General features: G+C 51.3%; 1 protein-coding gene across 1 annotated transcript; it reads left to right on the forward strand.

Annotated features, from left to right (window-relative positions):
• Nucleotides 1-3896: 3896 nt before the first annotated feature.
• On the forward strand, nucleotides 3897-6368 carry LOC138819837 (mucin-22-like). Its single transcript, XM_070011403.1, has one exon. It carries the CDS (start codon nucleotides 3897-3899, stop codon nucleotides 6366-6368), a length of 2472 nt encoding a protein of 823 aa, XP_069867504.1.
• The last annotated feature ends 136788 nt before the right edge of the window (nucleotides 6369-143156 follow it).

Consider the following 143156-nt stretch of genomic DNA (forward strand, 5'->3'; position numbering starts at 1 on the left):
CCCTGTGCCTCTCCGTGCACCGTGGCCTACCTCCACTCATCCCATGTCCTATCACATTGACCTGGACCTCCTCAGGGCTGGGCAGAGAGTGAGCGCGGTGCCCACCGGGGCTGGTTTTATGAGAGAGCTAGAGATCATGACCCCGGGCCCATGCCGCCTCTGCCTGTGTGGAATGGGGATCCAGGCAGCACAGGCGATTTCTCCAAGGTGCCCGGCCCTCAGGCCTGGGTCTGAAGGTCGTCTAACTTCCTGTCCAGCCATTCCTGCCGGGACCCCTGCGGGGCTTTGTATCCAGCAGTGCTTCTTCACTGTCTTCCTAGAGAATGCAGAGCTACCCATCTTTGCGGCTCTGGTCCTCCAAAGTCCTTGACTCCAGCGCAGAGGACTGGCCGACTTTGGCCCACTGTGATGACATCATTCACTGGAGTGCTTAGCAGGATTAGGAATTTGTCTTTTAGAAATAGCGTCTGAGTGGAAGAAGAGAAATGTTTTAGGGAGGAGAGGACTAGGTTCTGAGTCCCATGTGACAGGCAACACGCTGCTAACCCCAAGCCTGGGGGAGGGGGTGACAGTGACACACTGTCCTCTCAGGGCCCTGGGACGGATCAATACCATCAGCCACCATCGGCCGGTGGCGCCACGTGGGCAGCCAGGGCCTCTCCCTCACATCTTCTTGGAGAATTGTCTCTCCTGGCCTTCGCAGGCCTGACAGATGTTTCTGCCACCCGGCTCTGTCTGCTTTCCCCCTTAAGGATTTGCTGGAGGTCACGCGACTCTCAGAAGCTCTGCCCTAGCTCGCTGGGCCCCACGGCTCTGCGGCTGCTGAGTCGGCAGAGCAGGCCCGCCCCCGGGGCCACAGCTGGCACCGCTGAGCTCAGAGAACGCAGCCAACTGGCACAGGGAGAGTGCTTCGGAGAGACGCGTGGTGTCTCAGAGAAAATGAACGCTGCTTTCTGCCCGCTGTGAGGCACGGGGCCGGGTGTCCACAGGGCCTTCGTGTGGTCTGCCCAGGCCCACGGTTCCTGGGCATCATCTGCATCTGTGTAGGAGCCATCGGTGTTGACCGGAAGCGGCCGTGCTGAGAACTGTGAACCTGGGGCCGGAGTCTGAGTGGAGGCTGAGCCCAGGTGAGGCTGTGGGCTCTGGGCCTGGCTGACCGGGCAGGCACGGCTCGGGGTCAGCCAGCCTCCGCAGGGGTCAGCGCTCATTTTCTCCTGCTAGACTTTATGCCTGGACATCTCATTCCTTCTGACTCAGTGACTGACCTGTCATGGCAAGAGAGCATGGCTGGTGTGGGCTGGGATACCACCTCCACATTCATGACAGAGTTGGAAAGTTTAGCTGTAGTGGGGGACTTCACAGAGCTGGGTGCCAGGAGACACAGCCGTGGTGAGGGCTGAAGGGAGGTCTGGCAGTTATTTGTTGCCAAGGACAGAATCTGCTCCAGGCAGCGCATGAAAGAGGCTGCATCCCAAGGACACGGAGACTCCCAGAACCTGAGGATCAGCTAAGCTCAGAGAATAATGTGTAGTCTCCTGGCACTCCCCGACTCCCTGTCCATACACCAGGCCACGGCTGGCCTGTCTCCCATCTCCACCCTCCCCATCCACACACCGGGCCACAGCTGGCCACGGCTGGCCACGGCTGGCCACGGCTGGCCCGTCTCCCATCTCCACCCTCCCCATCCACACACCAGGCCACGGCTGGCCACGGCTGGCCCGTCTCCCATCTCCACCCTCCCCATCCACACACCGGGCCACGGCTGGCCACGGCTGGCCCGTCTCCCATCTCCACCCTCCCCATCCACACACCGGGCCACAGCTGGCCACGGCTGGCCACGGCTGGCCCGTCTCCCATCTCCACCCTCCCCATCCACACACCGGGCCACGGCTGGCCACGGCTGGCCCGTCTCCCATCTCCACCCTCCCCATCCACAGAGCTCACAGGCTCTTCTTGCGTCCCAAACCCATATTCAGATTATAGGGGGAGTCTGTCTGGTTGAGTTTGAGTCAGAAATCCCGGAGAACAGAGCGTGGCATCTGACACCAGTGTGGGCAGGGGTCACACTGAGTGGACATTTACTAACTGTCATGGGCTGATAAAGTGTGAAAAGGAATGAATTTTCATGTGCTTGTCGCTTCTCGTTTACCTCAAAGACTGTGGACTCTAGCGTATGAGTATTTGCTTCTGAGCTTCAGGAGGTGGAGACCACACAGTTCAGCATGCAGCCAAGAAGATAGAGTGAAATAGGAGATGCATGGCGGGCACAGGCTTTGGGTCTGCTGTCACTTTGAGAAGTCCTCGGATGCTGGGGAGGGAAGGAAAAAGTCTGGGCAAATACCAGAGAGGTACTTCTTCTGAGGTGTGATGTAGAAGACATAACTTGAGCTCTTCTGGGCTCTCATTTACCCATTTTTGCAATGAGTAGGCCATTATTTTATCATTAGTCGGTAACCATAGGTAATGAACTTTGTCAATTGACCCATTTTGCTCATAATGGACCACATCCAGTTATTCCCGTATAACCTGAGCCCTGCTGGCTACAGTTCTGGGTTCTGGCGTGGCCACTTCCCCGGTGGCCTCATTGCTTCTAAACTCAGGCCACGACGTACGTGCCACTGCTGGTATACATCCGATACCTGCAGGAATAACATTCATTTTCCTGTGAACACCTGGCTAGCGTGTTTTCACTGGAGTTGGCAACTCTGTGTAGAAAGTGTGCTAACACAATTTCCACCTGTTCTACCTCTTTGCTATGAAGTGGGAATCCCTTATTCATAGGGCTGTCAGGTGGCATGTGACACACTGAAGAAGAGAGACAGTAATGCTGCGTTTCCCCTTCTTGTGTTGAGTGGACGGCATTTGTCCATCTGGCACTGCCCTGACCTTGAAGAGCAGCCACGATGTACTGCCCGGCAGTGCCCTGACCTTCTAGAGAGGCCAGATGTACTGTCTGGATTGCAGCTGTTGGGATACAGTTGACCTGTATCCATGTATGGGGATGGGCTTGGATAAAGACCTGGGCTTACTGTCTTGGTAGGTGCCAGGCTGAGGGGCAGAGCTGAGAGCCCTAATGGATTATCTTGGTTTCTAGCTCCAGCCTCGCGGGGCAAGGTGGCTGTCTGTGCCTGTTACCTTCCCCCCATGGGGGCCCAGGCCACACCTCCGTCCCTCTCTCCCCTTCCTCCCACATCTGCACGGAGACTGTGGCTGCTTCTCCTGCAGAGCCAGCTTGCAGTGGTGCAGAGTCCAGTTGGCTACAGCTGTGGTGATGCCGCAGCTTTAGAACCAACAGCAGGGACTCCGCCGAGGAGAGTTGCCAGCGTGGCACCCTTTGCCTAATAACTTCCGAGGTTGCATTGCTAGAGCTTAGCAGCCCAGTGAACTGAGCCTTAATGATGGGCTTCTGATGGCGGCGTAATGGGCTGGAAAGACGGGGCCATTTGGACAGATGCTGTAGGCCCTTGAAGGGAAAGCCACAGTCTTTGCACATATTTGATTTTCCTTGGCCTTGCTTCACATCTCCTACGAGGTTCTTTTCACTCGACTATATTTTAACCTACTTAGCCATGTTAAAGAAATGTTGCACAACAGGTTAGACATTGGGAGCTTGATGTGGAAGTAGTGTGTGTGTGGGTGTGGGGGTGTCACCTTCACTATGAGGGGCCTGGCCAGGGCACCTTCTGTGGCAGGCACTGTCCTTCATACTCTTTGGTCCTTAACCTGGACAAGCTGAGTACATAGTAAGCCAGGTGCTTACGGGAATCTAGGAGAACCTAGAATCTTCATCTCTGAGCAAGGAGCAGACTGAGGAGTTTGGGTGTAGACAGCTCAGACATTGTGAGTGCTGGTGTAGATCAGAAACCTTGAGTGCTGGTGTAGACATCTCAGATACCATGAGTCCTGGTGTAGACAGCTCAGACACCGTGAGTGCTGGTATAGACATCTCAGATACCATGAGTCCTGGTGTAGACAGCTCAGACACCGTGAGTGCTGGTGTAGACAGCGCAGACACTGTGAGTGCTGGTGTAGACAGCTCAGACACTGTGAGTGCTGGTGTAGACAGCTCAGACACTGTGAGTCCTGGTGTAGACAGCTCAGACACTGTGAGTGCTGGTGTAGACAGCGCAGACACTGTGAGTGCTGGTATAGACAGCTCAGACACTGTGGGTCCTGGTGTAGACAGCTCAGACACTGTGAGTGCTGGTGTAGACAGCTCAGACACTGTGAGTGCTGGTGTAGACAGCTCAGACACTGTGAGTCCTGGTGTAGACAGCTCAGACACCGTGAGTGCTGGTGTAGACAGCTCAGACACTGTGAGTCCTGGTGTAGACAGCGCAGACACTGTGAGTGCTGGTGTAGACAGCTCAGACACTGTGAGTGCTGGTGTAGACAGCTCAGACACTGTGAGTGCTGGTGTAGACAGCTCAGACACCGTGAGTGCTGGTGTAGACAGCGCAGACACCGTGAGTGCTGGTGTAGACAGCGCAGACACCGTGAGTGCTGGTGTAGACAGTGCAGACACCGTGAGTGCTGGTGTAGACAGCGCAGACAGTGTGAGTGCTGGTGTAGACAGTGCAGACACCGTGAGTCCTGGTGTAGACAGCGCAGACACCGTGAGTGCTGGTGTAGGCAGCTCAGACACTGTGAGTGCTGGTGTAGACAGCGCCGACACTGTGGGTGCTGGTGTAGACAGCGCAGACACCGTGAGTGCTGGTGTAGACAGCGCAGACACTGTGAGTGCTGGTATAGACATCTCAGATACCATGAGTCCTGGTGTAGACAGCTCAGACACTGTGAGTGCTGGTGTAGACAGCTCAGACACCGTGAGTGCTGGTGTAGACAGCTCAGACACTGTGAGTGCTGGTGTAGACAGCGCAGACACTGTGAGTGCTGGTGTAGACAGCGCAGACACCGTGAGTGCTGGTGTAGACAGCTCAGACACCGTGAGTCCTGGTGTAGACAGCGCAGACACTGTGGGTGCTGGTGTAGACAGCTCAGACACTGTGAGTGCTGGTGTAGACAGCGCAGACACCGTGAGTGCTGGTGTAGACAGCCCAGACACTGTGAGTGCTGGTGTAGACAGCGCAGACACTGTGAGTGCTGGTGTAGACAGCGCAGACACTGTGAGTGCTGGTGTAGACAGCTCAGACACTGTGAGTGCTGGTGTAGACAGCTCAGACACTGTGAGTGCTGGTGTAGACAGCGCAGACACTGTGGGTGCTGGTGTAGACAGCTCAGACACTGTGGGTCCTGGTGTAGACAGCGCAGACACCGTGAGTGCTGGTGTAGACAGCTCAGACACTGTGAGTGCTGGTGTAGACAGCGCAGACACCGTGAGTGCTGGTGTAGACAGCGCAGACACCGTGAGTGCTGGTGTAGACAGCTCAGACACTGTGAGTGCTGGTGTAGACAGCGCAGACACTGTGAGTGCTGGTGTAGACAGCTCAGACACTGTGAGTGCTGGTGTAGACAGCTCAGACACTGTGAGTGCTGGTGTAGACAGCTCAGACACCGTGAGTCCTGGTGTAGACAGCGCAGACACCGTGAGTCCTGGTGTAGACAGCTCAGACACTGTGAGTGCTGGTGTAGACAGCTCAGACACTGTGAGTGCTGGTGTAGACAGCGCAGACACTGTGAGTGCTGGTGTAGACAGCTCAGACACTGTGAGTGCTGGTGTAGACAGCTCAGACACCGTGAGTCCTGGTGTAGACAGCTCAGACACCGTGAGTGCTGGTGTAGACAGCTCAGACACCGTGAGTGCTGGTGTAGACAGCTCAGACACTGTGAGTGCTGGTGTAGACAGCTCAGACACCGTGAGTGCTGGTGTAGACAGCTCAGACACTGTGAGTGCTGGTGTAGACAGCGCAGACACTGTGAGTGCTGGTGTAGACAGCTCAGACACTGTGAGTGCTGGTGTAGACAGCGCAGACACCGTGAGTGCTGGTGTAGACAGTGCAGACACCGTGAGTCCTGGTGTAGACAGCTCAGACACCGTGAGTGCTGGTGTAGACAGCGCAGACACTGTGGGTGCTGGTGTAGACAGCTCAGACACTGTGGGTCCTGGTGTAGACAGCGCAGACACTGTGAGTGCTGGTGTAGACAGCGCAGACACTGTGAGTGCTGGTGTAGACAGCTCAGACACTGTGGGTCCTGGTGTAGACAGCTCAGACACTGTGAGTGCTGGTGTAGACAGCTCAGACACTGTGAGTGCTGGTGTAGACAGCTCAGACACTGTGAGTGCTGGTGTAGACAGCTCAGACACTGTGAGTCCTGGTGTAGACAGCGCAGACACTGTGTTACACTGGGCAAGTCTGTATTCCCTCCAGGCCTGCGATCTGTGGCCAGCTGTGAGGCTGAGGCTCTGATGCTGAAGCAGTCATGGGATTTAATGAGGGAGGGAGGTGGGGTGTCTGGGGGAGGATGGAGCTGGGGTCTCTGACGCCCCTCAGGTGTGTGTTGCCGCCCTGCTGCGTGTGGCGGGTAGTTCAGTGCGCCTGTCCCTCGTGGGGGGCAGAGCTGCTCCCGTGGCTAGGAGGCCCCAGCAGAGGCGGAGGGAGTCACCCCTGCATGCTGCGTGGGCCAGGAGCGGACATGGGGCTGCTGGAGCTCGGGTTGGAAGGAGAGGAGGCGGCTGGAGGGCCTGCGAGGAGGGCCTGGCGTGGACGTGGGGGCGACGGGCTCACGTGAGCCAGGCCTCTCAGAAACACAGCTGAGGTGGTGGCCTCTGCTGGCGCCGCGGACAGAGCCCCTGTGAGCCACCGTCCTGGGCGCTCCGATTCCAGTCAGCATGGTGGCCCCGACGGTTGGCTCCTTCTAGGCTGGTGCTCCGGTCCAGACCAATGAGAGCTCCCAGGACGCTGTCACACCTGCATGATCAGAGTGCATTCTGGGAGGGTGGACTGCCAGCATGTCTCGCTGGACGGGGCGGCAGAGTCTGGCCTGTGTCCCCTGGCTGCTGGTTTGCAGCGGGCTCTGCTCGGTTCGCTGTGGGCTGTCTCGAGTGTGTTAGGCCAGGGCTCTAGCCGGGTGTGGACCTCAAGGCCTCAACTCGTACTTCTAAAACGCACGTTCACGGTAGTGCTTTCGGCAATGCCAGGACCCACGTCGGGTGGCATGTCCACTCCTCAAAGGCACACACGCGAGCGGAGGTGGCGTGGCGTGTGTCACCGGCCAGCCTTTGCTCGGTGTGTGTGGGCACTGCGGGGTTGTGTAGTCCCCTGAGACTCACTGCCAGAGGGCAGAGGCAGGACGGACAGACTGATGGGGGAGGTGGGACTTGAGGGGGCTCAGGAAGAGGCGTAAAAAAGACTCAGCGTGGAGATGAGGGGCCCCCGGGCCATTTGGGCATCTGGGATTTGAACGGTTTCATCTGCTGGGAAAGTGTTGTCTTTGTAACTGGGCTTCTGCTTCTGGCATGAGACAGGTGCTTCTAAAACATTAAGCATTAAAGACAGCTAGCCTTAAGAAGGCTAAAGGAGGTTCCCGATGGCCTCTCCTCCCTCCCTCCCTCTGCGTTCTGCACACGGAAGGAAGGCTGCGGATGGTGTGTCCTTCAAGTGACTGGACCAGGATGCGGTGAGGCTCTCCAGTACATGCTGGATGCGGTGAGGCTCTCCAGTACATGCTGTCTTTTTAGTATATGCCATCATTGGGAAAGGGGAAAGAAGTCATGGAGGATGACGGAGGAACTGGGTTGATTAGAGCACAGTGTGAACATGTGTTGGCAATATAACCAGGAAATCCTGTGTAATGAATTGCTAGCTATTAAAAAGGTGTACGCAGTTTAACTTTGCATGAGGACAACATACACTGCAGCTGCCACTGGGGACAGCTGAGCTAACGTTACATTAGGGCCTCCAATGAAAAGAGAGATGGGGAGCAGCATCATGGCTCCGAGATGCAGGGCTTGGGGTCAGGCTGCTGGCAAGGTGCTTTCATTTCCCGCTGATGGATGGATTCGCCGACAAGGGGGGTGAAGACACACGCAGCCTCACAGAGCCGCGCTGTCTTCACGTTCCTTAGCTACTCTTTGAACATCATCAAAGGCCGCTGGAGCGCATCCACTCTGTGGCATGGATTCTCGCGTTCTGTTTCATCCCTGTGTTGCCTGGGCTCTGGCGTCCCACCAGACCTTCCACGAGCCATTCCCAGATGACCTCAACTGTCCCTTATGTGTGTCTTGGTGGCTGGGTGTGTGGCTAATTGTTTCTTTCCCAGTGGTTCTCAGGTGATTCTGGTGATCAGGAGCCTGAGTGTGGCCCCTTAGAACGGGCGGCACGGAGCTGTGTGTCCCCCGCTGCTGCCCTCCACTGTGCCCCCCCCCCCGCTGTTAGCTGTGCCCAGCAGCACCATGTTGGCAGCCTTCACCGTGATCACTCTTCCTACCACCAGCTCAGCCTGCTCGACTGGAGACAGAGCTCCTGACTAGGGAAAGGAAGCCACCAGAAGGACGACGCTTCATGGGACCGACCTCGCGGGGCAGGGCAGAGAGGGCTGCTTAGTGGCAGGGCAGGCTGCCACTTCCTCTGGATCTGCTGCAGGGCTGAGTCTTCCGGCACAGTCCAAGGCATCCGGGGCGCCCTCTTTGCTGCTCCGTGGGGTGTCCTTCAGCAAGAGGCGGGCTCTCTGCCTCTGCTCCAACCAGGTTCCCAGGGCTTTGATGTGAATCCTGGCTCCTTCTCCCCGTGTCCAGTCTCTGGAGTGGCTTCCTTCTTCCCTGCACCTGGTGGCTTTCCCCCCAGCCGCTCCCTGTGGCAACCCCTCCATCACTCGCCCTCCCGAGTGGACTCCGTGGCCCAGCCCTGTTCGGGGTGGGGGGAGGGGAAGGTTGCTGTTCCTTCCAGAGCTCGGACACGTTTGAAGAGTCTGCTGCAGTGTTCCCCGGGAAGCGTGGCTGGGGAGGGGGGTGAGCCTCTGCTCTGCACGGCCTTGTGCTGTTGCCCTGGCCTGCCACACCCGTGTCCCGGCTGAGGAGCCCTCTGACCCGTGTGACGGTTCCCGGTCTTCTGGGTGAATTCTTTATTTGCCAAGTGGCCCAAGAATCATTTCTCTAAAGTACTGAGAAACAGTACCCTCACCAGAACCGGACTCTGAGCTTGCTTGTGTAAGTTTGTCTCCTGGAGCTGCTGAGACTTGACACAGTCTACCCATGACTCTTCTCTCTGTTCCCCGCTGTGTCCCCCTGCCCAGGAAACCCGGGTCCTCGTGGCAGGCTGCTGGGTCGTCCTGTAACCACCTCTCTCCATTACCCCCGCTCCGCCTCCCACAGCCTCTTCTCTGTCACTAATTCAGTGTTAGTTTTGTGTAGCCTTGTTCTCCATGTTTCCCCTCACACCAAGTGCCTGTAATGATGGTGTTTGGGTCAGTTGTTTTCTGGAGTCTGCAATTTCCATTTTCATCTTATTTTCTTGTTTTATAATCTTGCCTTTGAATGACTGTTTTTATTGGATTTCTGTTTCTATTACATTCCTTCAAAGATTGAAGCACACAAGGACAATTTCTTCTGTTTTTGAGGGGAAGTGTTCCCGGTCCAGACCATTTATCTCTAGCTTCCTGTCTCTGTCCTTTTCCCTCCTGCCTCCCCGCCACCCCCCTTGCCTTTCTTCCCATTCACTGCATGGTGAGCTGCACTGGTGTCCCGTGGATTTCTCTAACTAGGTCTCCCGTCCTTGACTGCACATTTCACAGCAATACCAAAGCTGGGTAGCCCCAAGGTAGCTACAGGGAAGGACTGGGGTGAGCCCAGGCACCTGGATTCTCAGATTGCTCCAGACTTCCCAATCTGCAGCTGGCACCAAGAGCCGCTGCTGTAATGGAATTATCTAGAAGGGTGAGAAGGTAGTCAATGTCTGCCATAGCAAAGGAGCCACCATGTGGGGTGGCATTGTCCTAAAGGGGCAGAGCCCGGCGGAGGCGCTGCAGGCCTGGCCCTGCCCGCTGTGCTGTGCGAGCGCGGCTTTCTCCACCCTGGCTCTCCGGGGGCCTCCCAGGTGCCCGGTGCTGCCCTGAGCCAGGAGGTCCTGGCCACCATGTTAGGCCCTTAAATGCAATTCTAATTCAAGTCCGGAAAGCCACGTTCCTCAACGCTGACCACGTGGCATTTTTACTTCCTTCCGCCAAAGCCAGAGTCGGAACTGTGACTCTGAAAACCAAGCAGCGAATTGTTCATTTCTCACTAATTCCCCAATGGGAATGGTGATTTTTTCTTGTTTACTTTCTTTAAAAATTCACATTTAGCCTGAGGCAGAGCAGCAGGAATTTTAAACATTCTTTAAAAGCTATACAGAAGAGCTGGGGATGAAATGCCCGCTCAACTCTAACTAGAGCCGCCTTTTTTTTGTTGTTGTTTTTAAAGCTTGTCATGTGGTGGCGGGAAGCGATGGAGACTGAGCTGTGATCTCCAGCCGCCGGCGGGACGCAGTTTCATGGAACATGTTTCTGGAAGTGAAGTGTGGAGGAAGACCGTGCAGAGCGGTGGAAGTCCACGAGGACAGCCAGCGTGAAGGCCAGGGCCTGCGGGGTTTGCGCAGCATCAGTCTGGTCAGGAACTACACTCGCTCGCTCAGAGTTCAGTGCTGTTCCCACAGTGAGCTGCCACGGTGGGTGGTAACAATGGGGTGGGGCCATTTCTGACACCAAGCAGTATCCTAAAGAGACCCAGAACGGTAGAGCTGCTGGGCTGCCTAGGAAACGACCCTCCCCACGGGAGGGGAAGATGATGGCTGATCTGTTTGTCCTGGAGCTGGAGCTGGAGCTGGAGCCTCTCATCATCCTCGAGCCCACATCCTTCCCCTTGGATGGTTATTCACAAGCTGCTCACAGAACTGAACCCCGTGGAGGGTGGAGCCGGAGGCGTAGGCTGGATGTGAACACACCTGGAGAAGTGTGCTATTGGCCTGGCCTTTGCTTCCCAGGCTGATCAAAGGGGCAGGGGACTGTGCATGGCAGGGTGTGGGCGTGCTGGGGGTATGCTCTGGGTATGAGACCTTTGATATAGCTCCCTGGATGCTGGGCCCAGGCCATGAGGTCCAGGAGCAGAGGCTGCTGGACTCTAACTCCTTGCCCTTGGTGATGGCCGAGCGTCTCCTAGCTTAGATTCTGGTCAGATTCCTTCTAGGATCTGAGGCCGGGGCTTTGGTCAGTCTTCCTGCAGGTCTCAGAGGGCAGCTCCCTGTGAGGAGCCGGTGCTATGTCTGGCCTGGCCTGCTGGAGAGGAGTGGGGGGGGGGAGGTAGCCAGGCCCCTGTGCGTGGAGCTTGGCAGCCCCCTGCTCAGCTCAGTGGAAGAACGCAGAACGAAGCGGGATAAGGCCCAGAGCTGGGACGTCAGACTGGGAAGGGGCTTTTTAGACACCTGCCAGCTGAACTGAAATGCTGGAAACCCTCTCTTCCCGGTGTAAGGCTTTGCCATTCAAATGCAAATGGCTCTGTGCTTAGGCCTCTGCTGGAGTGTAAGGACTCAGAGGGGCCCAGGGAGTCAAGAGCACAACACAGCCCTTCCCAGTGCCCCTCCCTGGCTCAGTGCCAACTCCTGCTGTCTTGGGTTCAAGTGGGTTCAAGTGCTAGAGCATTCTGCTAATGATCCAATCACTGCCAGTGACTTGCTTATGAAGTACCAACAGTGCCTTAGGCAGTGTCTTTGAAAGGCGGGTGATGTGTAGTAGAGCAGGGATCAGATGGAGACTGGCCGATACAGGGCCGGCCATGCTAGTGGACGTGGTCTCCTCGGTCTTCACTGCTAATGAGAAGGAAATGGGTGGGACCCGAGCACGAGGGACGTAGGCATGTGGCCGGCAGATGGCTTCCTCACTTTCATGCATGTTTGAACATTTCTATAAGAAGCAAAGCTGGGAAATATTACCATATAGATGGAGAAATAAGAGCCGTGGCCCATGGAAAATAAACAAGAAGCATTTCCTGGTTTGGATCAGATCCCTGGCAGCTTCCCTGCTCTGGGGGAGCAGGAGTAGGGTCTGACTTCAGGGCTCGGATGGAAGACAGAGGAACAGTATTTTTCTGCAGCCCCATGTCTGGCTGTGAGCACCTTCCCTCCCTGTCACGGACTAAGAATACTGAACACTACTGCCACTGTCTGTATGTCTGCACACCCACGCGGATTCACGTGAACGCCACAGTCTGTGTGTCTGCACACCCATGCGTATGCCACAGCCCAAGTGCCTGCACATCCACGTGTATACACGTGAACACCACAGTCTGTGTGCCTGCACACCCATGTGTATACACGTGAACACCACAGTCTGTGTGTCTGCACACCCACGTGTATACACGTGAACACCACAGTCTGTGTGTCTGCACACCCACGTGTATACATGTGAACACCACAGTCTGTGTGTCTGCACACCCACGTGTACACACGTGAACACCACAGTCTGTGTGTCTGCACACCCTCGTGTATACACGTGAACACCACAGTCTATATGTCTGTACACCCACGTGTATACACGTGAGCACCACAGTCTGTGTGTCTGCACACCCACGTGTATACATGTGCGCACCACAGTCTGTGTCTGCACACCCATGTGTATACATGTGAACACCACAGTCTGTGTGTCTGCACATCCACGTGTATACATGTGAACATCATAGTCTGTGTGTCTGCACACCCTCGTGTATACATGTGAACACCACAGTCTGTGTGTCTGCACACTCATGTGTATTCATGTGAACACCACAGTCTGTGTGTCTACACACCCTCGTGTATACACGTGAACACCACAGTCTATATGTCTGTACACCCACGTGTATACACGTGAACACCACAGTCTGTGTGTCTGCACACCCATGTGTATACGCGTGAACACCGCAGTCTGTGTGCCTGCACACACAGGTGTATACATGTGAACACCGCAGTCTGTGTGTCTGCACACCCACGTGTACACACGTGAACATCGCAGTCGGTGAGTCTGCACACCCACGTGTACACACGTGAACATCGCAGTCGGTGAGTCTGCACACCCATGTGCATGCGTGTGAAGCAAGTCCTCTGGGGTTGGCAGCAGTCCACTAGACACTGAGCTCCATGTGCTGTTTGGAGTCACCTTGCTTCTGTGCACGTTCTGGAGACGTCTGGGGAGACCTGTGGCTGAGCCATGGGGACAAGTGAGAAGGGACGGCAGGTGGCCCAGGAGACAGCCATCAGCGGTGCCCAGGGCTGGCTGGGGGCCCGGGCCAGCTGGGCCTGTGTTCAAATGCAGCGCCCAGTGTCGTGCGCACACCTCATTGCTCCGAAGAGAGCCCTGGCTGGTCTGCAGCTGTCCCCAGAGACGTGGAGCCGAGTGCAGATGCTTCCTTTCCCCTCAGAGTGCAGAGTGCCAGTGGACAATGTCCCAGAGGCACAGGCGGAAGGCTGCGTGCCCGGGCCATGGAGGAAGACGGCTCGGAGACGAGGCTGAGCAGGGGTGAGGTGTGACCCATTCCCCATCACAGGCCACACGCGGAGCTCTGTGGCTTCTGTTCCCAGCGCACATTAATGTCTGAATGCAAGTGTTGCACGGTGCCGTGTGTCCTTACCACTGCCCCGTGCCTGGCTGTGGGCCAAGGTGAGGGATGGACACAGAGCTCCCAGTTGGGCTGGCTGGCTGGTCACGACTTGTAGATTCCTGGGCCTGGGCCCCATCTCTAGTGGTCAGTTGTGTTCAGTCAAGCCTGTGGATAGTATTGGCTCTCTCCCTCTACACAATCTGTGTGTGGGCAAAGGAGGGTAAAGGTGGGGGAAGGCCCCTTAATCAGTTCTGTTTCACAACAGCCTTCCAAGCTACAGCTTCGTGGCCGCTTGGGATGGAGGTTTATTTTTTACTTTTTAAAAGACATGTGCAGTGTTTCCTCCCTGTTGCTGACTGCTCCGATAAGCCTGCATGTCTGCGGAGCGACATCGCGTAGATTTCACCGTGTGCCGCACCGAGGCTCACGCCTCTGGACGGAGCGCAGAGACTGTCTTCTCTTCCCAGGTCAGCAGGACGGAGTGGAACCCTGGGTACAGCCCTGCACCCCCAAGGCTACCTCTACCTCCCTGGAAGCTCCCAGAGGTCCAGAGGCCCCAAAGCAGGTACTGGGGAGCAGGTGGTTTGTGGCCATTGAAGGCAGAGCGTGAGCCAGGCTGGGCTTCTCTGGCTGGGCTGGGTGGGGGGCTTTCCCAGGATGGGGGATGGTATATGCGTAGGGTAGGGACAGATGCTGGGCTGCTTTCCCAAGCAGGAGGATGCAGCATGTACCCAGCATTGCTGGATTTTCAGGGTGAAGTCCTCGCCTTTGGGGATTCCAAAGACCAGATTAATCCACCATCCTCAAGAGCCAGTGCAGAGATGAGCAGCGAAGGCGGTAGGTGAGCTGTGGGCAGAGTGGCCACACAGAGCAGAATAGACAATCTGTTGACTTGAGCTGTCTTCAGGCTCTAAGCACCGTTCTCGGGTTTTCTAGAAGGAGCCATAGAGGCAAGGGTTGGGGATTTGCATCGCTGGGGGTTTGCTTAGTAGCAGTCTTGGTCAGGCCTGGTCTGTGTGGGGATTGTCAGTGACTTCAGCCGGGGTCACCTGCGGTTTGTCCATCTGATCTGTCGGTCCTGAGATCCCGCGAGGCGGCAGGAGAAAGGACAGCAAGACAGGCAAATGCCATTAGTTCAGGTTCAGAGTAGGATGGCGCCTGGGGCTGGGTGCTGGCAGGCTGGGCCAGGGCCTCGTACACGCTGGCAGGTGACAGCTGGTGGTGGCACTGTCCCCACACACTCCGCTCCTCTGGTGTGAGGGTCTCTGCTACCAGTGCTTACAGTGAAGATTGCGTTTAGTGCAGAGCTGAGCGGACCCCTGGCCCACAGCTTAAGACAGCAAAGGAGACAGATGCAACATGGAGCAGCACTGCCGTGCGTTGATCTGCTTTGGTCGTCATCGGCGTCTGTGGCCCAAGTGCACGTCAGCTGCCTCTGACGCTCCTTGAGGAGAGCGGGTGGCGGAGGGCGTCGGTGGCCTTCGCTCCCGTCGAGGCCCGGTGGGGCCTGTGGCCTGCCTGTCTTTGGGACTCCCATCATCCCGGTGGGAAGGGAGGGCGCTGCGAGGCTGGGGACCCGTCTCGGTCCAGAGCAGACGGGATGTGTCCCATGGTGAACCCCGTTTTCTCCATCAACCTCAGTCACATGCCCACAGCAGGGTTCCGAGCACCTCCAGTGGGAAGCGCTCCGTGTCTGCCCTCTGCCGGGACGTGTCGAGGCTGCTGGGCCCAGGCTCCGGAGAGGTCGGGATGGAGAGCTGCGGCCCTGCCCTCTGGAGATTCCCTGCTGCAAGGCTGGAGGGATGTGGGCGAGAGGGGCCCCTGAGATGCCCCTGGCCACCTGCGGCTCCTGTCTGAGCCGAATCCGATGGGTGTCATGTGTGGCGCATGAGCATTGCTTATCCTGAGCAGGAGTTGTACACACACCACCATCTGGGCCTGGAGCCACGGAATGTTTTCATTTCAGTCTCTAGAAATTCCATTTTTAATCTTGTGTGTTCTCTGTTTAAGTCTTCTCTGGTTTTTGTATTTTCTTTCTTTCGTTTTCTTTTTTTCTATGCTGGTACTGGGGCCTGAACTCGGCCTCATGCTCTTACTTGTCTTTTTCCCTCAGGGTTAGTATTTCACTATTTGAGCCACACCTCCGGTCCCCCATTTTGCTGCTTGATAGGAGATGGAGTCTCAAGGACTTCTCTGCCCCTAGGCTGGCTTTGAACTGTGATCCTCAGATCTCAGCCTCCCGAGGAGCTAGGATGACAAGCCTGATCCATGGGTACCCAGCCACTATTGTCTCTTCAGCGTATCACCGGCAGGTAGCTTTTGCTGCTGCAAGTTCTGCCCTTTGTTTTCTTACTCTCGCTGTCTTCGCAGGGGTACGGGCTTGGTCTGAGTCCATGCAGAGAGGCTGGCCACTTATCTGCTGCTGCTGCTGGGTACGTGGCAAGGCAAGTTCCTGCTGGAAGCTGTCTGGGCCCATGGCCGATTGAATTCAGGAGAAGACCTGCAAGGGGCCTGGCGGTGAGTTCTAGGGGGGCCTTTTTCCCTCCAGGTATGCTAGGGATAAAATAAATACACCTGTCTGCAGTTCCCTGCACGTGCCGTTTACTTCAGGTGAATACCTGAAGGCAGAATGGCCAGTGAAGGCATTACAGGCTGCTGCAGCCCTGCCTCAGCGTGGAACCCCCTCTTAGACCCCGATCTTTCGTGGCCCTTGGGTCTTGTCTTCGCCTCCCGCGTCATCTGCCCATGAAGCCAGGAAGGTGGAAGCTGCAGGCTTGGAGGCTCTGCAGAGGGCGCAGGCCGCGGCAGTTGGCTTTCCTTCCCCTCCCGGGATTCCTCTTTACATTCTGCTTCTGTCTTTACAGAACAGTTGTGTTGAGCCAGCATGTTAAGTACAGAGCATTTGCACAGGCTTAATTGTTTCTACTGACAAAGCCATTTAAGCTATGTTCACCATACTCCTGGAAATGGGAGGCAGGGTGCGATTTAAACGCTGGGGTTGCCAACAGCAATCTTTGCAGGCAGAGCCAAGGCCAGGAGGTGGACCGTGGGACATGTCAGGTGCACCTGGTATCCTAGGAAGTGTGTTGTACTGAGATGAGAGCCGGGGACTCGCAAATACACTGGGCAGTGGGAAGCTTTCTGTGGGAAAGGAGCACTGACTGGAATGATACTGATAACGACTCGGAAGCTCTGGCAGGCGTGGGATTGGGAGGTAGCAGTGAGGAGTATATCCTGGTGGGAACAGATGGACTGATAGAATCAGCCAGCAAGGGAAGGGCCGGGAGGGAGTGTTTGGCAAACAGCGGATGGACAGCCCTTAGAAAGCAGTTATACGGGCAGGGAAGGGAAAGGCTGAGCTGGGGACAACTCCAAGAGAGACAGTAACCAGGGAAGGGCAGCGGGTTGAGAGGCAGAATGAACAGGTGGAAGGTGCTGGATTGTGTGCAGGACTGCGGGAGGGGCCTGGGGGGAGGGGGAGGGGGTGCTGCACAGAGCCCAAGGACGCTGTCCCTGTGGAGAACTGCGGTTGGACACGGTGCCACCAGCGTGGGTCACACCCTGATGCAGTGTCCCGGGGCGGCGGGGGGGGGGGGGCGGTGACGGGCGGCTGGGGTCTGGGGCTGGACGGTGAGTGACACCCGTGTCCACGCTTGCTCTCGGGGGAGGGGCCTGGAGCAGGTGTTTGGTTAGTCCCTCATCTCGTTTTTGGGCTCTCCCGGGTGTGTCAGTGGGTGCTTGTGTGGGTTTGTCTGTCCGCTTAGAGGTGAGGATCTTCGTTTTTGCTGGCCTTCCCGTCTTCTCATGGGAATGCAGGTCTACTTGCAAACCCAGGCCCGTCTTCTCTTCCCCGGTCGAGATCTTAGGCACCCGAAGCCGAGGAAGGTGGGAATGGGGCCAAGCCTTCATGGCAGGTTGGAGGAGCCCTGGTCTTGGTGGGGGGGGGGTGATACAGCCCTTCCCTGTAGTCCTGGACTGGGGTGAACATGTGCAAGCAGCGAGGGCTCTTCCCTCCGGAGCTGCCAGGTGGCCTGTCTGGGGTCAGGTCCTTGCCCAGCTTCCTGGAGGAGAGGTGGGGCATCTTTCTTCCTGCCTGACGCCCCCATGTGGAGGTGTCAGGAGGGCTGCCAGGCGGATGCCCAGCGTCCAGGGCTGTGAGGCACACACGTACAGACTGTTGGTCAAAGCATTTCAGTTCCTGAATCTGGCCCTCTTCCTGTGAGCCCAATGAACCAAAGTCCAGCAACTGGGGCTGAGTGGGCCTCTGCCCCTGCCCACCTGGTCTCTGCCCCTGTCCACCGGCCGCTGCCATCTATTAGGTGAGCGGCTGTCTGTAACCACAGCAGCTGCCCATGTTGTGGTGGTGGCCAGCTGCAGTGGCCCCATCAATGGGCCATGGACTTGTGAGTAGTTTGCACATAGGCTGAGTGCTGGGGACATTTCCCCCTCAAGACCATGCGTAATACCTCCCAGCAACTGACCATTTTTTAAATCCTTGGTCAAACGAGCCCCCGGGGTCTCTGTAAAATGGAGGTCATGTTCTGCCTGGAAGATGGGACCTCCTTGCCTTCTCCCGGCGGCCTCCGACGGGATCCTCTTCCTGTTGTAGAATCTTGCCTTTGCAGGAGAGAGAAGGAGCAAGATGAACTCCGGACTCTCCGAACACGTTGCTATCTGGCTCTCAGAAATGTGTGGAGAGCTGTGTTCGGTGGTAGAGCGTTTATCCTAGCTACTTGAGAGGCAGACATCAGAGGATCATGATTTGAGACCATCTCAGCGTAAAAATGGTTTGAGACTCCATTTCTAGCAGTGGGTCTCACGGTGGTGAGTGCCCGCTGTCCCAGCACAGGAAAGGCCCAGTGGCTGCGCGCAGGGTGTGTACCCGTTACCCCAGCGACGCAGGAAGCACAGCAGGAGGATTCCTGCCCAGGCTGCCCAGGAATAAGAAACGACAGGGAAATAATGCCTAAAGGTACGGGGGGCATGGGTCAATTGTAGACCCTCAGTTTGCTTCACAGTAGCACAAAAATAGAAAAGAAAGAGAAAGAAGGAAGGAAGAGAGAAAAAAAGAAAGAAAAGAAAGAAAGAACTGTTTACTGAGGGGAGAAGGAGGAGACGTTCGCAGTGTGAGCGAATGGGCCCAGCCCCCAGGTGATGTGGCTGGAGGCCGTCTTAGACATGCTCCTGCTGTCTGTCAGACAGACGTGCTTCATGGGTGACCAAATCCTTTTACACCTTGAGGGTCATGAAATGCCTTTGAAAGGAAGAAAATCAAAAGTTCAGTGTTCCCAGGAGGCATTGCAGGCGTGTGGAGATGTGTGTGGACAAGGCCATGCTACCAACGCGTTTCCCCCCTCGGTCTGTTCCCAGGACCCTGAGACTGGCTGAACTCAGCCAGGGAGGCGGATGGGGCTCCCTGCTGGGGTGCGGCAGCTTCCCTGTGGGACTGAACACCACAGTGTCCATGCGGCATCACAGGGGTCGCTTTCTATGGCTTTGGAGAAGAGGTGGAGGATGGGATACGTGAGTGGCAGGTATGTGTGTGTGGGGCCTCTGGGACAGAGGCACTGCAGGGGAGGGCTGCGGCCTCTCTGAGTACCCTTACCCACCCCTCCCAGACAGATGAGAGCGATGCAGAGAGATGTGACCTTCCTTTGACCCAGACGTGGATTCAGGTGGTTCCAGCTACTGAAAAGCAGTCCCATACACAGGGCAGGTGAGCAGCAGGCAATTATCTCTCAGAGTCCCGGAGGCCAGCTCTGCTTGCCTTCTGTGAAGTTGGCTTCGTGGCTGTAGATAGCAACTTCCCTCTGGCTTCTAGATAGGGCAAGGCACATCCACCCTATCTAGTTCATAAACAAGTGTGGACCCTGCTGCCGCTCCTGGAGACAGCAGGCTCAGCCGCAAACCCGTGCTGAGAGCCGGCCGCCAGCGACATCCTAGCCGCCGCAGAGCCGCCAACTCCAGGTCCTCACTGTCTTGGCCAGCTGCCAGCTACAGCACATGGATTTTTTCCTGCTGGATTCTCACCACAACCCTGTTGGGAGCTGAATTATGTCCCTTCCCACTTCCCAGGTTGCAGTTCTAGCCCCAGTGTGACTGTGAGGTGGGGAATTGGTGGATCTTCAGGACAGAGGCAAGTGGAGAGATGGCGCATACAAGACAGGTGTGCAGTAAGTCAGCCTCGGCTTGCCCTGATAGGACCACTAGAGGGCCACCCGAGCGCCACCCGAGCGCCGCCGGAGTAACACCTCAGTTTTTCTGGCCATCTGCATTCTGTAAGTTGTAGAAGGGGAGATATCTACTTCCAACTGGTCTCTAGAGCATGTGGCTCTTATTCACCTGTTACCACAAAGTCCCTGCTTAACTGTCCGTGAATATTACTTGCATCTGATTGAAAACCTGGGAGCGAGCATTTGGTGCAGGAATGGTATAGCTTGAGTCATCAATGACCCAGACCTGCCAGTCATCACTCCCATTAGGAGAGAGTCCTAAAAAACCCAGCCTTGGAAATTAAGAGGAACTCACCCAACCATAGGTGTTGTTGAGTTCTTCACTCAAGCCCGTTGTCTGCCTTGAAGATGCACCTTGCCTTTGGATCCTCTGATGGTGTGTAACACCCCTTGTCTCTTGGGTCAGGTCTTTGCTGTAGATTCTGGACAAGGCCTGGGCCAGGCCTCAGCTGTGACAACTTGGAGATAATAAGGCAGGCTTTTCAGGTGGGGACTGAGGTTCAATCAAGTCATGGGCTGGGGTCTGGTGTGCTGGTGAGAAGAGGCCAGGACGCCAGTGCACACAGAAGCCGACGCACACGCACCAGGCCACGTGCGGACACAGAAGGGGGCGATGGAAGCTGAGAAGGGAAGGCTGCGGAGGAGGGAGCCGCCCCGCCGCACTTGACCTCCCGTGACGGTGATGGATTGGGGTCTGCAGTTCAAGCGTCACACTTTCCCGGCCCATCACTGGGCACAGATGGTGGCAGCTGGTCTGCTTAGACCATCGCGGCTCGCCAGCCTCGCAGGTACCAGGGAAGAACCGCATTTGCCTAGACTTGGAGGGGGTAGGGGGCACAGGGCCAGTCTGGCCAGTGGTTGGCTGCGGTGGTGTCAGCCCAGGCTGCGGAGATTGGTGCCTGTGCCCACTGCTCCTCCTGCAGTAAAGACTTGGAGGAAAGGCACATGGTGTCCTGAGGGAGGGGGAAGGTCACAGGGAGCCCCTGCGGTGGGAGGTGCTGCTTTTGTTGTTGTATCCGGATCTCTCCTGGCAGCCTTGTGAGATTTCATCCCAGTGTTAACACCAGCCAGAGTTCCGCCTCTCACAGGCCGCCTTCATTTACTTACAGATGAAGCTGTGTTTGCGTGTTCAGCCTCTCCTCTGGCTGTTTTTAAATGCCACTCCCTGACAGATGGAGCCAGCCCTCGGCGCTAACCTGTTTTCCCTTGCCTTGTTGAGGCAGAGTTCTGTCAATGTATGCAGCTCCGGGAACTTGTTGCTTGGTTTGTTCTTCAGAAACAAGTGTTATGTCAGACGGCGAGTGATCAGGAAGAATGGAGAAGAATGTCTCTTGCCGCTGGCTTCTGTCAGTTAGAGAGGAGGGGAAACAGGCAGCACCCGACCCCTCAGCCCCTGGGGAACGACTTGCAGCGCGGTGGCCCCCGGGCGCTGTAAACAGGGCTTTGCCTGCCTAGGATCCCCTGGCTTCCTGCCACCTCGAGAGGCGCCCTCGTTACTCAGCTCAGTTTAATCCTTGGTCAGATGGCCAGGCAAGCGAGGGAAGGAGGTGGAGGATGATAGGAAAACCGAGAAGAAATGATCGAGGTCGGATGTCCTGACATTTGCATTCTGCGAAATTTTTGTTCATGCTTCAGGGAGAAATCACGTAAAGGTAGTAAGCGGTGCTTATGAAAATCCAATACACATTTCAGAATTAAGTTTTTTTTCTAGCTCTGAACTGCTACTTGAAGATGAATTATTATATGCTCTTTCTAAAACACAGCTCAAATTCATTTGACAAGGGCCAATTTGATCTTCCTGGAATATTTTCCGTGGCGTGAAGAAGGTGTAGGCACCAAGGCCCTGGAACGGAGGCAGGAGGCAGGCTGAGGTGTGCGACCTCTGTGATGTCTTCGCCGCAGCCATGGTGCCGCCGGCTATCCCGGAGCAGCTCCCCTCCCCCACCCCCGGCTCTGTGCCTTCCTTGGAGGAGCAGGAGCGGAGAAGCTCATTCTCAAGGGCAGAAAGAGGGGCTCGCGCGGAGGGAGGCTTTCCCAATCTTCCCACCCGCTGCAGGCCACGTGCATGCACTAACCTGGCCTCGCTTAGGCTTCGCATGTTTGGAGAGGAGGTTGCAGGGGTCGTGACGATCAGATGACCACAGCCCCGGGGAAGCTTCTGTCCCGCTGCTTCTCTCTGAACCCTAGCCTGAATGGCATTCGGGGGTGGGAAGGGCTTGTCCCGGGGAGCCAGAGCCACACAGGGCTGTGGGGGTCGGAGGCCAGCCTTGTGTGGAGGCCAGCCCGGCCCTTTGGACGCCAGCAGGAGGAGGTGCCGGCCATGCTCCCGTCCGGATGCCTTTGAGGTGCGGAAGCCTCGTGGGAGCTGCAGGCTTTTCTGACAGACCTGTGGACACCTGCGCAGTTGAAATGAGCTGGCTCCCAGCAGCATGAGGACAGTCCCACCCTCCCTCCTTCAGAGGACAAGAGGACAATCCAGGAGACAGGTGGGGAGAGGACCTGCACGTGAGACCCACGGGGGGGCAGTCAGGAGCTCAGCCCCCCCCCGCCCCCTCCCCCCCTCCCCCCCGCCCCCTCCCCCCCGCCCCCTCCCCCCTCCCCGCCCCTCCCCCCCGCCCCCTCCCCCCCGCCCCCTCCCCCCTCCCCGCCCCTCCCCCCTCCCCCTCCCCCCGCCCCCTCCCCCCGCCCCTCCCCCCGCCCCTCCCCCCTCCCCGCCCCTCCCCCCCCCCCCCCCCCCCCCCCCCCCGCCGCACCAAGTACATCTACCTCCTCTTCCCCACAAGCTGCTTCTGAAACTTAAGGGGACACTCCCGCCCTGCGGGCTATGAGGTGCAGCTCTGAGCATGGGCTCGTGAGAAGAGACAGCAGTCGATGTCGGTGCTTCGGCTGGCGATGGTGACTGGGTCCCATCATTCCAAGCCTGGAAGTGTGTGTGTGTGTGTGTGTGTGTGTGTGTGCGCGCGCGCGTGCGTGCGCTCTGACCACACGCAGCACGCCACTCTGTAGACGGCCTCGCAATCACCCACCAAGAACACTGCACTAGGCACAGAGGTTGCAAGGCGGCCTGTTTTTGTGGTCTGCCTGCAGGACATTTCCTCTTGTTGCTGCTCTGTGAAAGGCCTGCCTATCTGCATGGGTGATGCTGTTGACTCGCAGAGGAGGGCGGAAAGGATGACGGTGTTGGCTTAAATCAGGGCTTTCATTCAGAAATTAAAACGTGCTCTTTTGTGACACAGCAGTACCTCCTGTGTTCTGGGGGGGCAGCTAGCAGGCGGGGGAGGGGTGGCTCTCCCACAGTGGACCAGAGACTCCCGGAGGAGGACCATTCACCGTTGGAATGAGGCGCGCAGGCCAGCCCTGTGTTTTGTGTGTGTGTAATGAGCGCTGGAATGCAGTTTCCCAGAGGCAGTCGCTCCAGCTCCCCTGGTCAGAGATCCAAGGGGAGGAAGGTTTTGTGGTCGCCAACAGCACAGCAATGGGAATTAAATGCGGGCTGAATGCAAGAGTATATTCCAATCTGGCCCAGTCTCATCCACCTCCTCTGCCTTCTGCCCCTTCTCCACCCGGGGGGTGACCTCCTCAGACCCTGCCTGAGGTCTGACTTCTTGTGTGTGGAAGGTCGCCACTGTTGGTATCTGAGGCCAGGAGTTGGCTATTGTCTTAGACAGTTTTGTGTGGCTGTAACAAAACACCCAAGGCTGGGTATGGTAAATGACTTCGCTTGTCTCATGTTAATGGTGCCAGGAAGTAAAACCTGTGGCATCCTGGTGAGGGCGCTGGTGCATAGAAGTGGGAAGGAACTCGCCATGACACAGGAGGTCAGGCCAGGGAGATAGCCTTGCTTCAGAACAGAATCACCGCCATCAGACAGGCCTGAGTCCCAGGAGCCCATGGTCTGAATCACCCTCCCCCATGAACAGCTCAGTGCCGTCACACTGGGGCTGTATGCACTGGGGCCTGGGCTCCCAGAACTTTCCCCTCTGCAGCCCGGGGCCCTGGCCGGCCTCCGGAAGGCACTGGGCTTCACGAGAGGCAGTGGCATCGCCACACCGCAGGCGCAGCAGCAGGGGTAACTGGCGGTGGCCAAAGCAGACGACTTGCTGCTCGTGGGAAGTCTGTAGAATTCATGTTCCAGTTGTTCATTCTGGAAAAAGGTGGACTTGCTCTCAATGTATGATTCTCTCAGTCTACTCTGAAGCAGCCGTTTTGAAAGGCTGGCTGTCCGTGCAAATGTCTTGTCTGCATGTGAAGCCTTTTGAACTCAGAGCAGGATCCTTCTCTTCACGTGTGTTTTGCCATCTGGCTACGGGCTGCTGGTGAATCCCTCTCCTCATGCTCTGGCTCTCTCCCGCTGGCAAGGGTGTAACTGGAGTCTCCTGACCACACCCTGCCATCTTTCTTTTTTTTTTTTAATATTATTTTATTTTATTTGAGAACATACTGTACAGAGGGGCTACAATTACATGGGCAGGATAATGCATACATTTCTTACCAAGCATTGCAGCCTCCTCCTTTGTTTACCCTTCACCTCCCTTCCCAGCCTCCCCCCTCCCCCCACCCAATTATACCCCCCCCACCGACATTGTAAAGCTGGTTTTGACATGACATTTTGTACTTCTCATTGTTGCAACAGGTCCACCTGAATCCTTAAACGATTTGTTTGCCACAAACTCCTCCACATGTTATACTGACATCAAATATAGTGAAAGCGGGGGTTACACTGTGGGGGAGGGACATACAAAGCAACAAAGAAATAATCTTATAAATGCGTTAGAAACATATCCTGCCATCTTTCTTGCCCCTCGCCGCTCTGGGGCTGTGCTAGCTCAGAGGCCCATGTTGGTCTCCCTGTAAATGCAGGACCGTAGTGGCGATGCTGCTTGTGCTCAGATTCCATTGGCCTGTTCCCACCCTCCACAGCCACGTTGGAGAACTCACCAGCTCATATGTTTGCTTCCCTGTACATCCTCTTTTCTGCCTTGCACGCAGTAAAGTTATGATGCTATCCCAACTCAACCACACGCTGCAAGGACCGAGTGAAACAGAGCTCTCCACCTGGCCGGGGAGAGGATCCCAGCAGGACTAACTGTGCCAGGACTAACTTTGGACCTGCACAGAGTCCCCACCTTCCACCATGCAAATGTCCCTGCAGAGTTGGGGATTCTAGGGAAAACTAAGAGGCCAATTCTGCAACTGAAGTGTACAACTAAAACCAGCCATCCAGGAGTTGAATTTAGCAGTAGATTAGACAAGCTAAAGACTCAGTGCCCTGAGGATACATCAGAACATCTGGCAATCCATCATCAGAGAGAACAAATGAGGAAAAGGAAAACAAGACAGCAGTCAAATATTGGGTCTGAGTGCCGACAATTTCTCATTGTCCAACTTCACAGAAAATCTAAGGCTGTGGAAGAAGAAGAACAATAAAAAATAGTGAGACTAAATGAAAATTTGGGGGTAAATATTAAGAAAATTATATTGAGACAAATTATGGTAAAACCACTGAAATCAAAAAGATATAGAAAAATCTTAAAGGAACTCAAATCAGACAACTCCACCCCATGTAAGACTGACAGATGACTTTTCAATCCAACAGTGACACTCAAAAAACAAAATGAGCCGGGCGCTGGTGGCTCACGCCTGTAATCCTAGCTACTTAGGAGGCTGAGATCTGAGGATCTTGGTTCAAAGCCACCCCAGGCAGGAAACTCCGGGAGACTCAACCCCAATAAACCACTAGAAAACCAGAAGTGGTGCTGTGGCTCAAGTGTTAGAGCGCTAGCCTTGAGCTGAAGAGTGTAGGGAAAGCACCCAGGCCCAGAGTTCAAGCCCCACGACCGACCAAAAAAACAAAAAAACAAAAAAACAAAACCACAAAAAAGACACATTTAAAATGTTAGAAGAAAAATAGCTCCCTGCTTAGAATTCTAGATACTCTAATGGTGTCTCTTAAAGTTGAAAACAAGCCAGGAAGGAGGGTGCACACCTGTGATTCTAGCACTAGGAGGCTGAGCCAGGAGGATCATTAGTCGGAGACCAAAACACTAGAAGGGACAGCAGTAAAAGAAACAAACTTACTTTCTAGACAGTCAAATACTGTTCCCAATAGACTTCAGAAATATGGAAGGCAATTTAGAGCAGAGAGAGGTAAATGTTTGTATATTTGGAAGAACATTTGTGGGAATGATTCCTTATGGATTTAACAGATATAGAATCTTAAAACAGATAAACCCAGTTGATACACAAGTAGAGGATGGTCAAGGGAGCTAATGTATTCCAATGAAAAGGAAAGTTAAATACACATCAGGAAAAAGCCATTAATTAATGCTAAAAAAAAAAATCCCCCTCAAGAATCAAGTTAAATCCTAGGAAAGTAGAAAGATGGAAATAATCTTGATAAGAATGTAAATGAATGAAGTACCAAAAACTAACACAAGATCTTTGACTAGTAACAATTTTATGGGAATAAATTTGGACATTTGTATGAAAATATAAAAAAAATAAACAAACCCTGGAGACAGAAGCTTAAAAATGCACGCAAGAAAAAAAGAGGCTGAATCTTTTTATCAGCATTGCATGCTTCAAGGTTATAATTATATTTTTCTCTGAGCACAATACTGTGGGCTCCAGCCCACGCCCAGGTGTTCTTAGCAGTTTTTGTCCAGCTGTTGTGGAAGAATTCACCTCCATCCGCCGTGAGGTTATGGGGTGTAGCTGCAAATGTTCTTTGTAGGAGCCAAATTCTGTGAAAACTGCAATTTGACAAGGATATGATAATGAAAGCAAAGCAGGATAATGTTACTTAAAAACAGAAATTTTAAAACCCTAAGCAGTTCATGAAAAAGGTAACACCTCCTGTCCAAGTATGTGCATTGATTTTGGAATAAAAGATTGATTCGAAACAGAGCATCACCATAATTCAGCCTATTATGAAAATAAGGAAGAAAATTCGTGGTCTTTTGAGAGAGGAGGAAAGCACCTGATGAGAACTCTTATACTCCAAGTATAAGCCTAGAAAAATGGAAGGAATGAAAAGATTCAGTACTAGAGGAATCCCCAAATCTCCACTGGGAAGTTGACTGCTGGTCCCAGGAGGAGCCAGAGTGGAGGGATTATCTCTCAAGCTCTTCCTGGGAATCTGTTAGATCACCTGACTTACAAGGATGGGAGGAAGGGAGGAGACTGGACTGGACCCAGGAAGAAATCCCATCAGTGGAGCCTGGTGTTTAAGGAACTCAAAGAACATAACATGGAAGTCTTCTTACCTGGCTAAACTGCCGTTCAGATGTCAGCTCTAGTCCAAGTTCTGCTAGGCCCAAGCGGTGGAACCCCTGTCTAGAAGTACGGGGCCCAGATGCCTGGGTAAAAAATGGGATGCGTGTGGCTTCACCACAGTAACACCCGGTAACGTCAGGACACGCTCATGCTGAAAAACCACGCCAAACATGAACGGAAATTGATCATGTATTAAGCCACAAGGAAAACATTAGCGAGTTCCCCGGAGTGGAAATGTTACAACACTCTCCGGTGGTAAGAAAGTATTAACAAGTTAAAAAGGACCTTCCATTAAAAAATTAAAAATCCTATTAAAATTTGAATGAAGAACAAATCCAAGTGACTGGATTCATGAATAATAATGACAATATTAGAATGTGCGGCTTGTGCAGCAAAGAAGAAAACCTTTGGCCTTAAATATTTTTGATAAATAAAAGTGAAAGACTTAAAAGAAAGGCATTGATTCTCCTCTTCAAAGATCTAGAAAAAAAGAACAACTAAGCACACCAAAAGAAATGTCAAGGAAGGAAATATTAAGATAAAAGTAGGAATACATGATCTAACAACATATTCAGAAAATGATATATGAAGTGAGATTTTTTTCCTGTAATAGAGTTTTTTTTATTTAAATTAGACATCATTAGTATAACACATGGTATGTTAAGAGATCTAAAGAAAACATATCCATGTTATCTCCTCTTTAGATGCCAAAAATCCTGTGAAAATTCTACCACTAATCCTGGTAGGAAATGTGGCATAACCAGTAGTGTTTTACTAACAAGGTAAAACGTATTACTGTCCATAAACGTAGGGAAATAATTCAGCCTCATCATGACATAAATGCAAATTTAAACTACACCGAGCTGACATAGCTGCTTAGCTGACTGACCACACTTTCCCCTGTGCTGGTGAGCGGTGGGAAGCTGGGGTCTCCAACCATTGCTGGTGGGAAGGGAGTTGCGGCAGGACTTATGGAAGAAATTCCCCAATGACTAGAAAAATGATGTCTGTGTTCCCAGAGGCATGGAGGGCCACGGCGGGACGTTTCATTTCATTTTATTTGTTTTTGTATTTGAGGCTAAGCATGCCTGTAAACACAGAGTAGGACGCATGCTCACATGCAGCGGAAAGGCCTGGGTGGTGGGTGGAAATCTGGGACTGTCACGGGAAGCTGGATAGTTTTGCTCAGGGGTGGGCTGGCCGGTGGCCCTGGGAGATTTGTGGCTGGTAGACTTCTGTGCAGCCCTGGTGGGGTGAATGTTTCTCTGGCGCTGGCAGTTCAAATCCTGGCTTCTCCTTGTCACCGCAGAGAATGTCACATGTCTGGGTCCCAGTTTCTCTGCCCGTGTGAGCCTTGAGATCTCTTGGGTCACAAGTGTTAACACACGTGGATCAGTTGGCCTGTCTCAGAGAAAAATTCATCAGCCAGCGCGTCTTCCTGCTGACTCTGCTTTTGCTGAAAATCAGTGTTTTATTATTCTCTAGCAGAAGCAGGTGCTGGAGCTGCTGGGCGTGGATGGGTCTGGGCCTGCGGCTCATTGTCAAGGTGTTTTTCTCCCCCCTCAGGGCGGGAGTGACCGTCTGGGGACTGGAGGGAAGCTCAGCAGCCCTGGCCCCGTGGCTCAGAGAGATCATGTCTCTCTGATTGTGTTTCTGGAGGGCAAAGCTTTCTTTCTCCCCAGGCCATCAATCTCTCACAGTGCTAAATGAGGAGGTAAATCTGAGCCATGGTCTGGTGGTAGCCTGACACTCATACCTGGCAGCGACAAGTAAATTGTGTTTGTGTTTGCGTCTGCACCTGCTCACAGAGACGGCACTGAGACTGGAAACTGGCAGCAAAGACAGTGAAGCTGGGTCTGCCGCACCGTGGGACAGGAGAGGCGCTGTCTGTGGGTCTTGGTGCAGCCTGCAGGGCATCTAGGTGGGAGTGCTAGCCCCGGAGCCATGCCCCCAGGCCTTTGGTTTGCATTTTGGTTTTGAGAAAGGGCCTCTTTTCCTTTTCCCTTTTCCCAGGCCAGCCTTGGGCTTGTAATCTTCCTGCCTCTGCCTCTGAGTAGCTGGGATTAGATTCAGGTGCCCTCATGCCCCATGTCAGCAGGCACTAACAGTGTGGCACTCCACACCTCTCTCCAGCCCACCTCCCCTGGCTGAGCCTGGAGACGCAGATGCTCTCCCCTCCCCCTCGCCCCGTGTCCCCTCCCCATATGCCCTGGGGTGGGTTTGCACCCCCCTCCGACAACGACAGCAGTAAACAAGTGCCCCCCAATCACGCCACTCACCCAGCACCACCACAAGCGCAGAACTCTCAAGCTGTCAAATTCTTCTAGGTTTCAGATTGTAAGCATGGATGGTTGCTTAATAATAATAATAATAATAATAGTAATTATTATTATTATTATTATTAAACTGCAGGATGTCCAGGGATGAAGATTTGAATAGACCCACAGAAGAAAACAGAAGTGTGGGGGAAGATGAGTCTTTCCTCCGCCACAAACCCCGTTCCGGAGGGGAGATACTCAGCGTGTGTGCAGCCAGGAGACGCTGGGAAATGGCTGGATTCAGCCCCGATGACATTTGCTAATGTCTTTTAATGCTAATGACTTTTCTATTAACCGATGATTTAGCTGATGGCTTTTCCCACACTCCTGTTGATATTTCGGTAGAGTCCTGCAATGACTTCTGGTCTCACTTTTAAAGGTGTACCCTTCCCTTCTAGGGCCATTTGTTTGGCAGACATGTAATGTGCAGAACTAGATCTGCTGATTTGATGGTTTTATTTGTTTGCTTATTTTGCATTTTGGAAATGGGATCTCACTATGCATCTCAGGCCTGTCTTAAGCGTGAGGTCTTCGTGCTTTAGCTTCCTGAGTGCTGGGATTACAGGTGTGCATCAATACACTTAGCTTTATATGTTCATTAATGGATTTTCAAATCAGAGTCTGTCAAAATGTCTGCATTTCTAGATTCCGCCCGCCTGGTTTCCTGAGATTATTTAGTTAATATGCTGTTGATTTTTTTTGTAATGTCTTTTTGTGCTAATGACTTTTCTATTAGCTGCTGATTTAGCTGATGGCTTTTCCACTCCCCTGTTGGCATTTTGGATTGAGTCCTTTTTGGCTAATGACTTTCTGTTTCAGTTTTAAATGTACATCTTTCCCTTTGTGACTTTTTGACACCAGGGCTATATTAGCTTTCTCTGAGGGGTCCAGCACATTCCCAGATTTTTCTAGGTTGACATAAATGCATGGACATCTAAAGGTATCCTGCCCTGAGGGTTTACAGTGATGGAAAGACCCATCCGCAAACCCCCTGTCATCTTGTTTGGGTTGTTGATCTATTCATGTCCCTGTGGGGTTTGCTGGTTCCGTGTTCTCTGCCTTTCGCTTTTTTCTGGCTGGGCTGTAGTCTCACTGAGGGCTGCTGCGCAGACTTTGGGCTTGGCCTAGACCTTGCTATGGAGAGCAGAGTGAGAGAAACAGCACAAGTCTGCACAGAAACAGAATGTGCCTGTGGCAGGGGTTGGGCCTGCAACTCCACTTTCTATGAGAAGAAAGGGCTCCAGGAAACCATTTCGAGTTCCACCTGGAGCTATGCACCAACCTGAGCCTGAAGGCCAACCCCAGCAGAATCTTACCAAGCTCAGCTGACCTGCACACCCACAAGGAAGAAAGAAATGCCTGACGTTGCAAGCCATCCTGTTTGCAATGAGTGGTTGTGCAGTTCTAATGTAGTCTTGGTAGTCTATGATTTCATGAATATAAATTGACCCCCTGCATACCTCCCTCCCTCTGACCTTTCCCTCCCAGTGTTATTTAAAACTGAGGACTTAACTCTTGAGTGTTTCAGCCACATCCTTGTTGTTGCCATAGGTGATATTTTTATTCCTATTCCACAGAGTCTGATATTTGACCTCTTTCTTCATGATAATTATTAATTATGTTTTGCCCTAAAAGCTTAGCTTTTAGGCTTTAGTATACGTTGATCGGATAGAGTTATCTGCATGTTTTTGTTTGGTGATGTTTCCTGAGTTTGCCGTTGGGATTAGGTACGGCTGGCTGGACTCTCGGGAAGGCTCAGGCCGTGGTGTTCTCCTCGGTGTCCTCTTTCCAGCACCCAGCCCGCGGCGTTGGGAGGCTGCGTGGGGGGAAGCCTCCTGCTCGTCTCCTCCGTGTGGACAGAGCAGTTCCCTTTGTTCTGCTTCTCCCACCCCCTGCTTTCAGGAGTTTGTATTTGTTCCATTTAGCTTCTCGTGACCTTGAACAAACCCCTCATTGCTGTGAGAATCTTTTGGCCGTAAGTGATTTTTCGTTGGTAAAACTGTCCTTCCTTGATCCCCTCCGTTTTCCTCAGACCTCCTCTGTCCATCCTTCTGCTTTGAACTTGGTCTTTGATTTGCTTCAGCTACGTGCTTTGGTTTAATCGATGCAGAGTAAGTGATGGAATCATTTACTATTGCTAATTTCTACTCAAGCACATTTTTGCCATTTGATGTGATTTCTGTGCCTTCTTTGTGTTTGCTTTGCTTCCTACTTTTTATTAGTATATGCTAATAGTACAAAGTAATGAATTTCATTATGACATTTCCATGCATGCATATAATGAGTGTTGATCATATTCAACCCTGTTGTGGGGTGTGTGTGTGTGTATGTGTGTGTGTGTGTGTGTGTGTGTGTGTGTGTGTATGTTGGTACTGGGTCTTGTAATCAGGGCCTTGTGCTCATACTGGGCTTTCTTACCTATGGCTGGCACTCCACCACTTGAACCATACCTCCATATGGAACTTACCTTGTTAATTGAAGATGTCGTCTTTCAGACTTTTCTGCCAAGGCTGACTTCAAACAGAAATCTTCCAGGTCTCAGTCTTCTGAGTAGCCTGGTTTACAGGGGTGAGCCGTTGGCTCCCCAACTCTTGTCATTTCCTATCTCTTTCCCTCCTCCTTTTCTACTACATATCCCTCATAGATAATATTTACTTTCATGTAGGTTTTCTTTTCTGTTCCTTTAAATTCCACATTATAAGAAAAAAACATGGAATACCTGTCTTTGTGAGGCTGCTTTTTTTAAGTATGGAGAATATACCTTATTTGCCCTGAGCTCATCAAATGCCTATATTTTAGATTGTGCTAATTTTTATAATTATATTTACAGTACTTTTAAAATGTATTTCCTACCATACTTGCTATAGGTCTGTTTTGGTAGGTTAAATCATTTTGTTAGATGGAGATTATCTAAGAACACACCCAATTACTACATTTTACAGATTGAGTCAAGGTCTGAGGAATACTAACTCTTGATCTTCTGAATTTTCCTTGTATTTATTGTGACATCCCCATTTAAAACTTAATTTTATTTACTTGGGTGATTTCTCCTCTTAAGCCCATTGGCTAAATAATTTTATTTTTCTTTATTATTTTTTTGTTTATATAATATTAGGAATAGAACCCAGGCCTCATGCATGCTAGGCAAACACTTTTTTTTTTATACCACTGAGCCACATTCCTAGCCCATTGTTTCCTCTTTTGAATACCAACTTTTTGTTTTATTAATTTGTTTTATAGGGTTTTAAATTTCTATTTCACCAATTTCTGCCCTAGTCTTAATGATTTCTTTTCATATGCTAATTTCGAGTTTGGTGTGCTCTTCTTGTGGTGGAGCTTGGGAGTGTGAGTTGGAGCTGTCTCTGGCTTGATGCAGGCATTCTTAGCGATGAGCTTGCCTCTGAGCCCTTGCTAGGTCCTAGTTGTGCTTTACTTTTCTTAGATTTTAGGAACTTTCCAGTTTCCTCTCATTTCTTCAGTGAGCCGCTCATCATTCAGCACTGTGTTGTTCAGTATCCATGGGTTTAAATCTTTTGCTGTTAACTCCTAGTCTTACTCCAGTATGGTCTGACAGGATACAGGGGGCTGTTTAATTTTCTTATGTTTCCTGAGACTTGCTTTATGTTATAGTATAGGGTCTATTTTGGAGAATGCTCCATGGACTTCTGAGAAGGACATGTATTATGTAGTTCTAGATGAAATATTCCATAGATATATGTCAGGATCACCAGGTCTATGGCATCATTTAAATCTGAGGGTTTTGTTGTTGTTGAGTTTTTGCCTGAATAACCTATCTTTTGGTGAGATGGGGAGATGCTTACTCCAGCTATTATTATATTGGGATGTGTGTGTGTGTGTAAGTCCAGTAATGTTTGTTTAATGCTATTGTTTGTTTGCATAAATGTTAAGAATTATGTCTGAGAAGATTCCCTTTATTGATATCAAATTACCTTCTCTGTCTCTCCTAAGTAATTTTTATTTGCAATCTACTTTATCAGATAAAACTATGGGTACTTCTGCCTGCTTTAGAGTCCATTGCTTAGAGGACAATTTTTGGACTTATTACCCTGAAGCAGTGTTTGTTTTTGTGAGATTACATGTGTTTCTTGTAGACAGCATATGGTTGGATCTTGACTTTTATCCAATTCACAATTTTATGTCATTTTAGTAAGAGAAATGAGTCCACTCAGAGTGAGTTGTTATTCTTTTTCTGTCAGTCCTGGGGCTTGAACTCAGGGCCTGGGTTCTGTCTTTTGTTCAAGGCTAGCACTCTACCACTTGAGCCATAGTGGGTTCTACTGGCTTTTTAGTAGTTAATTGGAGATAAGAGTCTCTTAACTCCAGGCTTATATTCAGCCTGGGCTGGCTTCGAACTGTGATCCCCAGATATAACATCCTGAGTACCTAAGATTACAGGCATGAGCCACCAGCACCTGCCTTGATACTGAGTTTTAAAATTGATAGGTAGGTAGTAGTTTCTACCATTTTTTCCAGTTTTAGTGTTATTGTCTTTTCTGTTCCTCACATTCTTTTCTACTCAGCTTGTGGGACTTGTTTTTGCCACTTTTTGCTTACTTAGATTGATCTTCTGCTATAGGATGTTTTAAAGTACCTTTTGTAGTGCTGGTTTATTGATGTTATTTTAGTTTTTATTTATTGTGCAGTATTTTTAATTTGTCCTTCTGTTATTAATTACAGCTTTGCTGGGATATTCTGGGTTGGAACTGGTTAACTTTGAGTGCATGGAATATATCATTCCAAATTCCTTTGGAGATTTCTGTCGAAAATTCTGATGGGTTTGAGATGCCTTTTCTCTTCTAGCTCTCAATAATATATCCTTATTCTTTGTACTTATTAACTACACTATGTTGTGGAGAGATCTTTTTCTGGGCTGAGTTGTTGGTATCCTTAAGGGTTTCTTTAATTGTATGGTCTTCTCTTTATCAAGATTGGGAAGTTTTCTACTACTATATTGAATATATACTTTTGTATCTTAACTATCATCTCCGCTCTTTCATATTTGCCTATCATTTGTATTTTGTCTGTTAGTGGAGTCATGAACTTCTTGCAATTTCCTTTTCTATTTCTTTGATATTTTCCTATATATTTCCTTTTGTTTTTTTCTACTACTGTCTATCTCCAACCCCTGAAATTCTGACTTCCACATGATGTATGTACTTTGCTGAACAGGCTTTCCACTTTTCCACTTTATTTTTGATCTCTGACCTTAAGGGTTTTTTTTTCTTGTTATTTCTGTCTCTTTATTCTGATTATTCTTCAGTCTTGCATTAACTTCTTTACTTCATTTATTTGTTTATGTGTGCCTTCTTTGATTGCTTTCAGCTATTCAGTATTACTCTTTGATCTCATTTAGGCAATTTATTTGTATTTACATGGTATTCATTTTGTATCTGGGTACTTATTGAATTCCTTTACTTGTTTGCTTGTGTCTTTTTGTGTTCATGTAGTTGTAAGGGTCTTCTTTCATTTTACTGAACATTCTTATCATCATTCTTTTGATCTCAGTATACAGGCTTTCCTGACATTCTGAGTCTTTGTTATATAATTGTTGTTTTCTAAGTGTGTATTGTATTTTGCTGCTTTCTCATACTCTCCATAGTTCTATATTTGTTGTTTGTCCTTTTAGTTGCCTGAAAAGTTCCTGCAGGTTTATTACTACATTTTCACAGGACTGGATGTTAGCTAGGTTGATACATGATTTTTCCCCCCTTTGCTTCTGTGGGGTTTATCTCTGATGTAATAATTCCACCAATTCAGACCCCAATGAGATGTTTACGAAAAGCAATTTACTATTGGTAATTTTATCCATACAGGTAGTCGTGCGATGTGTACTGGGCACTTTGAGAGGCTGGAATGGTAGGAATACTGTATCAGGAATACAACGATCAGAATGTATCTACTAAGAGTATGGAGAGTGATGGACGAGATATGGAACAAGGATGGTGGGGAGAAGGTCAGTGGAATGGGTTGAGAGCAGGCACCTAATGCATTGTTCTGTGAGTAAATAGCTCAGTTGTTGTGGAGATGTGGTTGTGTCAGTGATTGCACATGAGTAAAACCAGGCCTCCAGTTCTTTTGAAAACTGTTATTTTGAGATGGAGTCTTGCTCTGGCCTGTGCCTGGGCTTTGTTCCTCTGATTTTACACTTCCCACTGTAGCTGAGATGGCTGGTGTAACCAAGCCCAGCTTCTGCCACTACAATGGAGTCTCACCGATTTTTTGCCTGGGCTGGCTTCAAACCATGATCTCCCCAGTCTCTGCCTCCTGTGCATTTAAGATTACAGATGTGTTGGGCCTGTAATCCTAGCTGAGATCTGAGAATCGCAGTTTGAAGCCAACCTGGGCAGAAAAGTCCCCATTAGACTCCTATCGCCAATTAACTACTTGAAAAATGGAAGTGGATCTGTGGCTCAAAGTGGTAGAGCACTAGCCTTGAACAAAAGTGCTTTGGGACAGCACTTAGGCCCTAAGTTCAAGCCTCATGACCAATGAAAAGAAATTACAGATGTAAGCTGTCATATCCAGTGGCCAGTTTAATTTCTGTATTGTTATCCTAACATCTTCCCCTCTTTCCCTGCTTTCTTGGGGAATCTTCCCTGTTTCCGCCCATCCACTGGTCCTGTGTACTTGTGGAGAGTATTCAGGATCTGAGTCTGACCCTGATCTAGATTCTGATTTGCTGCTTTTTTCTCTACTGTTGCTTCTTACTTCTTCCTGTTCTCCTTGCCATGACATGCCCTGAATGACATTTCAGGAAATATCTCAGCTCTTGCCATGGTAGAATTTCCCTAGTGGACTCCTCCATACCCCTAAGACACCATTGTCTCTCTTTCAGACGAAGATTTTCATCCTAGCCACATGTTGGTTTGATTTCTTTGATTCTCCAAGCAGAGACTGGCTTGAGCTTGAGACACTGGTGTGTTTTCATGGCTATTTAAAAGGGAAACTCTTTGATCACTATTCTTATGCAGATACCCTTAGCATAGAGAATTTTTTTGGCACTGGTCCTGGGTCTTGTACTTAGGGCCTGAGTGCTACCCCTGGGCTTTATTGCTCAAGGCTAGTGCTCTTCCACTTGAGTCACAGCTCTACTTCTAGCTTTGCAGTGGTTTATTGGAGATAAGAGTCTTATGGGTTTTCCTGCTTGAGCTGGCTTTGAACCACAATCCTCAGATCCCAGCTTCCTGAGTATCTAGGATTACAGGCATGAGCCACTGGCACCTGGCTTGTTAGTATGGAGATTTAAGAATCAGAGTTAATGTCATGTGGTAGAAGAGTGTTTCAGTGTTTGCTTTGATCTCACAAGGCATAGTTGCTCTCGGGCTGTGCCAGCCTAGGGCTGTTCTCCTTGAGGCTGACCTGCAGGGAAACATGTGGATAAATGTTGATGTGAGTTAGACCTGTGCTTGAGTCTAGAGGGACACAGATGTGTTAGGAGCCACAGGGTATCGATGCTGGAGGTGATAGTACCATTCCACAAAGCCTGTTGGGAGCTTCTGGAGCATGGTGTGTGTGCTTTCGGTGTGACCCTGGGGGATCAGTGCCCTGTGTGGCAGAGAAGGGCTTCACTGGGTACATTCCCTGCAGCCACAGCAAACTTGCATCTCCTCAGAAGGAATATAATACGCTGTCGCTGGCTCTTTAATTTCTTTCTTTTTTTTTTTTTTTTTAAAAGGGTCTCACTTTTTATTCAAACTAATGAGATGCGTGTTTTATTTTGAGATGTCAACCACCTAAGCTTGAAAGCGACCATTTGGGGTCCAAAGAGACCCCAGCTGCTGTGGGATCACATTCCGAGGGAGGGAGCCTGGGCTCAGGAGGAGGGGCCGTGGGGACATGGGGCCTCTCCGGGGGCCTCTCCGGGGCCTCACCAGGGGCCTCTCCGGGGGCCTCTCCGGGGGCCGTGGGGACATGGGGCCTCTCCGGGGCCTCACCGGGGCCTCACTGGGGCCTCACCGGGGGCCTCTCCGGGGGCCTCTCCGGGGGCCTCTCTGGGGGCCTCACCGGGGGCCTCACCAGGGGCCTCTCCGGGGGCCTCTCCGGGGGGCCTCACCGGGGGCCTCTCCGGGGGCCTCTTAGAGGTGGTCAGCATGCCTGAGTGAGTGCAGCATCTCCTTCAGGACAGCAAGGTCATCCTTTGAATGACAGGCTGCCTTCCCAGCCCCTGGTGTGGGAGCGGCACCTGTTTCTTGGAGTCTGGCTTTTTTGAAAGCTCCCATGGAGAGGAACGCCCCGGGAGAGCCACGGCTCCCACTGCGGGGCCTGTATGATGCCATTAGCGCTGCTGAGAAGCAATGCAGGAAAAGAACGCCGTGGAAACGCCGTGCAGGCGTGCCTGGGGTAACTGCTGCTACTGAGGTCAAGTGAGCTTTCACTTAAATTAATTAAAGCTACAGGATCCAGACTAGATATAATGAAATTATTATTTTCTCACCTTTACAGCTCTCCATAGGCTTGGAGAGACTCCAGTTAGGACTTCAGGGGGGGAGAGATTTGTGTCTGTTAAAATTAAGCTTGCATAGAATCGGACAGAACATCTGTTAAATTGTGATTAGCCAAATTTCCCAAATTTCATTTGGGCTGGTGGTAAAAGGACACATTTGCCAAATAATGATCAAGACAGATGCTCCAATTACATGATCATATTTGCAGTAACAGTTTACTTAAAGTCAGAATGTCATTAGATAAATGCAATCTAAGTGACACACTTCCATCATGTACTCTGTGAGCAGCAGAGAACATCTACCCCATGGATGCCAAGGAACCTGCCGTGCTTTCTGCTCTGGGAATCACATATTTGACCTAAATCTCCCCTAGAAACAGATCTGACTAGTTGTTTTTAGTACACACAGAAGCTGCTACAAACTTTGTAGCATCCAACGATTAGGCTCCACATCAAGACCTGGGAAGCGGTCATAGCTGGAGGCTGGCAGCCCCCCTGCACCAGCCAGGCCTGGTCTGAAGCACACTGAAACTTCAAGCAGGTGGTGTGGCCCAGGTGCCTACACGCCATGCCTTCCTCCCCGGGGATGCCTGCCGGGGATGCAACGAGGCGCTGCCTTGGAGGGACAGATTCCTGTGCAGGCTCTTGCTTCTCAGCCTGGACACCAATGAGGTCGTGGAAGGCTGTGACTGGACGGCTCAGAGATGAGCTCCACGCTTGGGGCAGCCCTGAGTCTCCCCCACCCCTCCAACCCCGCTCTGGTGCACAGCTGGCTCCAGGCTCTCCTGATCTACTCTCCCTGTGGTTGATGGAAATGGAAGTCCTTCCTGTGGACCCGCTGTTATTGTTTGGTACGCTGGGCAGAGGGTACCTTATGTTTTACAAACATTGATCTGCCATAGGCCACTCTGTGGCTTCTCAAAGGGACAGAGCCTTAGAAGCAAGGGTGCTGGTGGCAAGTGGAAGAAGGGGCTGAGGAGACGCGAGAATGGGGGGCAGATCGCTGGAGGAGCAGCTGGAGGGCTTCCTGGGCAAGGTGCCAGTGAGGCCGTCTTTAGGGCAGCTTCTCCAGCTTCATCTTCCACAGGAGCCAGAGGCCCTGACCTCCCTCCTTCCCTCTAAGAGACCAGAATTCGATTCTGGCTCAAGTTTGATAATGGAAGGAAATCATTTATCTAAAGTAATTTCAAGGGATATGCTTTAATTAAAGGCATTTGATAACTTTCCGGAAAATGAGAATTAAAGTAGATTTCCAATCTGGAGCTCACTTGGCTGAGCAAGCGGACTCAGGTTCCATGCACCGTTTCCACAGAGGGCTTAAATTATGATTCGGCTTTGCTTGGTGGGCTTTGGAGCAGTGGTGCTAATGGACTGCGGTCCCTGTCTGCAGCCAAGGCAATTAGATGAGAGAGCCGCCAGACTGCTTTGATGTTGGCCAATATTTTGAATATGTGTTAAACAGTGATAATCAACCTTATCTTAATTGCCTCTGCATTAACAGACATTATGAATATAAAATCTTTCGTGGTAAAACATCATGGCAAGGAGAACTTAAGGGATTCTGAGTCATGGGGGAGAGGCAGAGGAGGCCTGTCACTGGAGGCTGCTCTGGCTGCCCTTCTTCCTTTCACTCCCGATTCAGAAGGATTTGCACTGATGTCTGGGCAGGGTCCACATCGAGGCCCCTTCCTGCCCTTTTCCGTCCAAGCTCCCGCCATTCCCCTTCCTTTCTCCTTCACCTCTGGTGGCGGGTGGGGGAGGGGGGAAGAGGGGAGGGGGGGAAGGAGAGGCAGTCCAGCCCCGCCCCAATCACATAGCTTTACTCCCCCCAATTCTTTTAATGGCCCCTACACATTTGTAGCCTCTGCCCTGTTCAGCCAGGGCTTCCCTGGCACAGGCATGTGGGCAGAATCAGGAGTGGTTCATTTTCCCACATCAGCATGTCCGGAGTGGACTGAGCCCACTGTGAGAATGGAGAATTGCATGGGGCCATATGGAATAGCCGTACAGATGTAAGCACACGCACACGCGTGCACATGCACACACACACACACACACACACACACACACACACACACACACACACACACACACACACACACACACCCCAACACAGGCAAACCTGCTGTGGAATTTGTTTTAGTACCTCCTGATGGAGAGATGGTGCCTGGCTTAGCCAGCAGACCTCTGTCCTGGCCCCTCAGAGTTCCTGGTCTTGTCACCTGGGTTTTGCTGCAGGTTTCCTCCCTTCCTCCCTTCTTCCCTCTTTCCTTCCCTCCCTTCCTCTCCCCCTCCCCCCTTCATTTTCCTCCCCTCCCCTCCCAGGTCCTCACATTCCTCAGGAAAGGAGCTTCATTGGAATAGATTTCATACTCCTTCCCCCTCCTTCCCACTCCTTCCCTCCGCCTTGCCCTCCCCCCTCTCCAAGCTCCTTTCTCATTGGAATAAAAATAGATTTCACACCAGCTGCAGAGGATCTCTTGCTTTCATTTAATTGTTTAGATTTCAGATTTAAAGACGAAATTAATTAATTCTACATTTGTACATTCGTTCGCCGTGGGGGCATGTCTCTGGGCTGCAGCTGGAGCATGTGTGAGGTGGTATTTCTGTCATGGGCTCCATTTCCTAGGTGGTTAGTCATACTGGCAATCTTTCATGTGCTCCTGGCCATTTGTAAATCTTCTTTGGGAAAATGTCTGTGCAAGTCCTTTATACATTAAATCATATTTTTACTATCTTTAAATAGTTGTGCAAAGGAGTTGCAGCTCAGCAAAGCCAGCTGTGAATGCAGTGTCACCTTTCACACAGTTTTAGTCGGATTATTTGGGGCTTCGATGGAGTTGTGGGAGTTCCTTATATATTTTGTGTTATCAGTTCCTTTTCATGCGTGGTTTAGAAGCATTCTCCCAGTTCCCTGGCTGTGGGCTTACTTTCCTTGACTCTGAGGAAACTTTTTGGTTTGATGTAGGCTCCCTTGTTTAATTTTGCTTTCATTACTTGAGTTTGCCAAAATACCATTGCCAAAACAAACATCAAGGAGCTTTCCCTCTGCTTTTTTTTTAAACTAGAAGTTTTACAGATTTAGGTCTTAAAGTCCCCAAAACTTTAGATCATATTCAAAACAGTTCTGTTTTGATCTCCATTTGGTCTCTTGCATGGAGGTGTTAATCTTCTGTCCATGTGTGTGGCCTCCAGTGGTGTGGGGGGTGGGGGGCTGCTCCACACTCTGTGACTGTTGCATGTGGCTTCCAGGGTACTCTGTGACCATCAGATTAGAAGTCTCTTTGCTCAGAGTTTCTCCTTCCTTTTTTAATTTTTTTCTCCAATTAGGGGCAGACTTAGAGTTTGCTGCCAATTAATTCGTAATGTGAAATATTTGCTATGCAAATCTAATTTCTTAACTGTCATCTTTTATTTGCCAATGTGGCAAGCCTTTATTTGTTTCTATTATAAAGCTAAATCCCTAAAACTGTAAGTTCTTAATATTTTGAAATTTCAATTATCCCCTCTGATCGTATCTCTGTCTCCCGTCCCATTTGCATGTGGCGAGACCAGGCTGTAAACAAGTGAGGACAGGCCCCTGAGTCCAGCCAAGAGTGCCATGCTGTTTGCTTGTGAAAAGTCATCTCCTTAGCCAGCCAGAGGGGCCGGGTGCAACGCATCGGCCTGGCCAGGAGCCTGCCTTGTACTCTGACCAAGGTCCTGGCTGTGATCTCCACCATAGCTGGCGCTGGTGCTCCCAGAACCCTTCAGGTCCCCAGTGAACACTTGCCCTGGGGACCAATGTGCTCGGTAAACTATGGGTGTTGGTCATCCTGCTTGGGACCCTCAGGCCAGCCTCATGGGTGTGAATATTAACTCCTGTGCATTAAGTCAGATAAGTATACCGATCTACCCTCCGTGGCAAATGCTATGAGAATAACCAGATACTATTTCCGGAAGGACTGAGCTGGACTTTGAAGAGAGTAGTCATCTTCTCACCCACCCTTCCCAGCACACACCTGTCCATCCAGTTCTTCTGATCTGGTGAATGGAGATTGGGGGCCACCTTCCAGATACCAGGGATGGAGGGGTGCCCTGCCCGCAGGACGTGTGTGCCATGGGAAGTAGGCGCCGAGTCTGGACCACGTGTCTACAGGTGACAGATGGCTGCATTCCCGCTGCAGTGGTCAGTCCCTAGTCTTGGGGTCAGTCTCCTGTCCAGCTACCCCAAGCTGTCCACTCCAGGGCTGCCGAGCCCATTCATCTTCCAGGAGACACTCAGGTAATGTCTGTCTGGTCAGGGTAACATCTATTGTGTGACGCTGCCATTTCATTCTTCACCACCAGCAAAACCACCCCGCACTTCTCAAGCTTGCTACAACTTCCTGCTCTTTCCTCATGGCGCCCATGTCTCAGCCTCCAGCAGCGCCAGCCTCAGAGTGATCGCTGCTCATCTTCCAGTGTTTGACTGTCACGCGCGTCCTTCCAGTCCCACGCCAGCCCTGTGAGGCGGGTCACAGTGCCGCCACCATTTTGTGTTTAGAGGAGGAACAGCAGGAGAAAAGCCAGGTGGGCTTTTGGCAGCTTTGGTGTCCCCCCCTCGCCTGCCCGGCTGGCTGGCCGCAGGCTGCTCCAGTCTCTATTTTAGGGGGACAATAAGTCAGTCTTCCCATATGCTCAGCACACCAGCCAGCCTCACGTTCCACACACACTGGCCCTGCCTCCAACGGAGCTCTGGGCCAGGCCTCCAGGACACTGCAGTGAGCAAGGCTGTCTGCTTTGGCCAGTGAGTCTCCTGAGAGCTGGGCAGCAGATGGCGTCCTCATCCAGCTGGTGACCCCAGCTGGTCAGATGGAGAGACCCCAAAGTCTCCTCCAATCCAAGTCTATTCTTCTCTCTGCTCTCTTCTGGGGTGCGGGAGGGGGAATCTCTGCACACGGGGGTGTCCAGGACCCAGGCATGTCTGTCCTGAGGCCATCTGGGGCCCATTGAATGGGGTTGGAGAGATGGGAGGATCTTCCAGGGAGATCTGGAAGTAGAGGCTGGAAATAGAGGCTCTCTGGGTTACATATCTTAGAGATAACACCAACCACAGAGCCCTGTCTCCACTCAGCAGGGTTTTGAGGCTGGGAGATCTCGGTGCCCAGATGGAAGAGGACAGGTACACAGCTCTTCTGCTGGAGAAGACAGAGCACGGAGCTCATGTGCTCTTCCAGGATGTAGATGGAAGGCTTTGGGGCACCCAAGGCATCTCAGGCCCACTGAAGGCAAGTGAGGGACGCTGCTACACACAGTATGTGTCCTTCGGCTCGCGCAGAGCCAGGCACATTCCCGGAAGAGGAATCTTTTCATTCTGCGGACGGAATAGCTCTGTACCACCGTTCTTTCCCTGTGTTTGTTTGTTTTGTTATTTGAAATTTTCTTTCGCAATCTACCAGGCTTGGTATATTTCTTTGTTTGCCCATGTTTCATCTGTGCATAGATTACATGTTTTCAGCAGCATCTGCTGTGAATTTTAATTACAAGGCTCCACTCAAAGGGAGCCTCGCAGAGCAGCCTGCGTCGTTAGCAGTCCGGGGCCGTGTTTACTGCGCAGACGGAGGCTGCAGAGTGCGTTGGGAGACTTGGAAGCCAGACAAAGGAAGTATAATCCGGCCATCTCCCCTTGTCTTACCGCCCCTTTTTAACAGACCTCTGTAGCAAGGGACCACTATGCATAAAATTACTTTTTGCTTTTTGTTTTCTGCCAATAATTGTTCTTTGGTTCTTTGAGGCAAAATCACAGAGCCTGGATAGCTTTTTAGTGTAGCAGTTATGGGATTTGGAGCTGGACCGAATGGAAAACGCATTTCTGGGTTGGTTGTCTCCATTTGCAAAGATAAGCTCCTCCAATGTCATAAAATTGGGGCTGCCATTACTTATTGGCCCCGGAAGACTTTCTGGGCTATGCGGAGATTGAGGTCCCGGGCTGGTGTGGTGTCACTCAGCCAGAGCCGGAGCCGGGCACACCCTCTTCTCAGGGCGGTGAGGTGGACTTGTAGTTGCCCAGGTGTGGGAGCCACTTCTGACACTGGCCACAGGGGGCAGCACACTCCGCCGCCACCGGAGCCGTTCCCACGGGAACAGCTCACACCCCTCCCTCCCCTTTCATTTGGAGCGGGACCATGACTCTCTTTTGTTTTAGAAGCGGAGCTGCTGGCCACAAACTGTACTTCCAGCTGCCACCATGAGCAGAGGGAGACTGTGTGTGAGAAGTTGGAGGCTCGCCCTTGCAGCCCTCTGCACAGGCAACTTGGAGGCCCTGGGCTCCCTGGCGGGGCCTTGGGACCTGCCACCAGATGCTCTGCTGGTGCTCTGGGGTGCAGATGCCAGGCGTGCCGGCTTGGCCTTCGTTATTGTGGTTGTGCCCCTCTGGCGATCTCAGGCCAGCCCTCTTCCCCTCCAGCGCCCTGCAATCAAATCCTTCTGCGCTGCCCTGACCTCCTCTCCGTGGGTCTTTTGCTCTCTGGACACGGTCCTCCAGGCCACCGTGTCCCCGTGTCTTGCTGGACTCAGGGCCTGCATGAGGATGCACTGGGCTAAGCCACGCCCCTTCCTCGTCGAGTCCCGAGGTTTTAAAGTATTAGGGATTGGACAGGCGGGAGCCTGCTGCGTCTCTGCTCTCCCTGGGCATCCTGTCGGCTCCTTTGCTCTATGATCTGAGTCTTCCCAGAGGCAGATCTGTGTCTCTGCAAATGCGGGACAAGCGGGAACTGATGATGATCTTGCTTCAGGGGGAGAGGAGCGCTTTATAGGTTCAGAAAGTGGGTTTGACACGGCCGCCCTCAGGGCTGCCTCCTCAAAATGAGCTGAAACGAGGGGGGGTGTAGGTCGCTTCACGCCTGGAAGCCAAGGGCCCGGAGAGCGTCCCGGTGCAGCAAACACGGGACGATTCTCAGGCTTACAGAGAGGCCGAGAGAGAGAGAGAGAGAGAGAGAGAGAGAGAGAGAGAGAGAGAGAGAGAGAGAGAGGGGGGGGGTTGGCGTGTCCCCTGGAGTCATCATCCTGGCAGCTCCTTTGGAGTGGGCGCCGCCCGGAGTCCTGCTGCCGATGAGCAGCGCAGGGCAAGGACAGCCATGCTCCCACCGTGCCAGTCCGCACAACCAGCCCTGCTGCTGGGCACTGGCTCAGCGTGGCCTCTGTGCTTTGCTCTCGTTTCCAGTGGCTAGCTGGCCTGTCATGTGCTGGGCCGGGCCCTGGGCGGGTGTGATCAGGAGAGAGCAGCCACTCCAGCCAGGCGGCTCAGGGGGGAGGGGCCTGTCTGTCCTGCCTCCTGCCCTGCACCGATGTCAGCAGTCAGGGTCTGCCCCACTGGTCATGGAGGGGCAGCTCTCAGGGGTGGTGGGTGGCAGCTTCCTGCAACCCTGAGGCCCCACCGCTTCTGCGCCATGGACTCTCCTCACCTCTGTGACCAATGTTTGCTCAGGTCATGGCGCTATAACAAAACAGACACAAAAATCAGAATACGAATCTGTGACCCCAGCCCCACACCCCTCATGACTGTCACAGTGTCACCCAGGGGCGAAGACATGACTTGGAAAAATCGGCCCCATCCATTTTGCTCATCATGCTTTACTTCCAATTTTTGTTCTTAGACTTCTCACACATCTGTTGAAGTGTAGATAACATATTTATGTTATTTTGACTATTTATACACTAGTAATGAGGCAGAAAAACTCAATCCAGAAGGCCAGATATCAATTTTCTTAGTGCTTCAAGTAGCTTCTTTATTTTTTTGTCACTTGGAATTAAAAAGAAAAACCCTATACATCTCTACATCTATGTATCTCTATATAAATATTGATAGTACCAATACTCCTGTGCAGACAGTGTGGTAGGTTGATGAACAACACAATTTCAAGCATAAACACTTATTCCACTTGGCTAAGATTCTGTGGGAGGAGAGGAATGGAAATACAAGTCCAAGAGGCAGAGAAAAGAAATGTGTGCAACTTCTGGCTGTTAAAGAGCCAACTCCTGAACTTTTGCAATAGGTCATGGTGAATATGGAATGCCTTGTTGTTTGTATAGCACTCAAATCTGGAAACCAGTTTTGTTTCAGAATGGTAGTGTTTGCAATCTGTCAGAGACGGCCTCCTAGGCCTGTGTTTGGGTGGGATGTGCCTTTAGAAGCTGCTTGGCTCCTTCCTGCTGCTGGAACAGAATGCCTAAGAAGAAGTAACTTGTCAAGGACAGAGCTCAGCGGCTCATGGCTCATGGTTGTGGCAAGAAGCCAGTTTGTGTGGAGGGTCTTCTCGCTGGGCTGTCCCATCGTGACGGTGAGCACAAGAGGGGACAAGTGACCCTTTGCAAAGATGCCGGTCCCATCCAGGAGGGTCAGATGGATTTTGGAAAGGACAAACATCCAAGCCACGGGGGAGGGGGGAATTGATTTCCCACGGGCCACGCTGTGTCTTCCTCAAGGACAGGCCCAGTGCAGGGGTGAAGCAGGAGGGGCAGGCTTCAGGTCATCATTTTCATTTTTTTTGACTTACCAAACTGACCATTTTAGAATAGCCAGACTTAGATGCAGGTTGTGGAGGTCCAGAGCTTGGCCCAGGGCTTCTCAATCCCGTTTCCTCCCTGGTAACATCTCACATTTCTGTGTCCTTTGTCACACCAGTGCGCCAGTGTGTACAATTACGATGCAAGTCCACATTCTATTCCCTTCTCCTTGGCGTTTGGCCGGGTCCCACGGCCCCAGCTAGGATCCGCACTGTGGTCCACTGTCAGGGCTCCTTGGGGTCCTCGAGGCTCTGGCTGTTTCCCCTGTATTTGATGACCCTGGTGGTTTGTGGGACGGGGCCCTGCACCCTGACTCTCCACTGGAATTCCTCTCAGGTTTTTCTCACAGGGACACCGTGATTGTAGATTGGGGGAGGAAAACCACAGAGGTGTGGTATCCTTTTCAGACATCCCTGGAGTGTGCCCCGCCCACCTGCCTGCCCCTCGCTGAGCCCAGTGGGTCACCTGGCTGAGACGATCTTTGTCAGATTTCTCCCCATGCTTGCCCACGAGCTGTGTACCTGACGGAAGGGACACAGCTGCCCAGTGTGACCAGAGAGGCGCCCTGTGCCCGGTGAGCCTACTCTGTTGCCTGCCTTGTCCAGCCTGAGAAACTGCCAGAAGAACCAGGAAAGGTGGCATGTTGGTGTCAGTCCACACGTGGCATGCCGGGGCCCCTGTGGCTCTGCCACTCCTGATGGAGAAAAGGACCTGGGGCCGCTGGCCATGGATTGGCCGCAGGCCTTAGAAACAAATCTTCCATCTAACTCTCCCAGGAAAGCCGTTATGTGCTTTTTGCCCCAGATGCCTCAGCGATCTGCTTGGGAGACATCTTTGATTTAAACTTCTGTGTGTGTTTGCAAAGATGATGAGTAAGGATCCATTCCTTCTGACCGAGTACCAAACAAGACTATCTTCACCCAATAGACCCTTAGGGCCGAGAGGATTGGGAAGTTTGGACACGATATCTCATGCTCCAAATGTCTTTCTGAAATGAGCTGCAGGGAACACCGTGTCCATAACTCTGTCCGCGGACCCTCAGCTTTTCTGTTCTGGAGCTGGGAACCACCCCCAAGGGGCCAGCTCCTGCCACCGGCAGCCATGAGCCACAGCTCCCTGTACAGCCATCCAAAGCACTCGGGTGGGTTTGTTTTAACACTGTTTATCATCTTCCTACTGTATGTCTTGCTAATAACTGCAACTGTTTTTCCAAAGTGCATGGAAGGAGCAGGGCAGACTGGGACTGCCCTTGGTCGTGGATGAGAACAAAGCTCCCGACTATCCCAGAGCCTGGAGGTGCCCGGTCTGCACCCAGGCTGTGTTCTGAGCAGAGAGTTGGGGAGGAACGTGGTGCGGGGGGGGGGTACTGCCCAGGCTGGGCAAAGCACTTAGGAACTAAGAAACGATGTAAGGCAGCATAACTTCAGCCTTAAAGCTAACTTGGTGGTAGATGATAGGATTCCTGTTTTGTGTTGGTGGTATAGTCTGAATACAATTTGAATGGCTAGAAAGAACAGTTGTTAATCCCCCTCCTCCCTCCCACCCGCCAAGCACCTTGGCAGCAGCACAGGTTGGTGACTATGCAGATGTTGGTGCCTATGCAGACGTTGGTGCCTATGCGTGGACGTTGGTGTCTCTGCGTGGACGTTGGTGTCTCTGTGTGGACGTTGGTGTCTCTGCGTGGACGTTGGTGTCTCTGCATGGACGTTGGTGTCTCTGTGTGCACGTTGGTGTCTCTGCATGGACGTTGGTGTCTCTGTGTGCACGTTGGTGTCTCTGCGTGGACGTTGGTGTCTCTGCGTGGACGTTGGTGTCTCTGCGTGGACGTTGGTGTCGCTGCGTGGACGTTGGTGTCTCTGTGTGGACGTTGGTGTCTGGATTTCTTCCAGCACAGGCAGTGCTTGCTTGGGGGAGCAGCTGGGACGGTTTCCCCAGTGCCCCAGGAACGGGGTCCCTGGTACTTTATTGTTATTAACCTGCTGTTATTAAGTTCTCGGCATGGCGGGGCTGCCTGTGCTGTGATTTCTTACTTGGGAATATTAAGTGGTATTCTTATTGAGGACATATTTTTCTTTTAATGTGCATCGTGAAAGCTCGAGTCCTGAGTCCCCAGGAAAGAGAGTGGTGTGGGGCCGGGCGTGAGGTGTGCAGAGGTGTGCGTGTGGAGGTGACTGGAGCACGGGCCCTTTCAGCTCTGCAGCCCCCGGGACGAGGCAGTGGGGCTCTTGGCGAGTGGGTCGATGGAAAAGGCTTATTGGAAGTCCGAGCGTCACGTAGGAGAACCACCCAGGGGGGCTTTCCCACTGAGCGCAGGCCCAGATCCCAGCCCCCTCCTCCCGTCCCCAAGGCTGGGCTCAGGGTCAGGCCTCGGCCGCGAGCTTGCGTCCCTCAGTGGGGACTTGGGGCTCGCTGGCCGGCCGTTGGGAGGCAGCCATTGTGGGGGCCCTCTTGGGACGGGAGGGCACGTCCGGTCCTCTCCCTGCACGGCCTCTGGGAGGCGCTCTTCATCTTCTGAGGTGGTGAAGGCCTTGTCTGGGCACTCTCCTTGGTCTGTTTTGGAAACAGGGCCTCTTTAGTTCTGTCGGTTGCTAGATCTCATCATTCCCACGAGTCCCGAGAGCTCTGGACTGCTCTGTAGGCCTGAAGCTGTGTGAAGGTCTGGAGGGGCTGTGAATGAGGACAGCCACCTACCTGCAGGAGAGGGAGGCAGCCGGGGGTTGGTGTGAGCCACACAGGCCCCGAGATTTTTGGCTCATGTCCTGTCCCCAAAGATGGCTGAGGAGCAGAGTCTGCCCCGTCCTGCGCGCTCTTCCCCCGTCCTGCACGCTCTTCCTCTGAGGTGATCCTGGGAGATTATCCTCAGGGGTAATTTGCTGTGGGATTCCAAACAGAGTGTGTGTGTGTGTGTGTGTGTGTGTGTGTGTGTGTGTGTGTGTGTGTGTGTGTGTGTGTGTGCATGTGTGTGTGTCAGAAAGAGACAGAGAGACAGAGAAAGAGAGACAGACAGAGATGAGAGAAACATTTTTTGTTCTTTCTTTCTGAAACCAGTAATATGTCTCTTCAGCCTTGAACAACCATGCACAGAGCAAATAGAGCTCACTGCTAAACACTGACGGATGTTTTGATCAATCAATTCATTCATTCTCCAGATAGTCACAGTCATTGTCTCCCATCAGCCATCTCTGTGCTTTATATGAGGATAACCTGATTAACAAGACCATTGAGTTCTCTCTCTCTCTCTCTCTCTCTCCTTCTTTCTCTCTCTTTCCCCTTCTCTCATCCATACTTGATCCAGTGGGACCACATAGGCATTAATCAAGTAATTGTGGGTCTTGGTTTATTTATTGGTGAAATAAGCAGTCTAGAGGAAAACCCATGAAGAAGATGTTGTGGGAATCGGGACATGGGTCTGAAGCACTGGAAAGTGGAGAGCCCTCATCTCTAGGAGAAGCAGGTTGGGCCAGGCACCCCCACACCTGAGAGCAGGCTGGTTCTGGGGGGCTGGTTCTTCATAGTAGCCTGGAGACAGGCCCTTCCCAGCTCTGCCTGGGTTGGGCTGTGGTTTCCCCGGAATTCCCGGCGTGATTGCTGGCTGGAGAATGGTATGCTTGGAGATCTCCTGGCAGAGTGGCACATCAAGTTTCATTGAGTTTCCAATCAAACTAATTAGAGGTGGCTCTTCTAGGTAAATCATATCATCACCATGCTGAGGTGAACATGTTTTCCTGAAGAGCACAGAGTACTTAGAAAATGACAGCAAGTCCAAGCTGTTGCCTAAAAATAAATACAAACTGATTTCCACCTGCCTCAAAATCAGAGTTGATAGAAGTTCAGCAGACAGAGCATTTATTTCCATGCTAATTTCTTCTGGAAAATAACCCAAGAAGGTCCTGATCCCAGAGCCCTTTAGGGAAAGATGAGACTGTACTTGCATTTGTTAGCGTGTGCACTGGGAAAGCCTGGGTGGCCCCAGCGCCCAGCGGGGTGTAGATGAGGCCCTGGAGGGCTTGGGGGGGCGCCTGAGAGGGGCTGAGGCTGTGGGGAGAGGGTGGACCCCTCCTCACTGTGGGAAATCAGGTCCGTTTTAAACCACGCTTCCAGACAACAGATGAGTCACATTTTCAACGTGTTGAGCAGTGCAATCGTGGGGTGACTTTTAAAAGCTAGAAAAGACTTTGAGTTCTTTGCCTGCAAGTCTCTCCTTTTCCCACGGGTGAGCCGAGATGCTGGGAGAAGGAAGAGTGTTCCAGAAGCTTCCATGTAGTCTGGCTGGCCTAGAAAGTTCCTTGCTGTGCTGCTAGCCCCAGGAGCCAGGGGCATGCTGGGCCTGTGAGCCATTTTGTTGGCTGGCTGGAGAGGTGTTTCTGGAATGGTTAACTTGGAACAGACAGTGAGAGGCGTGAGTGGTCAGGACGCAGCCCTCCCTGGGGCGCTCAGGATGGGCCTAGCTGAGTCTCGGCAGGTGCCTACAGCTGGGTCCCTCAGGGACGCCTGAGGGGGCTCTCGCTCCCCAGCACCTCCCCTTCTCCCCAGCCTTCATCCTCTGCCTCCTATGGTTAAGTCTTGAATGGGGAGACACCTTGTGTGTGCAACAGGACCTCTCCCTGCATCTCTGATGTGAAACCAGCTCTTAGAGATGGCCATCTTCACACGCTTCGGTCATCCGACTCCACCAGCGAGAGGCCCAGTCCCCCGCGGTGGGGGGAGGGGAACTCACGCTTTCAAATACCATGCAGGGGCGCAGAGGGAAGGGAGACCTCTCCTGAGGGGCCCCCCCTAAGCAGGTTTGAGAACACAGCCCTGCTACTCCCCAAAGCAGTCCTAGCTGCTTCCCAGGCACACTGACACAGAATCCGCTCCACTTTTCTGGTTTAATGTTGCCATGAAAGGCCAGTCTCTTTTTGTGTGAGTATTTATTTCCTCCCTGCCTCACTTTCTAGGCTATCAGTGCACACGAAGCTGTGTGTGACCGCTTGTTTATGGGGACACAGCCGAGGGTCACGCTGCACATTGAAACTCCCCGGTGCAAAGTCTGGCCGACGGAGAAGGTGACGAATGGAAGGAAATAACCCGCGAGCTCCTCAGCCAGAGCAGGCCAGCCTCTGTGTGTCTCACTGGGTGCCGGGGCGGGGCTCCCTGCACAGCACCCCACCGAGCTCCGCGCCTCAGCACAGAGCGCGTCTCTGCGGTCTGTGCACGGGTGCCAGGGCGGCTTTGGGGGTCGGGGCACTCTCAGCCGGATCGCTCCCATGAAAGGTGCCATTCCAGCCCTTCTCTCCTGGTGACCATCAGGAGGAGAGTTTTCTTTTTCAGGTTTATGGCCTCGCCGGTTCAGCGGCAGTTACAGTGCCCATAGCAGCTGTTACTTCCCGCTACAGTGGGCCAGAAATGAAGCTGAGCTCTGGCTTAATGGAAATTGTCCCTTGAAAGGTTTGAATCTGGAACATTTATTCTCCATTAATTTCAAGTAGACTCTAAATTGAGCAAAGCAGCCTCGGTCTTCCCTTGGGATGGCAGGTGTGAGCTGGCAAAGCACCTCCGGGCGGCCTGACCTGCCGGTGGGTACGGGGCTGCCTTCATCTTCTCAGTTCCACTCATCCCTGGTGGAGCCTGGACTCCACCAGCCTTGGTCCGTGGCGGAGGGCGTCTGGGAGGCCTGCGGAACCCAAGCAGATGGACACAGGGAGAGAGGCTGGGGGCGAGGGACTTGGGGACATGGCCAAAGATTCTGCCCTGGACAGAGGAGGTGGACGAGGAGCCCCATCCTGAGCCCCTCTCACTTTACAAAGGGGCTTGCTCACCACCTCATCTAGTGTTGGGGCCAGCGGTAGCCGCAGGACTGCCCCACAGCATGGTCCAGGCGACCGCCAGCCAGGAGAGGCACGTGAGCTGATTTCAGGATAAAGCACAGAGCTGGAGAAGTCCCGCTCGGTTCTCCATGGTGAAGGGGGCCTTCATCTCAGACCAGATGGCGTCTGTGGTGTGGGGGGACTTGCCAGGGAGTGGTCTGGCTTCAGAAACCACACCCGACCAGGCCAGCCTGCCTCCCAGGCCAACATTGGAGCTCACCCAAGAGACCCTTCTTCTCCAGGAACTTTGAGAGTTTGGTTGGTGTGGCGTGTAAGCTATCTTCTGTGATAGCTGTGGGAACTCTGAGCTAGACACAGGTATGGCACTAATATTGGATGTCCTGTGCTTGTGTTCAGCATCAGCGATTGAGCTGAAAACATTGTGCTCCGGATGGGTTGTGCTCCGGTGTGGTTGGCCTTCTCCCCGTCCCTGACAGCGGACGATCCGGCTCCTCCCAGGAGACCCCCTGCTGCCCGGTCACCATGGATCCTAACACCGAGGTGTAGCTCATCAGCTCAGAGTGGGAGAGATGGGAAATGGTTTGGACTTTTCCTAATCCGTCTTCAGCTGCGGCTTGTGCCCTTTCCTGCCTCTTGAGGACATCTTGCCAAATGCCACAGATTTTTTTTGGTCATTTGTTATTAGTAACAAGTCTAGATGAATTCACCTTGAAGCCGGGTCTTTCTTCTCTTGCCCTGTGAGCTCGCAGAGACTTGTGGTAGGAAGGCCTGGACCGAGAGGGGCTGTAGGCCCCGCCGCATCTGTCTGCTGTCAGGGCACTTGGTTGGTTATGTGAAATGCAGAGGAAAACATTGGCCACGGCTGACACTTCAGGGCCTTTCAGGACAGAGTCAGCGGCAGCCCAGGGACCAGGACTTACACACGCGTCAGGCAGCTGCCCAGGAAAACGAACCTGTGGCTGGGCGTAGAACCGCGCCGCGGGTGTTGAGGGCTGCAGCCACAGCCGACCTCCCCTGGAGAGCGACCTCACGTCAGCCTGGGGAGCTGCGTGTGTGCAGCGCAGGGTCCGGTCAGCTTTGTGGTCCCAGCCGCCTTCTGGACTTGTGGCTCACGGGATCTCCTTTGTGGAAAGCGCCTCCTCCTCCTTCGGAGGCCTCATCAGAGCTGTCTGAATCTGCATCTACCGCAATACCCAAGACCCCAAATCTACTCATTGTAAGCTTTACAGTTTCTGGGCTTGGTCCACGGCCGTCCCCGCTGGCTCCCTCTGCATGGAGGATGGCCAGTTTCGGCTTGTGGTTGGCGAGTGCCACCTTCATGAGTGGTCACAGATGACCCACGGGAGGTCAGCCTTGGCCAGCACCTGGCTACGCCCTCTGACCCCTCCACCTCCCTCACCCAAGTGTCTGGGGCATCAGCAAGCTTGCTCAAGCTCAACCCTGAGGTGGAGTCCCCTGGAGCCGGAGCCCATATGCTCCTGACCGCCACCGGCTACCTCTGCCATCCTTCAGAGAAAAGCAGGAGGCTCTGGGCTGACCCTCAGGGCCATTGCCTCTAAACCTCCCTCACCCAGGGGGCAGAGGGAACAGGAGACCTGTGGTCCGGACTCTTGTCTGCATTTTGGCTGCTGCCGCTGCAGGCCTGGGTAGGAGGCCTCTAGGGTGGAGGCAGAGAGTCACAGTGGTTGTCCGGGAATCGGCCGCCCTGGTGTTTGTAGCTCCTGGAGAACGTGAGGGACTCACGGCGTTGATGACTCTTGGTCCTCAGCCTGGGTTCTGATGGCCAAATGTGTGCTCAGCGTCTGCTCTACACAGCAGTGTTCTCACCACCCTTGTTCAACCTCTAAGTGGGCCTTCCTCCTGCTGAGCCCGGCGGCAAAGATGTCCTGACCTCTCTGAGCGCAGTCTCTCCCTGTCTCCTCTGCACCTTGTTCCCTTCCCTTCCGTCTCCTTCCTCCTCACCGTGGCTCACCAGCAATGCCTCTGCTTCCTTCTCCTTCATCTCATGTTCAGGCCTCCACTTCCGTCTCCTTCCCCTGACTCTGGCTCACCAGCAGTGCCTCAAGGATCGCAAAGTCGTCAACATTCTCCAGCTGTAGAAAGACAGTGCACCTCAGAGGCTGAAGCTGCAGATGGTGACGGTGAACTTTGGAGACATGTAGGCGCTTGTAAGATAGGCCACGGAAAACATCGCTTGCTTATTTATTAGCTATTGAACTTTTTATTTTTATTTTCATTTGAGTCATTTTGTCGTGCTCTTGAACATTTTAATGAGAATTTGTTTGCAGCTTTTGGCCGTGCTGTGTTGGAGTCTGGGAGCTGACCACACTGTGAGGGTTGACTCCCCTTCCACCACGTCCGTCAGAGCCAAGGTTGGGTCTCTACTCATGACCTCTGGCCAGGTGTAAAGAGCTGGCTTTCTGCTTAATCGCTGTGCTTCAGTGAACTGAAATGCAGTGTCTTTTAGCATCATAGGACAGAAACAGGACACTAGAAGAAAGAAATCCTTCACATGTCATCCAGATTGCTGCAAAGATTGGTCTGAGAGCGATTTGTCAATTTTGGAAAATAAAAAGTCACTATATTCATATATTTAAAGTAAGAATATATTCAAGAGAGCACACACCAGATCCATCTGCAAACCTTTCAAGAGCAATAGCTCCATCAAGAAAGAGCTCAAATAAAAAATAAATCATTGCAATTTTCAAGTTGAGCAATAAAGTGCCTATAATTGCCACGGCTGGGATCTGTGCATCTGCCTTCTCTTGGGAGCTCCCCAGCCAGGCTCTGAGGAGCAGAGTGGGGAAGCTGTACATTCTGAATCCCCACACCGCCCGAGCCTCCCTTCCGTCAGCGGTGTTAGCCCCTGCACACCGCCCGGGCCTCCCTTCCGTCAGCAGCGTTAGTGTCGCATTGGCCCCATGCCTTGCCAACAGCCAGGTTCCAGTTGTGCCCGGCGGGGGGGGGGAGGGAGGTCTCCTTAGCCCCTGGGGAGAGAACAGCTGGGACCTCTTTAGCCGCACTCATGTGACCAGAGGTCCCGTGGTGTGACGTCCAAGGCTCAGGACTCAGACTTCCGTGTATGGATTCCAGCTTGGTAAATTTCATGCCCTTATTTGCTAAGGAGCTGGAGGCCTAATCAGGAAGATCATTGAGTGCTCCCACCTTTCCCTGCCCCGCTTCTCCATGGCACCTCAGTGGTGTGAGCACCACGGTGGTGTGAGCACCTCGGTGGTGTGAGCATAGCTGGAGAGCCTGGAGCGAGACATACAGCATCCTCAGGACCCAGACGGCTGCAGACTGACCCTCCCCAACCACAGGCCCGTTGCACTGCGTTTGATTTACTTCTGTGATTAGCAGCTCAACCAAGGAGCCAAGGGTTCTCACTGCTCCTCTGATCTGAGAGGTGCCTGTCCCGTCGCCCAGGGCTGCTGCTCTCTTGTCCTCCATCACCTCTTTCCTGCCCCCCCCCCCCCCCCCGCACTTGTTTTCAGATCCCTCTGGAACCCCACCGCTACTACTCATCGTGAGAGGACGTAGTTTGGTCTTGCCTCCTGGCTGACACCGGCTTCACATTTTTGCCTTTCTTCTTCCTCAGGAGGCATCATGCACACTGCGATCTCTGGGGTTTGGAGAATCTCCAGGCTGCTGAGCTTCTCCTGCCTTGCGGAGAAGGAAGCGAACGGCATCAGTGATAGGACAGGTGAGCGACGTGAGGAGTCAGTGCGGGGGAGAGAGGAGAGCGAGATTCAGGATCATTATCCAAAGTCGACTCTGAGATTATCCCAGGTGTCTGTTATTTGCTATTAGGCAAATGAGAGGGTCCAGCAAGAATGAATGACACCCATAATCAAATGCTTCCTTAATGCCTTCAACGCATCATTGAACATTCATGGCATTCCTGTTATCGGTTTTAGCAGCCTGTGAGAACCAAAGTCACCCAGTAAAGCATTGATAGGACCCCGTCAATTTATGTTAACTCTGAGATACCCAGACGGAAGCTGGGAACAGGAGCAACTGCAAGGAACTGAGCAGAACAACAGGAAATACTGAATTTGGGGATAAAATCATATCTAACATAGTTATGTATAAAATTAGATAGAACATGATTATTGATACCAAGTAACACTGGTGAGTCACACACACACACACACACACACACACACACACACACACACACACACACACACACACACACACACACACACACACACACACACCCTGACTCACCCTCTTGTGTGGTTAACAGTCCTTGCTTCTTTTCATTGTTTTATTGTGTTGTACCAATCCATCCCTAATAATTTATTTGTTGTGCAAACCGTATGGGTTTTCTATGGCTGTGGTCACTCAGCACACATCTTCCTGTGGCTTTCCCTTCTCAATACGTCATGGGGAGTCAGCACGGTTCACCCATCTGCTCTGGCTGTGACTTGATGGCGCTCTGCTACGTGGAGATGGGATTCTGTACCCATGGAACTGTCGGTAGACTATGCTCAGGTCTCTGCTGTTACAAACTGCTTCCACAAATATTCCCCAACTTATCTCCTGGTCCAGCCAAGCAAGCATTATCTATCTATCTATCTATCTATCTATCTATCTATCTATCTATCTATCTATCTATCTATCTATCTATCTATCTATCTATCTATCTACTGTCTGCCTGTCCATCTATCTATTTACCTACCTACCTACCTATCAAATAAATATATAATATATACAAATGTACATTATATATGGAGTGGACAAATCTTTTAATTTAATGAAATAATGCTTATTTCTTCTTAATGGGACTGCACCATTTTAACCTTCTATCTAAAACTCTGTCCTTTCTTCCTTCCTTCCTTCCTTCCTTCCTTCCTTCCTTCCTTCCTTCCTTCCTTCCTTCCTCCCTCTCTTCCTTCCTTCCTCCCTCCCTCCTTTCTCCCTCCCTCCTCCCTCCCTTCCTCCCTCCCTTCCTCCCTGCCTTCCTTCCTCCCTCTCTTCCTTCTCTCCCTCTCTCCTTTCCTCCCCCTCTCTCCCTCCATCTCTTTCTCTCTCTCTTTCTCTCCCTCTTTCCCACTTTCTCTCCCTCACTTCCCCCCTGTTTCTTTTATCTTGGAGACTGAACCCAGGGCCTTTAGCATGCTTTCCACTAGAAGCAGGAGCCCGGCCCTTTTATTTTTGAGCCAGGGTTTTATTAACCTTGAATGCTTGATCCTCCACATTCACCTTCTCTAAGGAGCTGGGATTGTAGGTGAGTAGTTGTGTGCTACCATGCTGGGCTCAGGAATTGGTGGTGTGTGCCTTTCCTGGGAGTTTTTCTCGGGCTGGTGGTGTAAGATGGGGTGTAGCTGTGAATCTGGGTACCAGCCTGTGCTTCCTGGGTGGGCTGAGCAGCTTCTCCTACTGTGTTGGCTGTTCACACTTCCTTTTCTGTGAAAGTTTTGGTATTTTGGCTTTTTTCTATGGTGGTTTAAAAAATTGGTTTTTGGAGTTTCTTATATATTCTGGGTAGCATTTATGATTCTAAGTTGCTGCAAATATAGTTAGTTTAATGATGTGTTTCATTAGCAGATATTTTTATTTTTAACATAATTAAACATATCTATCTTTCCCCTTATGTTTGTGTTTTTCTCTTGTTTAAAACTACTTCCAACCTCAAGTTCATAAAGATAGTTGTATGATTTTCTTATTTAGGTTTTATGGTATTAGCTTTCATATTTATGTTTATCACCATTCAGTTCTGGATTCTGAAAAAAGGTAAGAGGGATACAGTTTCTGGAGAATGACTATATTTTATTCTTTTTATATTGTACAATATTTTTGTTTAATCAAAATCAGCACAGTTCATTCATGTTTTACTCTGTGATGGGACATTGGAGTTTGTTCTAATCTAGTACTATGTTGAATAATGCAGCCACAATCAATTTTGTTCTTTGCTTTGCACACATGTGGTCCATGTGTGTGTCTATGCATGAGAATTTGCTGGTTGTAAACCACTTGGTCATGTGCTCAAGTTTGGTAATTGGCACCAATGGTTTTCTTAAGTGCTTGTACCAGTTGCAGTCCTGAAAAGAAGTGTGTGTGTGTGTGTGTGTGTGTGTGTGTGTGCACTCCCATTTTCCCAGGGCCCCATCAGCATTTGGCATAACCAGTGTCTTGTTTTCCTTTGCTTTGTGTCTGCTGTTAAGGTCCAAGATGGTCTTATTGATCGACACTCACCCTGTGAGTCACTGTGATGTAGAGTTCTTCCTTCTTTCAGATTTACTGTGTGTGTGTTCATGAGGGTCGATGCGTCTCAGGTGTGGGGGGGTGTCAGGTGGATGTTGTCAAGCCTTGCCCCTCGTTGTAGGCATTTCTGGAGCTTCCATTACATGGGGAATAGATTTTTCTAGTGGTCTTACCACTACTTCACGTCTACCCTCTATTTATCTTACTGTACTGTACTCTCAGGCCCCCAGACCTACTTTTCTGCTTATCTTTTCTCTGTGTGTCTGGATTAATCTGCTTGTTAGCTTCCAATGCATTTTAATTTTAATGTGAATTTCTTATTTCTTTGGGGGATATTCTGGATATTTTGAAGTCTGAATGTCGTCCCTTGTTTTTCCTTAGCATTTTTGTCTCTGTTTCATTTGGTCATGGACCATACAGGGTTTTGTTTTTTTGTATTTTTAACACAATATTGTAAAAGTTCAAGTTTCAGAGTCTGATTCTACTGTTTGTTTATTTTTCTAATTGTTCCTCAGGCTCCTTTATTTCCCTGCTCGGTTTATGTTTTGGTTGGTTGGTTTGTTTCCTTGTGTTTGGAATCATTAGAAGCATTTGAATTTGCTTCTTTCAGGAGCCCAAAGGACTTGGTATCTGGGACAGCTTAAATCCATTATCCTCAGCTCGAATCACCTTCCCCTGCAGACAGTGAGCCTGGTGCCAGCCCTGCAGAGGTGGCCCAAGTCAGTCCCACTGAAGCTGGGACGAGGCTGTGGGACGGCTGAGGCCAGGTCCAGGCCTTTTTGTTTTTGTTTTTGGAAGCAGATTAGTCTATAGAGGAAGGGCAGACAAATACAGAGATGCCATGTAAAAACTGCGGCGTCCCTGAAAGTAAGTAAGAACAGGGTCTCCAGGCTTGGTTTGCACTAATGTCAGGCTCTGTTTGCACACTCTAAGTGTTACCTTAATTTTTACTTTGTCTCATTTTTGAAGCAGTGACTTTCATATTTTCTAACATTTTTAGATTCCTTTTTTTTGAGTTGGAATAGTCCTCTGACCTTTGTCCTCATAGGAAGTAGCTGGGATGGCGTTGCTGCGGTCGGTGTGTGGTGATTGCTTCTCAGACCAAAGGCTTTTGCCAGTGTGCAAAGGTAAATTCTAACAGAAATAAGAATGCATGGACATCTTTAAATGAAATCCAGGGACCTTCGCTTTATATAAATAAAATTATATGCCAGCAACATTCTTGCCTACAGTTTTAGACATCACGGGTAAAGAATCTCTGATGAGTGGCTGGAGGTAAATATATTGTTTACTTTTGCCCAATAATAAAATCATAGAATTATAGCCTGCTGCTGGTGACTCATGCCTGTAATCTAAGCTGCTTCGGAGGCTGATATTGAGATCATGATTTGAAGCTAGACTGGACAGAAAAGTTCAGGAGACATCATCTTTAAATAACCAGCAAAAAGGGAAGTGGCATTGTGGCTCAAGTGGTAGAGCACTCACCTTGAGTTGAAGAGCTGAGGGACAGAGTTCAAGCCCCATGACCAACAACAAAAAATGACCAGCAAAAAGGAAGGCTAGGGGTGTGGCTCAAGTGGTTGAGCACCAGCCTAGGAAGCATGAAGTCCAGAGTTCAAACTTCAGTATCACCCTCCCCCAAATCACAGAAAAACAGACATTGACTTAGTATGAGGTATATATGTATTTGAGTTACTTTAATAACTGAAGTTTATATCTTTAAAAATATAGACTCTGAAATTGGTAATTCTGTAATACTTTCTAATGTATTTCTAGTACATATGTTATTCCTCCTTAAACCAGCCCCCACACCACCTTTCTTTAGCTTCATGCTTTAGGTTTTGCCTCAGTATAAATTCATGCAATATCAGTGTTGGGTCGTTGGTCTTAGATGCAGTGTTGGAAGTAAAATTCTCGGTCATCACAACTCAATGTTTTCACTGTTGGGCCAGTCCAGCCTCCATGGATTGACTTCTGAGCGGTGTTTGCTGACCCCTGTTTGAAGGAGCCGTGTGGACCTGGGCATCAGCCACGGGGCACATGCACGCGTTCTCGGTCCTGCGCTGTCGGTAGGCTCTGCCCAGGCCGCTGACGGTCAGCTCCTGCCATGTCCCTGTGTGCAGCTGGCAGCGTTTCCCGGCCCTCACCAGCCCTCGGGGTGGAGGTTTTACTGTATCCACCACCACTTGCTCAGGGGAGGGCTCCCCGGGAGGTGATGAGGCCTTTGCCATGTGTGGTCCCCCACGATCCCGGGATGAAGAGAATGTGTCCTGCTCACCTTGCCCGTCACTCACCATGCCTCTGGCTGCTTTGCAGACAGATGTGGAGGGATGAATGTGAATGGAAGCTGATGACAGCGTGGGAAGAAGCTGAGAAGGACATGTTCCTGCCTGGCAGTGGTGTAGGGCTGAAAACCCACTGTAGTTCCCAGGAAATAAAGAGCAGAGCCAAACAGTAACAGCTTCAGAGACTCTCCCAAAGGAGGACAGCACGGAGGAGGGGCGTGCCGAGAGACATGATAAGGGGAGATTCCGGAAGGATGTTCAAGTGGAAATGCTTTTTGGCAATACTGGGGATTTCATCAGGCCCTCACACGCGTTGGGTGGGCACTCGACCCCTTGAACCATGCTCCAGCTCAGTTTTGTTTTGGTTATTGTTGAGATGAGGTCTGGCTTTATGTCCAGGCCGGGCTGGGCTGCGATCCTTCGCTGTGTCCCCTGTACCGGTGCTTCTCACATAGCTGGAGTAATGTGGACATGCCGCTGGACCGGACACTGAGTCAGATGGGTCTCGAGAACTTTTGAGCCTGGGCTATCCTTGCTGCACCTTGGCCTCCCAATCTCTGCCTCCCGAATGGCTTTGTAATAGATCGCAATAGAGCTGAGCGTTAGCTACCACACCAGCTTAAAGTGGAGCTTCTTTACCTAGAGATCTAGGCGGGACATTGGTTCTGTCTGTGCAAGCTCGCATCTGCATGCCACCGACCGTCAGAGCTTGCCCGGGCCTCTGATTGATCTGTTCTTAACCTCCGCATTGGAGGTTTGTCAGCTATCACTCCCCTACCATCAGCAGATGGCTTCAGCTCCACACCGGGAAGGAGTTCAGTCACCTGCTGCATGGTTTGGCACGGAACATCAGCGCTGTCATATTTCCAGCTTGTCATATTAAGCAGGATATGCTGTGATAGGAAACAGAACTCCGCTGCCTGAGGAGTGCGATCCAGAAGCTTATATCCACATTCGTCAAATGTCACCGCAGAGTGGGTGGCTGGGAGAAGGAGGCAGTCGCCTGGGAACCTGCATGTCTCGCAGCTTTGGATGAGGGGAGGGAGGCAGGGAGCTCGGAGTGTCTGTTCTCAGCTGCATGCCACGAGTTCAAAACGACCTTGCCTAAGCTCAGACGTGATGCCATTCTGCACTTGAAGTTAGAAGTTTTATTACATAACCGCTGTTCTGGCTGTCTGTCACCTCTCTTGTCAGTACAGGAGTTATCTTTCCAAAGCACGGGGCAGATCGTGCCCAAACCCCCAGAATTCTCAGAAACGCTCCTAACATTTTTTGTTCTAGTTTTTTCTTTTCTGTGCTGGAGATCATACACAGGTTTTGGCTGTCCTCAGCAGGCACTCTGCTAATAATCTACATTTCCAGTCATTGGTATTTTTGAGATAGGGTCTTTCTCATAGCCGGCTGGTCTTGAACTTACTATGTAGGCCACACTAGCCTCTAATTTAAGATTCTTCCTCTGTCTCCCCAGTGCTGGGGTTAGAAGTGGAAACTGACATGCCAAATTCTCACCATTCGCTAAAAACCGTTTACTTTGTTTGAATGACTTTGCAGTGCATCTTGCATGCTGTGCATTTTACCTTCGATGTTTAATACACGACAAAGCTGTGCAGCTAGCACGACGAACAAGGTTCCTTGTACACGGTTGTCTGTCCCAGGTGTCCACTAACATGGCTTTATTTGTATCTTTGCTGTTTCTGGGTATTTCCTACAGATGGAGTCATGTAATATATTGATCCTTTGGCCTTCTTGCAAACGTGCGGTTTTTGAGTTTCCTCTGGGTGTACCATGTGTTCGCAGCTCTCCCCTTTCATTCCGTTGTGTATCGACAGTCAGTCCAGTTCATTATTCCTTAGCTTCCCGCACCCTCGATAAGGCCTCTCTGCTCCCTACCTGTATCTCTCCTCCTACAACGCACTCCTCTCCTCTCTGTTACCAGAAGACTCACAAGTGGAATTACGTGTGATACGCGCTAACATTATCTGTCTGCATTCACCCAGCGTATTTATTTTGAGGCTCATTCACATGGCTGTGTGTATCAATGAGTCATTGCTTTGAATTGCTTCTGCACAGTGTTCCATTGTGCCGTTTAGCCCTCCCTCTGGAGCCTGGCTTTCACAAATAAGGCACCATGAACATTGGTACACAGTCTTTGTATGGTCATATACTTTCTTACATGCGTGTAAATACCTAGGAAGGCATATATCTCTGGAAACCTTTTCAAATGTGATTGTACTATTTTATTTTATGTGTGTTAAAGTTCCAGTTTTCTTGTATCTTGAACAATGCTCGGTGTGGCCACATACCTAATAATTTTTGACATTCTAGTTGGAGTAGCATGTCACCACAACTTTAATTTGCATTGATAATGATTAATGTTATTGAAGATGTTTTATGTGATTATCAGCTATCCATGCCCCCTCTTGGGAGGAGAAGAATCCTTGGTGAGGCATTTTCTTTGAGGAGACTTGAGCTTAGGTTTACCGCTTACGTTGGTAAGAGATCTTCAGTAAAAGTATATGTGTAGTCTTGGGTAGCCTTCCATCTCTCTTGCATATAGAAAGGTCATTGCTGCAGGATCAAGAGGCCCTGGGCCTGTGCTAGCCGTCCGTGTCCACATCTATAGGTGTGTGGCTGGAATCCAGGCTTTCTCGTAATCTCGTTTTGAAAACTGGAATGCACTTTTTGGTCACTGTAACTTTGTAATAACTTTGTAGAAGACCTCCAGTGAGTGGAGATCTGTACTGCACTCCTCTTGTCTTTCCACATTGCTTTTTATTATTACTATCTTACGTCACCACATTATACATACTTTAGAGTCCCTTTGTGAATTGTCACCAGTGGTCTTGGGTCTTGGGGGCTAAGTGTGGCATTGTGGCCACTGGGGAATCTCTGCAGGGCAGGTGTGTCACGTGAGCACTGCTGAGTTTCTAGCTATGAACAAAGTGAACGTCAGTCACCATTTGTTTGCCCACAACGTCCGTGGCAGCTTCTGCACATCCTCTCTGCAGCTTCATCATCCCTTAACGCTCTTGTGTATTGTACTGTTTTTAGTTTCTGGTTATTACTCCACTAGGATGTGGAAATAAATTGATTTCTGAACACTGATGCAGCATCCGCCTCCCTACTAAGCTCACTTGTGGTTTCTAGCAGCTTTTCTGGACTTCACTAGACTTTGTCTTCAGCAATCATGTCATTCGGGAATCAGGTTCATTTTTCTGGGTGGTATGTTTACCTTTTCTTCATTTGGCTAGCTTGAGTTTTGTGGGCAAGACCTAAAATGTGAGGTCAATTAGACAATATGGGATCCATTAAGCAATATGAGATCAGTTAGCCACTATGAGATTAATTAAACAATACGAGATCAATTAGGTGAGAATCTGCCTGGTCTTACTGCTATTCTCTGGCAAGCCCTGACTCTTTTCATGTCAGCTTGGGATGCTCTTCTTGGGAGAGGTGTTGGTTGAACATTTTTAAGGGGTGCTGATACTAGATTTTGTAAAAGGCCTTCTGTTGGTTGAGATGATCATATGGTTTTTATTTTCGTAGTTTATTAATGAGGTGAGTTACATCGGTTGATTTTCAGATGATATTTGCCTGGAATTTCCGGGGTAAGCAATACTTGCTCACCATGTTCTGCTAATATGCTGGCAGATGATTTGCTTAACTTTTGTTCATATTTTTGTTCCTCTAAGTTTGTGTATGAGGTTGCACTCAAGGAGCCTTGTAATGCATTTTGTAATGAGTGAAATGATGGCTGGAAATGATGAAATGTGAGTTATTTTCTTCTCTTTAGTTTCGTGAGCATGTTTGTAGCTTATCAATGCTTCCGTGAATGGTTGGCTTAATCTAGTAACAAACTATCAATTACAGAGGACATTGGATATGTGTGTTCATATGATTTAATTGCTATAACAGATACAGGGCAAATATACCGTCAACATTGTCAGTTTTTGTTTTTTGTTGTTGTTGTTTTTTTTGGCCTTGGGGCTTGAACTCAGGCCCTAGGTGCTGGCTCTGAGCTCTTTTGCTCAAGGCTAGTGTTCTATCACTTGAGCCACAGCACCACTTCTGGTTTTCTGGTGGTTGATTGGAGATAAGAGTCCCATGAATTTCTTGCCCAGGCTGGCTTTGAACCATGTTCTTCAGATCTCTGACTCCTGAGAAGCTTGGATTACAGGTCTGAGCCACAGCACCTGGAGACAATGTCGGTTATTAAATTTTGTATCTTTTATGAAATCTCCCTTTTCATCTGTATCCTGGAATCTAGAACTAAGTTGTTGGCAGCATTCTCTTGTCATCATTTTAATATGTACTGTATCTGGCAAGGTCACCTATCATTGCTGATAATTATGTCTCTGGTTTCTCAGTTCATGGATTCTGTGCTCTTCTCAAAGAACTTGTTGGTTGTTTTTTTTCTTATTAATTTTTGGTTGTGTTTCTCACTGCTTCTTTATGACAATGCTATGCTTGAGTATCTACTTTGGTCTTTATTGTTTTCTTTCTGTTCTTTTTAGTTTCTTAAGAAAGATTGTGTGTTCCTTTGTGTGAGTCATTTCTCCACTGTGACATTGTGACATTTGCAGTCACAAACTCCTCTCTAACTACTGCCTCGCCGCCCCTACACCTTCTGCTGTGTTGTGTTTTCATTCTCAGACAGTTCAAAGCACATCCTGACTTTCCCTTTGCTTTCTTCAAAAACATGTTGTTTTCTTTCCAAGTAGCTGGACATTTTCCAGATGTCTTTCTGTCATTACTCTCTAATTAAATTCAATTTTGTCAGAAGTTATAATCTCGTTATAATCCCTTGCAGTTTGTTCAGAGCTGCCCTGCAGTCTTGGGTTGCTCTGTCAGGGTGAGAATATGTGTACTTGAAAAGAAAGTACATTCTGCTGGCGTCCCAACAGCGTCCTAGAAATGCCAGTCAGGTTTGTTGATGGTGCTGTTGAAGCGCCCGTGTCCTTGCTGGTTGCCTTCCTGCTTTTTCAATCTGTTATTATGGGAAAGGTCCTGCAGTATTTGACCGTAATTGCTCAGTTGTTCATATCTTTCTCTCTCCTTTGCAGTTACATTTCCAGTTACTCTTGCTTAGAGGATTTGTGAATTTGTAAAGGCTCAAAGATATTGGAACCTCTTAACCAACTGAGAACCTTCTTATTCCCAAGTGGGCTTCTTAGGGCAGAGCTCAGTGGAAGAGGGGCTTACTGGGCATGGGTGGAAGCCTTGGGTTTGATTCCCAGCAACACACACACACACACACACACACACACATACACACATGTGTGCACACACACATGCATGCACACGCACACACACACACACACGAACACACTTGATCCACTACTGTCCTTCAGGTAGGTTAACCTAATATACGTTTTTTCTTGTGCTCTTGTTTATTTCATTTTCATAGTTATATCTAAAGTGAATTTTCCCTGGGGAGAAATGGGTCTTGAGTTTTCATCCAATCCGACCATCAATGAGTTGGAATTTTAGTCAAGTCACATTCAAGGTGACTCGATTGGTTGAGGTTCAGATGATCACTGCTTTCTATTTATGCCTGTCTTATTTGTCCCCTCTCCTGGTTTTCTGCTTCCTGATGGCTGCCTTACTGGCTGATAAATTCGTGTAAAATCTAGTGATTGCTCTAGGACTCAGGGCACCGTCCTCAACCTACCTGTCTCTTCTTCCAGCGATATCACGGCTCACATCATAGACAGCAGCACGTTAACATCTGTCCCAATCTTCACGTTATTATTGTCATGTTTATTTACCAGTTCCTCAGTACGTTTTATTGTTATTGTTTAAACAGTCAGTTGATGCCTAATAATATTCGGATGACAGGGGAATTGGTCTGCATCTGCCGAGGCTTCTCAGCCCCACCTCTCCCCACGCCTGGATCTCCATCTCCGCCATGTTCTTTCTGTGCTTTCTGTTGCGTTGCTCGCTGGCGTGGAGAACCCCTCATGACAAATCTGCGTCAGAACTTCGGAAAGTGTCTTTATTCTTGCATTTAGTTTTGAAAGATTTAGACTGGGCACGTTTGTGTGCTCACCTGGCTTCTGGAGAGTAACCAACTTATCCTTGTTTTTCTCTGTGAAATGTGTTCTTTAGTCTTTATCTTGGTTTTAGATTTTCTCACAATCACATGTTTTGCCATTTAATTGCAATTTTCCTTGCGATTTGTGAACCTTATGAGAGATGAAAATCTACCACTTTATCAAACGGAACTTTCAACCTCTATTCTTTGCATTTTTCTTCTTCCCTTACCCTGACTCCTCTGTAAACTCAGTGTGGGCATCTTGCATCTCTAACATTTGTGCCACAAGCTTCTATCTATCATATCTCTATGTATCTGTCTATGTATCTATCTACCATCCGTCTTATTTATTTTTATTATGACCTTTCTTTATACTTTCATTTTATCTCTTTGTCCTGATTTGAGTAGTTTCTTATGCTTCATCTCAGGTTTACCTTTCTTCTGCATTGTCTAATCAACTAGTGTAATTTTCATTGTAGATGTTAGAGTTTTTGAACTTAGAATTTCTGGTTCATTCTTTACATCTTCAGTGTCTCTAAGTAACTTTGGACACCTGGAATACATTTATAATTACTTTCAATGTCCTCCTCTGGTAATTCTAACATCATCTCTGTCATTCTGTGTCTGATGTTGATTGATTAGTATCTTCATTAGAAACTCTGCCTCCACGTTTCTGTTTAGGTGCTGGTGTTTTTGCATTGGCTCAGTGTGATTGGGCATTATTCAGAGACCCAGTGCTCAGGAAGCAGTTTGGTTCTTCCAGCCCCGTTTCTCTGCTTTGCCAGGTGTGGCTGCTGCAGAACATGTCTAGCGCTCACTATCCCGTGATGTGGTGAGCTCTTCCTGAGTGGTTCCCATCTCCTGATCTCTAAGCTAGCCTGATGGCAAGGTCCTGGAAGATCTAGCCTAGGCCTGCCCTTCCTACCTACCTTCTCTTCATGCGTTTTGTTTCTGCTTTGAGACTTTGTGAAGATTTGATGTTCTTTCTCTCTATCTTCCAGTAATCTATGATGCTTCACAGCCTGCGTCAACCTCTCCACCATTGCAAAACTGAGTACTTGCTGAGGATGGGGTGCTATGCCAGGTGCTGAGGTCACCGTGGTGATCTTTGCCAGCATCTGGCAGTGAGAAGCTCTTGCTCTAATCAAGAGGCCATTGTGACATTGTGTTAGGATCTGGTGTGGTTGCTGCCTTAGGGTAATGGTGACACAGTCTGGGGTTCCTACTCCGCTGAACAGGTGCTCAGGACACAGAAGCTCCCCATAGCATGGGGACTCTTTTCTAGTTGCCGGACGGCCGTGATACCTGGCATCCATGTGGTGCATCCTCGGGCTGTGGAGACTGCACGATGCTGACTTGGGGTGCAAAGTGGGGTTCTCTGTGGTAGGACACGACGGCTGAGCAGACATCATGAAGCAGAGGCACTGGGGCTGGGGGCTGGGGGCAGAGGAAGCCAAGCAGCCGGATGGCCCTGCGTGTGCAGATGTGAGCTGGGAGGAAGAGAGGACTCACAGAACCCTGACTGCTCTGAGTCTCAGGAGCCGCCCAGTGGCTTCAGACCGGGCGCTGACATGTCTAAGTGCTACTTCTAGAACCTACTCTGACTTTGGTGTGGCTGGGAAGTAATACTACGTGGAAGGGCCTCATCCGTATCACAGATCTTGATGGAAGAGACAGACTCCAGACCACAGGGCAGAGAACAGCCAGCCGTCCAGGGAGGAAGGTGCAGAGATGACGAGAAGCCACAGGGACCGCAGCGTCCACCGTCAAGTCTGCGGATCTAGTTGTGCTGAGCGGCGGGAGCCAGCTCTGCCTCTGGCTAAGGGTGAACTGGGAGAGAAAGTTTAGCTCTGATGTCTTCTGCCTCAACCCTCTCTCCTTGGAGTTAATTGCTCTATTTCCTGGGCTTTCACGATGTTCGGCTTAGCCTTGAAATCACTTTGCTTGCACCAGAGTTTGGAGTTTAATTGCTCACGCGTCTCCCAGGCTGCGGTTGCCATAGGAAGGGAGCCTGTGTGGGACCCCGCCTTGCCTTTCAGCTGTCACGAGCTCCACAACACCTCTCACACAACAAGTGGTTAATAAGTGCTGGCGACTCAAATTAGTGGAGGGCTGTCTTCTGCATGGCAGACTGCGTGAGTGAATGCTTCTGTCATGAGCCACCACACTGGGCTGTCCTCTGTAATATGCTTAAGGGCTTTGTACACATGCAATTTTAATTTCAAGATCTAAATAGATGCATCCACAGCACAGAGCCAGAGGAAGAATTCTTAGCTCTCCCCCAACCCCACTGTCATAAGGTTCACCATCCTGTAGAGCCATAAAAACTACCTCAATAAAGATGGAAAGAAATGAACAGAGGCAGGTGGCATGATAGGATGGCTGCCAGAAGTGCCGAGTCCAGCCAGATCTGTGTCAGCGTTGAGGGGATGGGGAAGGGCAGGGTGTCTTCACCAGACCTGGTCCAGCTGTTCCGTGGAGGCTCACACACAGGCTGTCTGGGCTTGCGATCTGGGACCGGGGCTGGGAGGGGATCTAGAGCTAGGGCAGGGTGTGCAGTTCCTTGTGATTGGGAAGTAGTGTCCAGTGAGGCGGCGGCAGGTCTGTGCGTCAGGACGTCAGCGAGGAAAGCCCGGCTGCTGGAGGAAGCGGCGGTGTGACAGGCCTGGGACCCTCAGCATCTCCAGTTTGCGGGGTGCCTGATGCTTCTGGATGCAGACACCTGGTTCCCTGCCAATGTCAGGGACAGAGTTTCCTTTTAAAGAACTGGGTCTTAAAGTGTAGCATACAGTTACAAATGAGACCGTTCAGATCTTCTCAAGACAGTGGCAGGGGCGATTCCAAGCCTAAGTCTTAGGCCGGGGCAGAGTGCCAGAGCCCCCTTGCAGGCAGGCAGGCAGGCCGGCGGCAGGCAGGGGGGCAGGCGGGCAGGCAGGGGGGCCGGCGGGCAGGCAGGGGGGCAGGCGGGCAGGCAGGGGGGCAGGCGGGCAGGCAGGGGGGCGGGCAGGCAGGGGGCAGGGGGGCAGGCAGGCAGGCGGGTGGGCAGGCAGGCAGGCGGGCGGGCAGTCATGGGCGATTGCCCAGTGCACTGTGGAGACGCCCTCCAGGCAAGGCCCTGGCCCGTCCTCACGGTTGCCCCTGCCTGCCCTGCTGCAGCTTCGGTCTGGGATGTCCTGCCCAGGGTGTTGGAGGCATGGTTGATGGGCTGGTGCCTTGGAGATGTGGGGGAATCTTTGAGGGATGGAGCCCAGTGAGTCCTCGGGCCACTGGCGGGATGGGGTGTCTTCCAGGGGGACAGTGAAGCCCCATCCTGTCTTTTATGGCTTGATTCCTGGTCAGGAAGTGAGAGGACCTTCTGCCCCAGCCCCAGTGTGCTGCGTCACCACAGCCCCCAAAAGGCTACAGCCCGGGACCCCCAAACTCCGAGCCAACATAAACCTTTTCTCTGTAAGCTGATAGTGTTTGCTATAGCGATGGTCAGCTGACAAAGGCGTGGCTTCCAGCTCCTGAGTTGTGGGAGGCCTTTGAAGTCTTAGAACTTTGTCAAGCGAGTTTGCTTCCTGTTCCTTTCACTCTAAGAGTGCACTTGATCATTACAAATGTGATCTTTAAATGCTCATGACATTTCATTTTCACTATCGGGTAGAGAAACCCCGGAGTTGATATACTGAGCTTGGGTTGCTGAGCTGTTGGGCTCATTCTCCCGAGTCCTTGGTAGCTGGTTTTGGATTTCTGCATGCATCCAGTCAAACCATCTCCAGTGCACGGCAGCTTTCCTCCACTATATATCATCTCTATTCACTTCAGCTCCTTTCTTGCTCACTGGCAAGTGCCCACGCTCTGCACATTCTTCAGGTCCACAAACTCCTCTACCCTGAGCCTTCAAGGTGTCTTTTAGTTCTTCTCATTATCTTCTACTTCAACCTCTTGATATTAAACTTCTTGGCAATACTGAGATTTGAATTATGACCATGTGTGCACTAGGCATGTGCTGTACCATGTTCCTCACATGATGGTCTTTTTGTTTTTTGAATAGGATTATGCTGTATATGGCCGGGCCAACCTGGACAGTGGTCCTCCTATTTATGCTTCTTGTGTGGCTAGAACATGGGAGCACATGCTACCATGCTCAGCTTTTTAGGAACTTTTTGGGGACTTGGTTTGAATGGTAATCCTCCTGATTTTTGTCTCCTGGAAAACTAGGATTATAAATATGAGCCATCAAACCTAGCTCTTTGATATTAATTTTGGGTTTGAGTGATATCCATCTTTGAAGGAGAGAATCTTATCAATTTTATCCATTCATATCTAAACACAGGGGTGCCTGGATAAATTAGGTACATTAAGATCTTGAATAAATACGTAGGTAAGTTTATTTGTGTAAACAACGTTTGCCATTCTTTGACAAATTCTCTTTAACACTTGTATCAGTACTTTGTAGTTTTAATTCATTCCAAGGAATATAGTAAAAGAAGAAATCAACTAAGATATAATGATAAAATGATGTGACAATATAAGAGGCTTACAATTCAGAGAGCGAATAGAGACAGATTTGAGAACATTGCCAAGTTAGCAGGGCAAGAGCCAGCAGTCTTTACAACCTGACTGATCAGATAAATACTTGGAAGAGTAATAGAATTCGATGACATAGAAACTGTGGGAAAATGTGTCCCCTTTCCCTTTGTCCAAGGAACAATTTACAGTAATTGATTCTGTCCTAGGGAAGAAGAAGTTATACAAATTCGGAAGAACTAGTATTGCATATAACAAATCCCATATTTTTATAACAATAAAATTAGGACCCAGTAATAAAATGATACGAGAGAATCAACACTCACGTGATCAGAAACTAAGGTAACACTCATGGTGACTATAAACTACTTACAAATATAGAATGGTGCACAGTGAGCACTTGATACTCAAGAGCTGCTCCCTGGATAGTAATGGAAATGCTTCCTACACAACCCGAAGCATGTGGCACGGTCAGTTCTTACAGGAATATTTTAATATTGATGCATATTAGGAACCAAAAGGAGGAAAGTTCTGGTAATTACTGTGGGCCAAATACTTGCCTATTCTTTGTTCCATCCATAAGTTACGAAGAGCCACGAGATGCCATTTTATGCCCAAAGCCGGGCAGTGTTGGAGGTGTGGAGACACCGCCACTGGTGGGAATGCGGGGCTGTGGGGACATGAGTGGTGGTTATGGCTGCGGGCGTCTCAAACCGCTCTGAGAGGAGGGGCTGGTGCTGGCGGAGGGCATTGCATTCTCATGGCAGAAGTGAAGTGTGAGAATACTTAATTCTGACAGCAGAATTCACGCAATGCAGGTTACCCGGGAGCAGTTAGAATGACTCAGCCGGATCATCTGTGCGTCACTGTGGTACACCAAGTGAGAGGGCTGTAAACTGTAGAAACACACACACACCATATGCTGTTTATAGGTTTACTGTAGATGGAGTTAAAATATTTAAATAGAAGCCTGAGGAATTCATGTTAGTTGTCACCTATGTAAGGACACGGAAGGGGATGCAGTAGGGTTAAGAAATGGTCTTCATTATGTTTGTGGTGCTTGTGTCATAAAACCGGATTTGCCTTCAGGTAGAGATGGAGGGCAGGACTGTTTGGGGACAGTGTATACACAGACACAGATACACACAGCGCCTGTGCACACGTGCTGGGTTTGCTGATCAGAGGGGACCCTGTGGTCCCCCTCTCCCCGCTGTAGACCTGCTCAGTGGACGATGTGGCGAGATGGACAGTAGCCCTGTTAGTTTCCAGGTCTCCTCACAGTGGCTGTGTCTGGGCAGATGCTCAGGACGAAGCCAGCGCTAGGGTATTGGCTAGGGGGCGCTCTCACCAAGCCTGGCCACATCATGGTGTCAGCCTCCATAGTAGAAATGGGGTCCATGGAGCCAGGGACTCTCACCAGGGAGCTGGAGGTAGGAAGTAAATGGTGCCTGGGTGGCGCCGGGGAGGCTGGAGAGCCAGGAGCTCCACGTGAAGCCGGCTCCTTGCTGGGGGTTAAGCGGGGTTTGAACTCGGGGCATCTGAGTTCAGATCTGCTGGGCAGGTTTCTACCACTGGCCCCACTTCGCCAACCATTTTTGTAGTGGCTGGTTTTTGAGAGAAGGTCTGACTACTTTATGTCTGGGTCGGGACTGCGATCCTCCTGTTTCTGCTCCCCTATGTGGCTCAGATGGTAGGCACCCACCTCGGTGCCTAGGGTTGTGCTTCCGCTAGGAGGGCAGATACAGCCCGTCCCTTGCCGTCACTGGCTGAGTTGGAATGGGGAGGCCTTCTCTTTTGCATAGGTAGTCTTCAGCCACAATCCTCCAACCTGCCTCCCAAATAACTAGGATTACAGGCATGAGCCGTGGTGCCCAAAGTCTTGAGTTCTATTTGTTCGCTGGTACTAGGATTTGAACTCAGGGTCTTGTACTTGCTAGGCAAGTGCTTCCCCATTTGAGCCACACCTCTGGCCGTGAGTGTTTTCAGGCAGAAGATGCTGAGTGGAGTGTGGGTGGCCTTTTGGAAGCAGCCATCTGTCTCCTTGGAGAGGCCTCTTGACCACCCCTGTTGGCCTGGCTCTGGGACTGCTCTCCGTGTCCTTCCTTCCTGGCTCAATCATCTCTCCATCATGTGCTCTGAGGGCAGAGGCCCTCCTCTGAGGGCCAAGGCTACACACAGGTGCCTCTGTGTCTCTCCCCACGGAGTCCTCAGTCAGAGCGGCAGTGGGCAGCCCTGAGCCGCGCCCCTGCCCGCCTGTGCCCCCGCCAGCCCCACGCCCCTGCCCCCTGCGCCCCTGCTCACCCGTGCCCCTGCTCACCTGCGCCCCTGCCCTCCCCGCGCCCCTGCCCCCCACGCCCCTGCTCACCCGTGCCCCTGCCCTCCCCGCCCCCGCCAGCCCTGCACCCGTGCTCACCCGTGCCCCTGCCCTCCCCGCGCCCCGCCAGCCCTGCGCCCCTGCTCCACCTGTGCCCCCGCCAGCCCCACGCCCCCGCCTGCCCCCCCCGCCCCTTCTCTCGCTCTCCCCTTTCATTTCTGTGCGTCTGCCCTGTCTCAGCTGCTGTCAGAGATCTGAGATGCCTGCGGGCAATGCCTCACCCTCTTGCTGTCTGGGCCCTTTAATTTTGACACTCAGTCCTGGCAGACAGGTGCAGAGCCGATTCCTGCCCTCCGCCTGCGTGTCAGCTGAGCGGGCTGGGGTGCCCAGGAGCCGCGGGCGCTCGGGCTGGCGTGTGATCGCTGTCACCCGGTGCGCGGGCGGCTTGTTGGTTGTCACACTGTCACCTGTGAGCACTGCACCTGCATCTGTAACTCCTTTTGGGATGGCATTTGCTTTTTGAAGGTGGTGAAGAAGCTTGGGAGACCCAATTCAAAGGACACTTCCTCGGGGCTTGGCTTTCACTTTGTGAAGCTGGTCTGACTCTGGGCTCCGGCCTCTGGCAGCTGGGGCCCCGGCTGCCCCTCAGCAGGCCTGCGGTCTGGGGCATCATGTGACCTCCTGGCCAGGACTCCACAGGTCTCGGGAGAACTGCTCCCCAGGAAGCAGCTGTGCAGGCCAGGCAGCCTCGGCTTCCGGCGCTGCTCATCTGGGTGCTGCTTTTGTTGTGTTGTTAGCGAACGCCCATCACGCTGAGCCCGGGAGCCTCTGATTCTGCTTCCTTTTGCAATCCCAAGGATGAGGAGGGTAAGCTGTGTCTCCTGGGCCGTGCGGCCGGCCCGGGCACTGGGCTCCCTGTGCAACGTGGACGCTGCTGCTGCCCAAAACTTTGCACACTTGCCAAAGACTAATCGCACTTTCTGGAAATGCAGGCATGGCCTGGTAGAAGAGCCAGCTGACATTGTGGCGTCTGTCCGCAGCCACAGGGCTGTGTGGTGTGGTCCCGGCCCAGGCCTTCCTCCGGACGCTGTCCGTCCCCTGCAGTCTTGCGCCCTCCTTGCCGGGGCCTCCATCTGGGGGCTGCCTGGTCCGTGTCCCCCGAGGCCCGTGGAGCCGCAGCCGGGCCTCCTGCGGGTCTGTGCTGGTCGTGGTCCCGTGCCTGCACAGTCCACGCCACACTCACAGATCTTTACACGTCAAAGCAGCAGTGGCTACAGAGAAAAATGCACGGCAATCCCCGCAGGAAACAGAGGCTTTCCAGAGAGCAAAGAAGTCTCACTGTGAAAAGAGAAAGAGGAAATGGGAGCAAGTTGACAATAAGAGAGATAAAGATTAAAGTTTGGCGTTTCTTTCTTTCTCTGGGTGCCCGCTTCCCGGCTGTTCTGACCTGCTCCCAGGGCGCACTGTCACCTGTCACCGGAGCTGCAGTCCTTCCCGGTGAGCCTGCGAGGATGCTGGGCTGTGTCGCGGCTTGCTTCCCTCACGCTCTGCGCTGTGCTTTCAGGCTGTTGGGGCTTTCCTCGGGCCCATGGCTGCTCATGTGGAGGCGCGGTCCAACGGAGCTCTGCGGTCTGTGGATCCTTGTTTTCTGAAGGCCAGTGCCAGTGCCAGGTCCTCTCAACAACTCACACCTGTAACTTGTGGCTGCCTCTTGCAAAACAAAGTCAAGCAAAACACTGCTGCGTTCACGCGTGGAGGGCGAGCTCCTGCTGCGTTCACGTGTGGAGGGCGAGCGCACTCACGCTCCTCACAGCTGTTTTCTCCCTGGGGCTGTGCTTGCTCCCTACCCTTCCACATCACGGTGGATCCACAGCCTCCTGCCCACCCAGAACGGTCGCTCTGGGAACCCCTGCTGGACCCGCAGGTCCTGGCCGGCCAGGGTGTCTGTCCTGCTGGGGAGCAGGGCCTTGCCTGACTTCCTTCCTCTCACTCTTGGGTGCCAGGGTGCCCTCCCCAGTTCCCAGAGGGAAACAGCCAAGTCACACCGCCCAGGAAGCTCACTGGCCCAGGACGGGATGGAGTTTCTCATCTCTCTTCTTTCCCGTGATTCATCTTGACTGACAACTTGATTGGATTTAGAGATACTTAGGAAATGAGGGACGCGTGCCCCTGAGTGCATCGGTAAGATTTTCTAGACACAATTAGATCAAGACTGAGCTAATTCATGGTTCAATGTATTGACGGGTTCAAGTTGTGAACAGATTATTGGAATGTGGTGGAAGTGTGGGAGGGAGGGCGTGTTGGCGGACTTGGGCCACTGAGCAGGCAGTTTTTAAATGAAAGTGGGTAAGATGCCCCAAAGGGTTGTTTGTTGGCTCTCTCTCTCTCTCTCTCTCTCTCTCTCTCTCTCTCTCTCTCTCTCTCTCTCTCGCATGTGTACATGCTCGCTTCCCTTGCTTCCTTTCTCTTTTCCTTCTTCCTTCCTTTCTCTCTCCTTCACTTTCTCTCCCTCTTTCCTCTTTCTCATCTGTCAGGGAACAGGACTCAAACTCGGTATCAGGGCTGGCCTTCGAGGTGGTTGGTGCGGCGGAGCCGAGCCGTGCCTCCCGCTCATTCTGCCGTGCTCCCTGGCCCCTTGAGTGCTCCCTGTCCTCCTGGCAGGCCTGTGCTCCCCTAGCCTGCTGAGGATGCTTCAGCCAGGAGCCTCCCGGGGGCGAGGGCTCCAGATCAAAACCATTTCTGCAGCCGGCTGTGGGTGCTTGAGCCCCCAGTCCCGGCTCTGCGGGGCGCCGGGCCGCGAGGATGGTGGTTTGAAGGCAGAGCGAGCACGTGGGGCAGACAGAAGGGAAGGCCAGGATGGTAGAGGTAGAGAGCCGTCACAGCGACATCTGCGAGGGCTCCAGTGCTAGCCCTCCGGCCGCCCTTCGGGCATCATGGCTCGCGTAACCTCCTCCACTTAGCCCAGGTGCCTGGGCCTGGTGGCTACGGCCCGTCTGTGGCCACGGGACACTCGGCGCTCTCCCTGCACCCCGCTGTGGGGCTCTGGTGGCCATCACAAGTGATGGTATCTGCGTCTGGAGCCAGGGCCGCGGGTGTGGAGCTGTGGGCCTTCGGCTCTGGGCTGCTGGCATCGCCCTCGGTGTCATTGCTTCCAGGGCAATGCCACTGCTGCATGGCACTGCCCGTAGGTGGCCATGTCCGCAGGCTCGGACCCCGTCACGCCCCCTGCACCCTGGGTGGCCATGGGGCCCAGGTCCCGTGGGGCTGAGGGCTGCTTCCATCCATCACCATGTCCGCCACAGCTATCCCCACCAGCGGCTGCTACCAAAATGCCAGCTCCAGGCGCCCCGCTTTCTCCCTAGCCCCTCTGATCCTGGGTGTAGACGTCCGAGCATCCACCCTAGTGCCTGGGGCCCAGCGAGGCCTGCCGTGCCAGCATCGGGTCCCTTGGGGCTGCAGGCGGATCGTGTCACCGCTGTCACCACAGCCAGCCTCTTGAGGCCACCGCCTGCGCCTGGCTTCCGTGTGGACGCTCGCGGTGCGGCGCTCTGCTCCCCGGGCCCTGGCTTCCTGGCTGGGATAGTGGAGCAGCCCCGCCGCGCCAGACCTCCGCTTGCCATGCGCTGCCTCTCAGGCCCCCACGGCACAGAACCAGCCGACGCCCTGAAGCCGGGAGGACACATCGGTGCTCTCTCCTGGAAGCTGCTCCTCGCGGGCACGTGGCGCGTGGGGAGGAGGTGACAGCCTTCAAGGCTCGGGGTGTGGCCTCGCGTGGGACCTCCCAGCGGGGCAGCTGCTTCCTCTCCTGTCGCCTGTTCACGTCGCCTGCCCAGGGCCTCCCGCTACATCCTCATCAGGTAAGACAGGCATCCATGTCTACGTTGGGGTGCACTGGAGACGGCTCCCACAGGCTCCTGGTTCATTTGGGGACCAGTATGGCTCTTCTACTTTGGTATTTACTTACATTATTTGTCTGTTGTGGGACTTGAACTCAGGATCTGAGCATGGTCCCTGAGCTCTTTTGCTCAAGACTAGCCCTCTACCGCTTTGAGCCACAGCCACACTTCCAGTGTTCTGATAGCTAATGGAGATAGGAGTCTCCCGGACTTTGCTGCCCCAAATGGCTTTGAACTACAATCGTCAGACCTCAGCTTCCTGAATATCTAGGATTACAGGCATGCGCCACTGGTGCCTGTCTATGTTGGTATTTTTACAATGTATTTTAAGTCCAAAGTTTTCACTACCGTGTGTCTAGAAGTATTTCTTCTCAGGCCCTGTCTACGAGGAGTTCTGTATGCCTCCGCCAGGTGGGTGAGATTTTTCTCTCTTGAGATTGAGGAAGTTTTCTGTTATTGTTTTATTAAGTAGATTTTTAACTGCCTTTAGGTTTGACTTCTCCTTCCTTCATCTTCTCCCTCATCTCCTCCCTCACCTTTCTTCTCCCTCATCTCATCTGTAGTTGAGAGAGGTAGACTTTATCTTTTGGCTGAGTCTGCCAGTTCTTGAATGTCCATTTGGGATGGTCTGGTCTGAGTGTTTTCTCCATGCCTTTGATTCTTGGGATCTTGGGATCAAATTCCCAGAGACAGCAGGTTCCCACCAGGTGGCGTGAGGGGGTCATCCTGCCCTGAGTTCTGGCCAGTTGGTTGCTTCCTGCAGGGCGGGATGCAGTGTTGAAGGGTCCAGACAGAGTGTGGGCCCCGTCCCCATGGGACCTTGTATTTCCCTGGCTCCTCAGGACCAAATTGTGCCCCAGTGACCTTCCCTGGGGAACTGCTTGGGCTTCTGTTGTGGTGGTGCGAAGAAGGGCTTGGGCTTCTTTGTCCTCTTCCAGTATGGTGTCTTTTGGGGGGCTAGGGGGCGGGATCTAGGCCGAGCTCTCTGGGTCACTATCAGTGCTGGTCCCCGGGGGAGGGTCCCCGGTGGGGCACTCGCCATTCCAGTGTTGGTTCTGGGCAGCAGCACTGTGGTGACATTTTCAGCATCTGATGCACCCTTCTCTGGCTCCTGGTCTGCAACGTTGGACCCTTGGGGTGTGGCTGGCTGCACCCCTCGGCTCAGGGCTGTATCTTAGCCACACGGCCTGCCTGCAGGTGTGGGATGCACTGCCCAGTTCTTGTCCTTGTGTGCGAGGCAGGGAGCGGTTAATACATTCTTCTCTGCTTACATTTCCCTCGTTGTCACTTCCTTGAGGTGAAGTGTGTGTTAGGACTTTCTGTTTGGTCAGAGAGAGCTGGGTGGTTCCCTGTTGCTACTCTGCCATCCTGCTCCTTTTTAACAATGCGTTTTAAAGTCACAGGGTGGTGCCTCCTTTTATATTGGCATTGATATTGTACTTTTCTGTCAATCATTAGGATGATGTGGTGGCTGTGGGGCTCATGATGGACTTTGCCTGCACTGCCTAGCGACTGATCAGACTTGAGGCATTGCCGGGGAGTGGCGAGACCTAGCGGTGGCCCCTGCTGGCTGCCCTGGAACTCAGTCCTCCTCCTTGTGGGGTTTGAACTGCACCCCGCCCATTTAAATGGAGCTAATGGGGTTGCCTCCTTCATAGGGCGTATGAGTGTTATACATTTGTGTCCTCACCAAGAAATCCTTGGCATCATAAGATGGCAAAGATGTTCTTCCACATTTCCTTCTGAATATTTCATAAGCTTACCTTTCATTTTCTCAGTCCATGAGACATTTTAAGGTAATTTTGGCATAGGGTACTATTTTTTTCTCCGTACTACATCCGATTGTTCCAGCACTGCCTGGGGGAAATGCGTTTCTCTCTCTTCATTCAAGTTGATGCCTTTGTCAAACATCAATGGAAGGTTTGAGCCTGCGTTGGGCTCTGAGCTCTGCATTGATCGCTGCTCTTCCACATTGTTCCCTATACTGTAGCTTTACAGTAAGGGAGGCGTGGAATCTCTGTGCCATGGGCGGGCTGGAGATTGCTCCTCAGAGACCATCCGATACAGGAGTGAGCTTACAACGCTCCTCCCTGTCCCCAGCCTGTCCTCAGAAGGAGCCTCATGCAAGCTGCACCGTTTGCTTTTCCTCCTCTCTTCCTCGCTCATTTTTGTGAGTTCTTGTGCCACAGTTGACAGTACGTGTCTTTCAATTTCAGGCAAGAAATGTATTGGTAGAAGGGTATTTTAATGATTCTGTTGCTGTCATTTTAGTATCTATAGCCCCTGTACGGCTTTGCTAGCATTCTTGATATGTATGACTTGTTCTGGTCTTTCTTATTCTGTTTTTTTCTACTTGGTATGTCTTTTCAAAGGACAACATTTCCCTTATTTTCATTTTGTATTCCATTGCCTTTACTCGTTATCTTTTTGTTTTCTTCCCTCTCCATGTCCTTCTAAGGGTGTAGTTGTGCCTTTCACATCTCCCTGAGGAAGGAGCCACGTAACAACATTGTTCACAGTCCGTGATGTCAGGAACTAGCATTTAACTCTCCATGTTCATCTGTGTGTCTTCTGGTTCCATATCGCCTTGTTTCGCTTTCATTTACTTCAAAAACGGTTTTCTCAATTGTCTCATAACTTCTTCCTTTATTCCCAGATTAGTTACAGCAGAACTGTTTCATGGGAGATGCTTGAACTCTTAAGGATACTGTGCTGTTGTAGATGGGAATTTCTGTAGGGTTCCATCTGGTGAAGTTGATGAAGACTCAGTATTTCCCCTGATGGCCATGCCCATCCCAGCTACGCTCTGCTTCCAGAGAAAGGATTCTTTGTCATGCTCTGCATGTCTGTTGAGTTAACAGGCTTGACAGTGCTGATGCCAAATCACGGTTCTATCAGCTCCCAGAGACCGCGTCTTGAGGCCTTTCATTTGGTTGTGGATTCATTTCTCGCTGTAGTGCCCAGGCTGGCGGTGTTCTGAGGTATTGCTGTAGTCCTTGCATCTTTCTGAAGGCCGGACTTCTAACCGCCCTGCAGAAGCTCTTTGCCAGTCAAGACACTCGGCATCTTATGCTCGGTGTCTTGTAGTGTAGCACCCCGTAGGAATGGCCACTGTGACTTGCTCGTCTTCAGTATGCACGTGCAGTATCTTTCCATCCTTGTGCTTTTAGCCTCTTTGTGGTTTTGTACTTAAAGCACAACTCTTATAAATATCAATTAATGTGTTCGTGTCCTATTTTTTTTCTCTTCCCAGATTCTTTGGATGGGAGTGTTTAATCCATTAAGTTTACTATGGCCATGGGTGTGGCTGTGTTTTGATTTGCCATCTTGCCATTTTTCTGTTTGTCTTATCTTGGATTACAGCATGCATCTTTATCTCAATCTTCAGAATGAGTACTGTATGACTTGAAGTGGAGGAGCCTCATTACAGTGGTTGTCATGTTACATCTGTGTATATCAACAGCCTGATCCAGTTAAATATCTATATGCCTTTTAGAGGAAACAAGCCATCGTTATTTGCTGAAAGTTCCCAGTGCTGTTGCTGTTTGTCTTCTCACACATCGGAATTTCGGCCAGAGATCATTTCCTCTAAGTGCTTTCTATTGTGTCTTTCTCATGATCAAATCGCTGATATATCATTTATCAAGCTTTTTTTTTTTGATAAACACAGACTTTTGTGTGTTTGTGTGTATCAGGTGACAAAGTACTATCTATTCCTGTGGCTTCTGATGCCGGTCGACTCTGGTGATGGTGGCTGTTAATGGTACCATTGTTTCGATGTGTGTCACAAGTTGTTTTTAACCTGTTTTTTAATCAGTTTTGCTCAGTTTTATTAGTGGATGCCTAGGAGCAGTTGGTGTTTAGACTGCTGGAGCTCACTGTCATTCCCCATAACAGTATTTTCCGCCAGCTTTGTGGAGTTTTTGAAAATATTCTTTTCTTTTCTTTTTCTTTTTTCTTTTTGGTTCGGGTTCTAGGACCTGACCTCAGGGCCTGGGAAGCTGTCTTTGAACTTTTTTTCTTTCTCAAGGCTAGCGTGCTACCACTTGAGCTATAGCTTTTTTGGTGCTTAATTTGGGGAGACTTTCCTGCCCAGTCTGGCTTCAAATCATGATCATCGGATCTCGGCCTCTTGAGTAGCTGAAACTACGGGTGTGAACCACCAGCACCTGGTGAGTTTTTGTAAATATTTCTTGTTGTAAATATTTCTTGTATCTTCTCCGCTTGCCACTTGCTCGGGAGTGAGTGGCACAGGCGTCTGCTGGTGTCCCTGAGACTCTCAACTTCTCCAGCTCTTCTGGAGTCATTGCCATCCTTTCCTTTTTAAATACAATTTAACTTGTCCTTTTTTGTTTTGTCACCAAACTGTTTCTGAGCCTTACAGTGAGTTTTTAAAATTTTAGGTATTGTAGTTTTTAGCTCTGTAATTTCCATTTTTATAGTTGTAGTGTTTCAGTGAGATGCCTGTCCCTTCAGTTAGCAAGGCCGTTTTTATTTTTATCTCCTGTCTTTAGGGGTTGCTTTGAGATCCTTGTTTATTGAATCTGACAAGAAGGTCACTTCTCTTAGCACGAGTCTATTCCTAGTAACTGCCTTTTCCCTTTGGGCAAACACATCACAGTTTTCTTCTTATTTGCATGGCTCATAACTTGACATTAAAAAGCAGATAACACTGATGGAACTGGGAAGTATTTCTGGACTCTACACTGTTTCAATGTGTATTTATTTTTGCTCTAGCTTGTAGCAAACCAGGCTAAAATTACCAACTTTGCTTTTTTGTGTCATGAAATCACTGAAAGCTCTACCTGTCTTCGAGTATTTTAGCTCTTTCCATGCAGACTGCTTTTGCAATATTTATGTTCTATTACAATCTTTCTAAGCCAAACTGGCATGGCTTGGTCTGTATTTGGTATTTGGAAATCCATCAACGATCTTAGGTTTAGATTATATCCATACTTGGAGGCTTGGCTTCCTGCAATTTCCTTGCTCCTGGGACATAGCCCTAGGTTCTGGGATCTCTGTGAGTCCAGGGTACGGACCCCAGCTCAGGCTTCAGCCATTGCTGTGCATGGGGTCATGTTTAACTTTTGCCTTTTGGGGGGCAGTCTCTTGCTGGTTGGCTCCTGAGTATTTTGAAGTAGCCTCTTTTAATATTTGATGAAAGGAGGAAGGTATTGCATCCAGTAGAAATTGGCATGGCGACTTAAACTTTTGTTGCAATCTTTGCTTTGGAGTTAAAAAATTCTTTTAAAATAAATGTATCTTAAAAATTTTTGTCTCATAATTTAATGCATTTTATTGCAGTTTTATAAAGAATTTATGTAACCATGGTGTGGACCAATTATTTTTCCTTGAATCCCTTACACTTGTAGAGCTAGTTGAAGGTGGCAAGTTTTCAAAACTTCCCTTTTCTTGTTGTAAATCAGAAGTGGGCAGGGCTGGGAAGGTAGCTCAGTGGTAGAGCGCTTTCCTTGTATGCATGAGGCCCTGAGTTCGATTCCTCAGCACCACATAAACAGAAAAAAAAACCTGAAGTGGTGCTATGGCTCAAGTGGTAGAGCACTAGCCTTGAGCTGAAGAGCTGCGGGACAGTGCCCAGGCCCAGAGTTCAGGCCCCATGACCGAGCCCCCCTCCCCCCACCAAAAAAAAAGAAGTGGGCTTTCTGTTACATCAGATGCACCATTAGCTTTTGTTTTTATTTTTATGTGGGTGTTATTTTGGCTTATGTTACTGTTTTATTAGTATATTAAAAATGAAACGAATCTGCTTTATTACAAATGTAAAACCAGTCTGCTTTGCCCCTGCTTTTATACTGTTGTCAGAGTTTACATTTCTTTGATTACTCTTGAGACCGGAAGTTTTTCATATGTTGATGCGCTATTCAGAATTGCTGTCTCCCGTGTCGACTTTGTGTGCACTTCTACTTCACAGTCACCTTCTAAGATGTCTTTGTTATGACTTTTTATGTCCTGGGGATTCAAACCGTGGTCCCAGGCAGCACCTGGCTTCCCACAGGGAGCCTTCCCTTTCTGCTTGGTTTGTGGGATGGTCTCATGGAGCAGGTGTCCCAGCTGATGTCCTGCTCCTCCTCTCCTCCTCCCCATGATGAAAGGACGGACATTGGCATTCCTTTCAATGTGGCCACAAACAGCTTCCCATGGAAGCTTCCAGCCACCGAAGACTTTGTTTCTTTGACTTGTTAAGTGGCCTGCTGGCCTGGAACTCATGCTCTTCTGCCTGGGCCCTCTTAGCGCTGGGACTACAAGAGTGTGACACTTTATGCTTCTATGTAAGTTGTAAAAGAGAGATGCAACCGTTACTTACTTGTGATTCCGTCATCATACTTTAAGCGATTGCCTTCACTTGGATTTGTCTCTTAACGGATTGGAGATGTGTCTGTATTAGTTCCAGGGCTTTGTGACCCTTTTCTTCTTCTCTTTCTGTAGCAGTTACTCTTCTTTTTATTTTTCTCTGATATGCTATTATATTTTCTGAGGGGGTTTATCGTGATGTTTCTGAATGATCACGGACTGCACCCCAATCAAAGCCACCTCTCCGTGGTTCTACCTTCTCCTGACTCTTGTGCGTACAGAATTGTTTGGCTCTGTTCTTCCCCTGGCCCTCCTATACCCTCCTTGGTCTGTCTCCCTCTTACTCATCCCCACCCCTAAATAGAACCTGTTCATATTCCTGTCATCCAGTTCTTGTTTTGGAGGCCACTCAGATCTGAACTCAAGGCTTCCTGCTTGTTAGGCAGATGTTCTACCTCTTGAACCTCAGATTTGGCCCTTTCTCTGTCTGTGTCTGTGTCTGTGTCTGTCAGTCTGTTTGTCTCTGTCTCTGTCTGTCTGTCTGTCTGTCTGTCTGTCTGTCTGTCTGTCTGTCTGTCTGTCTGTCTGTCTGTCTCTCTCTCTTGCCTGTGCTGGCCTGGGCCATATTGCTCTTCTACTCCCCGCCCCTGGACAGTTAGGGTTCACTTATGAGAGTGTGTGGTGTTTGACTTTCTCAGTGTGGGTTATTTCACTTCACAGGATGATCTCCAGTGTCACCTGTTTTTCCACAAATGACACAGTTTCATTCTTCTTTGTGGATGAATAATACTCTACTGCATATTGGTACCATGTTTTCTTCAAACATTCCTCAGTGGGTGGGCACTAGCTTGAGTCCATGTTTTGGCTGTTGTTACCAATGCTGCAGGAAGCATGATGTATATAGATCTCGTATATGTCTCGTGTTTGTGGACCTACATTCCTTGGCATATATATACAGTGCAGCATGCTTCCTTGGGCATTACACCTCCAGACTGACTTCCACCGTGGCTGCGCTACTTTACTTTCCAACGAACATTATTTAAAGGTCGCCCTCCCCCCACCCCCACGCGCGTCTATGTTGTTTGTCTTCTTTGTGACAGCCGTTGTGAATGAGGTGTCCCAGGGTGCAGTCCCTGTTAGCAATCTCAGGGATGTCTTCACCTGCACGTCCTCGTTGGACATTTCTTCATGCATCTGTTAGCCACTGTTCTCCTTTTGAAAAAATCAGTTAATTTGCCTATTTATTAATGGAGATATTTAATCTTCTGATGGAGCCTCAATGGCTTGGAAAGTAAGAACAAGATTGAAAACTGGAACTGCACCCAATTAGAAAGCTTTCACTCATCAACGGAAACAATTCCTAGCATCCGTACACACTTTCTGTTTTGAGGAGTTCTGCTGGGTGAAACTGTTTCTGATGTCTGCTGAAGTTGCATACGATCTGTGGGGGCAGCGGGGAAGGCACTAGCCCAGAGCCCCGCGATGTCTGGTGAGACAGCACACAAGACTCCGCCGGTCCCAGTCATTTCTCTCACTCCTGTCACCTGCCATTTTCTCTGGTCAGGTCCTGGTCACAAGTTCTCCCCAAGGAAAATGCCAGAAGACTGCTAGGTTTGTGACCCAGAGGAAGTCTGGGATGCCAGACCAAGTGTGATGTTCTTGGGAAGGCATAGAAATTCTGTGCCCTGGATAATGTCCTCTACAATATGCCGGGAGGGAAGTGTGTTTCTCTGAATGTCAGGAGCCATTCTAGCACTAGGATGAGTAGGGAGAACCCGACCTGGAGCTGGGGGTAAGACGTACAGCTGGCCATTGGAAATAAACTATATAACCTTGCAGGAACGGAAGTCAGGAGGGGAAGAAACTGGGAGAGACTGGAGGGGGTGACTCTGTAAAAAAAGAAATGTACTCATTACCAGACTCATGGAACTGTGACTCTTTTGTTCAACACCTTTACAATAAGAAAAAGAAGTATAGCAGGCCTAGCCTTGGGACTGGCATTGGAAGGGGCCTGTTTTGTGTCTGAATCCTTGGCCTCTAGTGACCTTGACCCCTGGCGTCTGCACTGACTCTACACTGTGAGAATTGACATAGTGTGCTCTTGGTAAACTGCTTGTCACGTGAGGACGAGCCCACACGGAGCCCCAGATGTGTTTTGTGTTGAGTGTTGGGAGCTTAGCAGAAGAAAATAATTTGCTCCTTCTTGCCACATACAAATTGGAAGAGCAAATAACTTGAGATAAATCTATCTGAATCTCATTTGAAAATATTAGCAACATTTTTCTATCTTTATTTTACAAATAATCTATAGAGTCAGAAATCAATGTTCAATTTGTCCAAATGGCTATTACAGAGTTATTACATTAATCATATAGGTTGTATTTCTTGTACTTATTGTGATAAATTACATGAATAAATTTACTATTTTTTAGACTTTAACACTTTTGGACATTTTCTGTTATTTTAGACATTCTGGTAGATTAGATAAATTATATTGTCTAACTTTCACTGGAAATTTTAACATTTATTCACAGATAAAATGACTAGATGGTTTTATTTTCATACTTGTAAGATTTTTGCTGTCAGGGTTATGTACAATGAACTGGGAAGCTTTCCAGATTTCTGTGTGCTGAAATAATTTAAGTTGCAGAAGAATGATCTCTTTCTGAGTTTTAGAATCACCTGCTCATAAAAATGCCTGCACCCGATCTATCTTATGGTATTAATTTTGGGGCACCTTAAACATTTTATCATTTAAATTAATTTTTATCTACAAGCTATAGGTGAATGTACTTTTGTTATGTAAATTGGTAATAAAATAGACGGAATAAATTCTCCGGCGACTATTTCTTGCTTCCGTGGCCATTTCTTGTCAGAGCCAACGTTTGCAAGTGGATGTGAGCTCTTCCCTGTGTTCTCCTTTGTTCTGCAGGCCCACAGAAGCCCGTGGACGAGTTTCTTCCCAGCCTTATGTTTAGCAGAACCGGGCAGTTCTGAATGTCTAGCTTGAAACAGGCCTTTTCATTTAATAAAAGACCTTGAATTTACCTGACTTTCACTCTCTTTCTTATTACTGTGTAATGTGTCATGCAAAGGGATGGCTATAGGTTATTAATCTTTGATTCTGTATCTTCAGGGTTATTGATATGCTTATATATTTTTAATATTCCCTTAACAAGTTGGAAAGCATGTGCTTTTCCAAAGCATCTCTAATTTCCTCTTGATCTCCTTCGATTTCCTCCTCCCTCCCGTCTCACCCTCATCCGGTCAGTCAACAAACATCTTTTGAGTGCTTGCTGAGGTAGGACCGCTTTTTGGAGGGATGCGGTGTCCTCTGAGCAGAGACCCGCCCTGACCGCATGCTGCCCAGATCCACGCACGAGGGTGCGGTGCTTCCTAAAACCATTAAACCATTTAATCCTGATTCAGAGCATTTTCCTATGATTATCCACCTTTGGAAGTTGTGCTGCTGGTGGGTGATTACCCCTGTTTTCATCCCAGTATTTTGTATTTCCTCTTTTCCTATGCCTGATTAGAAAGCTTTCTCTTTTCTAATTTATCTTTATCAGATTTTGCCACAATTAAAAACTCACAACAAAATTTATGAGTCTTATTTTAAGGTTTGTTTGTTCATTTCTCTTTTTAACTCAATTGCTTTCCCTTTTATGTTACTGTTCTTTCCTTGGGTCCTCAAATAAGATGCTTTGTCTCCTTATTGTTTAAAAATAAAGTGTTAGCCAGGTGCCCATCTCAGGAGGCTGAGATCTGAGGATCACAGTTCAAAGCCAACCAAGGCAGGAAAGTCCTTGAGAACCTTATCTCTGATAAACTATTAAAAATAAATGCAGAAGTAGAGCTGTGGCTGAAGTGGTACAGCACTAACCTTGAGCAAAAGAATCTCAGGGACAGTGACCAGGCCATGAGCTCAAGCCCCAGGACTAACACAGAAATAAAAAAACGTTTGAGGTCGACATTTTGCTGTGGAGACCTATCGGAATTTACTATGTCTGCCAACAGTCAAATATGCTGGTGCCCGAGGGTGGGAGCTGAGGGCCTGGGGCAGCTGTCTGCACACCGGTGACCAACCAGCTGGGTGGCACGGCCTCCTGGGACCCTACCTGCCTACTTCTGTGAGGGAGGGGGAGGGAGGGAGGAAGGGAGGGCCAGAGGGAGGGAAGGAGAGAAGGAAGAAGAGAGAGATAATGAGAGAGAGACAGAGACAGAGAGAGACAGAGAGAGAGACAGACAGGAAGAAGGGAAGGCTGAAGGCCCCCCATCCTGGCTGGCTCTTGGCTGCACCCCTCTTTCTGGTGAGAGTGTTGATGGTAGCTGTGGTGTGCACACATTGTCTGTTTCACCCTGTTGTGCTCACATCTGCATCTCTTCATAGCTTTCCCTGGTAACTGCTGTTGTTTGCATGAGACCAGTAAAAGCTATTATTTACCTTGTGTTTAATGCCCGCTGGGCAGTGTGCGGAGGGCTCCATTACCTCCCTCTGTTCTCAGACCCACAGGAGAGTGTCCCTATTTCACGTGCAGAGACGAGGCTGTGGGCGGTGAGCTCTTGAGGGTGGAGCTGGAACACACTCGTCAAGGAGTGAACTCCAAACCCCTCACCTTTCCCACCTAGCGTGAAGAGCACAGAGGCATTTTATTGCATTGGATATTTTACTTTTATTTCTCTCTTTATCCATTTTATCCTGAAGCCTAGGGAGAAATTCTCCAGCCGGTCACGGAACTCACGAACAAAACGTCTCCTGGGTTCAACTCTGTCCTCTTTGTCTGCCGTCCTTCTGAATTGAGCGAATCGGTATTGTTTTGTTTGATTCTGATTTTTAACTGAAGGCAACAGTCCTGATCACAGGCACAATGCCATCTGAACTTCCCTTTAAACATTTCAAAATAAGGAATTTTAAATTTCTCCTTAGGATATTTCCATGAGGATGACTGATAGCCGGGCGCCTCTCGCTGTGAAGATTGGTGCTTCTCTCTCAGTTACTAAATCATTGTGCATGTAGGGAAGTCATTCCCTGCCCTCCCCCCCCCCGCCCACCATCAGAGCTGCAGCCTCTTCAGTATCATTACTGGACTTGAGAAGCTTCCTGCACAGATGTGCTGGGTTGTTGGATTCTTCCCTGACTCTTTTGAGACAGACAAAGGAACGGCTGGCCTTGCTCTTACGTTTTCTTGCCAAAGCAGACCATGTGTTGTGGATATTTTCCTCATCCTCCACCATTTCTTGCTTCTCCTGTTCCCTGCCTCTTGTATTCTGGTCACTCTGCTCTGAAGGCGTCCAGCCCACCGTCTGTGCGGCCAGTCCCTGCTCACCGTGTGTAAGGCGATGAGGGAGCAGTGGAGCCCTTGTCTCCCCCTCCACCCTCCCCGGGCTCTGCTGTCCAGCTCCTTGTCACTTTGCGAGATCACGGGCCTCTGAATGACCCTGTCGCCATGCTGGCTCGGCCTGACCTTGTAGGCGATTTATCTCCCTACAATGCCACGTGTCATGCCGCCTGAGAAGTTCTTCATCACTGGTCTTCTGAGCTTTGGTGTAAGACACTCCATCTGTCCCTACTTAATTTTACCTGAGCAGCACAGCCCTTCCTTCTATGTGACTGAGGTGCCTGGCAGCGGGCAGGCTGCGGTTCCCTCACCACCAGCACTCAGCATGGACAGGCTGCGGTCCCTCACCACCAGCACGCAGCATGGACAGTCTATGGGGTTCACCATATTCCATCCCTCCCAGAATCCAACCAGCAAGGTGAGGCTCCTCACACACAGAGCTCCTCACACACAGAGCTACATACACACACAGAGTTACACATACACAGAGCTCCTCACACACACAGAGCTACACACACACAGAGCTCCTCACACACACAGAGCTACACACACACAGAGTTACACACACACAGAGCTACACACACACACAGAGCTCCTCACACACACAGAGCTACACACACACAGAGCTCCTCACACACAGAGCTACACACACACACACAGAGCTCCTCACACACAGAGCTACACACACAGAGCTACACACACACACAGAGCTACACACACACAGAGAGCTACACACACACAGAGAGCTACACACACACACAGAGCTACACACACACAGAGCTACACACACACAGAGCTACACACACACACAGAGTTACACACACACACAGAGCTCCTCACACACACAGAGCTACACACACACAGAGCTACACACACACAGAGCTCCTCACACACACAGAGTTACACATACACAGAGCTCCTCACACACAGAGCTACACACACACAGAGCTCCTCACACACACAGAGCTCCTCACACACACAGAGCTCCTCACACACACAGAGCTCCTCACACACACAGAGCTCCTCACACACACAGAGCTACACACACACACAGAGCTCCTCACACACACAGAGCTCCTCACACACACAGAGCTCCTCACACACACAGAGCTACACACACACACAGAGCTCCTCACACACACAGAGCTCCTCACACACACAGAGCTACACACACACAGAGCTACACACACACAGAGCTACACACACACAGAGCTACACACACACAGAGTTCCTCACACACACAGAGCTACACACACACAGAGCTACACACACACAGAGCTCCTCACACACACAGAGTTACACACACACAGAGCTACACACACACAGAGCTACACACACACAGAGCTACACACACACAGAGCTACACACACACAGAGTTCCTCACACACACAGAGCTACACACACACAGAGCTACACACACACAGAGCTCCTCACACACACAGAGCTACACACACACACAGAGCTACACACACACAGAGTTACACACACACACAGAGCTACACACACACACAGAGCTACACACACACAGAGCTACACACACACAGAGCTACACACACACAGAGCTCCTCACACACACAGAGCTCCTCACACACAGAGCTACACACACACAGAGTTCCTCACACACAGAGAGCTACACACACACAGAGCTCCTCACACACACAGAGCTACACACACACAGAGCTACACACACACACAGAGCTACACACACACACAGAGCTCCTCACACACACAGAGCTACACACACACACAGAGCTCCTCACACACACAGAGTTACACACACACAGAGCTACACACACACAGAGCTATACACACACAGAGCTACACACACACAGAGCTACACACACACAGAGTTCCTCACACACACAGAGCTCCTCACACACACAGAGCTACACACACACACAGAGCTCCTCACACACACAGAGCTACACACACACACACAGAACTCCTCACACACACAGAGCTACACACACACAGAGCTCCATGTGCATGGCCCCTGCAGAGTCTGCACAGCAGCGCATCCCCAGGGTGGCTAAATATATATTTACTGAGCACTTAAACCCTCTGCACAGGGCCAGGGCACTGTCCTGTCGTGCGGGGAAGGTCGATTGCCTCCAAATCGCTGCCCAGGTACAACGACACCACCAGAAAATCCTAGTAAATAGTTAAAGAAAAAATCTCCTCACATCGCCAGAGCGCAGTGGCTGAGGGAGCAATTCCCAAGTCATTACAAGAGCCTGGCAGAGCTCACAACCCAGCCATGTGAGAACGTTAAAAGAAAACAAATTTTCAGACTAATTTCTTTGTGAACTGAGACATGGCAGTTCTGCACAATAGACTAACAAGCCAGCCCCAGCAGCACACGCATCCACACACACGCAGATGTCTCATTCCATGCGTGCACATGCTGCATAGCCACGGCACGCTTACACTGTGCACACCTGCTCACATCCACACACCTGGTGACAGCCACGGTGCCAGCACCGTCTGCGTCCAGGCTGCAGGGACGGGAAGGAAGCACACGTCGCAGGACCCCGCAGAGGGAGCTGCTGGCTCGCGCTCATCCACAGGTGGGTGGTGAGGGACAGGAGGGGACTGGTGGTGGAAGCCTGCCCGGAGGCCCAAAGCGTCCCCTGCTGGGTTTTCCATGACAGGTCAGGCTGATTGATTTGAAGGTGTGTGAGGCTACCTACAGCGACTCCAGGATCCCTGTGCTGGGTTCACCACGCTGAGTGGGAGCAGAGGGGTCACACAGTGCCGGGAAAAGGGAACCAAAATGGAGGCTGAGCGTGACTATAATCTCCACCGGAGAGGGAGGCTGCTGTGAACTGAGCCAACAGCTGACTAGAATAAGACAGTCACTTGCTAGCGAGATGTGTGTGTGTGTGTGTGCACGCACGCATTGCATGTGTGCATGTGTGTGTGTGCATGTGTGTAAGGGCTGTGCATGCCACCAGCTCGGGCACATTGCATGTGTGCATGTGTGTGCATGTGTGTGTGTGCACGCATGCATTGCATGTGTGCCTGTGTGTGTGTGCACGTGTGTAAGGGCTGTGCATGCCACCAGCTCGGGCAAGTCCTCAAGCTTTTTCCCCTCTTCTCTTTTCTGTACGGTGTCTCAAGGAAGCCAAGGTCAGGTGACCACTCCCCAAGAAAAAGTACAAAGCAGAAGTCTTTGTCTTTTCAGATGTTAAGTCTGCAGCAATAGAGACTCCTGGTGATGGAGGCTGCATGGTGTTGGGGGCTGTGTGATGATTGATAGAGACTTCATTGTGATGGAGGCTGTGGTGTTGGAGGCTGTGGTGAAGGAGGCTGCAGCATTGGAAGCTGTGATGATGGAGGCTGTGTGGCGCTAAAGACGTCATTGTGATGGAGGCTGTGGTGATGGAGGCTGCATGATATGGAGGCTGTGGTATTGGAGGCTGTGGCGTTGGAGGCTACTTGGTGTTAGAGGCCAGCAAGGGGCCATGAGAGAGATGTATAAGCAATGCTACCAGATAAACTCTCCAGATGAAGGCCGACTGTGTGGCATCACTTGATTCACAGTGGACTTGAACTCCAGTGTCTTTCACTGCACAGGCAGAGCCAGCCTGCTGAAATTTACTGTTATGCTGCAGGGAAAACGTAAACAGGCTAACAGGGCCGGTGAATGTGTGGACTCATTACAAGTCAGGGAAACACGAATTAAAACCACAATGGGAGATGCGCACCCAGTGGCTGGAATAGCAAAGATGGCGCCCGGCGTTGGCACCCAGTGTGGGGCTCGTGGAAAAGCCTGGGTAAGACGTGTGCTGGACCATCCCCGCAGGACAAGGCTCAGTGTCTCCCGAGTTAAACACACACACGCCGTTACCCAAGGCTTCTACCTGCGGGCTCCCGCATACACCGTTGGTTTGCGCTTACCTGTGCTTGCAAACAAGGTGAGCACACTTCCTGCTCCTCACCACCGCTGAGCACCTGACACAGCTTTCGTGCCCCGCTGAGAAGGAGCCTAGGGAAGTGCAGTCCCCTGACACACGCAGGTCTCAGAAATGGCACCCGTGCCTGGCACCCGTGGCTCACGCCTGTAATCTTAGCTGCTTAGGAGGCCGAGACATAAGGATCACAATTCAAAGCCAACTGGGACAGGAAAGTTCTTGAGACTCTTATCTCTAATGAATTACCAAAAAGCCTGAAGTGGATCTGTGGCTCAAGTGGTAGAGTGCTAGCCTTGCATGAAAAAGCTCAGGTACAGTGCCCAGGCCCTGAATTCAAGCCCCAGGATCTCTGTGTGCTCACACATGCATGTGTATGTGCACCTGTGCATGCGTGTGCACACACACACCACACACATACAATATCCTCTGTCCTTCGGAGAATCTTTTACTAGTATAATTTTCATGGGGAGTTTATTTCCAAAAGCAAACATTTTTTTAGTTTGGAACTCCAAGCAGAAAGCTGTATAAAGTTGGGCCTAATGACCAGCAGTGTGAATATCATCTATAAATGTTTAATTTGGACTCAGATAAGCCAGATGCAAATTTCCCGTATCCTCAAGCAGTGCATACACTGATCACTTCTATGATTATTTGGAATAAGGGTCAAGTTTTGGTTTAAGGAAACGTCGCTGAAGTGTTAAATACTCCTGAGCCGCGTGGCTGCGGAGGGAGGCTGCGCGCCACGCTGGGGGCCGGCTGCTCATCTCGCTGGGATTCCGTGCGGCAGAATTCGTTATCGCGCCTCTTCTGGCCGCTGGGGGGGTCCCGGCGGGACAAGTTCATGCATCATCTAGACGATAATACTATCATCTAGACAACGTAAATCCCCCCCCCCAAAATAACGGAGGGTGAAGCAGAAGCATTTAAGAAGCCAGGCTTTTGAGCAAGAATGCAAATGGCTCCAGCCAGTCTGTCTGTGTGAACTTGAGCTGTGTCCACGCTGCTTTTGGCTACAAAAGGAGAGATAACGGCCTGCCGTGATTCTGATCCATGTATTAAAACATCTCAAAAACCTGTCAGCTCATTTTTGCTTTTTTTTAAGCAAGGTTCTCAGCTAGGCGGTACAAGTCCAGCTCTTGCTGGAGGCTGGAGACCCGAGGGCCGTATTTGGGTAGTCCTTCTGGATTGGCAGCGATCCCCTCCTGTCTCATGATGCATGCGAGGGAGAGTCAATAGAAGTAGTTCAAAATGTACATCACGGTGGATACGGTGGCTCACATTTGTCATCAGGAAGCTGAGATCTGGAGGCTCACCGTCTGAGGCCAGCTCAAGGGAAAAAAGTTCACGGGACCCTCCCTCTTGGTGGAAGGACCTGCGTGTGGTGGGGTGCGCCTGCTTCTCACCTACCGCAAGAAGCGTGCACTAGGAGGAGGGTGGTCGAGGCACAGGCTCGAGGCGCACGTGAGCTCCCGTCTCAAAACCATCAGTGCAGAAAGGGCTGGAGGCATGGCTCAGCAGGAAGGCGCCTGCCAGAAAGTGCCAGGCAGAGTTCACACCCCATTACTGCCTGCATAACTTGTGCAAGGGACTAGATCCCTATTACACACACACACACACACACACACACACACACACACACACACACAGAGCAGAGTTCACACCCCATTACTGCCTGTATAACTTGTGTAAGGGACTAGATCCCTATTATACACACACACACATACATACATATATATATATATACAATCTACATCTAAATACAGCTGTATAGCACATGTAGCTTTATATATACATATTTAAATTAATGTGCATATATTATATTTGTATATAGAAGCTATACATATACCAATCTCATACACACACGCTTGTACCCATTTCTATGGATGACATGTGTGCATGTGTCCAGGCACACCCACACACACATACCCCTTTGATTTGGGACAGCATGGATGAACAGAGGAACCTCTCTCCAGACAAAGATGTGAGAGCGATTCCTGGGGCCGGAGCTGTCTGGGTCCTGGGGCAGCTTCTCTGGGAACGCACTTCTCGTCTGTGGCATTCTTATCCGTGGCATTTTCGTCTGTGGAGTTCTCGTCCTGGTGTCCTGTCTGTGGTAGCGTCTGCCTCCCTGACCTGGAGCACTCTCTCCCTTCAGAGGCTGACGGCTCCGGTCAGGTTTGCTGAGCCAGGCTGTGTCTTCTCAAACCCGGGGACATGCTGGGTGAGGGCAGACCTTCAGGCGAGGATGCCGGGTGGGCAGTGCCTTGGGTCAACCCGTGGGGAAGGTCCTGGACCTCAGCTGGCCTGGCAGAGGAGGCCCCTGCCCTGAAGGACTGCGCTGGACAGCACGGCAGCACAGCCCTGCAAGCCCTACCGTATTTCCCGGGGGCCCCTTTCTCATCCGGAGCCATGCGGCCCTTTGTGCGGAAGCTGCCGTTCCAGGAGGAATGGGTGCAGACGGTGCCCGGAACTCCGCAGCGCCGCGCAGCGCAAGGGTCTCCTAGAGAAGCCCAGCAGCCTCTTTAACTCGACGTCTGCTCTTAGCCTCCCGGCAGTGTCCCAAGTAGGAGATGCTCGTCCAAGATCCACGGTGTCCATGTGAGGCCGCCGAAGAGAGCCCAGCTCCGAGCCCCGCTGGCTGTGTCTGGGCCTGTGTGCCATTTGGAGCGTGTGGCTTCTCTAGAGAACCCCGTTGGGAGGCTGCACCGCATCTCCTCCCTCTTCCTTCGCAAGCCGTCCTGTTGTACGCACCTCCTGCTCTCCCCTCTTGGCTTTCCTTTGAGCCTGTCTCTCTCCTCACGGTTCCCGGAGCCCCGGGCTTCCCGCACGACGGCCTTTCCCTGTCTCACCCGTCGTCCTCACTGCGATGACTGCGATCATCCGTTTGTTTGTTCCTGGGCCAGGGCGGCTCTGTCAGGAAGGGCCTCTGCTCACCCTCGCTCACCCTGCTGGATTCCATGGTCTGAAGCCCCGTGAAGCTCTGCCCAGACTCTCTCCAGAACACTGAACACCAAGTCCGAAGAAGCCTTACTCCTCTTGGAATAGAAGACGGCCCGCACAGGAAATGCCCCCCCCCACACCCCAAGACACCTTGGACACCCCCAGCACCCACGGGAGGGGCGCCTGCTCCCGTGCTGGTGTCGTCTGTGCCTCAGGGCTCCTGGGCTCAGCAGGTCCCGCAGCCTCCCCGCAGTGTGACAAAGAAGGTGACGGAGACCCGTGGAGACCGAGACGGCTGTGCACACATATGTTGTTGAGAAGGAGGCGTGAGCCACGCCCGAGGGCCGTGGCCATCCACGCCACATCGGGCCTCATAGCCTTGCCTTCCCTCCCCCGCTGCGAATCCTGGCGCAGAGCCTGGGGGGCTCGGAGCCCCGGCACCGGCCCCTTGTGTCCCCAGCACCTTTCCTGTCCAGTTCTTTGCAAGAAGGGCCAGGTTCTCTCCAGAGAGTGGCGCAGGGTCCAGACTGCACTAGATCCGTGCCCGGGCCTCTTGTCTGTGCCCACCTGCCAGGTTGTCTGTCTCTGGACAGAGGCGGGTCTCACAGGTGAATGCTTCTCCCCCCTGCCTAGCTCCTTCCAGACGAACGTCTATGTGCTCACAGAGATCCCGCGGCAAAGCAGGCGTCCTGGTCTTGTGGGCCGCGGCTTCCTCCGCAGGCTCCAAGCTGCCGGAGTTTGGAAATGCCAGACAACTGTATTTACGAGTCCTTTGCAAAGTGATAAAGATAGTCCTTTATTTAAATAAGATTTGGATAGAGAGCCAGTGTGGTAGCAGTTTTGTGAATAATGCATGGATTTCTTCCTGCTCCTCCTCCATGGTCTCCTGCCAGGGACAGGGAGAATTTCAAGAGGTGGGAGGAGAAAGGAGGAGGCAGGCCTCCACAGCGCATTTAGCGCTTTGGGGAATGTGCGTGGAGAAGCCTGCGTGAAGCCCGTCACGGACACCTACAGGAATTCTGGAGGTTCCAGGCGTGGCCCATCCCTCATGCTTCGTGTGATTTGTGAACCGCAATGCTGCACAGGGGCCGTGACGAGAATTCTTCCACACATCCCTCTGGCAGCAGCCACATCCGAGGTGCCCGGCCCCCGCGCCGAGCTGTGAGGCTGGGATCGACCGTAGGCAGAGCTGGCACACCGCCAGGCTGGAGGGAAGACAGGGCTTCAAGGCCAGCCGCAGTGCAGCACCGTGCCTGGCAGCCGAATGCCACTGGCTCTGGGACCATTACAGGGCTTTCTAGAAGGATCTGCCTGGTGTTAACATTGTATTTGAATGAATTTCAGATTTGGGAAACAGTTTTGGGTAGCAACACAAAGTACTTAGGTCTGCCTGGCTTAACCCATTTTTTTGACACTTTGACATGTCTAATTTATTACAATCTCCTCTTTTTTATTAAGACCAGTCTGGAAGTTTATACTAGTGAAAATTGCTGCTGTAATGATATTGGCAGATTCTTACAATATTTTTATTAAGTGGCTAAATTCCTTTTATATCATTATTTTTTGTGATCTTAATTATACTGAGCACTTTGTATTTCGCTTTACTTGCCCTGTGAATGAGGCTTCCACGCTCCTCACACCATTATTGATTGAGATTCTTAAAAAATCTCACGCCTGGACTGCAGGATTGCTTTAGCCTGGCTTCTCTGTGCTTTGGCATGCTCCTAATCCTTTTCTAAAGCCACATTTCACTTTTTTGCATAAAAATATGCTGCAGACTCAATTTACAATTATCTTATCACTTATCTAAGTGACTTGCTCTTTTACTGGGCAACCGTGTATTTACTAATTGTGGTCTGTTCCCTGCACCAGCTCATTAGTGTGGGTGTCACTGGCTCAGGTCTCTCAACAAACAAAACAAGGGGTCAGGTGCAGCCCTCCATCTCCCCGCATGCCCTTATACCTATGTCTCTGTCTGTATCTCTCAAACTGTGAGTTCATGCTGATAGCTCCCATGTCAGTGGATGCCACGGAACTCTTCCCAGATGCCCGCCTCACCCATTTGTGTCTTCCTTTTCTAACACGTCTTTGCATGATCTTGCCACACACTGTGCGGAGTCTTAACACAGAGAGAACGCTCTCCATCAGGTGTGGTGGTGCATGCTTGTAATCCCAGCACTGGGGAGGCGTAGGCCGGAGGGTTGGGGGTTTGAGACCAGCATGGACTACAAAACAAGACCCTGTGACACTCCTGAGTTTCTGAGGATTCCTTCTTGTCAGGAGCCACCTGACTGAAAATCAAAATAAGATGTGTGGAGCAAACACTTCGAACTGCAAACAAGAAACAGCACAGGGAAAAAAAAATGGTACCCGAAGAGATGGAAACAAACGAGGCTATCCACACGATTGCACGGCTCACCGGCTCGGTGTGGGGCAGACAAGGGAATACCAAACAGAGCCCTGAACATTTGCAGCCAGAGGCTTGAGAGTCTGAGGCAGTCGGAATCCTCAGTGCTGACTGCTGTCAAGTTCCAGAGGTCTGCAGAGCTCACTCACATCCACATCTCAGTATCAGCCGGGAACCCTGGGGCAATCTCTGTGGGCTTGGAAGAAGAACCAATGGAAAACAGAAAAGGGCCCAGAGCACACGTAGCATGTGAACTTCCTATACCACCAGCAGCAGCCCTCAGGAGGGCACTCCCTTAGCAGCATGGATGAAGCTAGTTCTGGACTCTCTGCCAAAATACCTATAAGCAGACCACGGGAGAGGGCTGCAAGTGACCCAGCACAGACCCCAAAGACACTGCAGCTCATAATGAGTGCCGGGTGTCCAGTGATTTAACTGAGCAAGAAGGTAAAACCTTCCACCGGGATAAGATGCAAGGAATACCACACAGAAATCACAGAGGTTATGGAGTACTCAGATATTATAATGGTACGTGGGCACACACCCATGCACACGTATATCCACACACATGCGGGTGCAAGACAGAAATCAGTGACCCTCAATACACAGTCGCCCCTTTGCTTCCTTAGGCTCTGCACCTATGGATTTAGCCAACTATGGAGTAAGCATATTTTTAAAAATGCACCTAAAATGACTGTGTGCAACTTTTTGATCTTGTCATTATCCCCTAACCAATATAGGACCTGTTTACTCAGTGTTTATGTTGTATTCGGACTGTAAGTCATCTAGATATGGTTTAAGGCCATAGTAGGACTGGTATGTTATATGTAAATACGGTACTTTTGTATACACCACAGGTTAGGATAACAAGGAATCCTGGAGCAACGCACTGTGGATTGGGAGGATCACCTCTCTGACAACCAAATCAAAGCAAATCAGTTAGAGGGAGAAATAGACATGGTGCTGGGACTCCTGAGGAGTGTGATTATCCTATGAAGAGAAGGGAGCACAGGATTGAAGAAATGATAGTTAAAAAGCATGAGGGAGAGGGTGACACTGTTCAAGAAGAAATGTACTCACTACCTGACTTGTGTAACTGTAACCCCTCTGTACCTCACCTTTATAATAAATGAAAGTGTCAAAATTTGATAGAATTATGAACAGATACAACATCCACAAAACTCTGAGAGAAAAAATATCAAGAAAATCATACTAGGCCCCATGCTAAGGAAGTCGCTACAAGGATATACTGATATATTCTTGCATAAGAGGAGCTTAGGTGCATCTTGAATAGCTGCATAAGAACAAGGAAGACTGACAGCACACCTTGCCTGAAAAACAATGAGAGCCACAGGAAAATGGAAGACACTAGTGTGTGTGTGTGTGTGTGTGTGTGTGTGTGTGTGCTACTGGGGCTTCAACTCAGGACTGTATACTCTATTTTGGCTTTTCACACATAGCTGTCACCCTACCTATTAGCTACCCCTCCAGTGTAGCTTCTTTGCTGGTTCATTGGAGATAAGTCTCATAGACCTTTTCTTCCCAGGCTGGCTTTGAACCATGATTTTCAGATCTTGGTCTTCCAAGAAGGTAGGAATAAAAGCACGAATGTCTAACATGTGGTTTGGAAGATGCCTTTAATATAATGAACTTTAGTAATGAGAGTTTTGTACTGAATGAAAGCATCTTTCAAGAATAAAGTAGGGGGTAGAGGGGCTTCTGGTCTTGGGTGTGAGGGCCAAGGCCTTCTTCAAAATACGCTACCAAGAAAGCTGCTCAAAGATACTGGAAGGCAGAAAGAAATTAGTAGGGATCCTGAAGTAGAGATGTGGTTTTGCTAGCAGGTCCATCCCAGAGGCCCGATCTGGTCTCCAGGCAGCTGCATCGCACGCACAGGGCAGCTTCTCTCAAGAGGAAAACCAACCAGCGCTGAGCAGGGGAACCAGAGAAGTCATCCCGTGGAACTGTACACACTACCCAGACAAGGAGCCGTGGGAGGGGAGGCAGCTCTACTTACCCACTTCTGCCTGAAGCCAGAAAACCAGTGTCACTTGCCCACGGACAGCTCCAGAGAGAGTTTACGGTCCAACCCAGCCAAGGAAACTGGAGAAGTCTGCAAGACTCTGAATGCTAGTTAACCAGACAGAACAAAGCTTCTAGGTGGAGGTGTGATTCAGGTGGTAGAACACCAACCATGAGCTAAAAAGTCAGTTGAGAGTGTAAGGTCTGAGTTCAAGCCTCAGTTCTGGTGCGTGCACATGTGTGTGTGTGCGCGCACACACACACACACACACAAGTTTTCAGAGAAAAATATATCAGAATCCGGAATTTCAACTTTTTAACATTCTACTTTCCAGAATACAGTCCAAACTTACATCACAAAAGCAAAAACCAGGAAAATGGAATACAATCTCAAAGAGAGAAGACATAAGTAATTTAACCATAATTGAGCATGAAAGGAATATTGAAATTGTGTTTTTGAGGCTGTCATAGTGCCTTAAATAAGACAAGGCTGTTTGTTTAACCCAGACCTTGATTACCTTCATGCTCTCCTTTGCTCGTATACTGTTCTTCCGTAGGTGGGTCCGTTTCTGGTGTATATAGTTCTCCCTTCTCCCTGTAACATTTCAGGTAACATTTCCCATGAAGCTGCAGGGCTCACAGATTCTCTGGGTTGTTGTTGATCTGGGAGGTAGATTTCTCCTGCCCCTTTGAAGGGTGGTTTCCTGATCTAGATTCCATGCTGATACAGTAATTGGACAGCGTTTACTGCCATGCTTTCAATATTTTATCCACGAACTCTTTGATTTGGGGGGAAGTGGGTGAGAAGCCTAGAGTAATTTTTATTCTTATTTCTTTACAGAGAAGGCTGTTTCGTCCTGCCTTCATTGAAAATTTCTCTTCATCTCTGATTTTCTGAAGTTTGAATGACACCACAGTATAGATTTTCTTGGTGTTTATGTGGGTTTGCTCCTGAAATTCCCGGTCCTGTGTGTTGGTATCTGTTGTCAATTTGGGAAAATTATCAGTTATGAGTTGAAGTAGTTTGTCTGCTCTCCTCTTTGTCTTCCTTTTGGAACCTTCAGTAGGTGAATGGCCTGCATTTGATCATTACCCCACAGCTGGCGAGCTTTCTGCCGCATCTTCTATTCCATAGTCTCCTGTGCTTCGGTTTGGGACACTTCAGTTCACCTGTCCTCAAACTCACTGGTGCTTTCTTCAGCCATTCCCAGTTCTCTGGAGAGCCCAGAGGATTCTTCACTTCAGTTCCACTGCTCTGGTAGCCCAGAGGATTCTTCAGTTCCACTGCTCTGGTTTCTGGCATCTTTTCACTCTCGAGTTTCCATTTATATGTTCATGTGCACATTTGTGTCCACTTTTTCCAGTGGAGCCTGCAGTATATTCGTCAATGTTATTTAGTTATTTAGCCAGACCAGTCCAAATCTTAGTCACGTCTGCACCTAGCCCTGATGGTTGGTTGGGTACCCTCCTTTGCCTCTCAGTGCACCTTGCAAGGTTTTGATTGAAAGCCAAATAAATGTGAGGAACTGTATATGGAATGGATGGGGATGAGGCTTTGGTGTGGAATTCTGTGTCTGTCTGTCTGTCTGAGTGTGAAGCTGTGTTTCCCGTTTGCTGTGGCTATTCACAGCAGAGGCTAGCATTTCCTCTAGGGCTCGTGGGTACCCTGGCATTCCTGGGTCTCCTTGGGATCCCTTTGTGAGGGTCAGGCTCTTGTGTCCTTTTAGCTGGACCATGTGGATGTGGTGATAGAACATGTCATAGGGTGAGCAGAATTCACTCCTTGGGGATCTGAGGCGGCCTTTCTCCTCTCTGGCTTGTTTAGGATTAGGGTCTGGCACAGGACTTTGTCTTTGAGGACCCTTTACTCAGAAAAGTGGCTCCTGAGCATGTCCTAAAATGGGGCACTTTCTCCTTGCCCAGCAGGAAACAGGAACATTTTAAAATCTGTTTTCACATGGATATTTAGAAGAATTTCTGAGATGTGCCCTACACATTTCCCTTCCCCTCCCAAGTCTTGACTTTCAAATTGACCGTGTTTGTGAGTGTGAAGAACATCTCTGGAGAGGATTAAAAAGACTCCGCTGAGAAATAGAAATGACAAAAGAATAGAAATTTCTTGCTAAATAACTAAGTTTGTAAGTGAACGTGTTCACAAAACAGGTTCACTATCCAAGTGGATCTGACAGAGAACACAGTAAGCAGATTGGACGGTATTAATGGAATTATCCAGGACAAATGCAAAGACAACAGGACTTTTTCAATCTGTTAAAAGTCAAAGCCTAAGTGGTTTGTTGGACACTATCAAGGGTTCGGCACACATGTAATTGGATTGCAAGAAGGAAAGGAAGGAGAGAAGGGGCCAGAGCAATGTTTGGGGGTTTCATGTCCAAACACAGAGTACATCTGACATATACAGGAAGATGCTCACTGGGCCCCAGGAAGGGAAGGGACCAAGCAGCAGGAAGTGGCCTGAGCTGAGGTGCAGCATTTGCTCTGCTCACACTACAGACAACCAAATCTGGAGAGCAAGACTTGGCGGCAGCGGGAGGAAAATGATACAGAGCTTTCATGGTGGCCACCGGGCAATTCATTGGCTGCTTGTCAGACACCATAGAAGGACAGAAGAAAACAGACATCTGTGCAGGGCTGAAAGAAAGAAGTCAAGCAAATGCATTCAGTAGTCTGAAAAGAAGCCATGTCTGGACTTCTGTATTCAGTGGGATCTTTCATCAGAATTAAGGTAAAATAAAGACATTTTTTGGAGAAGGGATGTCTCAAAGGATTTGTTCCTAGGCATCCTTTGTGATAAGAAATGCTGGCCTACATAATCCAGTCTGACGGCAATGCCTCTTGATAAGAAACTGGGTCCCTCATAAAGAAGGTAAATGGTAAATATCCTCCGTGTACCCACAAGCCCGAAGCAGTGTGCACCACAAGCCGAGAACCGCACTGAGGGCAAGCCAGGAAAAAGGTAGCCTGACTTTCGAGGGCCCCGATGGAGGACACAATGTGACGGTGACGAAAGTGCCCCGCTGCATGCGGGTGTGAGGCCTGTGCACCTGGAGGGTGGAGCCCACAGCTCTGACCCCCTCACCTGGATGCAGAAACCACACGGCTAAAGGCAAAACAACTCTAGGTAAGTGCTGGACTCCAGTGGGGAAGCAGGCCTCCCAAACGGGCGCTTCACACCTGCCCCCTGCGCAGCAAGTCTGAAGACTGTAGATAGTAGGGCCCAGATGGTCAAAATGAGAAAAAAAAGGTTCAGAAAGCACGAGTAGGTAAGGCTGATAAGTACTGTGATGCCCGACTCAGGTGCATGCAGACAGGTCAGGCGCACAGCATGAAAAACAACGAACCCTCTGGGTGCTGCTGGCTCACGCCTGTCATCCTAGCTACTCAGGAGGCTGAGATCTGAGGATCGCAGTTCAAAACCAGACTGGGCTGGGAAGTCTGTGAGACTCCTACCTCCAATTAACCACCAGAAAACCGGAAGTGGAGCTATGCCTCAACGTGATAGAGTGCTAGCCTTGAGCAGAAAAGCCCAGGGATTGCTCCTAGGCCTAGTTCAAGAAAAGCCCAGGGATTGCTCCTAGGCCTAGTTCAAGAAAAGCCCAGGGATTGCTCCTAGGCCTAGTTCAAGAAAAGCCCAGGGATTGCTCCTAGGCCTAGTTCAAGAAAAGCCCAGGGATTGCTCCTAGGCCTAGTTCAAGCCCCAGGACTGACAAAACCAAAACCAAACAACAACAGCAACAACAACAACAAACCCCAAGAACACAATGAACTGTGGTTGTGAACGGTTTAGCTGCTACCTCCTCAGACGCCCCTCCCATCACACCATCGATGCGTAGGATTTGTCAGAGTCTGTGTGGGTAAATATTTGTGCAATGGCTCATCTCAAGGGAATGGGCCTGAAGCTCTCATGCTGTTGGGTGAGCTGCGTGGTGAGCCGGGCTGGCTCCAGCCACATATCATCAGGACAAGCATCATGGGACACATGAACAACTCAATCAATTTAAGAGGACAGGAAAGTAAAGAGCATGTTTCTTGGACACAGGAAAGTGGCATCAGAAATCTGTGGGTGAAATGGTTCTAGAAAAGTGTCCAAACTTAGAAATTGAACATTCTTTGTGTTTTTGTCAGAAGGGAAAGATCAAGAGAAGCAGAGAAAAGAGGAAAGACTATATTTCAAGGGGATTCATGAGGCTGATATTATCCTGATACTCCTATCTGAATAATGTATTTTAATTAAAACTACCAGTGCTACTCTTTATAAACATATAGATACAAATAATCAACAAAATAATAAAACAAGTTGAATCAAAAAATTTTCCAAAAGAATAGTTCAGTGGGATCAAGTGAATTTTATCCCAGTGATATCAGAATGGCTTTACATTGAAAGATTAACCAAAGTATTCCACTTTAATAGCAGAGTAGAATGAAAGACATGTGATTATCTTCATTTCCAGTTTCTGTCCTTGAACTCTGGGCCTTACACTTGCTCACTTGGCTGGTGCTCTACCACTTGAACCACTTCTTCAGCTGGCTTTTCACTGGTTATCTTGGAGACAATTCTGTCAGATTTTTCTGCCTGGGCTGGCTTCAGGATCTGAGTTCCTGAGTAGTTAACATTACAGGCATGTGTGACAGGTGCCTGGCTTTATTTTAATAGAGACACACTTGACAAAAGTCAATATCCATCCATAAAAACTAAAACAAAATAAATACCTATCCATTTATAAATGGAAGGGAACTTTCCCCTCCCCCAACCTGATGACTAGTCTCTGTAAGGCCTATCATGCATGTTATATCTAACAGCACAAGACTGATTCTGCTTCCTGACCCAGACACCAGAAGAATAAGACACCAAAGGAAGTAAGAGGTGTGTGAGAGTCCTACTGTTTGGACACATGAAATAGAAGTTTGTAATAGTGAAGTGCACAGTTTTTTTGTGTTTACTGTCCTAATGGGTCTACAAATACAATCAATAAACCAATGAGTAATTATAACAATAATACAATATGATACAATGTATATAATATATAATACACACATATATATTTAATTGTGCCCTTTATATTTTCAAATAAATCACTTAAAATTAACCTTTAGAGGTTCTATTTTCTCGAGAACACAAAAATATGAGATTAGTAAGTGAATAAAAACTGTTTACGTTAAACCTTCACACACCCACACCCACACCACCCCAAATGAGACATACTTAAAAATACATCTAACAATACATATGGAAGATTTGTACAGTGAGAAGTACAAAACACTCCTTAGGGAAATTAAAAGATATCTAACTTAAGTGGGAAAAGATACTGTGTTCATATCACTGAAAGCTAAATATCGCCAAGAAGTCCTCTCCTCCCAGGTCAATCTGTAGAAACGCAGACGGGTTAACAGGAGGAATGTCAGGGGGCTGAAACCTTCTTGACTAGAGCAGCTGGAGGCTAACCGCAGGGGTGAATGAGCGGAAGAGGAGAGGTGGGGCTGGAGGCTAACCGCAGGGGTGAATGAGCAGGAGAGGAGAGGTGGGGCTGGAGGCTAACCGCAGGGGTGAATGAGCAGGAGAGGAGAGGTGGGGCTGGAGGCTAATCGCAGGGGTGAATGATCGGAAGAGGAGAGGTGGGGCTGGAGGCTAACCGCAGGGGTGAATGAACAGGAGAGGAGAGGTGGGGCTGGAGGCTAACTGCAGGGGTGAATGAGCAGGAGAGGAGAGGTGGGGCTGGAGGCTAACCGCAGGGGTGAATGAGCAGAAGAGAAGAGGGGTGAATACACTCCAGTGTACACATGTGAACCCAGAACCAGATAGCTTTGATGAGATGTGTGATGGTGGGAAGGGGAGAAAGAGAAGGCTCTGGAATGGAAGAGAAGACTCTGATGAAGAGGCATAGTACACATAAATGGACACGGCAACCTGAAACCCTCGTGAGAAGCCATTTGAAGGTATGAAGAAGAAAAAAGAAATGCAAAGGACTTACATGACCTAAGAAACACCTGGAAGCTAAGTTAGAAGGCTCATCTTGCCTAATCTCAAGTTTGTGAAGGTTAGTAGTAGAGTGCTGGCCCACAAGCAGATGGATCCTAAGAGACTGGACCAAGCATGTGCGTACACACACACACACACACACACACACACACACACACACACACACACACACACACACACACACACACAGAGGCAGACTCATACCCACGTGTGATTGATTTTCAACGACTTTGACAATGTAACCGAAAGAGGATAGGGTGGACTTGTCAGCAATGGTGGTGGAAGTAATTGTATGTAGTGTTATTGGGATCACATACACGCGGAGACCAGCACATGCCACATTGGGGTGCCATTGAATGCCGGTGTGCTCACCAACACGGGTGCGTCTCAGGGTCATAATCCATGCACAAAACGCAGTGGTGACATTCTGATTGGAATTGTGGCCAGTGTGGTGACCAGTCAGCGGCTGGCTACCTGCTACCCGTGGTGCAGCTGAAGGAGTGAGCTGGTGCAAAGGGAAAGAGGAAGCTTTTTATGGGACCAGAGCTGTCTTATATCTACGGTGTGGTGCTCCACAGACAACTTCACACCCTTGTAAAAAAGCATTGGCGTTCACACTTGAAATTGGTGAATTTAATTTAATAGAAACCAGGTCCTCCTACTCCCCCAAAGGAGAGTCCGCCATTTCAGCCTTCTTGGGGGTAGGCAGGAGAGCTGGGTGATGGCCGGGCAAGCCAGACCTTCATTAAGTATGTGTTAATAAGGAAGAAAATATAATGCAAAATGCGAAATGCTGTTGCTATTTATCTGTCTCCTCTGGTGTGGTGCCCGGGACGTTTTCTCTTGCTGGGGACTGGCGGCAGTTTTGAGATGGGGTCCAGAGAGGGTCTCAGCCATCCATGTCAAGAGGGTGCTCATTTTTGAGGCTAAGCCTCTCCAGCCTAAAGACCCCTGAGTCCCACTGCGGGAGGCTGGCGCTCCCGAGTCAGAGCAAGACCACGAAAGGAGGGCGGGAGGGCAAGCCCCAGGCAATCAGCTGGAGGGCCGGCGAGCAGGGGAGGAAGTCAGCAAGGACGCCGAAGCCGCAATCAGCAGGGACAGGCAGGCCCTCGATGGAGGCTCCCAATCCTTCCTCTCGCAGTGGATGCCTGCATCCCTTCTGGAGAGAGCGTCTCCCCTCACAGCGGACGGCAGGTCTGTGTCTGCCTGAGATGCTGGCAGGGGTGTGGAGGGCTGAGGATGTTAGCCAGGGTAATACCACCTGGGCCGCCTCGCTGGGGTGTGGTGGGAAGGGATGTCACCAGGCGATCTTGTCGGCAGCTACCGGAGCTTCCCAGGCTCCAGGCGGAGGCTGCCGCTAGGCCAGCATGGTCGCTCGGTAGAGGGCCAGGGATGGAGGGCTCCAGCAGCACAGCCGCTCGGGTGTCACCTGTGCCTGAGACCTGAGACCTGGCTTCTCCAGTTCCTGCTCACAGCGTCCATGCGAGCACAGCTTTGGAGACAGCATGGCCACCCGGGTGGCAGAGGAGCGCCCAGAATTCTGAGAAGCCAGAGAGTCACCCTCCTGAGCTGCCAGAGGACAGGCCTCCGGGACTCAAGGCCCCAGCCCCTGGGCCTGAGAATACGCAGGGCCTCGGATCTCGGGTAACCTTGGGGAAGGCCAGGCAGGCTAGGAAGGGACTCGGGTTGGCTGTGGTTCTGCCAGGCAAAAGCCCAGATTCCACCAAGACCTGCTGCTCCCTCCACAACCCCCAGTCAGGAACAGGACAAAGGCGCCTTGAAAGGGACCAGCGTCCTGAAGGGAGTCAGCTCGGCTCACACGGCCTCTTGTGCCATCGCTGTCCCAATAATGGCGACTCCAGGCTGCAGTCCCCAGTGGCAGGAGACCCCTGTCCCCACATACCTGCACCCCATCTCTTCTGGACCCAGGACTGGGGCCTCTTGGCTCCTGCCTCCAACCTTAAGGGTCTGAGGACCTGCTGGTGGAGGTTGGGCCTCTGTCCCTCTCAACTGCCCACACTCCCGTGGCTTCCTGGCCAGGGTGGGGCCCGGTGGGCCGAGTCCTAGTGGAGCTTAGGGAAGGAAGCAGTTTCCCCCTTCCTCCAGTCTCCTTTTCACCCAACTCCATCCCCCGGGGATCAGCTCCCCAGCGGGCGGGGGACTGGACGTTTAGCTTCTGCAGGACGGAGCCCAACGCTGACCCCAGGGTGGGGCTTGTTCTGGGTACTGTCTCCCTGTCCCTGACGCGCCCGTCTTCCTGTCCTGGGGACCCAGCCCTAAGCGGGTCAGGACCAGCACTGTCAGAGCGCAGGGCAGAGGCACAGAAGGCAGGGGACCCCTCACTTGCAGGCCTCTCTCCAGAGTGCCCGCTCACTCAGTGCCCACCAACAGGGCTCAGCAGGTGCACAGAGGCTCCGGGGCTTTCTGCGGGCTGCCAAGGAGGCTCAGACCACAGCCAGAACACCTAGGAGGGATGGGGAGGAAGGAGGAGAGCTTCTCCTTGAACACAGGACGTGGCTGCAGACAATTACCCTGGCAGTTTTCAAGCGGTCTCCTACGGATTCTCTGTGTCTCCAGTGACTTCAGTCTTTTTCTCCCAGGGTTGTCAATGGATGGGAAGTTAGCCTCCATACCCTGGAAAGCAATTTCTTTTACTCCAAGTTATCAGATTTAAATGTAAATCTTATCTACACCCCCCCCCCACCAGAAACTATGTTTGGTCAAATGTCTGGTCTGGGCTCTGTGGCTCGTCCAGCTGACCCTATGAGATAACTATTGTAGGTTTCTCAGAAAGCCAAGGCTCCTGGTGGCTGGACGTTGGGGAGAGTGGTGGTACTCAGCCCAGGTCCCCAGGAGGCGACTCCCGGAAGTGAGCTGGGCTCTTTGCAGCTGTGCGGAGTTGTTGGAAGAACTTGAACCCTGAAAAGAGGTGACTTGAGTGTCCTTCTGTGGGTAAGAGCAGCCCTGGGGGTTGGGCCACAGAGGCTCTGAAGACCCTGGCTGTCCACTGCGGGCTCTGGTGCTGAGTGGACAGTTACCGTAGGGTCTGCGCCAGCCAGTAGGTGACTCCAGGCCAGTTCAGCAGGTGTCTGGATGCCACTGGATGGGTGTGTGCCGCAAAGCCGGTGCCCTGTCGCATTACGCCCAGGCCCCTGAAGTTCAGGGAGTGCCTTCAGCTACCTGCAATTCACTTAAGAACTCTGTATTGAACTTCTAGGCTGTGTGGTTCGGTGTCCTTGTAATTCAATTACTGGCAAGTTCTTGTGCCCAAGTAATTTAAGTGTTCACCCATTGTGAAGAAAACAGAAAGTAATTGGCAATCTTTAATTTGCAACTACTTACCCCAAGGTGATTACTGCTAGATGAGATTTTCGGAGCCACTGGCTTCTTCGGCAGGCGGCTTCTTCTTCCAGCTTCTTCCGCTGGCCGGAGGTCGCGGTGGCCAGCCTGCTCCAGGCCCCCTTCCACTCTCCTTTCCTTGGAAGCCAAGTTCCAGCACTGCCTCACCTGTGTGGTGAGAGCTGAGGACCCCGGTGTGTGCAGCATGGGGCCTGCTTCCCACGGGGCCTCTGAGGCGCAGACCCCGTCCTGACAGGGGACAGCCTTTGCCCTGACTGCAGAGCTGTCTTCCGGCAGGAGACAATGCCGGATGAGTTCTCTGGCTGTCCCAGAGAAAGTGAGAAAGGGGTACCCTCGAAGGCGGGGTCTCTGGGCTCAGAGACTCCGACTTGCCATACTCATTTCACTGTTTTGCTCTCCAAACTTGGGAACGTTATGGAGACCCTGGAGACGACAGCCCCTGCGTGTGCAGACAGGGAGAGGGTGGAAGCATGGACTTTCAAATTGTCCGAGCAGGCCACGGAACCTGCAAACGCTGGCCCAGAGCACACAGCCCCTCCAGGAATCACCATGACCACCACCTCGCAAGTCCTCTTTAAAGTGACAGCGGCCGTGAAACCCGAGGCACATTGGTCAGAAGACCCGAGTCCATTCCAGGGGCTGCCGACCTAGAGGTGACCGGCTGGCTTGCAGATCCAAAGTGACCAAAACGGGCCGTCTGGTCTTCTCTCCCAGAAGCAGAGCCAGCCATATGCTTGTTACCTTCTCCAGAGCATGGCTGGCCGAGAGTGTCACTCAGGAGGATGGCGTGTGCCATGTGACTCAGGAGGATGATGTGTGTGCCATGTGACTCAGGAGGATGATGTGTGTGTCACGTGACTCAGGAGGATGGTGTGTGTGGATCGGTGGGTGCACACCGACTGGCCTGGGGGGTCAGGTGAGGGTGCTGACCGCCCTGGAGGAGATGCAGGCACAGTAGGCCAGGGTCCGGGAGGCTGGGAAACAGCTGCCAGGTGGGCACGGGACCCTCATTGACTGTGAATCCCACATTGACAGTGCATGTTCGTTTAGTTAAAATTGTCCCAAATGCTCCATGTTGTGGCGGTCTGCTTTGTGTCCCCGTGACAAACAAGAACACCAGCTTCTCAGGAGCCAGGAGCTCCCAGTGTGGAGGTCTCAGTCTAGGTCACTTGGCTCTGCTGTCTTGGGTCCTGTGGAGAGAAGCGTATCACCGTGAAGAGTAGGCGAGAGGGCACACTGCTCACCCCAGGGTGGCCAAGAACCAGAGAGATGTAGAGGCAGAGACAGAGAGACAGAGAGAGACTGAGACAGACAGAGAGTGAGAGACAGAGACAGTGACTGAGACAGAGAGGCAGAGAGATGGAGAGACAGAGAGATGGAGAGACAGAGACTGAGACCCAGAGAGAGACTGAGACAGAGAGTGAGAGACAGAGAGACAGCAACTGAGACAGAGAGGCAGAGAGATGGAGAGACAGAGAGATGGAGAGACAGAGACTGAGACAGAGAGTGAGAGACAGAGAGACAGCGACTGAGACAGAGACAGAGAGTGAGAAACAGATAGATGGAAGGACAGAGAGACAGAGAGTGAGAGACACAGACCTGGAGTCCTGAGCTCCCCGGGACCATGCTCCAGTGATGTCACTTCCTCCCCTGGACTCCACTTCATCAAGACCCTTCCCTTTCCCAACAGCGCCAACATTTGGGAACCAAACATTTAACCCACGACGTTTCAGGGAATTTTAACATCCCAGCTGCCACTCATGGGGCATCCTCATACTAGACAAAATCGCATATTTATCCAAAAATTCAACTCTAGCAGATGTCCGGCATTTTGAGTCACTAAGTCCTTCTATAGTAGACGGTGGGTGGCGGGGTTTTGAAGGCAGGGGAAGGAGAGGGCGGGGGTGGCAGCCCCAGGCCTGGCCTCGTGCGGGTCCCTGGGGAGGTGGAGTGACAGACTGCTCGCACTCTCTGCTGGCTGGGGTGAGGGCAGGTCGGGAGGCCACCCATGCCTGTGTCCGGCTGAAAATCTGCTTCCCATAATGAGGTTGAGAATGCATTCCGTGATCCCCAGAGGTAAATGTGCCACACAAATTGGCTCCTGGAGACACTTGTGTATCAGCAGGGCGACGCAGCTTCATTACCACACAGCTGCACCGAAAAAATGCCTCTCCGCCGGGAAACTTCACTCTAACAATGAAATAACAGCAGATATTAACCTAATGTTCACTGCACAACAGATACTTCCCAAAGTGTGTTTCGTTTTTCATAGCCATTAATTCCCCTCGAAATTGTCCATGCATCCAACACCTGCTCCCTGAGCTGGGGACTCGCTCCTAATGAAGGAGCCACAGAATGTGGCCCTGGGAAGCGGCAGATCTGATGAAGGAGACTTGGAGCGTGGCCTTGTGAATCTGCAGATCTGATGAAGGAGACACGGAGTGTGGCCTTGGGAAGCGGCAGATCTGGCTTCCTAGTGGGCCTCTGTCCCACGTGCCTGAAGCCTGCAAGGTACAATGCCCCAGGGAAGCTACGGCCCAGCCACTTGCCGCAAGCAGAAGCTGCCGTCTGCATGGCTTCTGTGCCCGACACAACTTGCCGGGGAGGGGCCCTGCCTGGCTCTGTGGCCTCTGTCTGAGACCTGCGGGGCCCTGCACGGAAGACTCGGCTGAACAGACTGGGAGCATTTGTACAAAATGGCCTAGGCTGTGCGGATACTCTGAGCAACTCAGACGCCCTTGACCTACACAACATGACCGAAGTGGCCTGCTGATCATAAAGAGAAGACCAATCAGAAGGCCTCATCGCCCGCCCAGCAAGGCAAGTGGGTGAGCGGCCTCGGAACAGTCTTCAAGGGCCACGCCAGATACGCTGTCTTGAAGCAGGCGTTGAGATGCCAGAAATCTGTGTCCCAGAGAACCAAATGGCAAACGCTAGCCACACATCACAGGCTCTATAAACAATGGAACACCAGGAAAAGGGGCCTGTCCGAGGACGGGAGGGGAAGGCAGGTCTTTGAAAATTATACATTGGGAGCTGTTTGTCTGGAACGACCTGGAAGGATGGAGTTGAGGGGGATCAGGAGGAAGAGAGAAGAAAGCAGGTGGGAACAGGTCCTGAAATGCAACCACAGAAATAAAAGCCATCCTGTGGAGGGTGGAGAACAGCAGCCGAGATGCAGAAGAGAAGTTAAGGATTCATTCAGAACCCAGGGCAAAGGGAAGTCATAGATGTAGCGAAATAGACTACCAGCAAGCAGTTTGCTTCTGAAATAAAAGGTTGATTGATTCAATAATGGGAAATTCATAAATATAATTCATTATATCAGCAGGGTGAAATTCATCGTATCAGAAGAAAAATCATGAAATTAGATTGCTGGCACTGGAGAGGGCATTTGACAAATCATTCCTCCAATTGTGCAGACGGCAGAGTCGGCTGTGATTAGAAGCATTCTTCCAGTCCACGGCGAGGGCGGTGCGCTCTCACCCGGTGAGAACGCATGAGCTTCCCAGAGTCACAAGGACATGTGACCCCAGGCCAGCCTGTGGTCAGCGTGGGGACGCCCAGGGCTCCCACTGCTCACGCACCGCCTGGCCTGTCCCCTCCCGCCCAGCCGAGTCAGGCCAGCAGGGGACATGGGATGACTCTGTGTGTCCTGGAAGCCTGCCTCCGGCCTCCAGCCTCCCGCCTCCAGCCTCCATTCGGTCCTGTGTGTGTTTTTCTCACCTGAGCTCCGTGAAGAGCCAGGGAAAGATCCACTCTGAGCTTCCCCATGGCTCCAGTGGAGGGCTTCTGCGCCAACCTCGCCCTGCCCAGCGGCATGGACCCAGGGACCCGGAGTGCAGGGAAGAATGGACTCCAGACAGCGTCGCACTGAGGCTGACAGTGACGCAGGACGGGGATCGGCACCCCAAGGACCAGAGCTCGGGCCTCAAGGAGCACGGGCGTCTGCGAGGAGAACTTACAACCCAGCTGGGGGTTGGGTGTTGTCTCCCCGCTCAAGCCAGGCCAGGCGCCAGCCGGCCGGACCTCAGGCAAGGCACACTGGTCGTGGTGTCTCCTCGGTTTCCCTCATGCGCCCTGTCTGCCTTCCTCTTTAGATAATGCCGAGAGCCCCAAACCGGCAACACAGTCCACACTGCATCCTGTGCAGGTCTGGATCCAGATTCACTGAAGAGAGCAGAGAACTCAGGAGGGGGCCAAGGCGTTCCTGTGTTCCAGCACACCCGCAGGGCAGCTCCCGGTCCCCTCCTCCCCTCCTCCCCTTCCCCCCCCCCAATGTGGACAAGACACTGGGCAGGGCCACCCCTCCCCCACAGGCTCAGGAGCAAAGGGGGCGCTGTGGAGGCAGACTCCCCGCCCCCCCCCCCGAATCTATGCGGGAGAGAGAGTTTTTAGATTTGCATACTGAAAAGGTATTCATAGACTTAGAATGTGCTCCTTAGCATGATTTTAATATTATTAACATACATTAGGGCATTTCAAGGCTATTCTTCAGTCTTTGGATTGAATTATTAGAAGGGTGTGCACAACACTCACAGGCATGATTTGAGTTAGCAAATCACACACACAGGACGTGTGCTGAGTCTTCAGGGCTGAGGTGTGAACTTGGGGTTCATTTATCTCGCACCCTGTTCCAGCACAGGTGTAGGAGGCGTGGAGGTGTGGGCTACTCTTCAGGAGAGCAGGGGGAGGTGTGTGCGGGCGCTGCTGCCTGACCTCCACTCCAATTCATATTGGGAAGACCTCACCCGCCACACAGCAGGGTTGGACGGCTGGACGCGGGCCTTGCAGGGGCCCAGGTGCTGAGTGGCACCGTTTGTGGGAAGAGGAAGATCCCCGCTCCTGCCCCTCCCTGTGTGGCGCTATGGCAGGCAAGGGCTGTGCGCCAGGAAGGGCCGCAGAGGCGGGAATCCCGAGCCACACAGAGCAACGTGGTCGGTGCTGGTGCCCCGTAAAGATGTGGCAGCCAAATGTCCTGGACGTCAGCCTCCAGAGCCTTTAACCACTATGGGCTTTAACCACCTGGACTGTCATGTAGTGTGGATGCCTGAGCTGCCCAGGAACCCTCTACCCCAGGGGCCGCGGATGCAAGGTTAAACTGAGCCAGAGATTCAGGCCCGAGGGCCGAGAAGGACAGCCCGGGACCTGCAGGGAGGGGACACGTCGGGGTTTTTGTTTTAGGGAGTGAATTTCTGTGTACTCCCTCAGGAGCAATGATGCTAGCGCCACCTCCCAGCTCTCCCTCTCTCCTCCCCCTCCTCCCCTGAGGAGGGACGAGCCTGTCCAGAGGGGAGCACAGGGGATGAGAGGCCCACCGGCCCTGCAGGGTCTCCAGCGCCCTTGACTGTCGAAGGCCTTGTAGCCTGCGTGGGGTGGGAGCTGTGTCAGGGTCTTGGAAGGCTCTGACCTGCCGCCTCGTCCCTCATTCCGCCTCACACATCCACCTCAGAGTGTTTTCACCAGTGCGGCTAGAAGCCTCCCTGCAGAACAAAGTTCATCCAGGCCTGGATTTTCTCATTTCACATTATACGGTGAGTCCTGTCTCAAATAACGGCCATTATAGGTTGAATCTGTGGCAACGTAACAAACCCAGCATCAGAGATTGCTTTTATGATAGTGGCGAGGAGAGAAATGGAAGGAAGCAGTGTTTAGTACAGGAGTGATGGAAGACTACCCATGCAGGGTGCAGTGCTGTGTGCCTGTAGTCCCGGCTGCCTGGAGCCAGAGGTAGGAGGGGCGTTTGAGATCTGGAGTTTTTAGAGAGGAAAGAAGACAAGCCATGGGTCTGTGGGAGGTAGTCATTTTTTTTCCAGTTTGCTTGCCAGCGATCTTTTGCCCAGTGCTCACTCCTCCTGACAGTGCTGGGCTGGCCTGTTTCCTCCTGTCTGCACATTCTGGACACCATGGTTCCCTTCATCTTTGTTAAAGCAGTGGGAAAATGTGTCCACGTATGCATTGCTGGACCACGTGCTCTGTGGGACAAGGGAACATTCTTGCGTGAAGTCTCCGTCCATTATGTTTGGCACTTGATCGATACTTTCACATAAGAGAACGAGAGGCGACGTTGAGGGAAGATGGTTGACATTCTGTACTCTGTTGGTAAAGGAGTAGGAAGACAGGCGGTCCTGCTGCCAGTCCTCACAGACACCCTAGACGCCACCCCGGCAAAGGAAAAGCAGCAAATGCAGCAGAAATTCAGTGAAGCTGGATTCCCCTGTGACTTTGGTAGAGTGACTCCTGTCAAAGTTCTCAGGCAAGAACCCCTCGCCACACCACACACAGCTTTTTACTGGCTGAGCTGGGGTCTCGGGAGCATGTTTTTGGCTTGGGCTGGGCTGGAGCCTTGGTTCTTCTGACTCCAGCCTTCTGGGTGGTTGGATTTGGGGCATGGCCCGCTGCACTTGGCTAGTCAGATGTTTTGGCATTCCAAATCCTGCTCTGTATTGACAGGTAGAAATGCATAGGCTGTGTTGGCGCTGTATCCAGTGTTGAGCAGGAAGATGCGCAGCACTGGCTGGTGGCTGCCTGGCTTCCTAAAACCCCCGAGGCTCCTGACAGAGGGGCTTGGCTGGCTGGAGACTCTTACTACAGCCGCACAGTTCCCCACCGGCATTTCCTTAAAAAAAAAAAGTGGTTCTGGCCTAAATAGTTTGTCCATAGTTTGTGATGTCCAATAAAGACTTGGACCCAATTTTGTATTCATATCTACTACTGCATGTTTTGCCTACAGAAGGCCACACAGTGTAGATTTATAGTTTATATTTTATCTAGCTTCTGTGGCATAAATTGTAGGCAAATTTATATGAATATAAACCATATGCATCTTGCAATAATTCTTAGTTTTAATACAGTTTAAAAAGTTGGATCTTATAAAACATGAATGCTTCTTTCTGCTGATAATTGTCAATGCCTTAATTTGGGGCTGCCTCCTGGGGACCCTGAGCAGGCTGTACCAATAAACACCGAAAGCCGGGGGGGGCAGAGCTGGGCGCTGGCAGGAAGGCGGGGTGCCTCCGCCCCAGGCTGGAGAGTCCAGCTTAGCCACCTTGACACTTCTTCCTCAGACGTGTTTGTGAGGACAGGGGGTGCATGCCTAAAACTCAGATTGCTGTAGATGTTCTACCAATGAGGAAGACCAGGCTTTAGTGGCAGTGTCATTAAGTTCATGAATATGCATGTTGCCTTTATTTCCAGAAAGGAACGTCCAGGAATGCTTTTGTGTGTGTTTTAATATTTTTACTTTGTCGTAGTGGGAATTAAACCCAGGACCTCGCTCTGCTAGGCAAGCACTTACCTCTTGGGGCACTCCGCCAGCCCCCTTTGCGCTGACTTATTTCCCAAGTGTCTTGCTTTGTGCTCAGGCCAGGCTGGACTGTGATCCTCCTATTTGTGCTTCTTTTGGACTGTCCAGACATTTGTTGAGATAGTGTCTCACCCCCCTCCCCAGCTCCACCTCCCAAATCGCTAGGATTATAGGTCAGAGCCTCCTCACCTAGTCCCCGTCCAGTGTTTGGGTAGAAAGAACTTTTCTGCTGAAGATTCTGGTAGAGCCCACACCAAGTCTCCTCACCCTCCTCTTGGTCTCGACCAGCCTTCCTCTGGTGGCCAGCAGGCTGCGCTGTGCTGGTGCCACGGCCCTGGGTGTCCCCTTCCAGCTCTCTGTGCCCCTGGAACGCAGGCGACCCCGCTCTGCTCTGCTTGTTCTGCAATCAGGTTGTTATGGAGCTCTTACCCGCCCAGAGTGTGGGCGCGGCTGGCTTGTTATCGGAGCTCTTACCCGCCCAGAGCGTGGGCGCGGCCGGCTCGGGGGCCATCGGACAGCTCCTTTCGGACAGCTCCTCTCTCAGTTCCTGGAGGACATGCTCCCTGCCCTCACATTCTACGGACAAACCGGCAAACAGCAAAGGGCAGCGCGGTCGGTGCGGCTTCCCCCTAACAACGCGGCAAGCCAAAAAACTGCTTAAAGTCTAGAATGATCTGCTGAGATTTTCAACCTTTTAAAAATGAGAGTTAACCTTTAGATAAATCTTCTACAAACTAAAATGTGACAACAGATTTATAAATAGAGGCTCAAGGGAGCAGGCGCCATAAAAACGTCCTCTTGAACCAAGAAAGCCTCCAGAGCGCAGCGAGATGCCATCTCTCTCCCTGTCACTTAGGAGAGACACAATGCACGGGGACCCTGGAAACTTAGATGGAGGGGGAAGGGTTCTGATGCCCATGGACCCAGATCAGGACAGCAGCTGCAACGGGATAAAGAAGGGATTGGAAACGCCCCAGCCTCAAGAGCTCCCACTTCACTCGGTCTCATTCCATTCCACCTGTTGTAGCCCCCTCCCCCCGGCCTGCTGAGGGCTCTCTTGATGGACAGCTGCCCCTGTGGACAGGGCAGGGCTCTTCCCGGAGCCCTGCATCTCAGCAGACATCGCCATTCCAGGCACACCGCCCCAGGAGCTGCCCTCCGGAGCCCTGTGTCCATTCAATCATTTTCCGGTCCGTTTCCCTGGTGAAATTCATTATTTTCATGGAAACAAATATCTGTCAAAATGTAATATTATGATGGAGTCTGACGATCCCCAGCCATAATGGCTTCGCATCCTCTTTCCCTGTGAAGGAATGATACCTCATCTCTCCGGGGACGCCCTCCTAGGTCTTGGGCTGTTTTCCTGTCTCCGAGGGTAAACACCCTTAATTGGTTGAGAACGCCTTCCTGATGGGTCCTCACCAATCACATACAACCAGGGAGCCCCTGTGAAGAGCCAGAACACGCTCTACTGAACATTTCAGGGCAAATGAAGTCTTCAGAAGAGTGGCAAAATGCCCGATTACTATTTATAACAAGTGTCAGAGCTTTAATATATGGTTACTCTAACATGTTCATTAGGACAATGGCTGGGGTGGAATCACAGAGGCCTAGAGCAGAGATGTGTGCTTCTGGTATTAGGGATGCATCACACATTGTATTAACCAGAAAGTGCAAAGGGAAGGGAGAAGGCGTCAACGTGAAGAAGGCAGCCATGGCCAGGCAGCTTCTCACCCCTGCAGAGGACCTGCCGGGGAATTCAGTGCTGGCAGGAACTAGGGATCTGTGGTCTGGAGCCGGGATTTTCATTTCCCTTCCTGCCCACCAAATGCCTCTTCCTACTGCACTCATGCTTACCTTTCTTCCTCGCATACCTGCTGCGGGCGATATTGAAAAGAGAGTAGATGCCCAAGGACTGGCTGCCAAGCATCTTGCTTAATGACCTGCCATATGTAGCACCTGCTCCCTGAGGGAGCCTTGGCTGCTGAATGAAAACATCCAGCCAGTTAGGAAGACAAATGGAACATGCTTCAACTGTCCATCCGGACCCGGAACACAATAAAGTCTCCACGTCCTCAGACTCATCTGCTGTGATAACCGAAAGCCCCGTCTCTCCAGACTGACCCCTCCCCCCACCTCCAGCTCCCACTGAATCTCTGCTCGTTGCTCTGTGCCCCACTCACGGCCCCAGACCCAATCAGTTTGAAAAAAATTGGCAGTGGTTTGGCTTTTGAGTTGCTGCCCTCGTGAAAGCAATCGTGGACTTGATTTAACCAACCGATACTTATGTTAAGCTCAGAATTCACAGTCACATCGTCCTCCGTTCTCCTCCTAAACACATTTCAATTGCACAGCACAATTGCAGTCTCGAGGTGAGGCAAACCAACCAGCTGAACTTAAATGGAAATAAAGAGAAACAAAGCATGAGAGCACGCTGGGCAAGAACAAGACATCTAAATCCATTTCGGGAGCAGAGGCGAAGAGCGTAATTTATGTAGACCATGAAAGCAAGCAGGCACACTGCACAGCTGACACAGGCCTGTGTGGCCTGGAGGCCGAGGGAAAGAAGACTTGGCTGTCCAGGGCGCTCTGGAAGGAGGCAGCTTTGGAGGCCCAGGAAGTCATGCTTGGTGAACACCAGAGAACTACTTCCCCAAGGCCATCCCAATGCCACCTTTGGAGCACTTTCTCTGGGGTCTGATGCAGACCTGGCCTGGCTTGAATACTCTTGTCTGGGAGTGTCCAGGATAGAAAAATGTGTAAAGTAATTACTACCTCACCATTCATAAGGATCATCTGAGTATGAATTACTGACCAGGTATAACAGTAGGCACAGAATAAAATATGAACAAAATAGGCTGGACATCAGTGGGTTATGCCTGTAATTTTGGCTACTGGGGAAGAAGAGATTGGGGAGATTGTAGTTTGAAGCCAGCCTGGGAAAAAAGTTCACAAGACCCCACCTCAACAGAAAAACCAAAACCAAAACCAAAAACCAAGCATGTGGAAGCAACATTGTACTTCATCCTAGCTACAGTGTGAGGCATGATTAAGAGGATCACAGTGCAAACAGGGAAAAAGTGAAACCCTATTGCAAAACTGATCAGTTCAAAGAACTGCTGTGGCCCGCGTGGAAGAGTGCACATATATGCTCCAGAGGGCTGGGTGTTTAGCTGAGCCTGAGGCCCCGTTGTCCTCTTGTGGGGCGGCAAAGTCACCAGCACATGGAGAACACAGACAACAAACACACCCAGAGTAAACAGGCTTCGGGCCTCGGGCCTCAAGCCATCTTCCTAGTGCCAGTCGCTCCATCTTTCCCTCTTTTTATGTCCTAAGGTGAGCAATAGATGGATGCCCACTGCTGCCCGCTGAGTTTCCCATAGAAACCCTGCATCACCAATAGCCATGCAACCAAAGGAATTCTCAAACAACTGTGCTCTATTCAGAGGCAAAACACCTGCCAATACCCGGCCTGAATCTCAAGCCCAGCCTCTGGAACTCATAGGGTTTATGAAGGCTGCTATTATTTCATTTCTTCAGTTCTGCAACTTGAGACTTAATAACACATCACCTAGCGTGAGCCACTCTGCATAACGGCCCATGGCAGCTCTTAAATGCATTCTGAAAGTTTACTTGGTGTGACAAGAATGAATATAAAATCATTTGAAGCAGGCATACCAGTAAAAAATATGATCTCCCTCACCAATGCTGTCTCCTGTGACAGCAGCTGTCACTCAGTGATGGAAGGAGATCCAGGGAGGACCCCTGCTCCACCCCTCATCCCTCTCCCAGACCAAGACTCCAGCAGAGACCAGTGATCCTTGGGCCCAGTCCCTGCCCCTTCCTTGACCCCAGGGACAAGTAGGAATCTGACATTGTTCAAGACCTGTAGAACACAGTGAGGGCCAGCCCACGTCTTAAAAAAAATGGCACCTTCTGCCAGACTCCCTTGGAGTGCTCCCTCTGGGGAAATCTGGCTACCGTGTTCAAGGCCTGGGCAGCCAGACTCCAGGAAGTCCAGTGAGCCTCCGTGAGTGTCTTGTGAGGAAAGAGCAAGCATTAAACTTTAATTTTCCTTCAGCCAGCCAACAACAGTGTTTGAACTTAGAAAACTCTAGATGGCAGCCAACACAGCTAGCCCAGGGTACTGAGACCGGAACAGTGTGATCTCATCGTTGTTTTAGCCTGAGACCGGGCTAGCCCAGGGTACTGAGACCAGAACAGTGTGATCTCATCGTTGTTTTAGCCTGAGACAATTAGGCATTTAATGTTTTTGATAGATGTAAATCAATGCTACCTTAGGTACTGGGACCTGTGACATCCCGATTGATAGTATTCTCCTATTTAATGGTCAGTCTGTCTATCTATCTATCTATCTATCTATCTATCTATCTATCTATCTATCTATCTATCTATCTATCTATCTATCATTCATCTACCTATCCATTATTTGTCACCTCTCCCCATTTTTCTCTCCTCCCTCTCTCCTCCTTCACCTCTCTCTTCTCTTTCTCTATGAGAGACAGAACAATGGCAGTGTATGCTGGTAAGGTAACGTCCATGGTTCTAAGAGTAACAACTAGATGGAAAACCTTTAGATAAGGATACACATTTCAATATACAACCTTTCTGGTTGGTTATTAGCACACAAAACAAACATATATGCAGTGATTTAAAGGGTCAGATTGTTCATGGTTTTCAAATTTGTACAGACCGCATATGAAGTAAGCTGCATGGCTTACTTACATGGAGAATGATCCGGATAAGCCAGGCATGAACGTGAGCTCCACTGGGCTCCAGTGTCTTTGGCTACAAATTGTTCCTGAGCACTGTGGCTGAAGATGAGCTTCTGACACGGTGCTCAGCCTGTGGGCTGCAATGGCTGGACAGAAGGGCCCACGCTCCCTCCTGCAGCTGACTGAGCTTGTTCAGACACAGTGCTCGGGGTTGTATCTCCTACAGTGTTGATCTGGCCCCTCTTCACGTAGAGTCAGGGGAGGGGTGAGGCCTGGTTCTCAGGAGGGAGAGTCACAGAAGTCACAGCTCCGTCCAGAGTGCCTTGTGTGTCACTGGTTTGTGCTGCCGCATGGGCCCTGGCTTGTGGGGAGACAGAGCATGGAGTCTAAGAGGGCCGAGCGGGCAGACAGCGAGTGTGGATGTTGGTGGGTGAGGCTCCAGCACAGGGCCGAGCGGGCGGACAGCGAGTGTGGATGTCGGTGGGTGAGGCTCCGGCAGGGCTGCTAAGGTACCTGAAACGAGCGCCGTTCAGACGTCAGAGGCCGTAAATAGTAACACAGACACAGCTTCAGCACTTGATGCCTTGCTTTCGTGACGAGGCCAGGCGTGGAGGGGAAGAACTCACGCAGTGGATCCCAGCCCGTCACCAGCGCCGGCCTGCATGAAGCCGACAGGCCCCTGCCACACCTGGCACCTCCCGGACCTGTTTTTCGGTGTCTTCTCCCCTCGTGGGAGGGCTGTGAGACACTGCCATGGCAGACCACGAACACTGCACACAGCTGGAAGACCTGCAGCCCTCAGGACTGGTCCACAGGGAGCAGTTCTGGGGAAGCGGCTTGAATCCCCGCTCTGTCCGAGGCTCACCGAGGAGGGGCTGCCCAGGGGAGGCCGCGCCCGCTCGACGGAGACCATCGGCTGGGGTTTTCAGAAGCACTGCGCAAACTTGCTTCTCATTATCTTAGTGATGGATGCGGCCACATCCCATCCTTACAATCAAAGACATGTCTCCGGGGAGAAGTGATTCTGATGATGAATCCCATGCCCAGCAATACAGAACATCAGGCTATCAGAGGGAAAACCACGTCCGGTACACTGAAGCGGGAGGCGAGCCAGCGCCGTGTAACACGCATCCTGCAGGAGGAAGGCCGGGGGCATGGCTGCCCAGGGAGCTTCAAGACAGCCCAGCACAGAGGAAGCAGGGTGGGGTGAGGATGTGTGGAAATGACGGGGCGCTGTGTGCTCCCCATTCCCGCCCTGCCCCACGGCTCGTCAGTGTGTGTCCTCTGACCCTGGAATTGGCTGTCAGACCCCGATGTCGCAAGGACACGCCCACAGTGAAAACCTACCATCTCAGGGGACACGCCTGATTTAGGATGAAACCGTTGGGTCTTTGGCCTCACCCTTGGCTAACAGGTTCCTGGCTTCCTAAGCACAGCCACGGGCCTGGCCCGTGGGCTCCTCACATCTGTGCTGTGGGGTCCCACAGAGAATGAAGACATGACTATGTTGTTGCTTGACTTGTGGAAGTTCCTCACACTAATAAAATTTGATTTAGCATGGTAGGCCGCTGCCTTCTCATGACAGGTTTACAGGGATTGCACAATTAGGCAACAAATGGCTTTTCTAGAGAGGTGGTGGAAGGTGGCGATTCAGCACGCACACTGTCGAGATGCACAACTCTCCACTTCTGGGGAAAACCTGGCCGTCCACACAGACCCGGCGGCTGTCCAGGCCGGCCTTCCCCTCTAGTGCAGATTATTGGAACAGGCGGAAGGGCTCCCGCTTCTTCTGTGTGACAGATGAGAGGTTCTGTTGGACAGGTTTCCGCTGTGATAGACAGAAGCAATATCTTGAGCTACAGGAGGGCACAGCCATTTAAGTCTTTATAAAGGCAATTCTTGGGAAGCAAATCTTCACGCCTGAAAAGATTCATGGTGAATATTTACCCATCACCTGTAGCCTATACAGCAATTTTCATTAGGAATCAAGTGGTGTTTTAAGTCCTTTTAAGACATTTTTCCCTTTCCCTTCCATTCGCTATCTGTGTTGTCTCACCCGTCCATATTCTTGGTCAGAAAAATACAGAACTCCTCATTATCCCCGCTGCCCAGGCTCTCTTGATCCATGGAGAGTGGTCAGATGAGCAAAGAGCTTATTCTATCTCTTGTCCATAACAAACACAAAGAAAATCCCCTTCAGATCTTTGTAAGAGAAGAGTACTACCCCAAATGTGTTCCTGCGGGCTGCTGCCATGTGTCCACACTGCCCCTCACCTCGTCGGCTGCTGGGTTCAGACTCCTGCCCACTCCTTCGTTCACCCCAGCTGGTGTGTGCCGGGCTGGTTTGCATTTTCTCTTCTGCTTCCATCCGCCACAAATCTCTGGTCCTGCCTGGTGAAGTTGATTGTTTCTCCTCCAGCCCCCTGCTGAGAAACACACAGTTGGGGCTTCTTCATTGTGCCCCTCGGCTCTGCAGGTCCTTCCCTCATCTAGTTCTGGTCTTCTCCCACTTGTCCTTAAGCCAGGGTTGGGTTGACCTAGAGCGAGGGATAGGCCGGGACTGTGGACGTCCTGCCATCCACACAGTGGGTCCAGCTACTAGGAGACTCACAGCACGTGACATGACTTCGAACCTCTTGTTTCTCTTGGCATCTGTTTTCTGCCCTCTGTGGTACCAGTGAATCAGTACGCTCACGTGGCTTCCTTGGTGTTCAGTTTTGTTTTGTGGTATTTTAGTGTTTTGCTTCTGGATTCTACTCCGACTCCCTATCGTCTGTCTGCAATGAGGACTCTAATACACATAATGTCTATCCTTGGACTTGCCCATTCACTTTAAATAACTGTAAGATTCTGCATGTATTTAGCTGACCTCTACTATACAGCATTGTAGGCCAGAAATATTACCATTTCCTCTGATTTGGGGCTGTAAGGGAATGCCATATTCCATTAGCGTGTCTTATGCTTCTGAGTGCCTTGGAGGGAGGGCCGTTCTATGCCCAGCTTTTACAGTAGCTCTCAGTGAGAGATTCCGTGTAAACGGCCTCTTCCGGCATTGCTGGAGGTGGATTTCTGTGCTATTATCTATTAGGATAGATCAACTTTACGTGCTTTTCTTTCCCAGAGTTTCCTCCACTAATTTGGGGCATTGATTTGCATAAATTATAAATTTTTCACTTTACAAGTTTTCAAATGTATACAAAAATTGAAAGGAGAGCAGGATGGAGCCCATCTAGTTCCAGGGCTAGCAAGTGACGTCCCAACAGCCCTTGGTTATTCTGAAGCAGATGCCAGACCCTCTATAATTTTATCCGCTCATATGTCAAGAAATGAGCTTTGATTTTATTTATTTTCCTTCCTTCATTGCTTGGATATTACTTTCCTCATTTTTCAGTTTGGTTTATTGCATTTTTTTCTCCCTGAGATTCTTGAGTTGAACACTTAGTTTTTTTTCCTTTCTGTGGCCCTATATTTGGAGAAAGAGGAGTTTATAAACTCAGCCACTCAAGTCTCAGCTACACAAGTCTAGGCTGGATATTCTCATTGTATGTGTGCTCATGACTGAAATGTCTTCAAGTTCTTCTTATCCTTTTATGAATAAATGACACCTTGTCAGTTATTATGGTTTGACTTTAAATAATGCTTTGTTTAACACAAAACATGCCATCCTAGTTTCCACTTAATTCATATTTTAAAAGTTATTTTTCATATTTTCTGAAATTTTCCTTTCTCCTTTGTTCTAAATTTGTTTCTTATAGCTCTTTTTTCCCTACTCAATCTAAAGCCTACCCTGTGAGGGAGAAATTTAACATATTTATAGTTAATGTGACTATTTTATGCCTTATTTCTCTCATCCTAAATCATGTGTTTAATTCACTGTGTTTCCCCTATCTTTTATTACTTTCCACTGAATACACCGAATTTTCTTGTGCTGATTTAAAAATTATGCATTTTACTTTTATAGATTAAGTGATTTTCTCCAAGTTATTAAGATAAATACCTTCTGAACATCTTTGAAATTTCTTGAGCCTAACCCTTGGCACATTGACCCTCAGAACCTGGACCTGACAGGACTCGGGCTCTGCCTCCAGCCTGCTATGGCTTCCCTGTTTCCCACCCTCCAAAGCCCAGTCTCCAGATCCACAGAAGACATGGGTGGGGCCTCTGTCAGGCAGCCAGGCCCGAGGGTGGGGATCAGTGCCGAAGCAAGCCCTGGAGGAGCTTGGTTGCCCTTTCTATCCCTTCTGCCTTCCCACCCTGGCTGTGCGGGTACACACCCCTGGCACGGCCTGGGGTGTAGAGACAGCTCCGGCCCTGGCCGTGTGGTCACACACCCCTGGCATGGCCTGGGGTATAGAGACAGCTCCGGCCCTGGTCGTGCGGGCACACCCCCCGGCACGGCCTTGGGTGTAGAGACAGCTCTGGCCCTAGCACTGAGCACAGCCACGGGACTCATTCTCCATACTCCAGGAGGCGAGAGGCAGTTTCATTTTCATTTTCTCTTTACTCTCTCTTTCTTTAGAAATTACTCAGGCATCAGGTGTTTTTGTTCAGTAGCTAGTGCGGACCAAGCCACTGCCCACTTGTGTGTTCTAGATAAATTTCCCATATCATTGTTTAGTCAACGTAGATGAGGAGGGAAGCCTTTGGTGCTCTGTGCTTGGGGATGGGTCCCGAGGTCTCCGGGGCAGCCTCCCCCCATGCGTGTGAGCAGCACCAGCACCGTACGCCACTCCACGAAGAACAGGCCTTCCCTGGTGCATGCTGGAGCAGGCCTGGCCAGCTCATGAAGCTCAGTCCCATGCATTTCCCCCAACTCCAGGTGGGTAACTCAGAATTGCCCATGTCATGAATACTTACACAACCAAATGATATATGCTCAGATGAATGGATGCTTTTCCTTGGGAGCTTTCCTTCCAACACACCATCGGAGCGCGTCTTACACACTTTCTAAGTGAACAGAGACAGAAACTTTTATCTCAAGATTTGAAGCCAGACCTTCTATCCACGGATACCTAAGGGAATTTCTGCGCTGCGGTAACAGAGGGCAGGGCCTGGCTACGCCAGTGGAAGACCCCGGCTGCAGGGAGCTCTGGGCCTGGAGTTGGCTCTCTGCAGACACAGGTTGCCTGCAGGGTATGTTTCTGAGCATCGTGTAGTGCTGCTCCTGGGGTCCCCAGGAGATACCTGTAAGTCGAGCGTGGGGGTTGTGGTTGGACCAGGGAGTGCAGGCTTCTTCCTTTCTGTGCTCTTGAATGAACTGGCCAGGATTTACACCCTTTCTTCCTTTTTTTTTTTTTTTAAACCAAACACTGGATTCAGTGCGTATGTATGAAGATAATCACTAAGGCCCACATCGGGGTCTTTAAGAAATTCTACTTCTCATGTTTTCAGCAAATGTTGACTAAAGGACCACTGAGGTGGAGTTGCTTCCTGGGGCTGAGCTGTGAGCCGTGCGTGTGGCGCACATCTTCCTCTCTTTATGTAGTTTCCCGCTGCCATGAGGCTCCTGGCGAGACCTAGTGTCTGCTCCACAAACCCTTGCCCAATCTCTGAGAAGGTGCTCAGGACACAGACATAATTAATCCCAATACCTGTTCTTGGAATAGTTTGGCTACAGAAAGATTGCAGGTCAATATGGTTGAGGTAAAATTATGAGTTGTTGAAATCTCACATATCAGATTCTTCTCCTAGGGTCTATTAGAAAATGCAGATGACTAATAAGTACTTTTGATTCTTTGGCAAGTGAAATCTAAGTATTTTCTTGAAGTCATTAAAGGCACAGAAACAAAAATCTGGTGCAGGGATGGCTCCTCCCAGCAGTCTGGGTAAGAGTGCAGTTATGGAGATAAGAGGTGAAGCCATAGCTTCCTGCACATTATTAATAGTACATGAATCTAAAAGGATCTAAAACACCAACAGCGAGAGTCAAATGCAGGAAAAAATGTTTCATAGATCAAGTTAAAGGAAAACGCTTGCGATGGGGTAGAATTAATGATTCTGAAGCCCCAGGCTGAATTCCCACAGCCCTACAGAGCATCTCCAAAGTGATCAATGTGTTTATCCGAGCTCATGTGGTGACCTGTCTTGTCTGGGTGGTGTGGGGTAGATAAATTGATGAACTGATCAGCTGCTTAGCTTTTCCCTAATTGTTTTACCAAAAACCTAATATGTCTGGCTACTCCCATGCTGTCTGGCCACCGCCACCGGGGTCTTGGGGCCGTGTGTGGAGCTCTGGCAAGAGATTCCAGGTGACGGTTTCAGAACAAAGATCCTCACTTCCGTAGCTACAAGATGGTCCACCCAAGTGTCGGGGTATTGCTCCTGGGCATTTCCAAGCCTTGACCCTGCTGGACAGGGCATGGTGAGTGGCCCAGCTTGGACAATTTTGCAGGACCTCGCCGACCGGTTGCTCCCAGGGGCCTGTAAACTCCCCGCTGCCTCTCTGTTCCGTGAGAGGTGGGGCATGCTCCCTGGTAACTCACCCCGAGTGACTGTGAGGTCTTGCAGAAAAATTCCTGTGTCTCCTGATCTCTATGAGAAGCTCTCTCCTGACCCACGTTCAGGTGAGGCTTGAAGAAGTGGCTCCGAGGGGAGTTTGTTACCCAGCTGCAAACGATTAAGGTCGTGGCAGGTTTCTGGCACGGGGTCTGTGCACATGTGCTGTTGATCGCAGCTTCACCGGCCGCTGAGCCAGCAACAGGGACTCAGTGAGAGCCGTTTCTGTGATGGGATAGAAGTCGACGCTGGCACTGCTGGCAGCTCTCACAGAGGTCTGCCATTGTGATGGGAGAAGCCAGCGGCTCCTCAGCACCCGGATTCCTTCTGAGGCTCACTTTCCACATTCCACAGAGAAGACAGATGTCAGGGACTCCTACCCCAGACTTGGGGAGGAGGGAGGAAGAAGGAGGGGATGGGGGAAGATGTGGAGAGAGACCCGTGTTTGAGGGAGGGAGAAGTGGACAAAGTAGACAAAGGGAATGAATAGACTGAGTTCTAGCCAGACATGTTGGGGACACGTCCTCTCCCTGGCTGGGGAGGTGGTCTGGAGGAGGAGAGTGAAGAGAGAGGGCAGCGGGCGAGGCCGTGTGGCACCAGGCCCTCGTGCCAAGCTCCTTCTCAGGACAGCGTTGCCACAGTGCCTTTGCTTTCTCCAGTCCCTCAGCCTCATGGGGGCCTTGGGGAATTCATTCTGAAATCCTACTGGGGCTCATGGAGAGATGCTGGGCGGATCTGAAGACCTGAAAGAAGAACTGGAGACAGCAGAGACCACTCCTGGCCAAAGGTTCTTGTGTAGGTGACCTCTGGTGACCATGACCATGGTTTGGGAAGTGCGGTCCCCCTGAGCATGCTCAGACTTGGGTACCCAAAGTCACCACACAGCTAAGTGTCCCGTGTGAAGCCCCTGCACTGTGCCCATTCCTTCCCCCTCCCCCCCACCCCGGCCTGGCACTGTGGATGGCCAGCAGCAAGAACGAGGGACCCTCCATCTCCCCAGTGTCTGCCCTGCATCCTGCGGGGAATTTTCCCTAGTTCCTTTACCTTCCTGTGCTCTTATTTGTTTTCCAGGGTAATAACATGGATTGGAGAATGAAAAGCTGTTTTGAAGAGAGAGAGAGAGAGAGAGAGAGAGAGAGAGAGAGAGAGAGAGAGTGCACAAGCAGAGGGCACTCCTAAATAGGATGAAAGGAAACCAGACAGGGAAATGTTTCTTTTGAAAGCAGATTTGCAAGTACCATTACAGAGCTAAGATTTTTAAAAATGGAACAGATCAAACATGCATTTGTTTTCTAAAGACTGGAGAAAGTCATGAGATAAAGGTGCTATCTCTGTACAGTGCCTCCCACCGCCGTGCCCTTCGGCTGCACACCAGGGGCTCAGTTTACTGATGGAAACTGTAGCTTAAAATCTGCCAAACGAATCAAGTATCATTCTATGTAAATAAAGTGGTGGAGATGAATAATTCAGACGGGCAGCCAGGGCATCTGCATGCATCCATCATGATACAGTATGTGTCTCTCAAGATGTTTTCTAATATTTATGAAAACAATTCATAAAATTAAATCCCATTAGTTCTAGATTAGCACTTGACATTTGTCAGGCTAATGACGGGTTGCTGGAGGGGAGATTCTAAGTTCCAAATAACACTTTATGGCGTCGCACAATGGTCTCTGCTCAGTAAGTGAAATAGCCCCCACTTTTCCTTAAAGAAATGGCGGCATTTTCGCAAAGGGTGCTTTTATCTGCCGTGTAACTCAAACCTTTCATTAGGGGTGGAAATAGATTTTTTTGGTTCAGTTTTATATTTAAAAACCGTCATGTCAACTAGCGCTTCCCAGATGCCATGGATAGATCTGACCATGGTCATTTATCCTCTGTTGGATTTTCCAGCTGCCCCAGACCACGATAGGTTTTGAACACCAGTGCAGTGTTGCCTCAGTGCTGACCTGGTTACCTGGCTCAGTGGAGAGACCTGAGCTCAGAGGAGAGCATTGGTGTGAGCCTGCACAAGTACTTAGGTACTTGGTGAGCAATACTTGGTGAGCCTCCTTGCTTCTTGGCAGGTGAGGTAGGCCCAAAGAGATTGGAGAATGGCGGGTGGTCTGTTGACTGTGCCGGGCACACAGGCAGAGGCCTTTCTTGAAGTGGGTTCAGGTTAAGGCATCTCCAGTACTACTGTGCTGCAAGTATTGCCCAACTGAGCTGGGCAGTGCCAACTGCCGTGATGGCCCACACACGTCTCGGCTTCTCTCAAAGGGTCCTTGTCGGCTTTTCCGGGTGCGAGAGCGAGCTCACGTGCTTTGTGGGCAGCTCAGGTTTTCTGCAGAGCCGGTCACACAGCTGGACACATTTTACAGCACTAGGTGAGGTGACAAAGCCAGCCGGCGGGTTTCCCACCTGCACACAGACAGACAGACAGACACACGTGTATTTCCAGGGTGCCTGTGGCATCTTCTAAACTGTGTGGGATGGATGCATGGTGCACAGCAGGTTCTGAAAACAGCTGAGCGTGCAGACTTTCTGGCCCCTTTTCTTCTCCCCAAGGAGCAAAGCTTTTGAGAGGCCAAAAAAGAGAACATGTATGCAAAATCAGGGTTGAAAGGAAACAGAAGGCAGACTGGTGGACTCTGTTCAAATCCTCCTCCTCAGCAGAAGTGTTTGGGCAAAGGCCCTTTGCTGTGGAGGCAGCGGGTCGGAGGCCCAGGACTTCATCTTCCAGCCCCAGGCTCCCCTTCCTGTTGCCTGCTGCCCGGAGCGGGTGCTGCCCTCCACCCACCCCTTCTCCAATCGGATGTCGGCTCTGGTGAAACACGTGTTGATTTTAAAGTGCTGCACTCTGTGATAACTTAGCATGCTTTCACTGTGTATTTTCAGGTCCTGGTTTTGGTGGTCTCAGAGGCTGGCAGTTTTTCAGCACTCACAAGTTTTGGCTTGAGGTTATCCTTCCCCAAAGGGTGCCGTCACTATATCGTTCTTGTATGAATCAGATTGTGAGGAAATGTTCACTAGATCCACCTGTCCGGGGTAGGGGAGGGAATGAACTTCTGAGTCAGATCAGCTTGGAGGGGCTTGTTTTGAGACCAAGCATGCTCTCTGTTTCCACGTTGCTTCCTAATTGAGCCTGTGGATTCTCTAGGACCAAGCTCAGGCCCCGGAGTCTGCAGTGAGCAGTCTCCCTCTGCACATGCTCACAGGCACTAACGGGTGCAGTGTGTGGCTTCCTGTGGGCGGGGCCGAGGTCCCAGTGTGTGGACCGGCACCCCCCCCACAACCCCCCACTCTGAGAGGTCCCAATGACAGCAGTCCCCTGAGAGCTGCCGGTGAAGGGAAGCAGCGCAGGCAGACGTAACACAGCTACCGGAGGGCACGGCGGGCCAGAGCTTAGCTCCCTTAGAGAACCCTGGGAGTCGCCACTTGGAAAGACAGGAGGCGTCCTGGGGCGTCCTGGCCCAGGGCAGCGGGCTCCACGGGGCCTCATGCCCTGCCTGGCCTGGCCTTCCCGGCCACCTGCTGCAGTGGGGGCGGCTTTGGGCTCCCAGCACCATGAGCGGCCCTGTATCCTCCTCAGACCCTGGCTGATAGGAGCACAGGAACAGGAGCGAGAACTCTGTCCCAAAGGAGTCCACGCCCAAGATGGCTCCCTCAAGGGATGGAAAGCTGTGGCCGTAGATTTGCCCGAGGCGGACTGAGGTCTGCCCAGCATCTCCTCAGCTCCAGCGGCCATGGGCCTTGGGGTCGAATCACGATCCTGAGTCCCCGAAGCACTGGTGACTCAGGTCCCCCTTAGCCACCTGCGGAGACTGAGACAGGACTGCAGTTCCTCTATCCCTGGGGACAGAGGCCTCAGGGGACGGGTGGCCTCTGCTCGCTTCAGCCTCTGCCCAAGGAGGAGTTAGGGATCCATCGTAGGCATTGAAAGGATCAGATGCAGTCCAGAGTGAGTGTGTGTGTGTGTGTGTGTGCACTTGTTTATGGCATGGTGAAAATCCACACTTCTTTTTCAAGATGGAAAATGTACACCGAATCCCAGGAGCAGGCCAGCATCTTGGTCGGTGTGGTGCCGTCCTGCCCCTTCTCCCCGCCTGGTCCCCTTGCTGGCATCTGTGACCTGGCTTATTAATTTTGACATTTTCCCAGATTTCTTGTCTGCCTGCGGCCGCTGCCAGAGTCCTGCTTGGCTGTGGCTTCTCTTCTGGTAACTGTGAGAATCTGAAAACAGCATCCTGTTTTCCTCCTGTCTGTGTGTCCTCAGCTGACGTGTGGCTAGTTTATTGATGCGTTAATTTGTGTATTCAAGCAGCTGGCACTCACCACCCCACCGGACCTCGGCATCATTATCACCCCTTTTACAGCAGAGCTGTGCTGAGTGGGTGGCATCCCGAGGCGGATGGAGACCTCGCCCCGGGCGATGCTCAGCCCTGCATCCACACTTGCAGTTGTCTCCCATGCCCCTGTCCTCCCTCTGGCCTTCCTTCTCTCCCGGTCTGTCCTGTCCTGACTTCTCCTCCCTGTGTGCTCCAGCGTGGGTCCGGCCTTACATGGGGAATGGGGTGGGGGGCACCGCTCTAAGGCAGAGCCCCAGTGCTTTCGGTGCCATCAGTCTCCACACGGCTGGCTGCACTCTACCAGCAGCGTTCACAGCTGACGAGCCCACTGGCTTGAGCCTCTGCTTCTGCCTGCCTGATGGAGGAGGCAGCTCCTTCCCAGAAGGCGGCCTCCTCTCCCCTGAGGGCTGGCCTCCGGAGCATGGGGCCCAGGCCCGCTCCATCGTGGACATGATCTGGCCCAGGCCCGCAGGTTCTCCCAGCACCAGTGGATGGGACTTGAGCACCAGAGCGGGCTCTCCTCTGTGACCGGAGCGCTGGGACCTGGACGGTGGCTGCTGCTTCCTATGATCCCGGGACACCTCCCCCCTAGTCCTGCCCACCTCTCCCCCCAGCAAGGCTGTCGCCAGCTCAGAAAGTCTTGCATGTGCCCCCCTGGAAAACACTCCCATCTCTCCAGAATTCTCCAAGCACAGCGTGAACTCAGAGCAGGTGGCATCCAGCCCCATCCTTTCCATGAACCTGAACCTCTGCTGTGAGCACAGACACAGAGGCAGGCGACGTGGGCTGGGCTAGGGAGGGAAGGGCAGACGGTCAGGCCGTAGCCTGTCTCTGTGTTTTGCATGGGGGGCAGGCCGACTGCATGAACAGACGCCTGGGTACAACAGAACTTGATTCTGCCCTGCTGAGTGCGCTGGGCCGGGGAGCCTGGCTGGCACCCTCACCGTGACCCTCCCCGTGCGTCGCTCAGGGCTGCAGGGTGATGAGGTCCTGCCTCCCTCAGCACAGAGCTGTCCAGGGTTGCCATGGAAACCCTTTTCTTTCCAGACAACCAGGAGGGGAGGGCCTCGGGGAGGACCCCAGCAGAAGCGGCTGCCACTCAGGTCTCTGGAGGGAGCTCAGCCCAGGAACTCACTGAGTGCCAGAGAGCCAGGATCCACAGCTCCCCCGGGAAGCTCCCTCCCGGTGAGCGTTCCCCACAGGGAGGGGACAGCCCTGGAGGTGTCCCTGGGGAGGTACGGGTGGTTCCCTTCTGAACTAACGCCCATGGCCCCCATGCTTCGGCCCCTGCACGAGCACGGGTGTGTCGGATGAGTGGTTAGGAATGTGCAGCGATGTGTGTCTCTGCTTCCCAGTGCCCAGGCCTGGGCGGTTACCACCAGGGCCCTCCCTGCTGCCAGGTGGGCACACGGCCCCTGAGTGACTCCCCTGCAGGGCTGCCAGCAGCCCCGGTGCCCTTGCATGGGAACAGGATGAAGACTGAGGATGAAGAAGCTCAGCTGTGCAGTCTCAGGCCCTGTGTGGTTGGCATCTGTGGGCGTCTCCTGGGCTAGGCATTCTGATGGGGGGGGGAGGCTTCTGTGGAAACCATCATGGACTTCCTGAAGAATTTTCTAGAATGTGGTAGACTGAGGTGATGTTCTAGAAGCTCCTTTGGTCATGCTGGGTAGTGCAGACACAGCGAAGACCCACCACAGGGGAGGAATTTGGCTGAAGGGGAAGCGCTCATGGGCGGGCACCAGGCTCCCTGACAGCACTGGCTCATCGCCCCAGGACGCTGTCATCTGAACCCCACCCTCTCCTGGTCTCTGGGGTGCAGCATCCCCAGGTGACCACAAACAGCTTGGGAAGATCAGGCGGGGGAGTGCGCTCTCCCCTCCCTGCCTGGCAGCACGCCTGCCATGCGGTGCCCCGGCAATCAGAACTGGTGACAGGTGGATGGACGCATGGTGGAGAGGGCCGGGTGGACGCATGGCGGAGGGGGCTGGGTGGACGCATGGTGGAGGGGGCCGGGTGGACGCATGGTGGAGGGGGCCGGGTGGACGCATGGTGGAGGGGGCCGGGTGGACGCATGGTGGAGGGGGCCGGGTGGACGCATGGTGGAGGGGGCCGGGTGGACGCATGGTGGAGGGGGCCGGGTGGACGCATGGTGGAGGGGGCCGGGTGGACGCATGGTGGAGGGGGCCGGGTGGACGCATGGTGGAGAGGGCTGAGTGGACGCATGGTGGAGGGGGCCTGGTGGACGCATGGTGGAGAGGGCTGAGTGGACGCATGGTGGAGGGGGCCTGGTGGACGCATGGTGGAGAGGGCTGAGTGGACGCATGGTGGAGGGGGCCGGGTGGACGCATGGTGGAGGGGGCCGGGTGGACACGTGGTGGAGGGGGCCGGGTGGACGCATGGTGGAGGGGGCCGGGTGGATGCGTGGTGGAGGGGGCTGGGTGGATGCGTGGTGGAGGGGGCCGGGTGGACACATGGTGGAGGGGGCCGGGTGGACACATGGTGGAGGGGGCCGGGTGGACGCATGGTGGAGGGGGCCGGGTGGACGCATGGTGGAGGGGGCCGGGTGGACACGTGGTGGAGGGGGCCGGGTGGACACATGGTGGAGGGGGCCGGGTGGACACATGATGGAGGGGGCCGGGTGGATGCGTGGTGGAGGGGGCCGGGTGGACACATGGTGGAGGGGGCCAGTGCCTGTTGCAGGCATTATTTCCATTTCCCGGGATGGGCCTGCCCTGGGCCCACGGTGAGCCCAGGAAGGCTGCCCGGGCTGGAGGCTGATGGGAAGTGCCTGGAGTTACTGTGAAAATGTAAATAACTCCCCTGAGAGACGTCTTCCCATCTGGTCCTGAGGGGGTTCTGGTGTTTTGCTGAAAAGACAGCTGGATGGAAAAATGGGTCTCTTTGGAAGGCAGAGTCACAGGTGGTTAATAGGGGCTGCCGTGGAGACTCTCACAAAACAGCTTCCCTTTCAAGGCCGGTGCCCCAAGGGCAAGGGACAGGAAGCCAGGGCAGAGGACATCTTGCCTTCCTGGGGGCCCGGGGCTCGGCTGCCTTGGTTCTCTGGGGGCCGCGGGGAGTCCGGCCGGTGGTGGGCTTGCCCTCAGACTGCCCTGTTGGAGACACCCTGCTGCAAGCTAGTGGAGGCGGTGCAGCCGTCTCTGCCTGGCGAAGCCGCTGGCGGTCCCAGGGACATGGCTGCCGTCTCAAAACCCCAGACACACAGGCCCAACTCTCACGCCAAGCCCCGAGGAGGAGTTGATTTTCCTAAATTGAAGCGGTTAGAACGAGCCTGTGGTTTACTTTTCAAGCGGCAACTATGCAAGTTGTACAAATGAGAGCAGTCTCACTTTGCTCCAGGCCCGGCCCGCCAGGTACACACTCATTAGTGAAGGCCTCTCTCCTACGCAGGCGTGTGCACCTGGCCTGTCAGTGCTGAGCCCCGGCCCAGACACCTGCTGTTTGAACACTTACGAGCACGCAGCAGTGCCAATTTCTCCAACTATAACATCAATTAGCTTTTATTTTCACAAATAACATTCTCTCAAACATGACTTGCGTGGAGATGGAAGCAAATGAGTCGTGTTGGGGGAACAAGGCTGGAGGACTTGTGGGGATTTCAGGTCCAGCCCGGATGGTAACTTCCACATCCAGACCCTCGTAAGAGGAAGTAGCTCCAAAGGGGTTTGTCCAGTATGGACTCGCGGTCTTGGTAGACCAAGCCTTGGCTGTGGGCCAACAAGTGGCTTGGAGAGATGCCCAGCAAAACTCCCTTGGCGAGGGCCAGAGAGAGGGGGCCTGGCTGCCCATCCCTGCCCACACCCTGGAGGGCAGGCAGACCCCAGGGGAATCGGAGGGTGTCCAGTGGGGGTTGGTAGCTGGGTGCCATGAAAGGCTTCAGGAGAGATGGTCTCTTTTCAGACACGGTGAGCGTCGCTTAGCTGTCCTCAGCTGAATGATGGCTTCGATCAGCCACCGCCGTGCAGGACTGTCCACTGCTATGCGCAGCAGGACACGTGGCTCCTCTGTGGTCCTTACCTTTGTGGCTAGGGTTTCCTTGGGGCTGCGTGAGCGCCATTGAGCAGGTCTCTCCTTGGGAGAAGCCACCACAGGGCGGCACTGATGTCAATCGGGCTCTGGGACCCCCAGAATAAAGGGGCTCTCGGACCCGTTGGTTGGCCAGGCCTGGCAGCATCCTGAGCACTGAATGAGTGGGCGCTTGAATTCCAGCTTGCCTACCTGCTGCCCAGGGATGGACAGCTACACTCAGAGCCCTGGAGACCCTGGCATCAGCACTGCACTGCTCAGGGTGAGAGGAAGCAACCTACATGCACTCTGGGCCCAGCACAGTCAATGTGTGCTCACAGCCTTAGTGCTACTGCAGTGTGTGTTCACAGCCTTACTGCAGTGTGTGCTCACAGTCACTGTGGTGTGTGCTAACAGCCTTACTGCAGTGTGAACTCACAGCCTTACTGCAGTGTGTGCTCACAGTCCTTACTGCAGTGTGAACTCACAGCCTTACTGCAGTGTGTGCTAACAGCCTTACTGCAGTGTGTGCTCACAGTCACTGCGGTGTGTGCTAACAGCCTTACTGCAGTGTGAACTCACAGCCTTACTGCAGTGTGTGCTCACAGTCCTTACTGCAGTGTGTGCTCACAGCCTTACTGCAGTGTGTGCTCACAGTCACTGCGGTGTGTGCTAACAGCCTTACTGCAGTGTGAACTCACAGCCTTACTGCAGTGTGAACTCACAGTCCTTACTGCAGTGTGAACTCACAGTCCTTACTGCAGTGTGAACTCACAGCCTTACTGCAGTGTGTGCTCACAGCCTTACTGCAGTGTGTGCTCACAGCCTTACTGCAGTGTGAACTCACAGTCACTGCGGTGTGTGCTAACAGCCTTACTGCAGTGTGAACTCACAGCCTTACTGCAGTGTGAACTCACAGTCCTTACTACAGTGTGTGCTCACAGCCTTACTGCAGTGTGAACTCACAGTCCTTACTGCAGTGTGTGCTCACAGCCTTACTGCAGTGTGAACTCACAGTCCTTACTGCAGTTTGTGCTCACAGTCCTTACTGCAGTGTGAACTCACAGCCTTACTGCAGTGTGTGCTCACAGCCCTAGTGCAGTGTGAACTCACAGTCACTGCGGTGTGTGCTAACAGCCTTACTGCAGTGTGAACTCACAGCCTTACTGCAGTGTGAACTCACAGTCCTTACTGCAGTGTGTGCTCACAGCCTTACTGCAGTGTGTGCTCACAGTCACTGTGGTGTGTGCTAACAGCCTTACTGCAGTGTGAACTCACAGCCTTACTGCAGTGTGAACTCACAGTCCTTACTGCAGTGTGAACTCACAGTCCTTACTGCAGTGTGAACTCACAGCCTTACTGCAGTGTGTGCTCACAGCCTTACTGCAGTGTGTGCTCACAGCCTTACTGCAGTGTGAACTCACAGTCACTGCGGTGTGTGCTAACAGCCTTACTGCAGTGTGAACTCACAGCCTTACTGCAGTGTGAACTCACAGTCCTTACTGCAGTGTGTGCTCACAGCCTTACTGCAGTGTGAACTCACAGTCCTTACTGCAGTTTGTGCTCACAGTCCTTACTGCAGTGTGAACTCACAGCCTTACTGCAGTGTGTGCTCACAGCCCTAGTGCAGTGTGAACTCACAGTCACTGCAGTGTGTGCTAACAGCCTTACTGCAGTGTGAACTCACAGTCCTTACTGCAGTGTGTGCTCACAGCCCTTACTGCAGTGTGTGCTCACAGCCTTACTGCAGTGTGTGCTCACAGCCTTACTGCAGTGTGTGCTCACAGTCCTTACTGCAGTGTGTGCTCACAGCCTTACTGCAATGTGTGCTCACAGCCTTACTGCAGTGTGAACTCACAGCCTTACTGCAGTGTGAACTCACAGCCTTACTGCAGTGTGTGCTCACAGCCCTAGTGCAACGTGAACTCACAGTCCTTACTGCAGTGTGTGCTCACAGTCCTTACTGCAGTGTGAACTCACAGTCCTTACTGCAGTGTGTGCTCACAGCCTTACTGCAGTGTGTGCTCACAGCCTTACTGCAGTGTGTGCTCACAGTCCTTACTGCAGTGTGAACTCACAGTCCTTACTGCAGTGTGAACTCACAGTCCTTACTGCAGTGTGTGCTCACAGCCTTACTGCAGTGTGTGCTCACAGCCTTACTGCAGTGTGTGCTCACAGCCTTACTGCAGTGTGTGCTAACAGCCTTACTGCAGTGTGTGCTCACAGTCACTGCGGTGTGTGCTAACAGCCTTACTGCAGTGTGAACTCACAGCCTTACTGCAGTGTGAACTCACAGTCCTTACTGCAGTGTGTGCTCACAGCCTTACTGCAGTGTGAACTCACAGTCACTGCAGTGTGTGCTCACAGCCTTACTGCAGTGTGTGCTCACAGCCTTACTGCAGTGTGAACTCACAGTCCTTACTGCAGTGTGTGCTCACAGCCTTACTGCAGTGTGAACTCACAGCCTTACTGCAGTGTGAACTCACAGTCCTTACTGCAGTGTGTGCTCACAGCCCTAGTGCAGTGTGAACTCACAGTCACTGCAGTGTGTGCTCATAGCCTTACTGCAGTGTGTGCTCACAGCCCTTACTGCAGTGTGTGCTCACTGCCCTAGTGCAGTGCGAACTCACAGTCCTTACTGCAGTGTGTGCTCACAGCACTAGTGCAGTGTGAACTCACAGTCCTTACTGCAGTGTGTGCTCACACAGCCCTAGTCAACGTGAACTCAGTGTGTGCTCTCAGCCCTTAGTGTCATGGCCATAGTTCAGAGGCTGCCCAGGGAGAGGTCCACTGAGCTTCTGTGAGCTCAGACCCTGCAGCATGGGCTGCCTTCCTTACCTGTGGGCTGCTGACCTTCCATCTCCACACAGCTCCCTGCACACCCCGTGGGTCTCACATCTGAGGAGAAAGGTCCCTGTTAGCTCTGCACGGAAGGCTTTTGGTGGAAAGGACCAGGCTGCGGTGAGGGGGCGGGCTGGCGTGGAGCTGAGGAAACGGGCGTGTTGGCAGGGTCTCTGCCGCCCACAGATCTGTGCCTCAGCGGGGCCCCATACCAGGCCAGGACTCCGCTCTTGCCCTGTGGTCCTGCAGGTGTCCCACGGCTGCTTGCTGGTTTGGAGACCTGGGAAGGGCTCCCTTCTCCCAGCCCTGCAGCGCTGTGTGCACAGGCAGCCAGCCTGACAGGATGCTGCCACCAAGTGCCTGTGGTTCTGAGCTGGCTCCAAGCTCGGGAGTCAGATCAGACAGACAAGGAAATCCTGGCCAGACGGAGGGATGTTGTGACCTTGGGAATGTGCCGGGTGTGGAGTCTTCCCAGCTGACAACAGGCCCGGCTGAGGGTCAGAGCCCCTGGAGGCTGCCCTGCTGCAGAGGGAGAGGCCTGGATGCAGAATGACCCACCGGCAGGCTCTTAGCACACTGCCGGGAGTCCTGTGACGTCCACCTGGCTTGTCGGGTAGGGGAGTTGTACAGAGCAGAGAGGAGCACAGGTCTGGGGGGCGGGCAGCAATGCCACAACAAGGTGACACTCCTTCTAGTGCCAACCCGAGTCCCTTTGACTTGTCTGTGCAGATACAGTGGACCGCACAGGAGAGAGCAGAACAGAGTTGCAGATAGGGGCAGGAATGGAGAGTGGATAGGGAATGGGTACAGGGGCTGCTGGACAAGAGAACTAATTTCTGGAGTTCTCCAGCACTGCGGGGGTAACTACAGCTGACAAGCATTAATCAAATGCTCCAAGAAGGCCAGCAGGGAGGGATGATGGATGTCTGAGGTGATGGATGGAGATGCCAATTACCCTAATCTGATCATTACACAATGTGTGCATGTATTGGAAAGTCACACTGTACCAATAACCACGTGCAGTCGCTGTGTGCCAGTTAAGCATCCATGAATGATGACATAAAGACCTAACAAAGACACAAATTAACAAAGAGCCTATTATATGGGGTGAATACAGGCTTTTGTGGGAGTGTACCCTGCTTGTCGGGAAAGGGCAGGGCTTGTCTGGAGGGAACCATGGAAAGCTGGTATCCTCAGGGCTCAGCACCACCTTCCCAGCTCCTGCCTGGAGATCTAACCGTTGTGGCTGGACTGCAGTCCCACCAGCTTCCAAGCTGGGTAGCTATGGTCAGTACACAGGGTGGGTGGAGGCAGAGGCTGAGCAGATAGGGCTGGAAGGGCCTGAGTGGAGCTTCTACTACAGGACCTCAGACACCAGAGCCTGCCTTAAGGAGTCAGCCTTAGAGCGGGTAGTGCATTGATGTAATCCCAGCTACTCAGGAGACAGAAAGCTCGGACCTGACTAATAACTTAAAGGACTGAGGGTTGTTGCTCCAGTGCTAGAGCGCTTGCCTCTCTCCTGTAAGGCCCTGAGTTAAAATCACTGAGAGCTCATTTCATCCCAGCATAATCTCAGGGAGCAGCCTCCAGCTTTGCAGTCCCTGCCCTCACCTTCCACCCGAGCCTCAACGCCAGGCCCCACCGGCTGCCTCCTCCCGGGGTGGAGCAGACGGCCTGTCATGACACTGCCTCAGCAGACGCAGCCGGGTCCCTGGAGGCTGGTGCAGGGCGTCTGGGCGCGCTCTGTGGGTCCAGCACGGCACAGAGACAGCGTCACCAGAAATCCCTGTGGTGGGGGTCTCATGCCCACGGGGTGGGGGGTATTTGCCTGGTTTCCCTCCGAGGTTCTATGAGCAGATCTGCTCTGCACATCCACACGGACCCATCTCACGTCTTCTCTTACTCCCTGCTCTGCCAGTGTGCCAGCGTTGGTTCTGGCCTTGCTCTGGAATCGGGAGCCTTCCCAGGAAGGGAGGTTCTGGGATCCAGAACCTTCCCAGGAAGGAAGATCCTGGGGAGCAGCTGGGCCGGGGCAGAGGTTCTGCACAAGCGCAGTCCTCACCCTGACGCTGCAGACAAAATCTGCAGTCTGTGGCACCGCATCTCACACAGGCTGTAAAGCCAGGCTGGGGGTGGGGTGGGGGGGCTGCCCCCTGCTGCTCGGGAATGTTGGGGTGCCTGGATGGCTAACTGCAGCTGACTAACATCGGAGGCTGCAGAAGCCCGGCTGGCTCTTGTGGGAAGGCCCTAGGAGTTTCCCAACAAATAGCATCTGAGGGTAAATAGGAGGCTTCGAGTAGACACTCGAGACTTCATTCTCTGGGGATCCAACTTCACCATGATGATTTCTCTTTTCCTTGTTTCCATTGATCATATTCTTTTAACAAGGATACTTTAAAATGACATTCTCCTGGAACAGTAGCATTTCAGACACATGGTCCAATTACATCCATGTCCTCACTGGCGAGAAAAACTCAATGACCACCCATAGGCACTCCCCTACTCCCTGCAGGGAGATGTGAAGTGCTGGTTTTCAAGGCAATCAGTGTCTGCTAGATTTCAAGTGGCCATCACTGCTTCTTGTCATTAGCAGGTGGGGCCGAGCCCAGCCCGAGGCTTGAGCTGAAATCTGTTCTTAAGGGGGAGTACTGTAGGGCAGATTGTGGTCAGATTGGGGCTAGAGCTCAGGGGTAGAGCATTTGACTACAGATTGTGGTCAGAGGCTGGTCTTACATACTTAGAGCTATGTGTTCAGGTGTCTGTCTTTGTGTCTGTGTCTGTGTCTGTGTATGTAAGTGTGTGTGTGCACGTTTGTGAGGTACATGCATGTCACTATCTAGCTACTTGGAGAAAAGATCCTTGCAAATTGCATAATTGACTCATCAGTGTATAGGGACCTTGATGATTGATTTCAATTTTGCCTTATTTATCACTATTAACACATATTCATTGCATAAGCGAATGCTGTTCACCGTGGTATTTCTGTATGTACATAATGTGCTTTGATCATGTGTGATCACCTTTTCCTATTCTCCTCTCCCCCAGCATCCTTCTTAGTGCCAGTTCTTCATATTTTAAAATCCATCTTTTCCAGTAGAGCCTATTTTACATAGAAAAGAAGATGAGGCTGATTCCCACCCCCTGCTCCTGCCCCTGCCTTTCGGGGCCATGCTGGGGACGAGTCCAGACGTATTCGGAACCACATTCCCTTGTGTCTCTGAGACCTTCCCTGATAGCACAGGGAAGGCAGGGTCCTCATCCTGACGCTCAGAGAAGGAGCAGGTGACTTACGTATTAACTGCACTCCATGGGGCCTTCATGCACCCAGGCCTTGGGACCCAGCAGGAACCAGTCCCACCTCCGTGGGTGAGGATGACATTCCGGACCCCAGATGCAGTCTGGATGCTCAGCCCACACCGAGGCACGGGCTCCTGAGCCCTCCACGCTGAAGCTGTTTGGGGCAGAGGCGGCAGTGCTTCTGTGAGAACTGGCCGTTCTATTACCCAGTTAGGAAGGACTCATCCAGTCAGGCTTGCGTTTGCAACCACACCATTCAGAGTACAAACCTAATTTTATTTAACTCTGCATCTTTAGACTGATGTTCGTCTCTTTAAAGGAGAAGGCAAAAGGTTAAGAGATGAGATTGTCGCTTTTACCTTAAATATACCCCTGTAGAGACACACTGTTTGGCTTGTGTTCCCAGAGAGCAGTGTCTTGTGTGCGTGGGTAATACATTTCCCTTAGAAATAGAGTGAATAAT

Source organism: Dipodomys merriami, unplaced genomic scaffold, assembly GCF_024711535.1.
Source record: "Dipodomys merriami isolate MVZ:Mamm:240054 unplaced genomic scaffold, mDipMer1.0.p SCAF_82, whole genome shotgun sequence".
Lineage (NCBI taxonomy): Eukaryota > Metazoa > Chordata > Mammalia > Rodentia > Heteromyidae > Dipodomys > Dipodomys merriami.

What these genes read in the sequence shown, in the direction of transcription:
- LOC138819837 (XM_070011403.1), top strand. Translation starts at nt 3,897, where the DNA reads ATGAGTCCTGGTGTAGACAGCTCAGACACCGTGAGTGCTGGTATAGAC.